General features: G+C 49.8%; 3 protein-coding genes across 3 annotated transcripts; all 3 read right to left on the bottom strand.

Annotated features, from left to right (window-relative positions):
* Positions 1-5,576: 5,576 nt before the first annotated feature.
* DPYSL5 (dihydropyrimidinase like 5) lies at positions 5,577-76,148 on the bottom strand. Its single transcript, XM_007532587.3, has 13 exons — positions 76,060-76,148; positions 39,561-39,825; positions 20,313-20,471; positions 18,184-18,363; positions 16,443-16,511; positions 15,065-15,109; positions 13,627-13,702; positions 12,400-12,556; positions 10,450-10,591; positions 9,978-10,120; positions 9,157-9,364; positions 7,866-8,034; positions 5,577-5,984 (listed from the first exon to the last, which is right to left on the bottom strand). Exons 2-13 carry the CDS (start codon positions 39,819-39,821, stop codon positions 5,899-5,901), a joined length of 1,695 nt encoding a protein of 564 aa, XP_007532649.1. The 5' UTR covers positions 39,822-39,825; positions 76,060-76,148; the 3' UTR covers positions 5,577-5,898.
* A 21,191-nt stretch (positions 76,149-97,339) lies between these two features.
* CENPA (centromere protein A) lies at positions 97,340-102,874 on the bottom strand. Its single transcript, XM_007532606.2, has 4 exons — positions 102,692-102,874; positions 100,348-100,457; positions 99,388-99,465; positions 97,340-98,432 (listed from the first exon to the last, which is right to left on the bottom strand). The coding sequence occupies exons 1-4, from the start codon at positions 102,771-102,773 to the stop codon at positions 98,298-98,300; spliced, it is 405 nt and encodes a 134-aa protein (XP_007532668.2). The 5' UTR covers positions 102,774-102,874; the 3' UTR covers positions 97,340-98,297.
* Positions 102,875-105,896: 3,022 nt separating this feature from the next.
* Positions 105,897-107,422, bottom strand: LOC132537577 (L-threonine 3-dehydrogenase, mitochondrial-like; the record flags this gene model as incomplete). The annotated part of the gene is made up of 1 exon (XM_060188416.1): positions 105,897-107,422. A coding segment is annotated over one exon (1,143 nt), but the record flags the coding sequence as incomplete, so codon positions are not given.
* Positions 107,423-116,217: the final 8,795 nt, after the last annotated feature.

The following is a 116,217-nucleotide window of genomic DNA, read 5'->3' as shown; positions in this document are numbered from 1 at the left end:
AACTCTTTTTTTGTCTGTCATCCCAGGGCTTCACTGTTTTTTTTTTTTTTTTTTCCTCCAGGGTTATTGCTGGGCTTGGTGCCTGCACCATGAATCCACTGCTCCTGGAGGCCATTTTTTCCCCCTTTTGTTGCCCTGGTTGTTGTAGCCTCATTGTGGTTATTATTATTACCATTGTTGATGTTGTTTGTTGTTGGATAGGACAGAGAGAAATGGAGAGAGGAGGGGAAGACAGAGAGGGGGAGAGAAAGACAGACACCTGCAGACCTGCTTCACCGCCTGTGAAGCGACTCCCCTGCAGATGGGGAGCCGGGGTCTTGAACAGGAATCCTTACCCCGGTCCTTGCACTACGTGCGCTTAACCCACTGCGCCACCGCCAGACCCCCAGGGCTTCATTGTTTCAGAGTGAGAGAGACAGAGAGAGAGAGAGAGAGAGAGAGACAGAGAGTCTTCACAGCAGTAAGACTTCCTCCAGTGCAGTGGAGCTAGCGATTGAGTTTGTCTCACACACGACAAAGCAGATACACTGCCTAGCTGCGCTATTTTGTCGGCCCAAGGTCAAAACTCCTATAAAGTAAGGCTAAAATTTGGTAAAAATATATGGAAAACTGGGAAATGTTATGCATGTACAAACTATTGTATTTACTGTCGAATGTAAAACATTAATTCCCCAATAAAGAAATTTAAGAAAAAAGAAGGGTGGGGGCAGATAGCATTATGGTTATGCAAAGATTCTCATGCCTGAGCCTCCAAAGTCCCAGGTTCAATCTCCCAACATCATAGGCCAGAGCTGAGTAGTGCTCTGGTTAAAAAAAAAAGGAAAGGAAATGTTGGATAGTATGCCAGCTCCCCCCGGCTTAAACACCAGTATGTCTGTATGAGATTAGTTTGATCCCACTCAAAGCTTTGGTCTATTTACATAAATCACTTTTATATTTACATAAAGCACCACCTTCCCTCCAGGGCATTGGTGGTTCAGTGGTAGAATTCTCGCCTGCTCTGCCCCTTCTCCTTGTCACACCCTGATCTTCCACCAGTCACTTTTCGCTCCACCCTCTTATGTCACATCCTGTTTCCACCCTACTTGGAGAGTATAAAAACAGCTGCTCTTCTGATTAAAGACACTTGGAAATTGCTTTCCGGCTCCGAGAGTTCCAGAGTGTATCTCCTGCGAAGTTAGTGCGGCACGAGTTCCTGATCCCTCTCCCACGCAGCAGCCTAGATCGGCTCCAGTTGAGTTCTCTCCAACCCAGAGAGCACTAGCTCGGGAAGAAGCACCCTCAGGCTATCCCAGCAAAGAAAGGGCACTTTAGCCCAGCAACAACAAAAACTTTACTGGTGAAAGAAGAGGCAGCTAAGTGCCGATTGGCTCTGGCTCGTGTGGGTCTGGGGGTTGAAGCTGGGGCCTCACACATGAAGTTTTCATCCTCCACCAACTAAGCTACTTGCCCAAATGCACAACAAAACAGAAGGTCTACTTTAAAGTTTGGAGCTGAGCTCTTTATTTTTCTTCTCCACAACCCCCCCCCCCTCCAACCACAAGAAAAGGTATCCAGTGTCTTCCTGGGTATCTTCTCTCTTTCTCTCTCTCTTTTCAAAATATTTATTTCCTTTTTGTTGCCCTTGTTTTTATTGTTGTAGTTATTGTTGATGTTGCCATTGTTGGATAGGACAGAGAGAAATGGAGAGAGGAGGGGGAGAGAAAGACAGCTGTGAGTGATGGGGGGTGGGGTGTCAAACACGAGACCCTCTCATGCAAGTCCTGTGCACTGCTGTGATGTCATCTCCCCAACAGGCCTGTCTCACTTAGGGGAGGAGGGCAGCTTACCTGGTGAGATCTGGGAATTGCTTCCTGCCAACCATGTTCTCCCTCCCCCCCAGAGTACAAGTGACCCACAGCACAGGAGGCTACACTTTGCTTATCTTTACTATAATGAAGTCACTTTACTGGAGCACACGTTACAATTTCCAAGGACCTGGGTTCAAGACCTCCATTCCCATCTGCAGGGGAAAGCTCTGCTAGTGGTGAAGCAGGTGTGCTCAACCTGGTGCGCCACTGCCCAGCACCCTCACGGTTCACCGCCCCATACAAGGAGCTAGCATACACTTTCTGTCAGCTGTCACCCCCCAGCCAAGTCTCTTAACCCCTCTGCCGTCCCCTCTAGAGCCCCTGGGCCTGCTGCAGTGGACCCCAGCTGGCTACTGTTGCTTGGCACTGGAAGCAGCACTACTAGTGTGTCAAAGTGTGGGGTCTGATATGCCCCCCCCAAGTCTGGCTGACACCAGAGAGGACGTAGTGGAACCTGGCTCTAGGGGAACGGGTGAGATGATACAATGAAGCCCTAAAAAACCGGGGGAGAGGGGGTGCATCTGGAGAGTTCAGAGCAACCTGAAGGCCCTTCAGAGATGCACTGGCCTTGGGACAATGCTGTTTTGTGAGTAGATGGGGACACGGTCCCATCAGCCCAGGGCTCCAAGTGTGCTACCATATGGCCGCCAAGACAGGGTGCAGCACAGAGCAGGTGGGCCGAGCCCAGACTTCTTATATTTTGCATCTAAGCCCCCCCCATCCGCTAGACAGTCACCTCAGCAGCCTGACTGGAGAAACAAGAACCCCAAACCTTATTTCTGCCCCCCACCCAATGCTGGACTCTGACTGAAGGCTGTTGGTTCGAGGCTTTGTTCCCTCCACTTTGTGCTCTGCACGATTCCACTGGCCCCAGCAAACACTTTCCTTTGAATTTCCGAGATTCAGGAGAGAGAGAAAAGGAGAGACACTATAGCACCGCTCTATGGAACTTCCCTGGTGCCATGAACACCATTCCCATGTGGTGCCAGTGGCTCGAGAGCCCAGGTGCTCATGCACAGGAAACCATGTATTTTACGGGGTGAACTACTTCCTGTCACTTTCCTTTTAAATTTTATTTTAATAGTTTATATATTTAATTAAAGAGGTACAGAGAAAGACCACAGCACTGCTCAGGTCTGGCTTATGGTGATGCTGGGGACTGAACGTGGATCACAGAGCCTCAGGATTGGAGGTCTTTTCCAAACCGTATGCTGCCTCCCCAGCCCTCCCCCTTTTAAAAATGTGGTGCTGAGGAACTCAGCACCATTCACATGTGCAGTATCTTTGGTTAACTCCAAGCCCTCCATCTTTTTATTATTATTATTTTTTTTTAGTCAGAGACAGAGAGAGGCAAGAGGGAGAAAGAGACAAACACCACAACACAGCTCATGTGCTGTTAATGTTTTTGTGCGGAACTCAGGGTCACGCACACCCTAAGGTATGCACTCTACCAGGTGAGTTATCTGAGTCCTCTCAACATTAAAAGGAGATTGATCTATTTATTTATGCGAGAGAACCCAGAGCACCAATCACTTTGGCCGATCTGAGGCTAGGCACTTAACCCAGGACCTCATGACTGACAGTCCAGTGCTCTAGCCACAGTACCACCTCCCAGTCATTTCTTTGTGTTTATTTTTAAAAATCTATTAAAGACGTCATTCATTTATTTTGGATAGAAAAAGAAAGATTGAGAAAGGAGAGATGAGGGCGAGAAAGAGAAATACCTGCAGCACTGCACCTGAAGCTTCTCCCCTGCAGGTGGGGACCAGGGGCTTGAACCCAGATCCTTGGGCACTGCAGTGTATTCATTCTACCAGCTGCACCGCCACCTGGCTGCCCAGTAACTATCTTTTCTTTTTTTAATCTCCAAATTGCTTAGGTAACCCCTGAGTGGCAGACAGGAGTGGAGCTGTCCTGCGCCCTATCCCAACGCCTCACACGCCCCAGCCTCCTTTCCCCTGAAGAAAGCACAGAGGCTGAGTGAGAAGGAGCTACAGTTTATTACAAACCAGAACACACCGTCCGGGCTGAGTGTCTGTGCCTTCACGGGACCCAGCACAGACTGGCGTGCCATTGGTGGCAACACCATCTTAGCACCATGGCATGGGCAGAGAGAGGCAGTCTCGTGGGTGCTGGGAGCTCAGTGCCCCCCACCCCTTCCCCTGGCCTAGGGGACTGGGCTCCGCTGGGTTTCTGGGTGGGTTGTGGGCAGCCTTGGCCGGGGCGGCGGCTTGGCCTACTGTGGATCCTAGCACTACACACACACGCGCACATACACACACAGGAGCACAATGTTCTGGAAACTTCAGCTAAGGAGAGAACAACAGTATTTACTCAGCAAGTACAAGACCAGGCAGAGAGCTGCATTCAGAGCAACTGGAGACCCTGGTTCTGCCAGCAAGGAGTGTGAGGCCTGGGGGAATGTCAGAGGTGTGTGTGTATGTGTGTGTGTGTGTGTGTGTGTGAACATGCTGGCTGGGGTCTTGCATGGGGAGAAAGAAGGGGTGGTGGGGAGTCAGTCACCCTCCTGATTCCATCTAGAAGCTTGGGGCATGGAGTGGGTCTGTGTGTGTATTGGGGGCATGGGCTGGAAGTCCAGCGTGGGCTGGGCTCTCTGAATCTCTGGGTGGAGGCACTCGGAGAAGGTAAAGCTTTCCTGGCTCAGGTGGGGCAATTTGCCCACTGGCCATGGCTGCTCGGCTCTTTGGCATCTGCCCAAGGCCCAGGAGCCAGAGGAGCTGGAGGTGAGCCCTAAACCAACTGTCTGCCATTTCCCGCCTGTGGCCCCAGGAGTCCCTTTGTCGCCTCAGTTCTCTGAGGCCACCCAGCAGGCCCTCAGCATGTACTGCCTGCTGGGCAAGCCTTCTAGGTGGCTAAATGGAGGGAGACGGGTGGGAGGCAGGTGACATCACCCTGCCACTCCCCTCCACTGCCCCGGCAAACAGCCAAGCTCTAGGGGCAGGTGTAGAGATTTCCGAGGTCAGAGGCCCAGACTCCGTGGGTGTCCCCTGGGGACTGGGGAGTATGACAGCACATGCTCTGCTCTGAAAGCAGGGGGGGAGTATGACAGCACATGCTCTGCTCTGAAAGCAGGGAAGGCTCTGGAGACGGGACAGGGGTGTCACCTCTCACAGGTGAGTGGAGAGCACCCCCTGTCCCTCCTGGAGGGCTGGGACTGCTAGTGGGTAAGGGGGTGTGGTGCCTATCATAACCCCTGCAGCAATGGGGCCCCAGAGTCTGGTCTCCCTCCCAGGATGGGCCCCAGGCCACGCCCCTCCCCGGGGCTGCTCCCCCTTCTCCCAGCAGGCAGGAGCCTCCTGCCAATCAGGCCGGAGGAGCGGCCAGCAGAGGCCACTGGAGAAGCAGAGCGCTGCGGCGGTCGGGCGGGGTGGAACGAGGGTCTGGGCCAGGCTGGCCACCGAGCTCATCGGCTGAAGCAGGTCTCTCGCTGGTCACATCTACTCCTGTCTACTACGCTAGGGTCACGAAGCACCGTACGCGTCACGGGGCGCACAAACAAGGCAAACCAACCACTGCGCAAACCAAACGTGCAAAACGAAATCATGTACACGGCACTGGCCCGCGCCCCCTGGCCTGTGGGGATGAAGGGGGGGGGTGGCTGAGGAGGTGAGGTGTGGGGGCCCCTGGCCACGTTGGCCAGGGGTGAGGCGGAAAGAGGACGTCCAGGGCGTGGCTGGGGGGCGGCCTGTAGCCCCCGCTGCTAAAGTGTTCTAGACAGTTGGGGGGGGGGCGCCAGGAGAGGGGCACTGAAAACTGGTGGGGGGAGGAGGGAGGGGCTGTGCTGGGCTCTATGCATGGGGCTCTGTGCATAGTGGGGGGCTTCTGGGGTCCCCGCCAAGCCTGCTGAGGCCGGGAAGGAGGCAGCAGGAGGGACACATGTCAAAGTGCCTGTTAGGGTGGGCGCGAAGCACGGTGGGTCCCGCCCCGGCCCGTGCCCTCCCGTGGCTGCCCAGCCTCTCCCGCCCCTGGGCCGGGCCAAGTGGGTGCAGGCTGGCGGTGAGCACCCTCGCCGGGCTGCCGGGCGCCTCTACCAGATGCCGCTGGACCTGCCGCCCGGGGGCGCGAGGATGCGAGCGGAAGCTCGCTTTGGAACGTGGTCATCGATCTGAGAACCTGCAGGGGGAGAAGGGGGTGAGCTCCTCTTGCTGGGGGAGAGGAGAGGCTGGCGAGGGCCTCCTGTTGCTCCACCCACATTTCTTTTTAAAAAAATTTTTGAAAATATTTATTTATTCCCTTTTATTGCCCTTGTATTGTGTAGCTATTATTGTTGTTGTTATTGATGTCGTCGTTGTTGGATAGAACAGAGGGAAATGGAGAGGAGGGGAAGACAGAGGAGAGAGAAAGATAGACACCTGCTGACCAGCTTCACCTGCCTGTGAAGTGACTCCCCAGCAGGTGGGGAGCCGGGGGCTCGAACCGGGATCCTTACTCCGGGCGCTTTGTGCCACGTGTGCTTATCCCGCTGCCCTATCGCCTGACTCCCTTCTTCTTCTTTTTTTAAATAATTTTTAAATTATTTATTTTCTCCTTTGTTGCCCTTGTTGTCTTTTTATTGTTGTTGTAGTTGTTGTTCACTTCTTTTTTAAATTTTTTATTATTGAATACAACAAAGAGAATTGAGAGGGGAGGGGGAGCTAGAGAGACCTGCACACCTGCTTCATCACTTAAGACTACCCCATGCAGGTGGGGAGCAGGGGCTTGAACCCAGGTCCTTGTGCACTTAGCCCACTTAGCCTCCACCCCCATTTTATTTTTTGTTTTTTACAATTAAAATTATTTAATTTTTATACATTTATCTTAATGAGAGAGACAGAGAGAAAGATACAAAGATGGACAGAGAGGGAGGAGGAGAAACCAGATCACGGCTCAACTCTGGCTTATGCTGGAGTTGGTAGAGTTGGAGACCGAACCTGAGGAGCCTCAGACATGAACTGTCTTCTGCATAAGCATTATGCTCCACCCATTTACAGAAGGGGAACCAGGCTGGATGGCACCATGGGGAGGAAGGGTTGATCTTTGGAGTCTCTGGCTCTCTGTCTGTAAAACTTGGGCACGGGTGGGGGTGGGGTGGGTGGGGAGAGTTCACTGAGCAGGGAGGGCCCATGTGTGAAACCCAGTTCTGTGTGGGAGCTACCTGGCAACAGAGGAAGCTCCTTGTCCTCGTCTGGGTGAAAAAGTAGCCCGGGCGCTCCAGTTTCACTGGGGAGGTGGCTCAGCCCCAGGACACAAGTGCAAGGCCCTGGGTCCCTTCCCCAGAATGGAGCTAAGGAAGTGGAAAGGACCACACCCAAAAAGGCCCCTACACATCAAGTGTACTGAGTCTGAGAACATTCCAGCTCAGAGACCTTCCCCTCTGTCTGTCCTTTCTTGATGGTGCATGGGGTCTGCCTCTCCTAGGAAGCAGAAGGTTCTGGTCTTCCTTCCCTGCTGCTCGGGCCCCAGCATAGCCCTGGAAAAGCCCAGCTCTGGGTGCCACCCAGGCTCATCCTGACGCCCTGGGGAGATCTGACCCCACACCCAAGGGGCCAGGCACCTGCAGGCTGGGTGATCTCCACCGAGGTTCATGGTTATGCTATGACACCCCTTTAACCTCCGCAGAGCACAGTCAAGGCCTTGTGCAAAGGTACCCCCATATACTAGCTAGCACATGGCGTGTCAAAGATGGAGAAGGGACGCTGTGGGGGAGAGACTGGTGATGAGTGGGGAGTAGGGAGACCAAACTGGGGGTGAAGGCCTAATGCAGCACTGAGCGGGCTAACCCTTCTCAGCCAGGCTTGCCTCTGCCACCCGTTACATCAGCCCTCTAATATTTCACAGGAAGAACCAATCTGGGTTGGGAGGTCACGGGAGAGACCCTCCGTATCTGTGTCTCTGCTGTCGCACCCAGCAGCTGTCCTTCACTATGGGGAGGGGAGGCAGGGAATAGACGGAGGAGCCGATGGGGTGATCTCCTCCCACCCACCCTACCCTGGCCCCCCACCACCCCTTTCTTACCTGAGAGGCTGAAGCTGGACTCGTGCAGGTCCCGCATGCCCCCGTGCCGGGTGACAGGTCGAGTAGGGGTGTCTGCCAGCGGCGTGCCTGTCTCTTTCTTTCCAGGGTGCACGACGACAGCCACGTCCCCCAGGTAGGGAGTGCGATCCACTCCCCTAACCTTCAGGGCCTAGCAGGGGCAGAGGGAGAAAAGCAGAGAAGTCGTCAGAGCCCAGACATCCTGTCCCTAGAGCCTTCTTAGTGGCCGAGCAGATGTGAGTGCAGCCACTCTGCCCTGGAACCTTGTGAGTGAGAGATGACAGGCTTCTTGGACCTCGAGCCAGCAGTGGAGAGCCCCCTCCCAGACAGTGTATGTGTATAGGAGGCTGGACCCCTCCCTATAGTGGGGACCTTAGCAGGGAGGAAGGTGGACCCGAGGACCCAGCCTCCAGCAAAGCTGGGTTTTTTTCCTGTTGTAAATCTTTTGCTGGGATCTGACACCTCTGGGGACAGGGGCAGAGTAGAGCCAATTTGGGGTAGTCAGTCACTGCACGCAGGGGCAGTCAGCTCAGAGTCTGTTTTCCGAATTCCCACTGCCTGGGTGCCAATCCCAGCTCTGCTACACGTAAGTCACCGAGCGTCTCTGTGCCCATCTGTGAAACAAGGGTGATCACAGCCCCTGTCAGTCCTGCACAGAGAGTGGTTCTGAGATCCTGGGATTCATCTATGCTAGGCTCCAGAGGGCAGGGACAGCTCAGGCAGTCTCTCGGTCACTCCCACAGGGAAAGCCAGAAGATTACCCCCTGCTAGCCCCCACCCCCAGCAATGCAGGCAAATCTAGCCCTCTTTGGAACAATGGGTGTACCCAGAGTTTGGAGCCCCTGGCAATGAAGTGGAACCTAGAACTTGGGTGAATGCTTAGGGTGCATGTGGGATGGACCCTCAGGACCCCAGCACAGCAAGCACAGAGAAACCCGTGGTGCGTCTGAAGAGCTGTGCCTAGCCTCTGCTGCCCTCTTTCCCTCTTTCCCCTTCTCTCTCTCTCTCTCTCTCTCTCTCACACACACACACACTACATACATTAATCTTTCACAGAAGTCCCCGACGGACAGCAAGAATCCAGCAGACCAGGTGTCAGGGACAGCTGGAGACTCTGCACAGTGTCCCCAGCTCAGGGACCTTTACTACTAACGAGCCCTCAGTGACAGGTGCTCTCGTCCCTGCCACGGCTCCCAACATGGCCACCGCAGCATGCGTGTCCGGGGAGGCTCCGTGGGGATGGCCCTGTGGTCGGAGCCTCTCGCCGCCTCACCTTCTCCCTCTGGACCAGCTTCTTGTAGACGGTGTCCGGGAAGGACCGCAGGGGACAGAACTTGCCAGTGCCCTCGGCGCACATGAAGACGCCGTTCTCGTACACCACGCGGCCCCTGCTGATGGTGACCAGCGGCACGCCGTGGCAACGCATGTTCTCGTACAGGTTGAAATCTCCCCCCTGCACCTGCGTGCTGGCCGAGATGGTCCTGGGGGGGGGGGTTGCATGAGAGGAAGTGAAGATGGCACTTGGGAAGGGGTGAGGGTCAATGAAAGAGATCACCCCCAAAACTGGACGAAATTGTCTCCCTTGAAATTTACATGTTACAGCCCTGAACTCCTAAATGCACCTGTATTTGAAAACAGGGATACGCACAGAGGAATTTAAGGTAAAATAGGGTCTAGCAGGTGGGAGTCCCAAGGAGTCAACGGAAGCACCAGACGCTGCCCACAGAAGATGGGGGGCACCAGCTGCTGGCACACCCTTGGGTCTCCTGCTGGGAGCCCCCCTGCAGTGTGGGGTGAAGCAACCCTGAAGACCACGGGCGGGCTTCTTCCTGCTTACAGCCTAGGTGTTCATGGCTGGCCACAGCAGAGGGGAGTGAGGACCCCAGACCTGGTACCTTCCAGGCTGTGTGGAAAACAAACAGCAGATGGATGGGGAGTGGGGAGCAGCCTACGAACTGAAGTGCTGTGCTGCCCCAGCCAACAGCATGTCCAGAGAGCCCTGTCTGCTGCCCCTTCCTGACAGGACTCTGGACAGTTCCTCCTTGTAAGTCCCTGGAGACCCCCCACCAGCCCCAGGCCTATGGGCGGCCTTACTTCGTGGCTTCGGGGTCCCACACCACCACGTCAGCGTCAGCCCCGGGGATGATGCGGCCCTTGCGGGGATACAGGTTGAGGATCTTGGCAGCGTTGGAGCTGGTGACGGCCACAAAACGGTTCTCATCCATCTTGCCTCCCACCTGAAACAGAGCCAGAGCGTCCAGGCCAGGGGCTGGGCATGCAGCCTTGAACCCTGAAATCCTTGGTCTCGAGTCAGACAAGGACAATGCTGGTGATGACACCTGAGGGGAGCTGGCTCCTTGGGTGGGCTCACATGTTCCTCAGTGATGGGGGGCCTGGCCCCCAGAGGCCACTTCTGGTGCAAACTTACCTCCTGGCTGTAGAACCAGGGTGACTCGGGAGCCTGCCCCCACAGAAGGGCACACAGTCTAGTTCTGACCTTTCTGGCCAGGATAGAGCAGACTGCTCTGAAGGGGGTGGTGGTGGTGATGGTGGGTGGGGAACATACCACACCGCGCTCCCAGATGACGCTCATGCGGTCTTGCACACCGCTCACACCGTGAGGGATCTTGGTGAAGTCTTCCTTGCCCATGGCCTTCTGTTTCGTGCTGAAAGGCCGGTGATCTGACGCTACAATGTTCAGCGTGTCACTAAGTGGAGGGAAAGATGCGACCTGAGATGGGCAGGAAGCCTTAGAGAACAGGACATGTAAGCCTGAGGTCTCGACTTCGATCCCTGGACTCCCTCTCCTTTATAATAGCATATATTAGTATTTGTGCTAGTATAACTTAGTAAATAAATCTGTTGTCAGGCTCTTAGAGGATGGGGCAGGCCATTTCTATCTGTGCCTGGATGGGCTGGGCCATCACAGCTTTGGTCAAATGACAAGTGGCTTTGGCCCAAGTCCGAGTGTGGTGACTCAGCTCCTTCCCATAGTGCTTGGAGCTTCCCCTGGGTGTCAGGAGCTCCAGCCTGGGTCCTTGCTCATGGTAAGCTGTGCGTTCTGCCAGGCCTGCTACAGCTTGCTCCTAGAAGTTAGGTTTTTTTTAAAAAATATTTATTTCCTCTTGTTGCCCTTGTTGTTTTATTGTTGTAGTTATTATTGTTGTCATTGTTGTTGGATAGGACAGAGAGAAATGGAGAGAGGAGAGGAAGACTGAGAGGGGGAGAGAAAGATAGACACCTGTAGACCCGCTTCACTGCCCATGAAGTGACTCCCCTGCAGGTGGGGAGCCGGAGGCTTAACCGGGACCCTTCCACCGGTCCTTGTGCTTTGAGCCACCTGCGCTTAACCTGCTGCGCTACCGCCCGACTTCCCGTTAACTCTCTTTTCAACCACCAGGTTCCAGATGCTAGCATGATGCCGACCAGACTTCCCTGGACAGACAATCCCACCAATGTGTCCTGGAGCTCTGCTTCCCCAGAGCCTTTACCCACTAGGGAAAGAGAAAGACAGACTGGGAGTATGGATCGACCTGTCAATGCCAATGTTCAACGGGGAAGCAATTACAGAAGCCAGACCTTCCACCTTCTGCATCCCACAATGACCTTGGGTCCATACTCCCAGAGGGATAAAGAATAGGGAAGCTATCAGGGAGAGGATGGGTACAGAGTTCTGGTGGTGGGAATTGTGTGAAGTTGTACCTCTCTTATCCTATGGTTTAATCAATGTTTCCTTTTTATAAATAAAAAGAGTTTATTCTCATAGAAGTTGACATCAAATCACAATTCTATTTGAATAGAATTGAAATAGTTCAAATCTGACTATGTTAGATAGGAAAACAAATTATTCAAACAAGAGAACATTTCCCCTTTGCCTATCAGAATCTGTGTGGGTTTGGAGACTATAACTTGGGTGAGTCAAAGCATTTATTACCTGTCTGTCCTTTCAGCAAATTTGCTTCTAGTGAAATTTGCTGGAGGAGAAACCCAGCCCAAGGCCCCCGAGCTGAGTCAACAGCAGACATGGAGACCCTTCTGCAGATGGACACTCATTCCAACAGACACTCTGATCTTGGAAGTGAGTCCCTGTTATTAAAAACTCTATGTATTTATTTCCATGGGGTGGGGTTAGAGGGGCCAGTGTACTGCTCAGCTCTGGCATATGGAGGGGCCGAGGATAGAACCCGCAACCTACAAGCCCTCAGGTGAGTCTCATGTATAACCTCTGAGCACCTCTTCAGCATTCCATATTATCCACCCCCTGCCTCTTCCTTCTTTATTTTAAGGGCGGAGTGCTGTTTCCCTCCTCTCTCCCGCCCCAAGCGGTTCCTGTAAACTGCTGGTGTCCTGTGTCTCTGTTTGGGCAGAGGCAGAGGCAGCGGCCAGGTCAGGTAAACATCCTTTCAAGGCCCAGGATGTAGTTGCTTTTTCAGACCCGGGACCTTCGGACACCCCTACCCCCCCCCCCCCCATAGGTCCACAATCCCAGGGAATGGGGTATGTGCCAGGCCCTTACTTGGCCAGCAGGCTCATGAGGTAGGTGGAGGTGTTGGTGTCCAGCCTCAGGGGTGGTACGGTGACATAGGCGGCCGCATGGGACCAGTCCTGGTGATAGTAGTGTAGGCCAGTCAGTGTGGCGTGCGCCGTGGTGGTCTCGGCCAGCACCACTTTCCCTGCAGGAGAAGGGTCAGAACAGTGCTGCAGATGGCCCTCATGTGTGAACGGTGCATGGACGGCTCTGCCAAGCTCATGCTGGGCTTGGGGTCAGTGCTCAGTTCTCCCCTGGGCTCGGGGTTAGTGCTCAGTTCTCCCCTGGGCTTGGGGTCAGTGCTCAGACTTCCCCTGGGCTCAAGGTCAGTGCTCAGTCTTCCCCAGGGCTCAAGGTCAGTGCTCAGTTCTCCCCTGGGCTCAGGGTCAATGTTTAGTCCTCCCATGGGCTTGGGGTCAGTGCTGGGCTGTCCCTGTGCAGACCTCAGATGGGGACAGGGGCAGGAATGAGCACTGAGGTTGGAGCAATGGGAGACTGGAGGAGGGTGATGCCACCCCTCCCAAGGGAGATGCAGCTGTTTCTGAGCAGGTGGGTGCTGTGAGCAGCTTAGGGAGAAACCTGAGTGGGGGGAGGGGCTGGGGGAAGATCTGACCCCAGGAGGGGAGGCAGCACCCACTCAGAACGGGGTGATGATGTGGGTGGGGACTCCAAGGGGACACCTAAGGGCTGTGTAGTAGGACGGCTGGAAGTTCCCGCCCCTGAGCTCTATCCTCACTGGGTTCAGGTCTGTGACGTTGTTCCTTTGTCTCTTGTTTGTTTCGTTTTGGGAGCGAGGCAGAGAGAGAACACAGCACCAGTTTCCTCCAGTGCAGATGGCTGGGCTCCAACCGAGGCCACACCCAAAGCAAAGTAGTGCACTCTCCCGTTCTGCCAGCTCTGACTCAGTTTCCTGTACTGGGGCCTCATCAGCACCCAAAGTGGAGCTGGCGCTTTGGTCCGGGGAAGTTGGGTCCACTCACTGTCATTTTCCCTGCAACTTTGCTAGCCACAAATACCCCCCGGGACCCAAGAGAACCAGTTGATGACTGGGCTGAAAAGCAGGCCAGAAAAGGGGGCAGACGCTCTCGTGAAGCTATGATTTGCAGAGACAGGTAGATGAGGACTGAACCTGGACTGTGGGAGGGGACACCCGGCTTAGGCAGACCCCGGGAGCTGGGAACACCCACCACAGGGCACACCAGGCTGAGCACTCACCCTGCATCCTGGCAGCTGCAATGACGTCCCCGGCCGAGATGCTGGACACATTGACTAGGTAGACAGGACAGTGAGTCTGGACACGAGAACATGGGGAAGAGACAGCTTCAAGCTCACAGACCAAGGCCGTCTTGGGGAGACCCACCCACCCTGGTCCCTGCACCTTCCCCTAACTGGCTCAGCTCCATGCAGGGCTGAGATGTGGAATGCCCAGTCAGCCTCACTTTCTAGCAGCCAAAGGCCTCCTCATGTCTTCTAAGAAGGGACTGGTTTAACATCCTGCTCTTGAATGCTATGACCAGAGACCGTCATGGACGGCAGCCCACTTCCATGTCTGGATTGGCTGACAGGACACACACGCTGGTGGAGAAACCCAGCCCAAGGCCCCCGAGCAGGCACGGAGACCCTTCAGCAGACGGACACTCAGACTGTGGCTCCTTCCTGGCTTTCCTCCAGTGTGGCCCACTGCTCTTCTTTCCAGTTGTGTCTGAGCTAAAGATACAAGGAGCGGCCCTTCTGTGAGGACAAGCAGCTGAGTCCGGCTCTTACCAAACGCTAACGACAAACTACCCACATGTGCGCATGCCTTCTTTCTTATCAGAGCAGACTGCAGGGACAGGGCTCAGGGGTACTGGCCAACTCAAAACAGCTGGCCCTGCAAGCACCCCATTTCTCCCTGGTGTTCCTTACACCCTCTGGAGGAGCCCTCATCTCCCCAGAGAAGCTGCTCTCAAGCCTCAGTGTCTGGGAGACTCACTGGCGGGCTGTTAAGAAGAAACCGGTATCACCCAGTTTCTGACTCAGTGGTGGTGGCAGGGATCGAACCCAGGGTAGCGTACAAGCAGAATGTGTATTTCTAAGTTCCTGTTTCGAATGAGTGAGCGAGGCAGAGGTTGCTGGCCCAGGGGTTGCACTCTGAGAATCAGTGCTCTAGGAGGCAGCTCGGAGTCTCAGGGCAGAGGAGTCACCCAGCCGGGGGTTCCGGGCTTAGAAAGCACTTCTCCTGTCCCCTTTAACCTCACTGCCATCCTGAGAGAAGGGGGCAGTTTTAAGAGGGAGTGTCAGCGTACTGGAGGGGCTGGTATAGGGGCCAAAGGATTGTAGCCGGCAAAGGCTCCACATCCCTGGCCTGAAACCACCATTGGGGGGAGGGGTGGGGGGGATGGGACAGAGGAAAGCTCACTCACCAGAGCACACATTCTCACTGTGCATAAGGCCTTGGGTTCAAGTCTTGGCACTACATGGGGGTGCCATTTCCATGCAAGCAGTGAAACTGGGGTGGGGAGAGTACAAGGAAGAGCCTTGCCAGGTCTATGGGAATCATCACACCCATTCGGCAAAACTGTTTAGGGCCCCAGGAGACAGGCCTGATGGTGCAGCCAAAGCAGAACAGGCCCCCCACTACCCCCAAGCTGAGGAGGGGCTGGGGCCTCCTTACCCTGTTTGCAATGGTGATGACGCGGTGTGTGGCCTCGGCTTCCAGCTGTTGAAAACATAGGAAAGGGAAAAGCTTCATGAAAAGGCAGAAAACATGGCCTGGGAGGTGGTGCAGTGGTTAGAGTGTTGGACTTAAGAGCAGGAAGTCTTGAGTTCAAGCCTTGGCATCGCATGCTCCAGTGATGCTCTGGTTCTCTCACATTAGTTAATAAATCAGTCTTTATTTTTTAAAAAGTGGGCTGGAGAGATAACATATAGTGGTTATGCAACTAAACTTTCATGCCTGAGGCTCCAAAGTCCCAGGTTCAACCCCCAACACCACCAGGCTGGAGTTGAGCAGTGCTCTAGTAAAAAAAAATTTAAAAGGTCAGGAAAGAACAGGTCCAGAACCACCTCCCTCCTTGCTTTCTGACATATTCTCCACAGTCACCTCTGAAGTCTTAAACTCTGAGTGGTAACTAGATGGCTGACAGGGAGGAGACAGACCAGTGGTGATGTACTCTGACAGGAATCAAGTTACAGGCATGGCCCAGACTTCTCTACAATCCCCGGTGTGCACCCAGGATCTTTCTCTTCAACCCAGAGACAGTGATCACTCCTGCTGCTGAGGCCGCCACAATCTTACTCTCCTCCTCACAGAACCCAACAGGCCCCATCCTGACAGTCCTCACAGGTGCTCTCAGACTGCAGAATCTGGCCCTCCTCTCTCCACCAACTCTGAGATAATCATGGCTAAGGTGACCTTCAGGGGCTCTGCCAGACAGGAACAGCTCCAGGGCAGGAGAAAAGTGGGCGCCTCAGCTAACTATACGGTTCCTGTCAGAGTTCTCCTCCCTCATGGTCTCTCATCAGTTGCCGGTCCCCCCTGCATTCCAACTCCCAGTCTTATTTAAGGTTTTGAAGAAATGGAAAATAATTTTTCCTCACGAATGATGGTGGGGGTGTGTTTGAACAGGGTCAAAAGGCAAGAAAGCATGGTTTATCTTCCTCTGACGTTTAAGGGGATCCTATGGGCCACTGGCTTTTTAATCTGGAATGTCTTCTAACACTCAAAGGCCCTTTAAGTTCATTTCTTCCCCCTCAGAATTGATTCTGAGCAGAGACCCTTGTGAGTTGGCAGTATCTCCCCTCTGATCCTTGAAATCAGAACCTAATGAAATGGACTAGGTGTCCCTGATTCCCCCACCAACTGTCTTTCCCAAGGGAGTTCAAAGTCAAGTTGGTTTCCACATGGAGGACACTGCTCCCTGAGAAGCTTCCAGATTTCACAGGAATTTCTCCAGTGAAGAAAGGGATGTTGACATATTGAAGGACTCCTCTGCCCTAAAAGCTTCTGTGAGGCTATAGGGAGGAAGCTGACAAGAGACGTGAGGACTCACCTCCTCAGGGCGGCTGATCTCAATCCCTTCAGGGCCTGTGATGCCCAGATCCAGCGCCTCCTTTGCACCCTGAGTAACAGTGACAGAAAGGACAATGAGGGACCCCAGACCTACCAGAAGACAACGGACCCAGGGGACCAGCACAGCCTCATCCGTGCAATACTCCTCTCCTCGAGGGGGCAGAACAGGAGCAGGTTTGGCTCCAGGAGTAGCTCGCTATTGGTCTGAAAGTTGGAATTTCCCCTGCTAGAGAGATGGAACTGAAACTCTAGTTTCCAGCGAAGTTCAGACTGATTCTAATGCAACTCTGATTTAAGATCCAGGAGGTACAGAGGATCCCATCTTTCTTGGTACCAGTGAGCAGATCTAGGTCACATTTCTGGGGAGGCAGGCACAGCAATGTGGGATGCTGGCTCTTACTCTGTGCATCCAACCTCACTAGAAACATTTCTGAGGGGCCTGGCCAGTGGCACACCCAGTTGAGCGCACACATTATCATGCGCAAGGACCCTGGTTTGAGGCCCCGATCCCCACCTGAGGGGAAGAGGCTTCACAAGTCGTGAAGCAGGTATGTAAGTGTCTGTCTTTCTCCCTCCTTTCTTGATTTCTCTCTGTCCTGCCAAATAAAAATAGAAAGGGAAAAAATGGTTGCCCAGAGCAGTGGATTTATAGTGCCGGCACCAAGCCCCAGTGATAACCCTGGTGGCAATAAAAGGGAGAAAGGGGGGAGGGGAAGAAGGAAGGAAGGGAGGGAGGGAGGAAGGGAGGAAGAGAAGAAGAGGAGGGTGGCCAAGTGATGGTGCACCTGGTCCACTGCACAATCACCGTGCACAAGGACCCAAGTTTCAGTTCCTGCTCCCCACCTGCAGGGGGGATGCTTCACAAGTTCAAGAATTTTTTCTCTGTTCCTATCTTCCCTCCCCTTCTCAATTTCTCTTTATCCTTTCTTCTTTTTTAATATTTATTTATTTATTTATTTTCCCTTTTATTGTTGTAGTTACTGATGTTGTCATTATTGGATAGGACAGAGAGAAATGGAGAGAGGAGGGGAAGACAGAGAGGGGGAGAGAAAGACAGACACCTGCAGACCTGCTTCATCACTTGCAAAGCGACTCCCCTGCAGGTGGGGAGCCGGGGGCTCGAACCAGGATCCTCACGAAGGTCCTTGTGCTTCACGCCAGGTGTGTTTAACTCACTATGCTACTGCCCGACTCCCCTCTCTGTCCTTTCCAGCATAATAGAAAGAAAAAAAATAGGAGGGTGGATGGTTCCCAGAAGCAATGGCTTCATAGTGACAGCACTGAGCCCCAGCAATAACCCTGGTGGCGATAAACAGAGAAAGATTTCTGAAAGGTGCTCTGGACTTGCGGATGATTTAGCTCTAACTGATTTAAACATCTCCTTAAGAGGAAAAGCAGCTCTTTGTTCTTGTTGTGCCATCATCTAAGACTGAGACACCCTGTTGGGAGAGGGGGGGGGAAGGAGGGAGAGAGAGAGAGAGATTGAGAGAGAGAGAGAGAGGGAGAGAAAGAGATCTGTCTTCTGCAGACAGCAGTGTGTCTGGAGTTCCCCACATAGCTGTGTCAGCACTGATGGAGCCCGCCGCCTCACACCTCCTTTTACAACGCGTGTCTGGACCTTGTGTGGCGGGTGAGCAGAGGTCAGGGATCCTCCCCCACAGCTGTCTCTGTGGGTGCCCCTGCCGCCCATCCCACCCCTGCCCCCATTCCTCATTTCTTGCCTCGGCCACCAGCTCCCCGTTCTCTGCGTGGACCCGGGGGATGGCTCCGATGTCCCTGCAGGCATACAGCACTTGGTACAGCTCGCTGTCTCGGAGCATGTACAGGTCCTTGTAGGTCATGTACATCTGGAACGACGTGACCCCCTTCTCCCTCACCAGCGTCTCCATCTCTGCTTTCACCTGGGGGGGCACAAGGCAGAGGCAACATGAGCGAAGGGCGGGTGTGTGGAGGGTAGGGAGTCACTCCAGGGCCATCCCCGACCTCTCAGCTTCCCACACTGTCCCCCGAATTGCTCTCCTCCCCAGCCCACTGCTGTGAGGCCACTTCTGCACAGAGGCAGAAGGACATGGGGAGCTGTGGAATGAGACATAAACTAGGGACTAAGCTGGTCCCCCAGTCCCTTGGCCCCAGTCTGTCTTACTGGGAAACTTACTCCTGAAGTCAGTCCTCTCCCTGCACCCCCATCACAATGACAGTGGAAGGGGTGCTGGTATCTGGGGAGACAGCTCAACTGGCAGAGTATCTGGCTATCAGGCCTGAGGTCCCCAGTTCAAAGCCGGTTGCCACATGCCCCAGAAAGGTGCTCTGCCTTCTCTCTCTTCTCTCTGCTGCATGGGAAACTCTCTCTCCCTCTCTCTCCCTCTCATATGTAATTTTTTTTTTTTTAAAATAAGGAGATGTTATAGAGAAAGCTCCCCAATGATCAACATTGGGAGAGCCTGGAAGAACTCTAACTCAGGAACAAAGCCCAACATGAAGAGGCAGACTCAGCCTGACTTGGTTTATATCAGGAGAAGCGGCAGCAGTATTGGTCGAAGCTCACCTGAAGTCGGCAGAAGTGACCCCTGCACAGGTGGTGGCAGGGACCCTGCAGCCCAGGAGAAAGGCCCACTTAAGTGAGCTAAATATGTGTCAAAGGCACATATGGGAAAAGATGGGAGAGAAATAAAGCACAGTAGTAACACTGACTGTGTTGAGGGAAGCAGAGCAAGTGCTTCCTTCTCCTTATTAAAAAGCTCTATTTGGCGACTAAAACAAGAAGAGGCATGAGAGTCCCCTCACCCTCTGGGGACTCAGGAGATGGCTGGCCAGCTCTCTAAGCTGCTGGGAGTGTGAGGGACCTTTCTGTCTAGGGCTGTCTCCTCTCCAGGGGATGAAGAGAAGCGGGAGGGGGGGGGGGTCACTTACGAACCCAGGAAGGGAGTGTGCACTGAACAACCCCCCACCGGGGGCGAGCACTTCCTGGCAGGCTGTGTGGGCTGCACCTTTAGCCTGGTTCCAGGAGAGGGTCTTCACGGTGTGAGATTTGGAGGGGGGGGGGCTCTGAGGCCTTCACAAGCTCCGTGTCAGGACTAACGGGGGAGACTGAGTGCACCCCACACTCAGGACTAATACCTGAGGCTGGTCTTAACTAGCATCTCAGGAGAGACACAGGCCTTTCAAAGAAGTTTGTAGAAATGTTTAGTGTTTGTCTATTTTTATGATGTTGGCACTGGTACTGGCACAGTGATGGTGATTATGAATAACTGATGACAGGACGAATATCCAGGCTGCTTCCCTGGGGTACCGAGAGAAAAGTTCTCAAACAAAGCAGAATCCAAAGGCCTGTAGACGTGTCTTTAGGACGAGCAGGGAAGCAGGCATCCAGGGAGAGGGGACGGGACACTGGTCCTGGGGATCTGGAGTGACAGGAGGGCAGGAGAGCTGGAGGCACAGACCCACAGTGGAGGAAGGGCCCTGTGAGAGGCAGCCCCAGTCAAGCACCAGGAGGGAACAGGCACCCATCCAGCTTGGCCCTCACCCTGCCCTTCACTAAGTAGCCTCCTTGACTGGATCAGGGTAAGAGGTCTGAGCTTTCAAGGCCTCTGGTCTAAGACCAGCAGTGCACAGGACTTGTATCGGAGATGGTCCAGGCTCGATCCCAGGTACCACCAACAGCCACAGTCAAGCTGTGCTCTGGCCAATAAATAACTAAATAAATACACAATATAAACCCGGCAGGGGACAGGGCTGCTACACCTGTATGAAACTGTATGTCATCACCTTTGGCGTTGCGGGGTGGGGGTTTGGCATGGTGGTGGGAGGGGTGTCCCCTAGCCGCTGGCCCCTTCCCATGTCCACCCCTTACCTTGGGGGCCCACCAGGTGATGCCCACGTGGAGGGCATAGTCACAGCAGACTTTGGGGTCGGCCAGGCTGCGGCACTTCTCATAGGCATCCACGAGGGAGGTCTCCTTGTCCGGCAGGACATGGCCCATGACCATGGTGGTACCCCCAACCAGGGCCGCCTGAGGGGGTGGGAAAGGCAGCTGCTCACCTGTGTCCTGGCCCACGGGGCCCTTGGGTGGCCATCCTGGAGACACGACAGTTAGTGGGGGGCCCCCTTCACTGTCACCTGTTCTCCCTCATGGAGGATGTGGCCTGGGGTCCAGGAAAAAGCAGTCTTGAATATACAGACTGTCTTGAATATACAGACTGTATGAAGACACTGCCTGCTGACCCAGACTATGACCTGCAGCGGACAGACGCCCAGCACGTGCGGACGACATTGATTCAGGCACCCGGGTATGTTTACACCACTAGGAATACGAGGTGTTTCGGCAGCTTGTCTTGTTTTGCTCTCACCAGACAATGCTACCCACACCCGTCAGATGCACCTGTCACATCAGTCTGCACCGTCCTGAGCACATGAACTTCACTCCCAGCTGTCTGGTTGGAGAGGGAGCACTTCTTAAAGTCTCCAGATGATTTATCAGTGGGGAAGATTACCCTCTTCACAATCTCAATGAGATACCACTTGGAAAGAAATCCTCAACAGCCTCCCTTACAACCATAAGGCCCACTCCCAGGAATAAAGTGTCCCTCCAGTCTGTCTCTCTCTCGCTAGCTGACCTCCTGAGCTCCCAAAACTTGCCCCGACCAAAGGCTGTCCCTTCTTTCCTTCTATTTGGGTCCTTACAGTGACTTGGAATTAACCCCGAGTTCAAGTTCCCACTTAGATGATCCCAGTCTGTGGACTTGACCTCTCTGGTATGAATTTGCCTTTTATTTTTCACCAGTGGTTTAATAATTCAACAGTGGTTTACAAGATTTTAATATTATAGGGTAAAGCTCCACACTGCATCTGCCAAAGTCTTGTGGCCCAGTCCCCCCAACGATAACCATCTGGTGTGAATTCTTGACCTTACATGATGGGAAGAGACCCTTGTGCTCGACAGCTGTGTACGTCAAGTGAGATATCACTCACAGGATGATAGGAGGGTGTTGCCCTACTGCGTGCTTAGCAACTCAGGGCTCAGCTATTATCAGTCTTCTACAGGGAAGGAAGCCAGCACATTAACAGTGTTTATGTTTTTCTGCTTCTCTATGTAGCTACATCCTTGATCCAAAAAAAAAAAAAAAAGTGAAATACTGCTGGGTAATAAGGGGCTAGGGAAAAAAAGAGCTTAGTGGTCTAAGAACAATTAAAAGGAAAACTCTGCAACATTGGTTTTGCTTGCAGATGTTGGCTGGGCCAGAGACAACGTCCCCACTTTGAAACCCAGGGGTAGGCTTGTTACAAAGCCAAAACTACCAGCAGGGGCTGGGTGCTGGCGCTCCTGCTAGAGCACGCACATCACTACACAGCAGGACTCAGGTTCAAGTCTCTAGCCGCTGCCTCTAGGAGGTGGGAGGGAAGCCCAGGAGTGGTGAAGCAGGGCTGTAGGCATTCCCTCCCTCTCTATTTCTGTCTATGATAACAAATAGAGACAGGGGATGGAGCGATAGCATAATGGTTATTTATGCTTGAGGCTCTAAGGTTGCAAGTTCAATCCTCAGCACCACCATAAACCAGAGCTGATCGGTGCTCTGGTAAATAAATAAATAAATAAATATAAAATAAATAAATCTTTAAAAAAAAAGTCACAGGGAGCAGTGGATTTGGCATTCAGGCACTGAACCTCAACAATAACTTTGGTGGAAAAGAAAGAAAGAAAGAAAAAAGAAAGGAAGGAAGGGAGGAAGGGAGGGAGGGAGGGAGGGAAGGAAGGAAGGAAGGAAGGAAGGAAGGAAGGAAGGGAGGGAGGGAGGAAGGAAGGAAGGAAGGAAGGAAGAAAAAAGGAAACTACCAACAGAGGGCGCTAGACCTGCAGGAAATGCAGGGAAACAGCCTGGGAAGAGCAGGTTGCAGTTTGACTAGCTGGCTTCTATTTCTGACTTGGCTGGGTGGTGCCAGCCTGATTCATCGGCATAGCAGGTGGTTGGTTGTACTCAATCCTACCCTGAAATGCATTTCTTGCTTTCGCACATGGACAAGGCTGTGTCTGCTACACTGGTATTTTACACACTAAATTGTTTCCTTTCTTTGCTTCTGAGGGCGCCCCCGCACCTAGTTTATCTATAGCGCCTGACACAAAGAAGAAAACTTGGAAATCAGCGTGGCATGAGAACCACCGCTGATACCAGTGCAGCCCACAGCAAGTCCCCATGCCCAATCTCTGAACAGATAAAAGGGCTGGGAGGTGGGGAGTGGCAGTAAGCTAAGAAACTTGACTTGTACGGGTGAGGTCCTGGGTTCAAAACCCAGCACTGCCTAAGAAGACACAAATAAACAACATAAATGGTGGGGTGACACACTGGTGTTTCTCTTGCAGTGAAAAACAAAAGTTTTAAGTGCAGATGGAGCTGAGAATCACTTACACAGCATCTGGGCTGTCACCTGTCTTGACATACAAGCCTTCCTTGTAGGGACAGAGAAGGCCAGGCCCAACTCTAGAATTCTCCAGGCCTGTGGCTCTGAGCCACACTGAAGGGCCTTGAACCCGTGCACGCCTGTCTCTAACCCCTCCCACCACCACCCCCCCTGTACCTCTGGGTTCACCCTGCAGCTCAGCCCCCTCTGCACCGCAGGCCCCAGGAGCAGTAGATTTGTAATGCAGGCATTGAGCCCCAGTGATAACTCTGGAGTCAAGAAAAGAAAAGAGAAAAAAAAAAAAAGAAAGAAAAATTTCAAGAGTTCTGGAAGGAGGCAGGGGTATCTGGCTGAAGTCCTGAGTAATACTTCCTTTCTCACTACTTCCAATATTTTATTTATTCATTTAGAATAGATAGAAATTGAGAGAGGAGGAGAAAAAGGGGAGAGAAAGGGAGAGAGAGAGACTTGCAGAACTGCTCACCACTTGTGGAGTTTCCCCCTGTAGGTGGGGACTGGGGCCTTGAACCTGGGGCCTTGTGCACTATGATATGTGTGCTGTACCCGTGCGTGTCTCCATGATGGCCATCTAGGGCAGCCCTGCACTCCCGTTAGGGGCCCAGAGAAGCTGAGGCCACATCAGTGTCAGAATAATGACTGCTGTTATCCTGGCCTGAAAAAAAAGAAGTGTGACTGTATCACTGAGCTTCCAACCCCCCCCTCCAGCCACCCAGGGGGTTCGGGCCCAGCCCAGATGTGGGTGTGAGTTCTTACTCCCACTGGACAAGAGACACCAGGAGCTGCTACTTTAAGGAGAACAAGTACGAGCTGAGGGGGTGGGTGTGGGGAACTGTGACAACACAGATGTGATAGAGCTTTTAATGTTGTCCAGTAAAACAGCCCAAGGAACTCAATAGCAGAGCGAGATCCACTCCCCTCCCAGGGCCTTGCCAAGGGACCCTACGCAGATGAACACACAGCCGCTGGGTGCTCAGAACTGGTTGGGGTGGACTCCAGAGCAATCAACAGAACACTGTTTATGGAGGCGACTGTCCTAACACAGAAAGAGGGTGACGTTGTGACAAGTGAAACAGACAGGACGCAATATGCACCCCCAAGATGCTGAGCGCTGTGTTTAAATACACACACCCACACAGAGAAGAAACAAAAGGGAAGCACACCAAAAAAGTCCCGATGTGGAGAGACCGATGACTTACTTAAAAACTTACCTGATAGAATTTATCATTATCATCAATTTATCATTGATAGAATTTAAATTGTCATCTTTATGACATAAACTTGAAAACTAATTTGGAGGAAGCCAGAACTATTTTTTTTCTTTTCCTAGAGCACTGTTCAGCTCTGGCTGATGGTCGCGCTGGGGGTTGAATCTGGGACTTTGGAGCCTGAAGTGTGAGAGACTCTTCAAAACCATTATGCTGTCTACCCTCACCCCCAATTAAGTTGACTATGCTTACATGTGTACAATGCTTTCGTGTATTTAATATACTTTTTAAAATATTTATTTTACTTATTTTTTTTAATTTTCTTTTTCCCCCCTTTTGTTGCCCTTGTTTTTTTATTGTAGTTATTGTTGTTGTTATTGATGTCGTCGTTGTTGGATAGGACAGAGAGAAATGGAGAGAGGAGGGGAAGACAGAGGGGGGAGAGAAAGACAGACACCTGCAGACCTGCTTCACCGCCTGTGAAGCGACTCCCCGGCAGGTGGGGAGCCGGGGCTCGAACCAGGATCCTTACGCCGGTCCTTGCACTTTGCGCCACCTGCACTTAACCCGCTGCACTACCACCTGACTTCCTATTTTACTTATTGAGAGAGAGGTCAGAGCACCACTCAAGTGTATGCAGTGCCTGGGACTGAACCTGGGGTCTCAGGTATACAAGCCCTGTACTCTGCCTGATGGGCCCTCCTGTCCCCCAGCCTCTCATATGCTTTATCATAAAGCACTAAAAATGTCAGCCTGGCAGTAAAAGTATCAATGGTAATTAATACACACTCACTCATGAACCCATCGCTCGAATCGAACAGATGTTGACACTTTTTGTTGTATTCACTCTAGATGTTTTTTAAATAAAAAATGCAATGAACTATTTCCGGTGCAAGTTCTTTATCCTGTTCAGTCTGCCCTTTGGGTTGACAAAAATCCCCCCAATCATGCTTTTATTGCTGTGAATTTAAAAGCTTACAGTGGATGCTCTACTGTTTCTTTTGCAATTTGATTTTTAGAAAAATTCAGCATCATTAAGATTTATTTAGGTAGCTTGACTTCGCTGCTCCTGGAGGCCATTTGTTTCCATTTTCTTGCCCTTGTCATTATGTTATTGTTGCCATTTATGTTGCTGTTGGACAGGACAGAGAGAAATTGAGAGAGGAGGGGAGAGAGAAAGACTGAGAGAGAAAGATAGACACACCTGTAGACCTGCTTCACGGTGGGGGGCTGGGGGCTCGAACCGGGATCCTTATGCAGGTTCTTGCGCTTTGCACCATGTGCGCTTAACCCAATGTGCTACTACTGCCCGACCCCATTTTTTCCCTTCATCATTTTATAGTGGGGTTAATGGTTGACAGCACAGTTGTTGGTGTGGGTACAATTTCTCCTTTCCCTGTAATAGGTGTCTGCAAAACACCAACTTGGGTCCTTCCCCATCATGCACTCACTCATTTTAATTAATTCACTGCACACACCTTCATGTTTATTGCTGCACATTACTACTCCTTAAGCGTGAGTAAGCAGTCCCCAGGCTCAAGGGGCTCACGACAGCAGACCTGACTGTGGAGCCGGTCACCCTCGAGGGCCTCCTGGAGCTGGGGGCTGACCCCCACAGCCATTACCCACTCTGGGCTCCATCCCTGGCACCCATGGGAGCGCCATGGAAGCACTGGAGGTGGGTGCTCCCCGGGCGGTGGCGTGGTGTGGTAGCTACAGAGGTGGGTGTCACGGTCAATTCTTCTTCTAGCGTTTGCCACGGTCAATGAGCAGGGAGGACAGAGGCTGGGAGGGAGGGAGGAGGAGGAGGCAGTGGGGTGGGGCTTGGGAGGTGGGAAACTCCAAGGGGAAGCTGCTGAGGAGAGGATTAAAGTGAAGGCCAGGATGGTCCAGGGAAGGACAGTGGGAAGGAAGGAAGAAGACCAGGCAGGTGTGGGGTTTGGAAAATGAGAACCTCTCAGGCTCTCCGGGTTCCAGAACAGGAGAGCTGCTCCTGAGGTGATGAAGCTTTAGGGGGGAGAGTACCACGGCCCTTCCTGGAGGTGAGGTGAGTGGCCAGGCAGCTCTGGGCTCTGGGGATGGACAGCAGGGCTGCTCGGGAAGCTCTGAGTTACCCACAGTCCTCCTGTGTGTCAGTGGCAGGCGGGCTACAGACAGGGCACTGCCCCTCACCAAAGGTCAGGCCTGCAGGCCACACTGCAGAGAGTGGTAGGCCAGCCTTCTGCTTGCCTCTCACAAGCTCCCAAATTCAAAGGCTGTGGGCATCTGAAACTGGGTTCCACGGGGGCTGGGCTGTTCCGACTCCCCAGCTCCACCCCCACCCCTGCAGGAGGAGAGGACCCTGACTGGAGCTCAGGGCCATGTATGGGCTTTGCTCTGGAAGTCTGAACGGGGCGAGGTGGGGGCTGCGATTCCTCCTGGATGTCCCCCGAATCCAGCTCTTGGCTCTCCCTCCTTCCCCCACTTCCACCCACAGAGGACGCTGAGCTCTTTGGAGACAAAGCAGGCGGCTGATGGGGGTTCCCCAACTCCAGCCTGGACTCGGGTCTGATGGGCAGATAACGGCCACTCCCTTCATGCAAAACAGGTGCCAAGTATTTGGCTCCCATATCCCCCCAATTTCTCTCTGTCTCTATCCAAAATAATAAATAAACATGGAAAAGAAAAGAATGCCTGGTTTTCACACCGAGACTCAGGCAGGGCCACACAGCTAAGATGTTTCCTTTGCCCTCTGGGATGAATGGCATTAAGTCCTGGCTCAGGGACACAGAAGCAGCCTGCCAGTAACAAGTGACAGCACTCGCTCATGCCAGGGGACCCCTCCCGGCAATGGTCGCTCTTACTTGTTCGGCTCCTGATGTTTATTAACTTATTTGATCCTCGAAACCACTCTGGAGCTGAAAGCAAGGGACTCAGGTTTTCAAAAACATGGTGCCTGCAAAATGGGAAGTTACTGCAGCACTTGAAAAAAGGGAGAGGGTTGAGCACAGGACTTGCTACCAGGACCCAGGTTCAAGCCCCAGCATTGCCACAAGCCAGAGCTGAGTGCTGGTCTCTCCTGAAAATCAGCAAATCTTTTTCTATTTTTTATTTTTTTTACTTTTTAATTGGATAGGACTGAGAGAAATTGAGAGGAGAGGGCGATAGAGAGAAGAGAGAAAGACACCGACAGACCTATTTCACCACTCATGAAGTGTCTACACTGTTGGTAAGGAGCGGGGGCTCAAACCTGAATCCTTGCGCTTGGTAACCTGCGCGCTTAACCACGTGTGCTACCACTCCGGCCCCCCAAACCAATGAATCTTTAAAACTAAAATCAGGGATTCGACTTCCGGAGGCGGAGCTACGAGCAGCAGATCGCTTTCTCTCCTCTCCTATCCTCTCCCGGATCAACTAGGAATACCAAAGGAGACCACCCGGACCGAAACAAGACAGGACTAGAATGACCACAGGAACCCAGTAAATCACCCGTGAGTACAAACACGCGTGGCTGGTGACAGAGAGGAGAGAGGGGCCTAAGGAGAGATTAAGTGACTGCTCACAGTTCAACAGTTTGTCAGTGGAGACACCACCTCCAGTCTGCTCCACCAACAAGGGGACAGCTGAAGGGAGGAAAGGACTCCCCAGAGACTCACCAAGTGCAACTCTGAGTCTCCATTGCTACTACCCTCAGAATCTGGAGCAGCAACAGGGAGGGACACCAGGGCACAGAGATCTAACCGGGAAACTCAGGAGAAGACCTATACCTCTGTGGCATAGCTGAGGGGCTGTGAAAGTCTCTTTGCATAACCACTGGATTATCTCTGCCACACCCTGCTTTATTTCTTGGTCAGGAGTCAGTGATTAAACAAAGAAGCCTATTGATAGTTTAAAAGCCCTCAGGCTCCCATAGCCTACAGGGGGAAAAAGAAAAGGCTTTTACACCACTGAACTCCAACTCAGGGATTGAAAAAACTGTTAACTTATATAAAATGGTTAAAACAACAAGAAAAAATATTGGAGACTCGAACCAGGACAAGAGTCCAGCTAAAAGTCCTCCAGAGGGTGAAGCACAAAACAACGAGTTCAACATCCAAACATTAGCCAAGGAAATAATAACAGGAGTGAGTAAAGAATTTGAAAAAATTGTAATCAGAAATGCAGGAACAACAAATGAGAATATGGAAGAAAATTCTAATAATCTCATGGTTATTAGAGAGCTGAAAGCTGAAATCGCTGAGCTAAGAAGGCAACTAGCTGAACAAGCTAAAACAGTATCAGAGCAGGGCAACAAAATAGATGAACTCCAGAAAGCAGTAGAGGGCAGAGAGAATAGAATCAATGAGGCTGAAGACAGAATTAGCAAGATTGAGGATGAATTAGAGACAACTAAAAAAGAAGTAAGAGATCTCAAAAAGAGATTAAGAGATGCTGAAAACAACAACAGAGTCCTATGGGATGACTTCAAAAGAAACAATATACGCATTATTGGCTTACCAGAGGAAGAAAGAGAAGGGGAGGAAGAAAACATTCTCCAGGCCATAATAGCTGAAAATTTCTCTAGTCTAGACAACACCAAAGACATAAAGATTCAAGAAGCCCAGAGGGTCCCAAACAGAATTAACCCAGACCTAAAGACACCAAGACATGTCATACTTAGATTGGAAAGGAATAAGGATAAAGAAAGGATCCTCAAGGCTGCAAGAGAAAAACAAAGAGTCACCTACAAAGGAAAACCCATAAGATTAGCAGCAGACTTCTCCATACAAACACTACAGGCCAGAAGAGAATGGCAAGATATCTATCGAGTGCTCAATGAGAAAGGCTTTCAGCCAAGAATACTATATCCTGCTAGATTGTCATTCAGACTAGATGGAAGCATCAAAACCTTCTCAGACAAGCAACAGTTGAAGGAAGCAACCATCACCAAGCCTGCCTTGAAAGAAGTTCTGAAAGGTTTCCTATAAACAACCAGACCACCACAAATAGAACATATATCAAAACACTCTAAAACTCTACAAGAATGGCGTTAAAATATCTTCAATCTTTGATATCAATAAATGTGAATGGCCTGAATTCACCTATTAAAAGACACAGAGTAGGAAGATGGATCAGAAAACACAACCCAACAATATGTTGTCTACAGGAAACTCACCTAACGTAACAAGACAAACACAGACTTAAAGTGAAAGGATGGAAAACTATCATTCAAGCCAATGGCCCACAAAAAAGGGCAGGAACAGCTATTCTCATATCTGACATGATAGACTTTAAAATACATAAGATTAAAAAAGATAGGAATGGACACTACTTAATGCTCAGAGGATCAGTCAATCAAGAGGACTTAACAATTATTAATATCTATGCACCCAATGAGAAGCCATCTAAATACATCAAACTTCTACTGAAAGAGCTACAGCAATATATTAACAGTAACACAATCATAGTAGGGGACTTCAACACCCCACTATCTCAACTTGACAGATCATCCAGGAAGAAAATCAGTAAAGACATAAGGGAGCTAAATGAAGAGATAGATAACCTAGAACTATTGGACATTTTCAGAGTCATTCAGAGCAAGTTGTGGTATATATACACAATGGAATACTACTCAGCTGTAAAAAATGGTGACTACACCGTTTTCAGCCGATCTTGGATGGACCTTGAAAAAATCATGTTGAGTGAAATAAGTCAGAAACAGAAGGATGAATATGGGATGATCTCACTCTCAGGCCGAAGTTGAAAAACAAGATTAGAAAAGAAAACACAAGTCGAACCTGAAATGGAATTGGAGTATTACACCAAAGCAAAAGACTCTGGGGTGGGTGGGTGGGTGGGGTGAATACAGGTCCATGAAAAATGATGAATGAAATAGTGGGGGTTGTATTGTTAAATGGGAATCTGGGGAATGTTATGCATGTAAAAAAAAAAAAGAAGAAGTAGAAACGCAAAGCAGAAATTGACTGAGTTTGGAGTATGGCACCAAAGTAAGAAAGCAGAGGTACACTAGAGTTTGCAGTGAGTACCTCCCTAATACTTCCTCTCCACTTTTCCAAGCTTTGGGTCCATGATTGCTCAACAATTTGTTTGGCTTTGTATGTTAACTCTCTTTTCAGTCACCAGGTTCCAGGTATCATCAGGATGCCGGCCAGACTTCCCTGGATTGAAGACACCACCAATGTGTCCTGGAGCTCAGCTTCCCCAGAGACCCATCCTACTAGGGAAAGAGAGAGGCAGACTGGGAGTATGGACCGACCAGTCAACGCCCATGTTCAGCGAGGAAGCAATTACAGAAGCCAGACCTTCTACCTTCTGCAACCCTCAATGACCCTGGGTCCATGCTCCCAGAGGTATAGAGAATGGGAAAGCTATTGGGGGAGGGGGTGGGATATGGAGATTGGGCAGTGGGAATTGTGTGGAGTTGTACCCCTCCTACCCTATGGTTTTGTTAATTAATCCTTTCTTAAATTAAAAAAAAAAAACAAAAAAAACTAAAATCAAGTGGAAGGAGGTCCTGACACTTGTTACAACATGTATGAACCACGAGAACAAGAAATCGGCCGCCCTCATGTGGACAGACACTGTTTAATCCCACCTTCCTGAGGTGTGTGGAGTAAATTAGATTCACAGAGGCAGAAAGTGGATGGTGGGTGCCAAGGGCTGGGGAGTTAGCATGTAATGGGTGTGTGTTTCTGTCATAGACGGAGAGAAAGTTCAGGAGACACAGCTCAGTGCATGGAGCCCATGCCTACCATGAGTTAGAGGCCCTGGGTTCAATGCCCGGTACAGCATGAGAGTGCTGTGGACAGCACAAAGGGGAATTCCACGGATGATGGAGAGGTGCACTGGTCTCTCCCTCTCTCTAAAGATAAGGAACAAAAAAGCTAGACTAGGGAGGATGCTCAACAAAACATCACCTGTTTGAACCACTCCTCTATTCCCCAGTGTGACGTTAAAAAAAGAGGGAGGGGAGGGGATAAGGAGTTCTGGTGGTGGGAATTGTGTGAAGTTGTACCCCTCTTATCCTATAGTTTAATCAATGTTTACTTTTTATAAAAAAAAAAAAAGTCACTGCACTGTCCCCGGTGAAACAGTTAAGGTGGTAAATGATACGTGTATTTTACCATAGTTTTTTTAAGTGTGATGATAGGATTTTGTACGGCAGCGTTTAAAGGGATCATTCGGCAGAGGAAACTGGGGTGCAGGGGAAACCGGAAGCCAGACTGATTGGGAGCCCCTCGCCCTGGAGCCCCTCCCCTCTACATCACAACCCCCTGGGAGGGGAGGACAGCTGGCCTGAGGAGGGGCTGGAGGCCTTTGTGGAGGAGGGAGGAGAGATGCGAGATGAGAAAGAGACTGGCACGGGCAAGGTTCAGGGCAGAAGGGGTGGGCATGGCTTAGGCTTGAATTACAGGGCAAAGGTGGAGAATTGTGCCAACACCTAAAAGGAAGAAATGAGGCCCGGGTTCCTCTCTGGTCCTGCTGACCTCCCTCACCGCCAGCATCCAATTTAGATGCATTGTGTCCAGCACAAAGCCACAGGGAGCAGGCTGCCCCTGGGTGCCGTTACCATGGAGACTGAGACTCCGCTGGAGGAGCTGGGGGGGAGGGTGGCCGCCAGCTTCTGAAGCCACTGAGCCATGAAAGCCCCCCAGGAGCAGCTGTCCAGCGAGGCCCTTTGTCATCCTCCTCCTCCCTAATGAAGCCCCTCCCTTCTTTTTACTCTTTTTTAAAAGTGTGCGCTCAGGGCCGCTATGGAGCACGTTCAACGACGCCCTGTGCTCTACCTGCTGAGCCACCTCCCCGGCCAAATCGGGATCAGGCCAGAGGTCACCACCGAAGCTACTAGACTGGGCTGCGAACAGATACCAAGAGAGAAGTCAGAAGCGCCTCTCTCCTTCCCTCAGCTCCCCCACTGCGGGTGGGTCCTCATTTTGACCCCAATGCTAAGCGATGGCAAGTGTCAGTGGGTGGAGAACTAGGGACTGGAGTGGAGGCTGTCCCTGAGCTTAGTAGGCTGGTTAGGTATGACACTTCCCTGAGACTCAGTCTCTCCAGCTGGAAAGGAAGGAGATTTGCCCGAGGAGTCCCTCCAGATGGAAACTCTCCGATCAAGGATGCAGAAAAGCACTGGCAATGTACGACTAGTCCCTGCAACATATAAACAGCCCTCACCACTCGATGGTGCTCAGCCACCTAATGAAGTCCTTCACTAAGGACATGAAGGGCGAGTGCGCAGATGCAAAGACACAGAACACGTCACTGAGGACATGCACGTGAAGCCACAATGAGATACTGCTGCATATTTTTTCATCATTACTTTAAAAAAAATGTTTTTTATGGGGTGCCAAGCAGTGGCACAGTGGGTTAAGCACATGGCGCAAAGTAAAAGGGACAGGCGTGAGGATCCTGGTTCCAGTCCCCGGCTCCCCACCTGCAGGGGGGTCGCTTCACAAGCGGTGAAGCAGGTCTGCAGGTGTCTGTCTTTCTCTCCCCCTCTGTCTTCCCCTCCTCTCTCCGTTTCTCTCTGTCTTATTGAAAAACAAGGACAGCAACAGAACAATAATACCAACAACAATAACATCAGCAATGATGAAGAGCAAGGGCAAGAAAAGGAAAAAAATAGCCTCCAGGAGCAGTGGAATCATAGTGCAGCAATAACTCTGGAGGCAAAAAAAGAAAGAAAAAATATTTTTACTTATTTATTATTGGATAGAGATAGAGAGAAATTGAGAGGGGGATAGAGAGGAAGAGAGAAAAAGAGACACCGGTAGCACTGCTTCACCACTTGTGAAGTGACCCTCCTGCAGGTGGGGAGCCAGAGGCTTGAACCTGGGCCCTTGCACATTTTTTTTTTGCCTCCAGGGTTATATCTGGGGCTCGGTGGCCATTTTTTCTTTCTTTCTTTTTTTTTTTTACCAGAGCTCTGCTCAACTCTGGCTTATGGTGGTGCAGGGGATTGAACCTGGGACTTTGGAGCTTCAGGCATAAGAGTCTGTTTATAAAACCATTATGCTATCTACCCCTGCCTTTTTTATTTTTATTTATTTTTATAGGATAGGACAGAGAGAAATGGAGAGAGGAAGAGAAAATACAAAGGGAGAAAGACAGACACCTGCAGACCTGTTTCACCACTTGTGAAGTGACCCCCTGCAGGTGGGGAGTCGGGGGCTCGAACTGGGATCCTTATGTGGGTCCTTGTCCTCATACTATGTGCACTGAGCCCAGTGCGCCACCACCCGGCCCCCAAAGTCCTTGCACATTTCCACATATCCACTTGGCTCTATCCACTCAGCCACCTCCCTAGCCACTCAAATTTAATTTAATCTGGAAATGTTCAGTGAGAATGCCGTGGAGAGTTTAAGTGGGAAAATCATTCATGGGTTGGGGGCTGGATTCACTCATTTCTAGTGGCATTTCCAGCTGTAAAATTGTTATGTGAACACATGTGGTGTGTGTGCTGAGCATGTGTGGATATTAGTGTGTTAACAGTGTACATGTGTGTCTGAGAGATAAACACTGATTTGTGAGAATAGCTGCCCTGCAGTCTCATCTTCATTGTCTCTAATTAAGAATCCTTACAGCTCCTAACTTAATTAACACAAAATAAAAAAGGGTCAGAAGCAGAGGAAGTGTGGTTGGCAGCAGTGATAGCCTTAGGGGACAATGGGACCGAAGCCACCAAGGGGAGAAGACACGGAGCCGACCCCGTCACTGAGGCACGCTTGCCTGTCGTGTGTTCAGCATAGGACCGCAGGCCTCAGGGCCTCTGCAACCTCGGTGAGCTTTGGAGATGAGGTCCTCTGAGGGCACAGTTTTGAAGCTGTGCATAAGACTTGATTCATACTTCTTCTCCAAGTTAAATGTTTATTTGTTTGTCTGTTTGACCAGAGCACTGTACAGCTCTGGCTTATGGTGGTGCTGGGGACTGAACCTGGGACCTGAGCCTCAGGCATTAAAGTCATCAAATGCAATCTTTTTTTTTTAATATTTATTTTATTTATTTATTCCCTTTTGTTGCCCTTGTTGTTTTATTGTTGTAGTTATTATTGTTGTTGTCGTTGTTGGATAGGACAGAGAGAAATGGAGAGAGGAGGGGAAGACAGAGAGGAGGAGAGAAAGACAGACACCTGCAGACCTGCTTCACTGCCTCTGAATCGAACCCTCTGCAGGTGGGGAGCCGGGGTTCGAACCGGGATCCTTATGCCGGTCCTTGTGCTTTGTGCCACCTGCGCTTAACCCGCTGCGCTACAGCCCGACCCCCAAAATGCAATCTTTTAAAAAAATATTTATGTATTCATTTATTTATTCCCTTTTTTTGGCCCTTGTTTTTATTGTTGTAGTTATTATTGATGTCGTCGTCGTTGGATAGGACAGAGAGAAATGGAGAGAGGAGGGGAAGACAGAGAGGGGGAGTGAAAGATAGACACCTGCACACCTGCTTCACCGCCTGTGAAGCGACTCCCCTGCAGGTGGGGAGCTGGGGGCTCAAACCAGGATCCTTATGCCGGTCCTTGCACCACCACCTGTGCTTAACCCGCTGTACTACTGCCTGACTCCCCAAATACAATCTTTTTAAGAAAAGCAAAAGGAGGCCAGCAGGTGGCTCATCCAGTAGGGCGCACATCACCGTGCACGAGGACCTGAGTTCCAGTCCCCAGCCACCACACGGGAGCATCTGCACAGTGGGGACGCTTTCCTAACAGTACAGCAGAGTCTCTCCCTTTCTATACTTCACCTTCTATTAAGACAAAAGAAAAGAACAGGGGTGGGGGGAGGGCAAGAGAGAAAAACACATCATTCAAGTACTAGATGGATCAATGAAATAGACATTCTGTACATATGCTACTTCTTTGCTCTCTCCTGCTTCTTCATTTATTTTTTTGGATGGAGACAGAGTGGAGAGGGGGAGGGGAGAGAGAGAAAGAGGAGGGGAGTCAAAGCACAGAAGCTTGCTTTAATGGGGCTTGCACTGGGGACTGGGGTTCAAGCCTAGGCCAGGCATGGGGCAAAGCAGAGCACTACCCAAAGTGAGCTATTTCACCAGTCCCCGTACACCCTATCTTCTCTTTTTCCCTTCTCTCCTCTCTCTCTCTCTCTCTCTTCCCCCCTCCCTCTTTCTCTGACATCAGAGGATGAATCCAGGGCTTTGTGTATGCACGATACCTCTGGGAGAGCTTCCTGGTCCAATTTTTTCATTCCTTATTTGTGAGGAAGAGAGAGACAGAGAGAGGAGAAAAAGCACAGAAGGGCTCTACCACCCGCAGAGCTCCCCCCAGTGTCATCCCTGGTGCTCCCAGAGTCTGCAAGAGAGGACAGAACCTAGAAGCCACCACCACTATCATGGGGCTCCACCTGAAAGGTGAATACAGCCAGCCGGAGAAGGAGAGACAGACTCTGGGGTTTAGCTCACCTGAGTCCTCACTACAGATGCCCACGAGGAGATGGTACAGACTTCCCAGGGCTCAGGCCTGGGTCAGTTGTTTTTGTTTTAAATTTTATGTATTTATTCATTTATTTATTCATATGGAAGAGACAGATATCAAGAAAGAAGGGGGATATAGAGAAGAGAGAGAGACGAGCAGCACTGTTTCACCGCTCTTGAGACTTCCCCCAGTACAGGAGGGGACTGGGGGCTTGAACCCAGGTTATTGCACCTTGTAACATATGCACTCAACAGGGTGAGTCACTGCCCAGTCCCTATCAGCTATTTTATGAAGCACCAATATTATTTGAAGTTTTTTTTTTTTTTTGCCTTCAGGATTATTGCTGGGGCTTGGTGCCTGCACCACGAATCACACTGCTCCTGGAGGCTATTTTTTCCCTTTTGTTGCCCTTGTTGTTTTATCATTGTTGTGGTTATTATTGTTGTTATTGTTGATGCCATTGTTGGATAGGACAGAGAGAAATGGAGAGAGGAGGGGGAGGCAGAAGGGGAGACAAAGATAAACACCTGCAGACCTGCTTCACCGCTTGTGAAACGACCCCCCTGCAGATGGGGAGCCGGGGGCTTGAACTGGGATCCTTATGCCAGTCTTTGCGCTTTGTGCCACCTGCACTTAACCCTGGCCCCTTATTTCAAGTTTTTTTTTTTTTTTACAAATTAGTGACTAAGCTGTAACGCATCCAGTATTGTGCTATTTTCTGAGAAAGAGACTGAGAGACAGAGGGATTAGCTTGTTCAGGTCATACAGCTAGTAAGTTCAGAACTGAAATTCCATCATCTGAGTGATAATCTGGTCTTTCTATCTCCCTCATAAAAAACAATAAATAAATGGATAATCAAATAAAGATTTATTGCAAGAGAGTAGATTTCAAGGGTCAATGAGCAAAAACTACTTGCCCTATGGTCTAATGGGCTTTTCTGTAAGGACACGGGCAGGCCGGCACCAGGGGCATTCACTCATGTCCCATCACACCTCGGGACTCTACCAGGTGAGGGCCGCCCTCTGTACAGAGCCCTCCAGCAGGGGGCAGGAGGCAGCTATGTCATGACCGGAGGCTGGCCGACTGCCCTCCTGGGTGGGGGCTGTACCCCTCTGCAGGTGGACTACAGGAACAGATGCTTCTGTGGGCACAGATGGGGGGTGGGGTGGTAAGGACACTGAGCAAGCGCAGTGGAGGGACCGCGGGACATGAGGAGGACTGAGTAAATACATCAGCTTGATAAAAGGCAAGGCATGGGAGTCGGGCTGTAGCTCAGTGGGTTAAGCGCAGGTGACGCAAAGCACAAGGACTGGCATAAGGATCCCAGTTTGAGCCTCCGGCTCCCCACCTGCAGGGGAGTCGCTTCACAGGCAGTGAAGCAGGTCTGCAGGTGTCTCTCTTTCTCTCCCCCTCTCTGTCTTCCCCTCCTCTCTCCATTTCTCTCTATCCTATCCAACAATGACAACATCAATAACTACAACAATAAAAAAGGGCAACAAAAGGGAATGAATAAATAAATAAATAAAATTTTTTTTAAAAAAAAGGCAAGGCACACACCCCCTCCTTTCAGAGGGGCCAGCTGGCAACTAGACAGAGGCAGGATGCTGTGATGGGCAAAATGGCCAGCCAGTTCCTTGGGATCCACCTGCCACTAAGGGAATCATGGGGGCTGTTTCAGAAATACTGGCAGGGGGTGGGGGAGTGGGAAACTGCTCAGCTTGTCAGAGCTCTGACTGGCATGCTGCATGCCACAAATTCAATCCCTGAAACCCTTCTATGGCAGCTGAACAGCTCTGTTCATGTCTCCCTCTCCTTCTCTCTCTTTTAAATTTTCCCTTCTTTAAGAGATGAGATATTGTTATGCTCTCTCCTTTTTAAAAAAATTTTTTTTCTTGATTACTTATTGGGTAGAGACAGAGAGAAATCAAAAGGGAAGAGGGAGATGGATAGGGAGGATGACTGCAGCATTGTTCCATCGCTTGTGAAGCTCCCCCTACAGGTGGGGACCAGGAGCTTGAACACAGGTCCTATAACATGTGCGCTCAACCAGGTGCACCACTGCCCAGCCCCTCTAATTCTCTTTCTAAATAAGTATTTAAAAACCCAGAATGATATGATAAAGGCAGACCCAGCGACACCGGTCTCTTAAAAGTTCCCCAAGGAGTTCTGATGTGGCTTGCTTCCAAGGGCTGAAGGCTATCAGCCCAGAGAACAGCTGTGAGTACGTTTCTAGAGGAGAGGAGGGCAGGAGAAGCGCCTGGGAAGCTTCCTCCATGCCCACTCCGGCTGCCTCTACCAGCCTCTTCATGAAGGGCTAACAGGATTCACCTGTGCCCAGAGGCCATGGGGAGTACTGAGCCTGCAGTGGCATACGGTAAATTCAACAGTCACCCGTGTCAAAGAACTGATGGAAACTATGAGCTGAGCAGAATAAGAAGTCACCCCTGTGACTCGACTGAAAGCCTAGACCTTGATTAGCACAGCTGGTGTTGGAGGGTCCTCCTCTGGCCCCTGTGGGAGCTAAGCCCCTCTTGAAGGCTCTGTGTTACTCACAAGCAGGTGATTCTGAGCCTGTGTGCGTGTGTGTGCGTGTGCGTGTGTGTGTGTGTGTGTGTACAGGGAGGAGGGTCCAGTGAGGGCTCGGGGCTGGGGCTGTATAGACAATGGGGGAGCCAGGAGGAGCCCACCACAGCCACAGGTGGCCACATTTGTTTGAGAAGTGCCTGAGAAACCCCATCAGACCTGAGACAAAGAGCCCACAAGCGCTGGGAAAGTCAGCGCTCATATCTCCGGCCCCAGCTGTTTCTGTCCACGTTGACAGGCGTGCAGTCGTGGGGGGAGGGGGAGGGTTCAAGGCCCCCAAGATCCCCCAGACAAAAACAAAAAAGGTCTGACTTGATCTCTGTCTCTCCAGGCCAGTCACCCTGTAAGCGTTTCCTGATTCCATTACATACCTATTGCTTTTCTTAGAAGGAGGGAAGTAGGTCAGCACCGTCTGTCTGTCAGGGCGGCTGCCCCTGCACGGGTGCCTCGGCCGCTTAAATAATTCACAGCAGCGAGGGCCCGGGAGCAGTAGCACCACAGGAGCCTGTCAGCAGTTGAGGGGCAGAAGGCAAACTGCACGGCGGGGGGAACCCCGAGGAGAGGACGCGGAGGAAAGGGGCAGAGGGGATCCTGGGCCCAAGATAGGGCTCTGGGCAGGGACTGTGGGAGGGGCTCAGGGAGGAGCAGGGCAGCTCCTGGGCAGACAGCTCATGGGTGCAGCACATCCAGTCTGGCACAATGTCACAGGGTCAAGACCTGGCCCCGATCGCCAGAACTGAGAGGCTCAGTTTGAGAGGCTTTGGGCTCTTACTCTCTCATACATGTTCGCTCATAAAAGTAATAAGTAAGGGCTGGGTGGTAGGTGGATTACCATATAGAGCACACATGTTACCTACCATGTGTGAGAACCCAGGTTCAAACCCCCGGTCCCCACCTGCAGGGGAGAAGCTTCACGAGTGGTGGAGCTCTATTGAGAGTATCTCTCTTCTCTGTTGGTCTCTTTCTCATCCACTACCAAAAATAGCAGAGAAAGAGAGAGAGAGGCCATGGGGATAGTGGGGGTCATACAGGCACTGAGCCCAATTGATAAGCCTGGTGGCAAAATAAGTAAATAAGTTTTAAAATAAATAAATAAAACAAGGCCCCAGGCCCAGGTTGTACCTAAATTGAGAGAGAAAAAAAAATGAAACAGAGGACACATTTCTTCACCATCTTTGGGAAATGAATTTAGCTTATTCAGCACAGACGCCCCCCTACCACAAAGATATATAAAGTGACAACGGCAAATCCTCTTCTTCCAGCCACATTCTTCCTCTGTAATGACTTTCTTTATGGTGTGATATTAGATACACACAAAACAATACCTAGACCTTATGAGTTCTGCAGAATATGATAAACAACCCCAAGAAAATACCCTACACAGCTGGTGGTGTTTTCCCCACATCCCCAGAGATAAAAACTGGACAGGCACCCAGCCATATATCCAGGGAAGCCATCCAGAGCATGGGTCTGGGCTGAGTGCGAGTTACCTTGGTCCCGTGGTAGAAGTCGTCCACACACGTGGCATTCATGAAGGTCTGGTGGAAGTGGGTGCTGGTGTCGATGCCGCCGGGGATGACCAGCTTCCCCGTGGCGTCAATAACCTTGGCCCCGCCGGGGATCATGAGTTCCCGGCCCACCTGCTGGATGATGCCGTTCTCGATGTAGACGTCGGCCTCGTGGGTGCAGTCATCGTTCACCACCTTGCCCCCCTTGATGAGAATCCGCACGCTGGCTGAGTTGGCGAGCATGTTCCTGTGGGAGGGATCAAAGGTCAAGGTCAAAGTTTCTTTCCACGTGGGCACCCAGGTCCCAGCCCTTCCCAGCAGAGCCCAGGCTCCCGGGGCGCAGAAGTAAGGAGGGTGGGAAGAAGGTTCTCTACAGTCTGAAGACACCAGACCCAGTGGCAGTAGGATCACATGTCTCCCACAGGCCTCTGGGGAGAGGGTTTCCAGGGAATCAGGATAGCCTTCCTGGCTGTCAGGGTGAAGCTGGGATCACCCCAAACCATCAGTGTTTACTAACCCCCAACGCTGGTGGGTCCTAGACCATTTTCACATATGTCAGCTTCTTACTGATGTGTGTGTGTGTGTGTGTGTGTGTGTGTGTGTGTGTGTGTAGACAGGGCATCACATGTGTGGTTTCACCATGCCCAGGCTGATTTTTTCACTCAGAGACAATGAATGAGAGGGCGAGATATCAAGATTATCATAGCAACAGAGTCTCCCCAGTGCCTGGTACTTCCATGTGGTGCTGGGGTTTCAACTTGGGTCGTGTATTTTACCCAGTGAGCTCTCTCCAGTCCCTCTACTGTCTTTACCAAACTTTATTTATTTATTTTTATTTATTTATTTGAGAGGTCAGAGTGCTGCTCAGTTCTGGCATATACAGTGCCAGGGACTGAACCTGGGACTTCAGGTACACAAGTCCCATACTCTACGGCTGAGCTATCTCCCTCTACTGCCTGATTTTATTTCCACAACAAGCCAGGGAGTGTCACTTTGCAGATGAGAAAGCTGCAATTGCTACACAAGGAGTTTATGGCCTCAAAACAGCCAAGCCAGATCCAGATGGCACATGTGAATAATGTTCCCACCTCACTGTGCGGTCCTTAGGTGTGCCAGCGGCCAAACTTCCCCAGCTGAACCTTTTACGTCACTTCTCACATAGACTCTGCCTCAGTTTCCCCTTCTGCATTTGCTCAGGAATCCACTCCATGATCAGTTGCAATTATTTCTACTGTGGAGTTTCTGGCAAGCTCAAGCCCTGCCTTCAAGATTCAAATGTATGTGGTCAAAGTTAGGAAGCCAGAACATTTGACCATACTCTACAGAAGAATGAATACTCTTGCAAACTCAATTACAGAGAACGAATACCCATCTCTTCCCCAAAACAGAAAAGAAGCAAACCTTCCCAACTCATCGCACGAAGCCGGTATTGCCGACTCTAGTCCAAGTGCACTGCACGTATGAGGCTCTAGGTTTGACCCCGGAACCAAAGCACTGAAGCTACAAGAGATCAGAGGAGAACTGAAGATGTTGACCCGTGAAGGCGCCAGGACAACAGCCGCCAGTCACACATGGTCCTCACCTGCTCACTGACACGGCTGACAGACCTGATCCTTCCCACACCCTAGCTTGGCCCTCACAGAGCAGCTCACAGGGAGCAGACTCAGAGGCCGAGGTCAAGGCCTGCGAAGGGCAGAGGGCAGGTAAGAGCAGGACAGCTGTGTGCTCTGCTTTGCTCTGAATGCCTGCTGCCTGGGAGCTCCAGAGAGCAGAGAGGACACAGTGGACATGAACAGAGGATGGGTGACCTGGGGCACTTCTGTGGGGACCTGTGACCTGAAATGGTCACAGAGAGAGGGCCAAGCAGACCATCACAGCCTTGATGTGTTCATTAGAATCTCACCCAGAGGCTGGGGTGACAACATAATGTTCTCACAGACCCTCATGCCTGAGGCTCTGAGGTCCCAGGTTCAATCCCCTGCATAAACCAGGGCTGAACAGCACTAGGGGGTGGTGGAGGAGCCCAACCCAAAACACACTCTGCCTTAGTTATTTGAATACACAAAAATTAGGGGGAAATTTACATATGCAGAGAGGGGGAAGGGAAGCGCCAGGGCATCACTCTGCCACATGGGGAACTGAGGCTTGAACCTGGGGGAGACTTCTGCTTGCAACTCCTGTGTCCTATTGCTGCACCACCTGGGTCCCCCAGCCATTTAGGGAAAAACAAACAAATAAAAAATACCGTTGGCTTGGAGATAGAGTGCAGGGGTTTACACAACGACTTTGATGTCTGAAGCTCCGAAGTCCCAGGTTCAGTCCCCACACATCATATGCATAAGGCAGGGCTGAGCAATGCACTAGTTAGAGAGAGAGATTGATTTTATTTTATTTATTAGTGAGAAAGAGACTCGAGGAAGAGAAAAGTCTTTTTTTAGGTTTATTTATTTTTTATGAGAGAGAGAGAGAGAGGATGCAGAACACTGCTCAGCTCTGGTAGACAGTGATCATGGGGACGAGCCTGGAGCCTCTGAGGTGTCAGGCATGGCACCCAAGCAGGCTGGCTATCTCTTTACCCTCACCCCCAAAGTATTTTATTTTTATTTCATTATTTTATTGCCACCAAGGTTATTGGTGGGGTTTGGTGCCTGCATAATGAATCCACCACCCCTCCTGGTAGCCATTTTTCTTTTTTTTCTCCTCTCTGATAAGACAGAGAGAACCTGAGAGGGGAGGGGGAGATAGAGAGGGAGAGTCACCTGCAGCCCTTCTTCACCATTCATGAAGCTTCCCCCCTGCAGGTGGGGAGTTGGGGCTTGAACCTGGGTCCTTGTGCTTGGTAAGCTGTGCCTGCCCCCAATATTTCCAATATTTTCAGATTTAGAAAACGCAGGGACAGGAGATAACACCATTGTTGTGTCCCCTTGGACTCAAATAAATACCACTTTTCTGTCTGTCCCCCTTTCCAAGAAGCCTTCAGAGATTGTCTCTGCACTGTCACAGATGCCACAGACTGGTGTCTCTTCCTAGCCACAAGATAATGGCCCTCGGAGTCAAAATCATGACCCGGACCCTCGTCTCTGCCCCACCTGGTGGGTACTGGGGTGCTCAAGAGGGGAGCATAAGTGAACACAGACAAAGGGGTTTGAAGCAGTGAGTAGTAGGGCATACCCCACACTTGTTTTCTGGGATAGTGGGTAACGGTCTGTCTCAGCTTCTGTACCTCTCCTCAGACCGCCGATCGCAGTGGGCAGAATCCAGGAGACAAGATTTTTCTCTCATTTTCGAATCCCACCTGCCACCAGCTGTCCCCTCATGGGCAAGGCCTGGGAGCCTGCAGAGGGCTGTAAGCACACAGATGACCCTCCAGGACATGGCTCCTCAGGACAGGGCTGGCAGGCGGGTTCTGCCAGGTCTCCCAAGGTGGTGTGCAAGGAAGTAAACCCCCAAAGTCAGCACCTAGAAAGCTTGAAGAGCCTATGCAGCCACTCCTGCCTGATTTTCTCATGCTAGGGAAGTGTAGCCCATGGGAGAGAGCCGCTGGGGACACAGGCTAGCCAGAGAGCGCAGGACTTGCTCATCTGAGGCCCCAGGGTCAATCCCTGGCATTGCCACACACCAGAGAAGCACTATGGTATCTCGTCAAAATAAAGACATTGCTATGGGTGGTGGCGCACCTGGTTAAGTGAACATGTTAGCATGTGCAAGGATGCAGGTTCAAGCCCCTGGTCCCCATCTACAAGGGAAAAATTTCACAAGCAATGAAGCAGGGCTGCAGGTGTCTTTCTCTCCTTCTCTAATTATTTTTATTTATTTATTGGATAGAAACAGCCAGAAATCAAGAGGGTAGGGGGATAGAGAGAGGGAGAGACACAGACACCTGCAACACCCCTTCACCACTCACAAAGCTTTCTCCCTGCAGGTGGGACGGGGGCTTGAACCTTGCACATGTATGCTCAACCACCCGCCTCCTCTCTCCCTCTCTATTGCCCTTCCCCCTCAACTTCTCTCTATCCTATCAAACTAAATAAAGTTTAGTTTATTTAGTTTGTCCTATCAAACTAAATAAAGTTAAAAAAAAATCTTTTAAAAAGCTGCTGTGGGGGGCTGGGCGGTAGTACAGCAAGTTAAGTGCACATGGCACGAAGCATAAGGACGGGCTTAAGGATCCTGGTTGGAGCCCCTAGCTCCCCACCTGCAGGGGAGTCGCTTCACAGGCAGTGAAGCAGGTCTGAAGGTGTCTCTCTCTCTCTCCCCTTCTCTGTCTTCCCTTCTTCTCTTGATTTCTCTTTGTCCTATCCAACAACAGCAATAATAACAAAGGCAACAAAAATGGAAATAGTGGCATCCAGGAGTGGGCTGCTGGGGCTCCCCCTCCCCAGAAGCTTTAGCTGCAGTCTATTGTCTGGAGCTAGGAGGAAACTGAGAATAAATACTCCAGGAGACCTTTGTCCTAAAAATCTGAAAGCTGGGATTTTAACTTAATACACAATAGCCAGGAAATGAGTCTACTTAGATGATGGACAAAGGTGCTCTAGCCCAAGGAGGCCCAGAAAGCCTGAGAGATGCAGTCTCTCAGTCTCTGTTTGTCTCTCTTATTAAAAGCCAAGGCCAAGGGTGGCCAAGAAAGCAGAGATAAGTCCTCCGTTTGCATGAGGAGAGGGAGCTGGAGGTGGGGTCAGGAGCTGCTGAAGGGAGAGGTGGATCCCTCTAGCATGTGGCCTTCACCCTCTAAGCGGCTTTTGGGAGGTGGGAGACAACAGGAGTCGCTGTGTTGGGGCTGGACAGAAACAGGCTGTCTGCCAGTAGGCACACGTGCTCACAGCTCTGAAGGTCCTTGTACCTTCAGGGGATGTGACCATGGAAAACAGGGATTCCTGTCTGAGCTTTGATGCTAGAATCAAATATTAAGAGTGGGCTGGGGACATAGCACAGTGGTTCTGTCAAAAGACTTGGATGCCTGAGGCACCAAAGGCTCCAGGTTCAATCCCGAGCACCACCATATGCCACAGCTGAGCAGTGCTCCGGTAAGAAAATAAAAGAAATAGGGTGGAGGGTAGTGAGCATAATGGTTATGCAAACAGACTCTTATGCCTGAGGCTCCAAAGTCCCAGGTTCAATCTCCCGTACCACCATAAACCAGAGATGAACAGTGCTCTGGTTAAATAAAATTAAATAAATAAATAAATAAATAAATAAATAAATAAATAGAAGCTAAGAAAGTGAAGGAAGAAAGTGAGTTAAGGTTGTCTTCAATAGAAATAAGAGAACACTATTTTTATATTTTAACTGTTTCAAAGATGAAGCATGAAGAAGGAATAGGTCCAGGAGCTGAGCATATGTGGCACTATCAAGGGGCCCCTGGGCCCAAGTGGCTTTTCCTCATTTTCTTTAGAAATGGGAGGGTGGGGGAGAGAAGGGGAGATCACAGCACTGCTCTACCACCCGTGGAGCTTCCACAAGTACTGTCCGTGGTGCTAGGTTCAAGTCCAAGGCCTAACATACAGCAAAGCCTGTGCTGTGCTGCACAAGCCACTTCCCAACCCCATAACATTGTTTTTTTTTTAATTTAATTTTTTTTTTAACAGAACACTATTCAGCTCTGGTTTATGGTGGTGTGGGGGGATTGAACCTGGGACTTTGGGGCCTCAGGCATGATGGAGTCTCTTTGCATACCTATTATGCTATCTACCTCCCCAACATTGTTTTAATCAGAGAGTCAGAGGTGGTGCACCTGGTTAAGCACACAGATTACAGGATTGTATGCCTGTATCCCCAGATTTACACGCAGAATGTCCTAACCTCCAGGGTGACTACACAGCTGCTGAGCCCTCAGAGGATAAATGGGACTGGAGAGTGGGGGCCTGACCCAACAGGAATAGTGTCTTCAGAAGCAGAGACACCAGGGGGCCCAACTCAGGCATGTGCAACACAGAAGACCAGGTGAGGACCCAAGGAGGCAGCTGGAAGGAAGGAAGGATGTCCTTTACCAGAAACCTATGCTGGGACCTTGACTTCAGACTTCCAGAATGTGAGAAAAGAAATCCTCACTGTTTAAGCGCCCCCAGTTCGACATCTTTGCTACCACACCACAGCTGGCAAGAGCCTGCGCTCTTAGCCGTGAGCCAGCAGAGAAAGGGGTGACTCACACCCCAGGCCTTCAGCTGCCTGATGGTGCCACTTCAGTGGAAATAACACCCGGCTATCAGGCCCGATCTGCCACAAAGCTGCCAGCTCCTTCCAGCTTTAGCCTGGAAGCTACTGCCCCTATCTGTCCCCTAGACTGTGTGGCATCGCAGGGCCCCCGGGGCCTCAGAACACCCTAGGGCTGAGCTGCTGGGTTTGGATGAGGTGAAAGCAGAGCTGCTTCATACCCTCCCTGCCTGCAGTGCTTTGGTTTTATTGCTTTATACAGTAGCAGGGCATGAACCAAACATCTGACACAAGTGCACCACCATCCAGCAGCCTCCCAGTCCAATCTAGGGAGAGAGAGAAGAAGAAGAAGAAGAAGAAGAAGAGGAGGAGGAGGAGGAATAATAATTAGAAAAAGAGAAGGAGGAGGAGGAGGAGGAAGGGGAGGGAAAGAGAAGGAGGAGGAGGAAGAAGGGGTAGGGGAAGAGAGAAAGAGAAACTGCTCCACCGTCCATGGAGCTCCCCCAGTGCTTTCCATGGGGCCAGGGATTGAATCCAACAGACATATCAAGGTGTGCATACACTCTACCTGTTGAACTATTTCCCACCCCCAAGAATATTGCTCTACAGCAAAGCTCAAACATCCTAGAACTGTACTTCTTTCCGGTTTCCAGCACTGAAGACAACGCAGACCGGATTCTCCAGAATTCACACTGCATGGGCCAGAAAGACACAAAAAGCCACATTCCAGAGTGACTAAAGAACAAGGGACCCTTCTATCTTAAAGGTCTTGGTGACAGGCCTTGGATGAAAACTGAATGTTCTTCCTGTGTCCCAGAGACCAGGCTGGGAGGGTGAGACCAGCTGCTGGGTGGAGGCAGGAATGCCTTCCCTCCCTGCACACCTGTTTCTAGATGGTTTCTAGGCGGTCTCCAAGACCCAGATGCCTAGTCCCTCTGGTGCCCTGGCTGTGACGCTGTGACATTCATTATGCCTCATGCCTCCCACAGACACCTCATTATCACCGTGCTCCCACAGCCTCCCTGCCAGCCTCCTGCTAAGCTGAACAAGATGGGGTGTGGGAAGCAGGGAGGGTGCCCTGGATCTCTTGGGAGAGCCCCTCAAAGGGAAAGGATTTGAAGATGTGGAATGCATGGCCTTAAACACAGCAAATGCCGCCAGCTGTGACTGTCCCTCCCTCTGCTCTGGGTAGAGCAGCAGATTCCAGGGATCTTGGTTTAGAGAAAGTGTGTCAGGGTTATTCTATTAATTCATCGCTTGCAGTTCGGGTGAGTAAGCCCATGGCTCCTGAGCATCACTGAGCCACCTCCCAGACCCAATTATTTCTTCTCCTCCTTCCCCCCCCTTTTTTTTTTGGTAGAAATTGGGTCTCAAGCATGCACATCATTTCATAACTCCAGGCCACTTGTCATTCACTCTGAGGTAGAGGGGAAGACACATCACAGCACTGCTCCACCATCCATGGAGCTGCCCAGGTGCTGTCCATGGTGCTCACTGAGGTGTCTGGGATACAGCCCTGGGCCTCATGAGTGGTGATCGGTGTGCTCTACCCACTGAGCCATGCCCAGGGTCCCACCACCAGGACCTAGGACACTTCAAGTCATTCATTTCATTCTGAAACACGGAACACAACAGCTATGTAGACAGAGCCAGTGCCTGGATCACTGGACAGTGATGGTGCTATGGAATGAATGTTTGTGACACTCCCCAAAACAAGCCCTGAGCTCTGTGTGATGCTACCACTGGAGGGGGGCCTTTGGGAGGGAATTAGGGTCAGTGGGGGGAGCGGTTAGGTCACCAGTATCTCCTATAGCATTTCAGTTAGTGAAATCCTCCTAAGTGGGATTAGTGGTCTAAGGAGACGTGAGAGAGATTTCTCTCTATGTGATGACAAAGAGAGAGAGACAGAGAGAGAGAGAGAGAGAGAGAGAGAGAAAGGAAGGAGGTGGCTGTAAGCCAGGAGAGAGCTTCCACCAGGAACCCAAGCTGCCAGCATTGTCACTGGATTCCCAGCCTGCAGCTGTGGGGAGCCGGCATCTGCTGTGTGAGCCACTCAGTCTACAGTGTTTTTATCACAGCAGCCTGAGCTAAGGTAACTGCATCAGACAGAATTGAACATTATAATGAAGTCATCCTCTAACAACTGGGCCTGCAACGAAGCACACCTCCTTTAAAGCCTTCTAGACTCGCCTGCACTCTCATTTGTCTAGCCAGCAAGCTGACCACCCAACTGTTCCGTCTGTGCAAATGATAGAACTCAGACCACAGGCAGAAATGGAAAAAAGGGCTGGGGAGACAGCATAAAGGTTATGCAAAGGGGGCTGGGCAGTGGCACACCGGGATAAGCACACACAGTACAAAGCACAGGACCCATGCAAGGCTCCTGGTTCGAGCCCCTGGCTCCCCACCTGCAGGAGGGTCACTTCACAGGTGATGAAGCAGGTCTGCAGATGTCTATCTTCCTCTCTCCCTCTCTGTCTTTCCCTCCTCTCTCAGTTTCTCTCTGTTCTAGTCAATAAAATGGAAAAAATGGCTGCCAGGAGCAGTGGATTCATAGTGCCAGCGCAAAGCCCCAGTCCCCAATGATAACCCTGGAGGGAAAAAAAAAAATAAAAATAAATTTTTTTAAAAAGCTATGCAAAGAAACTCTTTGTGCCTGAGGCTCTGGAGTCCCAGGTTCAGTCCCCAGCACCACCATATGCCAGAGCTGGTAGAAAGAAAGAAAAATAAATGGAGGAGAAAAAAAGACAGCACATAGCTAAGTGGTATTGGAAAGAATCAATCAGCCGCCTAGAACTCCAGAGCTGTAGACTCTGACCTGAGTCCAGCCGAGACTTGACTCACAGTAACCCATGCACTGAAGGGTCCAGCTCAGGACTGAGAGCTGGTGTCCTCAGCAAAGACAGGTTTTACATGTCCTCGGGGAAGCAGGGAGACCTTCCCCGCAGGGTGGTGGATCTCTTGGAAACACCAAGACCTACCCGCATGCAGGCACACAGCTCGTACTGCCGGGCTAGCGTGGGGGTGCCTCTTCCCGGGCACGTCCTCTCTGGGTTGGAGAGAACACGACCTGACCGGAGCCAGCCTGGGCTGCTACTCACTCAGTGACATGAGGGGGATGACTCAGGAACAGACTCGTGGTGGCGAGGCAATTCGATTCTTTATTGATCAGGGAGCCCAGGCTATTTTTAAAGGTCAGAGCCGGAAGTGGCAAGTTGGAAACGGAAATGGCTTGACCTGGTTTGGAAAGGAGTGGAGAAAGAAAGGCAAAAGGGGATTGGGAAAAGTAGGAACTTCCTTAGCAACTGTTGCAACGGTTTGAACTAGTAGGATTAATACTACCCTGCAGGCAGGGAGGGTCTTGAGGGTAAAAAGAAGATAGATTAAAGGAATGGAATGGGTGAGGATCTTTCAGGCAGTCAAAACAATGATTATGTAGATAACAAGGGAGCAGGTCATAGTATCAGGAATGCAGGGTGCTTTGTGAGGCAGGGAGTCTGCTAAGACGGGCAAACATTTGGGGTTACTCTTTTCCCTCCTTGCTCAACCTCTCAGTAGAGAGAGAGAGAGACTGACAGGATAGACACATTCCTCAGGTCAAACCCTGCCAGGCTTTACCACATCCTCACAATTTCCCGACACTTGTACCACCCTCCCACCTCTGATATTGTGGTTCTGTGGCAGGGACACCTCACATTCCTGAGCCAGTGAGTGTTGGGCATTACGCCAGCTCCCCTGCATTGCTTGATGCTGTGGTCTATTTACATAATCATTGTTTTCCCTGAGACCCGCCCTGCCTGCAGGGTATTTGTTAATCCCACTGGTTAGAACCTTCGCAACAGCTGCTATGGAAGCTTTCTACCTTCCCAGAGTGCTTTGTTTTCTCCACCCCCTTTCCTAGCCAATCCCGTTCCCGACTTGCCACTTCTGTTTTTACCCTATAAGCCCTCTGCTGTTCCTGGTTTCGCTCTCTTTCTCTTCTGTGTCCCGACCTGGAGAAGACCTGGAGAAGGGCTGGCGTGCATAGCGGGAGGTGGCCATTTTGCTAGCTCCATGTGGCCTAAACCGGTTGTGTTCACACCCGACTCTGGGGCATCTGCATCAATAAAGAATTGTATTACTACGCCACCACGAGTTCCTCGTCTCTCTCTCTCTGGCCAAACTAGCCCGGCAAGTGAGAGTGAGAGCTGGGGCTGTATGGAAGCTGGGAGGCAGGGAGCACCATGTATAACCCAGAAGCAGCCCCTTTCCTGGGCAAGCTTTTCAGAGAGCAGTGGTTGCTCTCTGCTAACAACTGTCTTGACAGGCTGCAGAACCCTCATTTCACCCTGTGGTGAAATTTCTGCAGTTCCACTGCAGAAGCTCATGGGGGGGGGGGGGACCCAAGGGGGGAGCTTCCTCCTGTGTCCAGGTTCCCGTGGTGGCAGTGGCTCACACCTGGCTCCTCGAAGGCGCTCCTGCTGCCAGGGAGGTGCCAGCCCCAGCGTGGGTGTGGAGCTGCTGCTCCTGTCATCACCTCCTGAAGCCCGCAAGACAGGGGAGCTGCAGTCTGCCTTGACAGCTGCCTCCTGCCAGCAGCTCAGTTGGAAGTTGGGGTGTATGTGTGTGGGGAGACGCCAGGGCTCACAGGACACATGGAACAGGGAACTGCTTTGCAGCTATGGCTAAATGCTGGCACTGGCTTCAGATTCATCCTTCCCCTCCTCTGCATGAAAAAGTCCCACTCTATAAGCGAGATCAAAGGACAGCCCAGCTAGGGGGCCTGGGGACCTGAGGGTCAGACCTGAGAACACAGCGGGGGGCATAGCTTCCCCTGCTGCTAGTAGGTAGCATCTGCTAACAGTCGATAGGTGATAAGAGACTGGCATCCCCCAGGCTTCTGATCAAAGCACAGGAGGGACAACCAGGGTAACAAAAAAGGGCAAAAAATAGTCTCCAGGAGCAGTGGATTCGTGGTGCAGGCACTGAGTCCCGGCAATCACCCTCGAGGCAATAATAATAATAATAATAATAATTTTTTTAAAAAAAGTACAGGAGGGAGGGAGAAAAAAAGAGAGAGAACACACATGCTCTAGGAAGCACTCAGCAGCCTCCTGGGGGAGGGGTGGGGGTGGTGGTGATTCCACAAGGGAGTCACCTTGAATTGAAAAAATGAAAACTAAGGCTTCCAGCACTCACAGAACTCCACCACTTGGGCGCTGTCCATGGTACATGCTCTGCACCACCATGTAGGCTCCTGATTCTCTATCATCAGCGAGTAAATAAGTGTTAAAAAAATAAGAAATACCCTTCTAAATAGTAAAGCAGCAAACAATTCTTTCATATTTATACAAGTTATTTATTGTTTATTTTATTTGAGAGGACAGAGAGAAATTGAGAAGAAGGGGGGGGATAGAGACAGAGAAAGAGAAGCCTTACAGCTAATGACGCTTCCCCACTGCAGGTGGGCACCGGAGCTTGAACCCAAGTCCATGCTTATGGTAACATATGCAACACCACTGGCCCCTCCAAACAATTCTTAATGGATATCGTATATTAAGTATCACTTCATCTTTAAATCTCAGTTGGCTTCTTCAACGCAAGTGGAATCAAATCCAACAAGCATTAAGGACAGAGAAGAATGACAAGTGTCACCGCTGTCACTGCCACTGAAGCACCAGCACCTGGACCCGCTCAGTGTGTGTGAAGGAGTGACTGGTAACAACTAGATGGTAAACTAAAAAGACAGAAGTGAGGTCAAGGCTGTCCCGAGCCCACAGCCCCTTTCCTGCATCCCACAGTTTGACTGCACCTGCCACAAGGTGGTGTCTTCACCTCTTGGCTCTGCTTTCCAAAGAAGAGACACGATCCTGCCTTTTGCTACAGCATGGAGGAAATGGGGGGTGGATGGGGTGCTAGGAGAAAGTGGTCAGACGGGGAAATACTTGATGACCTCACTCTTAGGTGAGAGAAAGAGGCAAAGCAAGGGAGTAGACACAGGCAAAGAACAGATCCAGGTCTCTCTCTGACAGTGGGGATGGGGGAGGGGTGGGTGTCCTAAGGGTGCACAGAAGAGGGACACTGCTCCTTGGTGACATACAATCTGAAGAGGCTGTACTATAATCCAGTGGTGGTGCACCCATTAGAGGACACATGTTACAATGGGTGAGGACCCAGGTTCAAACCCCTAGTCCCCACCTACAGGGGGAAGTTTCACCAGTGGAGAAACAATGCTGCAGGTGTGTCTCTGTCTCTATTTTTATCTCTCTTCCCTCTCAATTCAATAGATAAATAAAATATTAAAAAACAAAGACACCCAGTTGTGTAAACCACACAAGCTCAGGACCTAGCAGCCACCTGTGGGCCTAAGGGGGGTTACTGAGGGGTGAGGGTTCTCCCCAGCTAAGAACAAGTGGGAAGTTTGGACCTGTTCCTCTCATCTCTGCAGCAAGAGCACAGATGGCAAAATCCCCAGGGCTTAGCCGCCAGAGAGTGGGGAGAACTGGTCACTGTCACATGCTCATTGTGGAGAGGATCAGGGCCCTGGGATTGAGCTTCAGGGCTATAGGGTGTGTCCTGAGTCCCTATCTGCAGTTCCAGCAGACCCCAGTAAGTGGGGCAACCTCTGCCCTCAAGCCCCATTGGGGATGTTACACTGGGGGCTTTCGAGAGGTCTCCACGGCTACCAGCCCCTGCAGATGCCTGGGTCCTGCTGAGCCCTCTGACCAGCTTGGCCAGCTGTCATCAAAGCCCCAGAAAGAATGCCACCAGCATGTTCACAAGGACAGCAGCTGCAGCTGGGACCCCCCCATCCCAGCAACTGCCAAAGGTCTCCTGAGGGGGTGCCACCACCACCAGGACTGGGGACAAGACCTCTGCTCATGTCTCTGGAGGGGCAAGGGGAGAGAAGGTTCCCACACCCCCAACCCCACCCTGGTGTGTGTCCTCTCTTCTAAAAATCTGGATTTGGGACAGAAACTGAGTAGGAATATAAATAGCTTCTTTTCTTGTTTGGAATTAAAATTAGCGTGAGCTAATGACACCCCAGACAACATCTTGCAGACAGTAATTGGGGGAGAACCCTAGACTCGGGCCAGCAAGCACTGTATCATCCCATCCATTTCTGGTTCCCAAACAGACGTGAACTATGCTGATACTATGGCCTGTTTACATAATCATTATTTTGCCTGAAAGATCCCCACCCATTGATCTATCTTCTTTCTATCTCGAGACCCGCCCTGCCTGCAGGGTAACATCAATCCCATGGGCTAAAACCATTGCAACAGTTGCTAAGGAAGCTTCCACCTTCCCAGCATGCCTTTTGCCTTTCTTCACCCCCTTTCCTAGCCATTTCCGTTTCTGACTTGCCACTTCCGGTTTTATCCTATAAAAGCCACTTCTGTTTCTGGTTTCTCTCTTCCGCCACCCGATCTAGAGGAGGGCAGGCATGCAGGGGTAGGTAGACGCAGGCCATTGCGGTTTTTGGCTCCATGTGGCCTAACCCACTGCACTCACGATGGACTCTGGGGCATCCACATGAATAAAGATTTCTATTGCTACCGCCATGAGCTTGGTTCCTGAATCATCTCTCTGGCCGCGTAGTCTAGCCCAGTAGTCGTTGTTGGATAGGACAGAGAGAAATGGACAGAGGAGGGGAGACAGAGAGGGGGAGAGAAAGACAGACACCTGCAGACCTGCTTCACCGCCTGTGAAGCAACTCTCCTGCAGGTGGGGAGCTGGGGCTCGAACCGGGATCCTTACGCTGGTCCTTGTGCTTTGCGCCACCTACACTTAACCCGCTGTGCCCAACTCCCAGATCTTTTTTTTTATTATTGAGAAAAAAAGCTGGCTGGCAAAACAGTCCATTTGGACAGTGTGTTCCTTTGACACGTGCATGACTCTGGTTTGAACCTGGTCCCCACTGTGTTGGAGGAAGCTCAGTGCTGTGATATCTTTCACCCTCTCTCTGTCTCTGAGAAAAAAAAAATGTCATTCTGGAGAGGTAAAGCCCTAGTGATAACAAAAGAAAACTAAAAGTTAAGCAGAAGAGAAGCTAGGAGTTGGCACACTCCTTAGGGCACAAATGGGACCACGCGCAAGGACTGGGCTTCCAGTCCTTGGTCCCCACCATGGTCTCTAACTCTCTATCAGAAGAACAAAAAACAAATTATGAGAACCCCAGAGAAATACACTATATCTGGTGCATCTTGAAATATGTGTGACTTCTCTACTGGGCGTTTCCACTGTGTAGAGTTCATTGCACTCTACTACATGACTATGAGGAAAAATTAACAAATTCAGAGAGTTCTTCTGAGTGTGTTAAGTGAAATTGTTATGCTAAAGCAAATATGATTTCTGTACAATTAGATTTGCAAGTTAAAAATACCTAAATTGAACTATTGTTTGCTCCAAATTATTATACATAAATTCCTCTTTCTGATTGTATTCAGAAATATTTTCTCTAATAAAGAAATGTGAAATTAAAAAAAAAAAAGAAAGGAGTCTGGAGGTAGCGCAGCGGGTTAAGCGCACATGGCGCAAAAACGCAAGGACTAGCATAAGGATCCCGGTTCGAGCCCCCGGCTCCCCACCTGCAGGGGAGCCGCTTCACAAGCAGTGAAGCAGGTCTGCAGGTGTCTTATTTTTCTCTCCCCCTGTCTTCCCCATCTCTCTCCATTTCTCTCTGTCCTATCCAACAACAACAATAATAACTACAACAATAAAACAAGGGCAACAAAAGGGAATAAATATTTAAAAAAGAAATAGAAAAAGGAAGAAAGAAAAAAATGGCTGCTGGGAGCAGAGGAGTCTTCACGCAGACACTGAGTCCCAACTCAAAACCCTGGTGGCAAAATAAGATAATAAAATAAAATAAAAATAAGACCAAGCAAGCCTGATTGAAGATGGCAAGCAGACTGCCGTGGGGATCTGGCGCTAGATGGGGGTGAGAAAGAAGCTTGGGGGGACTGGGTGGGTGGGAAGAGAGAGGCACAAAGCAAGGGGTGGGGCTTCTGAATGAGATCAAGTGGCCGGCAGGGGGTGCTCTGGAGTTCAGACCTGGCCCTGGCCCTAGAGCAACCAGATGAACTAAAACTAATACCATGAAGCTAAAGATAACACTGAGCCCTCTGCTTGCAGGGACTATTTGGGGTTAACATGTCAAGTTGAAGTTGCAATAAAAGGACACGGTGCAGAGACTCACAATCCCCTTTTGTCCCTGATACCCTTTGTCTCAGGGCAAACAACGAGGCTTCAGACCAGCAACAAGGAGGAAACACAGAGAACCATCATGGTGCTCCAGATCAGGTGACCTGCTGGCCTCAAGGGCCCATACTGTTTATTCCCCGAGCCCAGATGCTGTTTTCCAAGAAACAGACACAAGTTTCCAGCTGCTCCCCCGCAGAGCCAGCTCCAGCCTCCACTGCACTGCAGGCTGCTAAGAGCCTTCCCCTTCCTGCAAAGCCGCTGGGACCGAGCGTGGCTTTCTGTAGCGCCGCCAGCCAGTGGGCTGAGTCTAGCTTTACGGCCATGGCTTCAAATAATTTGAGGGGGGAGCCGGGTGGTAGCGCAGTGGGTTAAGCCCACGTGGCGCCAAGCACAAGGACCCGTGTAAGAATCCCGGTTGGAGCCCAGGCTCCCCACCTGCAGGGGAGTCGCTTCACAAGTGGTGAAGCAGGTCTGCAGGTGTCTGTCTTTCTCTCCCCCCTCTCTCTTTCCCATCTCTCTCTATTTCTCTCTGCCCTATCCAACAATGACGATATCAATAAGAACAATAGTAACTACAACAACAATAAAAAAACAAGGACAACAAAAGGGAAAATAAATAAATTTTAAAAAGTAAATAAAATAATTTGTGGGCTGGCCTTCCTGCCTCTTTGACTGATACAGGAGTCAGGGGAACAGGGACTCTGGGGGTGCTCCCGTCAAGAAGCATGGTGGGCCAGTCATGTGGGACCCTTCAGACAGAAAAGGCAGGAGCAGAGCTGAGAAAGGACTGTGTGGCTGGCATAGACTAAAGGAGACCAGCTGTCCACATGCCCGTGCTTGATGATGAATGACTGTGTCCGCTTCTCTCTCGAAGAATCTTTTAGACCATTCAGAAGGTGGCCGCTGCCCCTAAGCTAGAGAGGAGACTCTGAGCACTACTCCCAGGGAGGCGCTTACCACCACACACCCAACTGAGCCTCTCAGGCACCCTTGGAGGTGACAGACTGCCTGCACTTGACAAGAGCTGGAGTGATGTCTAGTGGTTAGAACCTAGGGCCTAGGTGGAAAGCAGGTACGTGGGCCTAAGTCACACAGATAGAAGGAAAAGTTCCCGAGATGATAGGCGCAGGTGTTCCCAAAGCGACACTGTGTCAGGCACAAGTAATTTCTCCAGGTCTGACATCAGGCTCCCTCCCTCCAACTCTAAACTCCAGGGAAGTTGTCCTGAACTGTCATGCCAGTGGAACAGGGACATTTAGCTGCCACCAACCTAGCCTGTCCACAATACCTCAAGATGATGGGGGGTACGGACACAGAACTGACCACCTGAGGACCAGGGCGAACACTCACTAAGGAGACCAGAGTAACCCCAGCTGGCATGGCCCAAAGTGCTGACTCGGCTATACCATCTGACTGGGCTTAGGGAAAGGAGAGGGGCTATAAGAAGGACCCAGAAAAGCTCCTTGGGTGTGGAGCAGTCTTCTCTCTCTCTCTCTCTCTCTTTGCCTCTAAGGTTATCACTGGGGCTCGGTGCCTGCAGTACATATCCACTGCTCCTGGAGGCTATTTTTTTTCCCTTTTGCTGCCCTTGTTGTTTATCCTTGCTGTTTTAACTGTCACTGTAGTTGGATAGGATTTAGAAAAATTAAGAGAGGAGGGGAAGAGAGAGAGGTGGAGAGAAAGATAGATACCTGCAGACCTGCTTCACCACCAGAATCCTTATGCCGGTCCTTGTGCTTCACACCATGTGTGCTTAACCTGCTGCGCTACTGCCCAGCCCTCTTAATAAAATTCTTAACCAGAAAGTGCTTCTGAGAAAGAGGGAAAACACGGAGGTATCAAGCCCCCCAACTTCAGTTTATACTACAAAGCAATAGTAATCAAAACAGCATGGTACTGGAATAAAAATGGACACTTGGATCAATGAAACAGAATCAAAAGCCCAGAAATGAGCATATACAAACCACCTAATATATGACACAGGGGCCAAAGCCATTCAGTGTGGTAAAGAAGGTCTCTTCAACAAATGGTGCTGGGAAAATTGGATAGCCACAAACAGAATAGTGAAAGTAGACCACTACCTAACACCAACTCAAAGTGAATTAAAGATCTAAATGCTGGCCCAGAAATTTTGAAATTTATAGAAGAAATTATCAGTGAAACTTTGCAGGACCTTCACATCAAAGATGTATTTGGAGACTCAACACCTTGGGCATGGGAAATGAAAACAAGAGTAAGTAAATGGAATTACATGGAACTAAAAAGTTTCTACACATCGAAAGCAAACTACACAAGGATAACCAGGCAACCCAGTAAATGGGAGAAGATATTTGCATATCACACATCCCATAAGTGACTGATATAAAATATCTTTACAGAATTGGCACAGATCTGCAAAAGAAATAAAAATACCCCAATAAAAAAGTGGGCCAGTGGTCTGGGAGGTGGTGTGGTGATAAGGCTTTAGATTCTCAAGCATGAGGTCCTGAGTTCGATTCCCAGCAGCACATGTGCCAGAGTGATGTCTGGTTCTTTCTCTCTCCTCCTATCATTCTCATAAATAAATTTACAAAAAAAGTGGGCCAAAGAATTAAACTGACAGTTTTCAAAGGGAGAGATGCACATCACCAACAGACACGTGAAGAAATGCTCCACTTGACTTATCATTAGAGAAATGAAAATGAAAATTAGAGGAGCTGCCGTCTCACACCTGAGAGAATGGCTTCCATCTACAAAACAGGGAGTGATGGGTGTTGGGGAGGTTGTGGGGGAAAAGGAACTCTGCTTCACTGCTGGTGGGAATGCCAACCGGTGCAGCCCGCTTGGAAGATTATACGGAAAGTCCTTCAACGAGTAAAAATGGAATGACCTTATGACCCAGCAACACCACTCATAGGCATTTATCCAGTAGACACTCAAACACTAGTTCAAAAAGTCATATGCTTCTATGTTCATAGCTGCATTATTCCCAACAGCCAAAGAGTGGAAGCAGCCTAGCCTGTCAGATGACTATAGAAGTTAAGGGATATATATTTCATGGTATACTACTCTGCAATAAAAAAAAAATGATATTGTGTCCCTTGGGGCAAAAATGGATGGAACTAAGGGGCCAGGTGGTGGACACCCCATTAAGTGCAAATAGTACAAAAAGCAGGACTTGCACGAAGACCAAGGTTTGAGCCCCCAGTCTCTACCTGCAGGGGAGACATTTCACAAGTGGTGAAGCAGGTCTGCAGGTGTCTATCTTTCTCTATCTTCTCTCAACTTCTCTGTCATAAATAAAAAACTTAAAAAATGGTCACCAGGAGCAGTGGATTTGTAGTGCTGGCACAGAGCCCCAGAAACAACCCTGGGGGCAAGAAAAGGGGGGGAAGGTTGGAACCAGAGGTGATTAGTGAAATAAGTAAAGAGATGAAAAACAACTACCAGGTTGTCTCACTCAGAAGCAAGCAGACTGTTCCTAAGACTTGTGAGAACTATGGTGGTGAATCTTTGGGAGGTGGGAGGGTGAAGAAACAGAACTTTGGTGCTGAGGGTGGTATGGGACCACACACTGTAGTCTTACAATCTTGTCTGACAGAGAGAAATCAAGAGGGGAGAGGGATGGAGGGAGGGAGGGAGGAAGAGAAGGAGAAAGAGAAGACACCTGTGACACTGCTTCACTGCTCATGAAGCTTTCCCCTGCCTGTGGGGATCTGAGGCTTGAACTTGGGGCCTTGCACACTGTAGCGTGTACTCAGCTGGGCGCACCATTGTGCCCAGTCCCTCAAAGCTCTCTCTTATCGTGACCTTTCTGAATTTACTCTTGAATGAACACAGGAATTCAACCCACTGGGGCTCCCAGAGATGCCCGTGATGCAGGCAAGGCCACCCAGTTTTGAGGAGAGGACGAGGTTACCCCAGACACCAGGGAACACCAGGATTTGAAGGGTCCGACTGTGCTAACAGCTCACATTCTCTTGCAGGTTTAGGAGACTTCAAACAATAGAATTCCAGAAGCTGGGGAGGTAGCACACTGGAAGACTTCAGGATTCACAAGCATGAGGTTCTAAGTTCAATCCCCAGCACTGCAGGTGCCAGGGTGGTGAACAGATGCTTAAATCTTTTAAAGAGAGCAGTATTCCAGCACCATTAGTTCTATCTGCTACCCAGGCCCTCAACATCTCCCTGGACGATGACATCACTGTCACCTGCACAATTCTAGCTGGTCTGTCAGCCTCCACACTGGTCAAATGCAGAGCTCGCCAAGATGCAAACTGGATCAGAGGCTCAGAGCCAGCTAAGAGCCAGCTGCCGCTCTAACTCCTGAGGAGCTCTGGAGCAAGTGGAAAGAAATGCATGGGAGGGGGGGTGCTCAGTGGGAAGAGCACATGCCTGATCACGGGGGAGGTGTGAGATCCTGGGATTGATTCCCAGCACCACATAGGAGCACCATGGACAGCACCACGGGGAGCGCCAGGGATGGTGAAGTGGTGCTTTGGTGTCTCTCTTCTCTCTTCATTTTAAAAGGATTTATTAGAGAGAGAAGCAAAAGGAAGAGGGAGGAGTTGGAGAGGGAGGGGGAGAAAAAAGCAGGGAAGAGGAAAATATAATTAGAGCAACACTCTGGCACATACAGTGCCAGGAGCCAAACTACGGACCTCATGCTTGAATCCAGTGCTTTATCCACTGTGCCACCTCACAGACCTCCCCATCTTCCTCTCTCTCCAAATACATACTGATAGAACAGCAGTTTCACTCCCCATTGCAGCATTAAAACATCATCTGCTGTGAGATGAGGCTGGCCCGGTGCCTGGCTGGGCAGGAAGCACTCAGCACTGATGGCCGAAGAAGCCACCACCACCACCACCTCCTCCTCCTCCTCCTCCTCCTCCTCCTCCTCCTCCTCCTCCTCCTCCTCCCCCTCCCCCTCCCCCTCCCCCTCCCCCTCCCCCTCCCCCTCCTCCTCCGGGAAGTGCTGCTGAGTTGCCCCCAGGGTGCAGGAGAGGTCCAGCAAGGACACTCAAAACTGTGTGTGCAATGCAGCCGAGTGGTTCAGGACTTCTAAAAGCCCTCAGGGTCGAATTTCCTTTGCTAGGTGCCTTGGTCCTGCCCCAGTGGGCTCCTCAGCCTAGCCCAGGGCGCTGACTGGGCTCACCAGCACTCCAGATCTCCAGCGCCTCCACTGCTTGGGTCAGACCCCCTGTGCCACAGGTCCCATGTGCTTAGGTCTAGTGTGAGGAAGGGCCTACTAGTGCCCCCCCCACCTTGTCCCTGCCCACCATCTTCTCCAGGGAGCGCCCCCGTCCCCGCCTGCCATCCGAGGCTCTCAGCTTCAGGCCTCTTGTCCCCATGCTGAGCTGTTTTCTGCCATGTGCCCGCCTGGCTGTCTGAGCAGCTGTGTTTTGCCCAGTGGAAGGAAGATGGGGTGTCTGTGGCCAGCTGTCCCATCACCCCACACTGTCACTCCAGTCTGCCCACCCCACCCCCAATCTGCCTGCTCGGTAGACTTTTTGAAGGAGTAGACAAGACAAAAACATAGATCTTATCTTCAACAGCAGCGCCCAGCGTGATGAATATAACAAAAGCTGTGCGGTCACAACCTCAGGATTGCTGAGAGGAATGAGAGAACTAAGTAAAGGAAGCAACAGTGGGCTGGAGAGACAGCACAATGGTTATGCAAAAAACTTTATGCTTGAGGCACTGAAAGTCCCAGGTTCAATCCCCATCCAGCACCACCATAAACCAGAGCTGAGCAGTGCTTTGGAAAATTAAAAAATAAATAAAACACAGATAAACAAAACAAAAAAATCGGGGAGGAAAAACATGCACCATTACTCGGGAGTCTCAACACTGCTGGGATATCAGTTTGCTTCACTCTGATCTACAGTCAATGTGACCTTAATCCTAGTCCTAACAGGAAGGTTCAGCGCCAGAGCACAGCCTTCCCTGCACAAGGCCCTGGGATCGATTCCCAGCACCACATGGAAGGTGAAAACGTGTGGAACTTCACAGAAGGTGGGGTGGGGCACTGCTGCCTGTCCCCCCCTCTGCCCCCAACCTCCAATCTTCAGCAACACAGAAGGGAAACTGGGCCAGGAGAGGGGCTCATACTGTGTGTACAGGGAGGACCTGGGCTTGTCCCCTAAAAACAAACCCCATCAGGCCTTTCGATGGACATTGGTAAGATCATTCCAAATTTGTATTCAAGTGTACAGGACAAACTACAAGAAAGGACAAAGTGGAAAATCTATATTGTCTGTCTCTAAGACTTATTATTTTTCTTTTTTAATATTTAGTTATTCCCTTTTGTTGCCCTTGTTTTACTGTTGTAGTTATTATTGTTGTTGTTATTGATGTCGTCGTTGTTGGATAGGACAGAGAAATGGAAAGAGATGGGGAAGACAGAGAGGAAGAAAGAAAGACAAACCGCTGCAGACCTACTTCACCGTTTGTGAAGTGACTCCCCCTGCAGGTGGGGAGCCGGGGGCTTGAACCGGGATCCTTACACCGGTCCTTGCGCTTTTCGCCACCTGCGTTTAATCCGCTGTGCTACCCTGCCCGATTCCCTCTAAGACTTATTCTAAGGCTATAGGAATCAAGGCAGATCTACTGGCTTAAGAATAGAGAGCTACATGGATGGGACAGGACAGCATGTCCAGATATATACTGAATACACACACACACACACACACACACACACACACACACACACACACACGTATGTAGAGTTACCTTTGCAACTTTGCCAAACTTCAATTGAATATATATTCATCACTCATCAGCAAACCCAGGCTCAAGCCTGGCCCTCATTGCTTTAGAGGAAGCTTTGTGCTGTGGTGCCTATCTGTCTGTCTGTCTGTCTATAGGAAAAACTCTGCCTAGAGCTCCAACAACCAATAAAACCAAACCTCAACTTGTAGCTTGGACTTTGCGTCCCTTAAACACTCAGACATTTGGCATCTTTTCTAATAGAGGATTAAATGTAATGCTTACAAATGGGTAAATGTAATATACCAATATTTAAGCGATTATAAGGCCACCCATAGACCACTGATAAAACAGCTACTGTAATTTTTTATTTTCTACTGAAAGTGTATAAATATACTATGCCAGTGTTTAATCAATTATAAGACCACCTATAGACCATTTTGCTAATAATTATGTAATTTTTGCTTATTCCACTGAAACTCTTGTCCACATGCTTATATGGCTACTTATATCAACTTCCCCCCTCACTACCTAATTTAGAAATATAAGTATTTAAATGGTTGACTATCATTCTATTGGCAAGTACCTACCCTGTTTAACACTTACTGGCTAATATTAGAGTGTGTCTGATTTAAAAAAAAAATGTTTCATAGTATTTAGACCTTTGCGGAAACCACATTCCTGATTTCATTATCTGCTGATCATATCTATGAAATATATATTTCAGAAGAATATATATATATTCTACTGAAACTTGGCAAAGTTGCAAAGGTAATTAAATTGGGGGGTGCAATCTTTTCTTTCTTCTCAACATTTTATTTGTTTGAACAGAAATAGAAGAAGCTGAGGGGGAGGAAAAGATAGAGATGAGGAGACAGAGAGACACTACTTTACCACTTGTGAAGCTCCCCCCTGCAAGTGGGAACCGAGGGCTTGAACCCATGTCCTCTTGATCTGTAATATGTACACTCAACCGAGTATTCCACTGACAAGCCCCAAGGACAGTCTTTCCAACAAATAACACAAAACCAATAGCTATCCATGGAGGAAGCAGGTGAACTCAAAATAGATAACAGACCTGATCATTAATACTAAATGAAAAGCTCCAGAGCCAAGTGGTGGCGCACCTGGTTATGTGTTACAGTGCGCAAGGACCCAGGTTCAAGCCCCTGGTCCCTACCTGCTGGGGGAAAGCTTCCTTCACAAGTGGTGAAGCAGTGTGGCCAATGTCTCCCTGTCGCTCTCCCTTTCTACCTCTCTGTTCCTGTCAATGTACAGCTATCTCTATTCAATAAATAAAGATAATCTTAAAAGAAAGGAAAGGAAAAAGAAAAGCTCCTGAAGAAAATATTAGAGGGGGGCCGGGTGGTGGCGCACCTGGCTGAGTGCACATGTTATGACGAAGCACAAGCACTGGGATTCGAACCCCCAGTCCCCACCTGCAGGAGAGCTTTGAGAGTGGTGAAGCAGGGCTGCAGGCGGCTCTCTTTCTCTTTCCCTCTCTATCTCCCCTTACCCTCTTGATTTCTGGTTATCTTTATTCAATAAAGATGAAAAAAAAATAATTACAAAAAAAAAAGAAAGAGGAAGTTTCTGGAACAGTGGGCTAGGGCGGAAATAGAAATATGAACCCTGAAGGAAAATACTAACAAACAGAAACTCATCAAAATTTAAAACATCTGGTTTTTAAAAAAATTTTTTTTAATCTTTATTTATTGGATAGAGACAGCCAGAAGTTGAGAGGAGGAGGGAAGCTAGAGAGGGAAAGAGACAGAGAGACAGACACCTGCAGACCTGCTTCACCACTCGCAAGGCTTTCCTCCTGCAGGTGGGAACTGGGGGCTCGAACCTGGGTCCTTGTCCACTGTAGCATGTGCACCACCACCCAGCCCCTAACATCTGCTTTTTTTTGTTTTAGTATTTATTTATTTATTTTCCCTTTTGTTGCCCTTGTTGTTTTTTTATTGTTGTAGTTATTATCGTTGTTGTTACTGATGTTGTTGTTGGATAGGACAGAGAGAAATGGAGAGAGGAGGGGAAGACAGAGAGGGGGAGAGAAAGACAGACACCTGCAGACCTGCTTCACTACTTGTGAAGTGACTCCCCTGCAGTTGGGGAGCTGGGGGCTCGAACCAGGATCCTTAAGCCGGTCCTTGCACTTTGTGCCACGTGACATCTGCTTTTTTAAAGGATACAGCCAAGAATAAAGGGAAAGCAAGTGACAAACTGGAATAACCCGTTTACAAAAGATGCTTCTGACAAAGAAGCCAAATCTAGAACACAGGGAACTTTTGTGACTCTTCAATCAGAAGACAAACAGCACAATCAAAGGCTGTGCAGAAATCTGCAGACACACCGACAAAGAAGATACTGGGCAGATGAGCTCAGGAGAAGATGCTCACCCTCTCAGCAACCAGGATGATGCGAATCACGACTACATCGCAACCCCACCTCACGCCCCCAGGCTGGTTCTGATGAAAGAAGACAGGTCATTACAAGCGCTGGCAGAGATGCGAGAGAAACGGAACTCTCGCACTCCACTGTACATGTGAAGTGTGCAGCTGCGGAGGAAAACAGGGTGACAGTGCCTCAACAAGTGAGAGCCACCAAAGGACCCGGACACCCACCGCTCCTACCCAAGAGAAATGAAGACACATGGCCAGGCCACACAGAAGCTTGCCAGGGGGCATTATTATTACAGCCACAACGTAGAAACAACTCAGATGACCTCTGGCTGTTAAGGTCTGCAAAATGTGGCAGGTCACACAATGAAATATTCTTCAGCAATGAAAAGTACTGATGGGGGGGGTTTTGGTGGTAGCACAGCGGGTTAAGCGCACATGGTGCAAAGCATAAGGACTGGCCTAAGGATCCCAGTTCAAGCCTCTGGCTCCCCACCTGCGGGGAGGTCGCTTCACAAGCAGTGATGCAGGTCTGCAGGTGTCTATCTTTCTCTCCTACCTCTGTGTTCCCCTCCTCTCTGTCTTATCCAACAATAATGACAGCAATAACAACAGCAATAATAACAACAATAAACAAAAAGGGGAAAAATAGCCTCCAGGAGCAGTGGATTCGTAGTGCAGACACAGAGCCCCAGCAATAATCCTGGAGGCAAAAAAAAGTACTGATTCATTCACAACAGGAGTCAAGTCAGAAGACTCAGTACTGAGATCCTCGCTGACTTCAGTGCCCCCTGACCCTCAACATACACACTAGCTAGAGGGCTGGGCTTGCTCTATTTGGGTCATTTACACACCTCATCCATCGCCCACCCCAACCCCCAGCTGCCCCTGCCTCATGTCCAAGCCGCAGCAACAGTGACATGGGTGGGCCCAGGAGGTGACACTCCATTACACTGAATCACAAGGAAGGAGGTGGCTTTCTCCTACCCCTCCCTACATTCTCATCACCCCAGGAAAGTTCTTCCAGCACTTCTGTGGGTGGGCACATGGCTCCCCACATGCGGGGCACAGGCACTCAGTGCCCTTGTAACAAAGGGGAAAATGAAGTTCTGGTTCCAACCTGCATGGCATCACACTGGCTGGCTTTCACTGTGTTTGTTTCTCTAGGTCCTCTTATATTTACAGAAAGCATTCCCATAGATGGTTTGGAACCAGTGGTTCTTTTAAGCATTTAAGTAAAGGCAGTGAATCCATTTAAAAGAACATCACTCACATAGACTGGATAACCTGGAAGATGGAAGGGAGGCACATTAGGATTGGGGGCTGCGCTGTGGCACAGCCAGTTGAGCACACGTTACCATGTGCAAGGAGTCCGTTTCAAGCCCCTGGGTCCACACCTTTTTAACTTTATTATTATTATGATTTTGCCTCTTGGGTTATCGCTGGGGCTCGGTGCCTGCACTATGAATCCACTGCTTCTGGAGGCCATTTTCTCCCTTTTGTTGCCCTTGTTGTTTATCACTGTTGTTATTGCTGTCGTCGTTGTTGGATAGGACAGAGATAAATGGAGAGAGGAGGGGAAGACAGAGAGGGAGAAAGATAGACACCTGCTTCACTGCCTGTGAAGTGACCCCCCTGCAGGTGGGGAGCTGGGGGCTCTAACTAACTAAATAGACCTTTAAAGCTTACATTATGATTGTATACCAACACACCTAGTAAACACGCATTGGCATGATAACAGATTATAAAGATAACCTGCTTTACCTGAAGCCCTGGGCATTTCCCACTATTGTGCCAGCCCTGTGTTTAACAACTGTCTGTCCCAGTCTCCTTCCTGCTTTCACAAAAACCCTCTGCTGTCAACCAAGACTAATTAGGAAGCTTTGTCTGATGGGACTGTAAAAAGTTGGTCCTTTTTTTAGTCCTACTCCCAATTCTGACACCATCTCCCCAAACAATATTTTCAACCCGCTGTCAGGCCCCTTGGAATATATCTAAAACAGACTTCCTAGCTTCTTCCCACATGAAGACCCCAAATCTCACTGGCTGTGTTCTTCCTTTAGGTTCCTGGTTACTAAACAATTTGTTCTGCTTTACATCTTACTGTTGTTCAGCCACCAAGCTGCAAATGCTACCATGATGCCAACTTCACTTCCTTGGGCAGATGACCTCACCAATGAGTCCTGGAACCCCACCTCTCCCGAGCCCTACCCACTAGGGAAAGACAGAAACAGGCAGGGAGGGCAGATCGACCTGTCAATGCCCATGTCCAGCGGAGCAGTTATAGAAGCCAGACCTCCCACCTTCTGCACCCCATAAAATCTTTGGTTCATGCTCCCAGAGGGATAAAGGATAGGGAAGCTCCCAATGGAGGGGATGGGATATGGCATTCTGGTAGTGGGAATTGTGTGGAATTGTACCCCTCTTATTCCACAATCTTGTCGATCATTATTAAATCACTAATAAAAAATGTTGAGGTGGGGAGTCAGGCGGTAGCACAACGGGTTAAGCACAAGTGGCGTGAAGCACAAGGACCCGCATAAGGATCGCGGTTCGAGCCCCTAGCTCCCTACCTGTAGGGCAGTCGCTTCACGGGCGGTGAAGCAGCTCTGCAGGTGTCTGTCCTCTCCCCCCATCTTCCCCTCCACTCCCCATTTCTATCTGTCCTAACAATGACATCAATAACAACAACAATTATTACTACGACAACTATAAAACAACAAAAAAGGCAACAAAAGGGAAAATAAATTTTAAAAAAATTTAGAAAAAGTAAGTTGAGGGGCCAGGTGGTGGCACACCAGGTTGAGCGCAGATGTTATAATGTACAAGTACCCAGTCCCCACCTGCAGGGGGAAAGCTTCACAAGTGGTGAACAGTGCTGCAGGTGTCTCTCTGTCTCTCTTCCTCTCTATTCCCCACTCCCCTCTCAATTTCTGGCTGTCTTTATCCAATAAATACAAAAGATAAAGGGAGTTGGGAGGTAGCGCAGTGGGTTAAGCGCACGTGGCGCAAAGCACAAGGACCGGCAAGGATCCCGGTTCGAGCCCGGTTGCATTCATGCAACTCATTTTCTAAGAGATTCTCAACACTCAAAAGTACATGGGGGGGGGGGGGATCCGATGGCAGCACATCTGGTTGGGTGCACTTGTTCCCATGTGCAAAGACCCAGGCTCGAGTCCCCGCTCCCCACCTGTGGGGACAGTGAAGCAAGGCTGTGTGTGTCTATCCTTCATAAATCTAGGGGTTTTCTGTTTATTTGTTTTTGCCTCCAGAGTTATTGTGGGGCTCAGTACCAGCACTACAGATCCACTGCTCCTGGCAGCCATTTTTTCCATGTTATTGGGTAGGACAGACAGAAATTGAGAGGAGGGAGAGAAAGAGGGAGAAAGACAGACACCTGCAGACTTACTTCATACTTGTGAAGCGTCCCTCCTGTGGTAGGGAGCCGGGGGCTCGAACCCAGGTCGTTGCACTTCATACTATGTGAGCTTAATAAGGTGTGCCACTGCCCAGCCCCCCTAAATCTAGGTTTGAAAGGGTTATCACATGTGACGCCTCTCACTTGCTTATGGCAGAATCAATCCCAAAGGAGACTGGAAAGTACATTCTGCAGGAGCCGCCTTAACTGTGACCAGTCTCCTCAGAGTGTCTCACCTGGTCTTGCCAAGCCCAGTTTGGCACCTGCACCTCAGTGTCTTTTTTTTTTGAACGCTTCAGCATTAATATGACTCTTGGTATAATCTACTATAGCAGAACATAAGTGTGCCCTTTGACCTTGCTTCTCCGCTCCAGAAAATACCCAATAGGAACACACCCCAGACAATAACTTGATCCGCCCGCATATCAGATTTCAGGCTCAGGCCCTCTGGAATATAACTAAAGTGTGCCTGCTAGCTATCTACAAAATGGAGGGCCTCCCCCAACTCTGCATCTGCACTATTCCAGCCTTTAGGTCCATGATGGGTCAACAATTTGTTTGGCTTTGTATATTAATTCTCTTTTCAACCACCAGGTTCCAGATGCTAGCAGGATGCCAACCAGACTTCCCTGGACAGACAACCCCACCAATGTGTCCTGGAGCGCTGCTTCCCCAGAGCCCTGCCCCACTAGGGAAAGAGAGAGACAGGCTGGGAGTATGGATCGACCTGTCAATGCCCATGCTCAGCGGGGAAGCAACTACAGAAGCCAGACCATCCACCTTCTGCAACCCACAAGGACCTTGGGTCCATACTCGCAGAGGGATAAATAATGGGAAAGCTATCAGGGGAGGGGATGGAGACAGAGTTCTGGTGGTGGGAACTGTGTGGAGTTGTACCCCTCTTATCCTATGGTTTAGTCAATGTTTCCTTTTTATAAATAAAAAATTTGGGAGTCGGGCTGTAGCGCAGCGGGTTAAGCGCAGGTGGCGCAAAGCACAAGGACCGGCATAAGGATCCCGGTTCGAACCCTGGCTCCCCACCTGCAGGGGAGTCGCTTCACAAGCGGTGAAGCAGGTCTGCAGGTGTCTATCTTTCTCTCCTCCTCTCTGTCTTCCCCTCCTCTCTCCATTTCACTCTGTCCTATCCAACAACGACAACAACAATAATAACTACAACAATAAAAAAACAACAAGAGCAACAAAAGGGAATAAATAAATAAAATAAATATTAAAAAAAATTTTTTTTAAACACACACACGTACAGGCGATGATGAACAACAACAAAAAAAACTGCAAAGACAACAAAATGGACAACAGTGGGGGCGTGGCACCAAGCACAGTGCAGAAGTGCGAAAGTTCCATTTGCAAGAGGATCTGGTTTTTATAAGCCCTCACCCTCATGGGGTCAGTTGGGCTGAAATGTACACAAGGAAGTAGGTGGAGGCCTCCTGGGCTGTAGAAGCCTGTAAAACTTCCTCTGGGCCAGGAGACAGCATAATGGTTTTATACAAAAGACTTTCAGGCCTGAGATTCCAAAGCCCCAGGTTCAATTCCTGACACCACCATAAGCAAGAGCTGAGCAGTGCTGTAGTAAAGTAAAATAAATAAGTTAATTAATAATAATAGTCAATAAAACAAATAAACAAGAAAGCAAAAACAGAACATCCTCTGCCAGTTCATTTCTTTGCCACATAATCTATGGCACCCTTACCCCAGGCGCTATTTTGTGCTAGAAGCTTTATGAATGAAAAAAGGGAAAAAAGGTCAAATTCCGTTTCTTTTTTTTAATATTTATTTATTTATTCCCTTTTTGTTGCCTTCGTTTTACTGTTGTAGCTATTATTGTTGTTGTTATTGATGTCGCCGTTGTTGGATAGGACAGAGAGAGATGGAGAGAGGAGGGGAAGACAGAGAGGGGGAGAGAAAGATAGACACCTGCAGACCTGCTTCATCACTTGCAAAGCGACTCCCCTGCAGGTGGGGAGCTGGGGGCTTGAACTGGAATCCTTATGCCGGTCCTTGCGCTTTGCCCCACGAGCGCTTAACCCGTTGCACTACCGCCCGACTCCCCAAATTCTGTTTTAAACAAGCGCCACTTTATAATGGAATTGCCCACTGCTGAATCCTTTGGTTTAGTAGAAGCACAATGAGTGGAGACTCTCCACCTTAGGATAGCATGTAAAGATTTAGCAAGAGTGTCACCCCAGCACATGCAGTTCTGGGGACTGAACTCGGACCCTCACCCCTGCTAGTCTTTTGCTCCACTATCGAGCCCCACCCTGGCTGCAGTACTCAAAAGCATGGGCTTGTTAGTTTCCAGATGCCAATTTTGTTAGGCTAAGTTTACTTTAAAAAAAGGAAATTTACCTCAATGATGTGGTGGCTCTCCTATGATCTGCTGAAAGGCCTTTAAGAGAAAAATGTGGGGCCAGGTGGTGGTGTTCCTGGTTAAGTGCACACGTTATAGTGCACAAGGACCTGGGTTCGAGCCCCTGGTCCCCACCTACACGGGGAAAACTTCACAAGCAGTGAAGCAGTGCTGCAGGTTTCTCTCTGTCTCTCTCCCTCTCTATCTCCCCTCACCCTCTTGATTTCTGGCTGCCTCTATCCAAAAAATAAATAAAGATAATAATAAAAAATAAAAAAGAGAAAAAAGCAGGTTTCCAAGAAGAGGAATTCTGCACTGGAAATGGGGGGGGGGGGAGTCCACTGGTTGGTACAGCGGTAAAACACAGGACTTGGATGTCAAAGTTACTGAGTTCAATTTCCAGCACACCACTGGTGCTTTGATATTCTTTCATTGATAAATCTGAGAGGAAGACAGAGAAGGAGAGGGAGAGGGAGAGAGAAGGGGATTGAACTTGGGACTTGGAAGTCTCAGGCATGACAGTCCTTTGCAGAACCATTCTGCTATCTCCCCATCCAGCGATGGTTTTGTCTCTGGAGAACCCCAGCTTACACAGACCCCACCAGAATCAAAATTTCCAAAGCATTTCTGAGGCCAGAGACAGAGCTCTGTGGCAAAGGCATGTTCACATGTCTTGGTTCCATCCCTGGCCTCAAACAAAAATGAATAAATAGGGCCAGTGAAGTAGCTTGCTGGGACAGTGCGCTGCTTTGTCCCGTGTGTGCCCCAGGTTTGAGCCTGGCCCCACTGCACGGAAGGAAGCTTCAGTGCTCTGGTCTCTTTCATTCCTTCTCTGCTCTCAATCTCTGTGTCTCTCAAAAAAAAATAATAATAATAAAATAAAATAGGGGGTCAAGCACTGGCACACCCAGTTGAGCACACGCATTACCAAGCACAAGGACTCAGGTTCAAGCCCCACTCCTCACCTGCATGGGGGATGCTTCATGAGTGGTGAAGCAGGTCTGCAGGTGTCTATCTTTTGCTCTCACTATCTCACTTATCAAATAAGAAAGAAAGAAATGGCTGCTGGGAGTGGAAGATTCTATTTTTTAATATTAAATTATGTTTTTAATATTTATTTATTTATTCCCCTTTGCTGCCCTTTTTATTGTTGTAGTTATTATTGTTGTTGTTGTTGGATAGGACAGAGAGAAACAGAGAGAGGAGGGGAAGACAGAGAGGGGGAGAGAAAGACACCTGCAAACCTGCTTCACCGCCTGTGAAGCGACTCCCCTGCAGGTAGGGAGCCGGGGGCTCGAACTGGGATCCTTCCACTGGTCCTTGTGCTTGCACCACCTGCGCTTAACCCGCTGCACACCACCCAGCTCCTGAGAGTGGTGGATTCTTAATGCCAGCACTGAGCCCCAGCAATAATCCTGGTGGCAATAACAATAATTATAATACTAATAATAATTATAAAAGTAGTTTCCCAAGAGGTGGTTCAGCAGGTGATACAGTAGGTAGTACAAAGGACTTCCAGATCTGAGGTCCCAGGTTCAATCCCCCATCACCACATATGCAGAAAGGTGTTCTTAGTAAGTAAATTAAGGGAGCCAGGCAATGACACACCAAGTTGAGCACACTCCATATGATGCACAAGGACCTGGGTTCAAGTCTCCTGACCCCCACCTATGGAGGAATGTACACAAGTAGTGAAGCAGGTCTCTCTGTCCGTCTCAATCTCCTCCTCCCCTCTCAATGTCCCTCTCTCCTATCAAATAACAAAAAAGAGGCAGAGGGGGAGAGGAAATGGCTACTGGGAATAGTAACCCTGGAGGCAATTTTAAAAAGTAATTAACCTTTTATTTATTTTTTTAATATTTATTTATTCCCTGTTGTTGCCCTTGTTGAATCTTTTTAAAAAATCATTCCTCTGGAGGCTGGGTGGTAGCACAGCAGGTTAAGCACACATGGTGTGAAGCGCAAGGACCAGTACAAGAATCCCTGTTCGAGCCCCCAGCTCCCCACCTGCGGGGGTAACTTCACAAGTGGTGAAGCAGGTCTGCAAGTGTCTTTCTCTCCCCCTCTCCATTTCTCTCTGTCCTATCCAACAACAACAGCAATGGTAACAATGACAATAACAGTAACTTCCAGGGCAACAAAATGGGAAAAAATAGCCTCCGAGTGCAGTGGATTCATGCACCGCAATGAACCCTGGAGGCAACAACAACAAAAATCATTCCTCTGTACTACATCGACAAACAAACAAACAACTCTAGCTGTTAAAGAAGCGACTTGGTGCTACCAACTGTATTTCTCAGCTGGGAAACCCGAGATATTTTTATTCCCAACAATTTCCAACCAAATAAGCCAAGAACAGAAAAGCAGCAGCAGCCACAGGTGCCTTTAGAAACTGTGAGCACTAGGGAGTCGGGCGGTAGCACAGCGGGTTAAGCGCAGGTGGCGCAAAGCGCAAGGACCTGCGCGAGGATCCCGGTTCGAGCCTCCAGCTCCCCACCTGCAGGGAAGTCACAGGCGGTGAAGCAGGTCTGCAGGTGACTATCTTCTTCTCCCCCTCTCTGTCTTCCCCTCCTTTCTCTATTTCTCTGTCCTATCCAACAATGACATATATAACAATAATAACTACAACAACAATAAAAAACAAGGGCAACAAAAGGGAATAAGTAAATAAATATTTTAAAAAAAGAAACTGTGAGCACAGAGGGAAGTCCCAGGCCACCACACGCACTACACACACACACACACACACACACACACACACACACACACACACACGGAGGTCATTCACCTGGACATTCTTAACTCAGCAAGTTCTCAGCTGCTGAAAACAGCTGTGCTGGAAAAGTCCTGCCCTCAGCAGAATATCCCCGCTATTTGCAAGGGTGGGAGATCAAGAAAGAGCCCCTAACATTCTTTAAGTCCCACTGCTAACACCCCACAGTAGCCTGCTCCAGCTGCTTGGGGTGGGAGGTCACAGGGAGAATCAAAACGTTTCTGTGGGCTCGCATTCTGGAAGCTATACGGATGGTGAGAGGTGACGTGCTCTGGGCACTTGCTGGGTGCCAGCACTACTCCCTGAGCCAGGCATACACCCACATCAGGTCATGAAATCTTCCAACAGAGCACAGCATTATACAGGAAGCAAGGGGTTCGATCCCCAGCATTGCAAAGGCAGGAGTGGTACTCTGGCGCCTCTCTCTGTCTCTCTCTCTCCTGCCCACTGAGTAAATAAACGAATCTTTAGAGAAATGCGGTCTTGGGTACTCCTCCCAGGTGTCACCAACTTCTCTGTTACACCCCACGGTGCCCCAGACACCTGTCACCAGCTGTGACTGCCTTTGGCTTAGACTTCCCCAGAGAGAATGAAGGAAACCTACTGCTTTTGTTTGGCTTGCTCTGGGTGCTGGGGTCCAACCCTGGGTCTCACACACCCAAAGCATGCCCCCCCACCTCCACCCCCTGGCCAGAAGGGGAAGTTCTCACAGCAGAAGGGGGTGGGGTGGAGTGGGGGTGGAGGTGAGAGGTAGAGGAAGTCTACACCAAAACCTCCTAACTCTGGCTGTGTTCACCTGCACGCAGAGACGGAGACACGTGGTGCCATGAGAATATGAAAACACGGGGCCAGCAGACAGCACAGTGTGCCCTGCACGAGGGTCTGGGTCCACACCACCACACAGAAGCACCAGATAAGTGGGAAAGTTCTATGAGAGGAGGAGCAGTGCTTTGGGGTCTCTATAAAAAAAACAGTTTGCCAGAAAAGGTGGAATCGAACAGGGGTGGGGGTCCCAGTGATAACCTTGGTAGCAAAAAAAAAAAAAGTTTTTTTTGTTTGTTTTAATATTAAAGTCACCATGGCTCGTGTGCATCTTGGAGAGGCAATACCAGAAAGAGCCAGCTCTTTGTGGCCCCTTGACCATGGAGTAAGGAGTGGCACCCCAAAACTCTTGGGGTTACCTGCCAATCCCCTCTGGGCCCACACCATGGAGGAGGGGCTGCTGCTGCCCCTCCTCCACTCCCCTCCCCTCCCCCATCTCAGAGCACCCCACCACAGGGACCTTCCGTAGACTCTAACAAGATCACATCCGGAGCAAGTGCAGACAGTTCTTTCAAAAAGCAGAGACAGATTCCCCCAGGGGGGATGACAACATGAAAACACACACCCCACCAGAGCTCTTTACAAGAAAAAGACAAAACACCTTGGGTGTCTGGTTTCCCGTTTCAGCTGACACCAGGTGAGGGACAGGCGGGGGAGAGGGAGCAGCATCCAGATTCTCTCCAGAGCCCAGAGCTGGGTGCTTGAGAGGCACCTTCTCAGAGCCCCACCCCTTACTACCAGCAAGATTCAACCTGTGCCCACTGGTTGCACCCTCCCTGAAGCCTGGCAGAGCCAGTAGCCACATGGAAGTTCCTCATTCAGGCATCAGCTTGGGGGGTAGGATGAATACTAGAGGGTCCTGGGCAGGTGAAGAGAACCCACAGGACCACCCAACAGCTAAGGGTGCCTCCCCACCCTGCATCGTTCAGGCTCTGCCAGCTTCCTCCACTCCTGGAATGGCAAATGCTTCTGCTGGCTCTTTCTTTCTTTTTGGTTAATGAATGACAATTTCAAAGTCGAAGCCTCATGCTACAGCATCACCTTTAATATCAACTGGATTAGCGTCACAGAAAAATCCGTAAATAGGGAGTTGTGTTTCTGGGCTGTAGCAGGGCTGGCAGAGGGAAAGGTCCACTGAAGCCCGGCTCTGCCTTTCCCTTTCTGTTCTTTGGCTACCCCCTGGTGTCCCCTGGGCGCAGACTCGCCCTGGTCAGCAGACAATACTGGAGAGTCTGCAGAAGATGGCTCGGGCGTGGCCACCCACCCGGGAAGCCTGAGTCCCTGACTGCTGGCTACAGGCCCCGGAGCCGCGCCCTCGGAGACTGTCCAGCGAGCCGCCCCGAATTCCCCGCAGCCCCGACCGCCCCTCGTCGGTCACCTGCGCAGACAAAGCCCAGGCCAGCGCGCTGCACCCAGGCGACCGCGGGGTCGCCCGCGGCCACGTCCGCAATGTGATGCGGGGCAACAGCATGGTGGGTGTGGGGGCTGCAGGTAGGCCCGGCCGGAGGGTCCGTCCTCCCCAGACTCCCACCCAGAATGCACAACAGGGGGTTGGTGTCCCCAAGCGACGAGCACCTGCCCTGAGATTTTTCGGGGGCGGGAGAGAAGCATTTTCTGCAACCAAAAAACGTACCCCTGAGTTCTGGGGGGGCCCTCTGAGGCGTCGGGCGGATAGCAGGGCCTGCTATTGTTCTCAGGGTCTTCCCGCCGGGAACCCCCCCCCCCCCAGCCTGCCTCCCCGCGGCATCTGTCGCTGGCCCAGGGCTCTCGGGGAGGGAAGGGCGTGCCCGACGCCGCGCACCCGGCTGCCCCCAGCCCGGAGCCGCCCCAGCCTGGGACAAAGCTCGTTGCAGGGACTCTCCCGCCGGTCCCGGGTCCGACGCGGGGGGTGGGGGGGCAGGGCCGCGCCCAATGGCCCCCTGCACGCGGGGGCGGCGGCTACAGAGCTGGGCGTCCCCAGGCCCGAAGCACCCCCAGATGCCTGCCTCTCCCTCCCCGGGGACCCCCACCTTCCCCCTACTCGCCTACTCTCCTCTTTCTTCCCCTTGCAGCCTCGCCCGCGCCACCTGCCCGCCATTCCCATTCACTCCCAAATGCAGGCTCGGCATCTCCTCTCCCCAAACCCAGCCACCTGTGCCCAGCCCCGGGCCCCATGTGCGCCCAGACCCGGACCTCCGCCTCTCGCAGCCCCGCGCCCTGCAGCTCCGAGTGCCGCCCCCCACCCCGGGACCTGGGGTGTCGCTGCCCCCCGCCCGCCTGGCCCAGGGCGCCGCTGGGGCCGAGCCGCGCAGTCTTTGTGCGGGCAGGTGCCTCGGGGAGGGGCCGGGCGGGGTCCGGTCAGGCCGGGCAGCCCCGGCACAGAGCTCGGACGCGGCGGGCCTGCAGTCACAGAGGCCCCGCCCGGCCCCGCGGCCATTCCCGCATCTCGACGTGTGCGCCCAGGGGGGCGTCTGCCGCGTGCCTGGGGGACCCCGCGCAGCACCCCGCCGCCACACCCTGATTCTCCGCAACCCCGCGAGCACACATCTCTCGCGCCCCGAGAGCCCGGCTGCAGGGCGTACAAAGGCGCGGGCTCGGACCCCCGCGCAGCCCCGTCCCGGCCACACCCCCCGCCACGCGACCCCCGCCCTCCTATGCTCCTTGGGGGCCCCCGCCCCGCCATCACGCACTCGTCTGGACTGAGGGGTCGCGGGTTCCGTCGGAGCTCGGATCGGGTCCGCGGGCTAGGCGCGGGCTGCAAGCTCGCTCTCGCCGCCGCCGGGGAGCCTGGCGCCGGAGTCGGGGCTGCGGGCCGGGCGGGGCGGGGCGGGGCGCAGAGCGGCCAATCAGCGCTCCCCGAGCAGGTGGGGGCGGGGACAGGCGGTGCCCGCATCTCCAGGTCCGCGCGCATCTCGGGACTACAACTCCCGGCAGACCCCGCAGCAGCCCGGGTCCGAGCTGGACAGAGGGCGCGGCCGAGGAGCCCACTCCCCAGCCGCAGCCCCTGCGTGCCCGTCAGGTCTCCAAGGAGACCTGCCCCCTTTCACAAAGCCGGGCTGGGACGCGGGCCCCCGGGATCTGCGGGGCGGGGACAGGGACAGTGCGCTCCCGCCCCCGGCTCCCCAGACAATGCGGGGGGCGCGGAGGGGGTGCGGGGCGGGGGCGCGCACGGGGGGGCGGGCCCCAGGGACCATACCCTGCACCTGTCTCCCTACTCCCGGCTGCTGCACCTGCCCCAGCTGGGGCTCTGGGCTACCCGTACCCCCCTATCCGGGGCCGGAGGCGAAGCGGGGTGGGGTGGGGTGGGGGGAAGACTGGAGCCCCCTCCGCGCTCGCGGAGGAAATGCAAAATTGAAAAAATAAAACAAAACTGCGGATTCTCACCACGCACACCCCAAAAGGCGTGGGAGCGTCGAGGCGCCTGAGTGCCCCCGCCTTTACGGCACCTCCGTGTAGGGCTATAGTGACAATAGCCTAGGAGGGCTCAGTCATTGCACCCGGTCACTTAATGTCACCTTAAGTGTCGCTGTCGTCCCGGTGTTAAAATGCATCTTGGAGTCCGAACCCCACGTGCTGTTTGCAGAAGCCTCTGGGCTCCTGGCTCCCGGGCAGGGCTGGAGCGGTCCCTGGGTGCCTCCGCGGCGCACCCATGGGCCCAAGGGTGCTGCTGGGGGAGGCGGGTATTTGCAAAAGGGTTGGAGCCCCCCCCTCCCCACCAGCAAAGTCAGGGTGCGCTGCGGCCATCGGAGCTCGCCCTGGGGTTGCTCCCTCTGCGGCCGGGCTCTGCGGGGACCCAGGGACTGGAGGGAAAGCGACGAGGTGTCCCGGAGGGTGGCGGAGCCCAGGGTGGCGGTCGCGGGCCCCTGGGTGATGCACGCGATGCTTGGCGGTTTGCCTATGGGGAGGGCACCCTCTGGCGGAGGTGAGCGTCTTTCGCGATATCTGGTGCGCCTAGAATTTGAACTCTGGTTTCTCGGGTTGAACAGAATTGCCCGCGGGCCTGGAACGTGGATGAAGAGCATACCTGAACCCAAAGCTGTAAATGTTCTCAGTCCTTAGTGTTGGACGTATTTACCTCTCATTCAGGCTTTCTGGGAAGTAGAAAGAGCACAGCGATTGCAGGCCCAGTATCCCTAGGATAGAATCCTTTACTTGTGAATACTTGAACTTAGGAAAGTTACTGAGTTCATCCTAGTCTTCTCCCCCCAGAATGTGGAAGGAGTCACAGAGCACAAGTTTAACTCCGAGGCAAAAACTGCAGGAGGAGATGCATTAAAAAGGGCGCAGTCCGGTGTATAACATGCACTCCACAAATGTAGCTGTTATTGTTCATTTCAACATGACAAGTTTCAACATAACGACTAATGATTGTTGAACAGTGTGAGGAATATGAGAATATGACATTGCTGTGACTTGCGCCAAAGGCAATCTGTTGGAACTTTGATTGTTTTATTATTATTATCTTTATTTGTTTATTGAAGAGACAGCCAGAAATAGAGAGGGTAGGGGGAGGCAGAGAGGAAGAGAGACACACCTACATTACTGTTTCACCACTTGCAAAGCTTTCTCCCTGCAAGTGGGTACCAGGGGCTCAAACTCAGGTCCTTGTGCATTGTAACATGTACACTCGACCAGGTGCACCGCCCCCTGGCCCCCGACTGTTTTATTTTTAATGCTGAACTGATGGATTAGTAAGAGGGAGAGAGAAAATGGCATTCTCTGGCACATGCAGGGCAGGGCATGGGATGCAGGAGTCCAGGCATTCAGGTCCTGCACTTTGCCACCAAGCCACTTCCCTGTTGGAACTTCTGTCCTAAAGCAGGTTAGATAAAGAGGGAGGTTAGATAAAGAGGGAGAGGAATCATTCTGAGCAGATGATCAAGTTAAGGAGGGGCTGGACTTGGATGTTGGTTTACTGGGTGGCTCATATAGGGGCCCAAGGCTCCAGAGTGAAGGCATGTGGCTGGGAATGCTGAAGGCTGCCTGGGAGGTGGCTGAGTAGCCCGCTGGGCTGGAAAGTCCAGTCCACTTGTGGAGCTGGTGTGTAGGGAAAGGAGATGTGAAGTAGCGTGGTGCTGGTGCCAGACTTCAAGGAGCTCCAGATTTTTTCTTTTGTTTTTTGATAGGACAGAGAAATTGAGAGAGGAGAGGAAGATAGGGAGGGAGGAAGATAGATGCAGACATGCTTCACTACTTGTGAAGCAACCCTGCAGGTGGGGAATCAGGGGCTCCAGCCGGGATCCTAGTGTGGGTCCCTGTGCTTCATACTATGGGCGCTTATCCTGGTGTGCTATCATCCCGCCCCATTTTTTTCTGTCTGTCCTTAATGCAGTACTGAGGAATGAACCCAGGACTTTGTGCCTGCTTAACACCAATGATGAACCACCTCCCTGGTCCTAATTTTCTTAATCTTTATTTGGAGAGGTGTGTGTGTGTGTGTGTGTGTGTGTGTGTGTGTGTGTGTAGAAAGAGAGAGAGAAAGAAAAGAGAGAGAGATAAAAGAGAGAGATGGGCTAGGTGGTGGCACACCTGGTTGAGTGCACATGTTATAATGCCCAATGACCCAGGTTCGAGACCCTAGTCCCCACCTGCAAGGGGAAAGCTTCATAAGTGGTGAAGCAGTGCTGAAAGTGTCTCTCTGTCTCTCACCCTCTCTATCCCTCCCTTCCCTCTCAGTTTCTGACTGTCTCTATCAAATAAATAAATAGATAATATAAAATTTAAAGACAGAGAGAGCAAGAGACCACAGCACTGGTCCACCACCCATGAAGCTTCCCTATGCTGTCCTTGGTGTTACCATGTGGAGCCAGGGTTCATATCTAGAGTCCTATGCTCAGCAAGGCATGTGCTATATGGGGTGAGCCCCTACTGGTCCCCCTCTGTAGTTTCTTGCCCTGTTCCTTCTGGAGGTGCCCTCTGGGGCAGGTGCTGCATGATAACTTTCTCCCTTGACCTCCTCCTCACCCCTTTCTCCTCTTCATACCTGTCCGTGGCAGCCAGGCAAGATACATACATGGTGAAATCTGCCTGGCTGTTAGCAATGTGTGAACCAGCAGTCACACTTCTATCTTCAAGTCTGAGCCCCAAAAGTCAGGAAGATGAACAGAGCCACAAGAGGAGACAGGAATACCATCTAAAGACAAAGCACGGCCATGAAGGTGGCTCAATGAGTAGAGCATCTACCTTTCATGCTTAAGAACCTGGGTTCAACTGACAGCACCAAGGACAGAGGCAGGTTTAAGCCCCTGGTCCCCACTTGCAGGGGGACAGCTTCATGAGTGGTGAAGCAGGGCTGCAGGTATCTTTCTCTCTTTCTCCTTCATCTCCCTCCCCCTTCCCTCTCAATTTATCTCTGTCTCTGACCAATAATAAATAAAATAAGTATTTTAAAAACAGAGAGACTCTGCGGGTTAAGCGCAGGTGGCGTGAAACACAAGGATTGGTGTAAGGATCCCAGTTTGAGCCCCCGACTCCCCTGCAGGTCTGCAAGTGTCTATCTTTCTCTTCCGCCCTCTGTCTTCCTCTCCTCTCTCCATTTCTTGCTTTCCTATCCAACAACAACTACGTCAGTAACAATAAGTACAACAATAAAACAAGGGCAACAAAAGGAAATAAATGTTAAAAAAAAAAAACCAAAAAAACAGAGACCTTGAGTCAAACAGAACCTTGAAGAGCTGAGTCTTACGCCAACATTATACAAAGGAGAGTAAAGGGTAGTTGGTTTTATCCATTTTCTTCCCCTTAAAAGTAAAATTCATTTTCCTAGTAGCAAGAATAAGAGTGAGGACAAAAGCTACTGGCATAATAGCAAGAGCCTCCTGCGGAAAACAGAAGTCATCAGGGACACAGCCTTTAATCATCTCTGCTCCCCTGCCTGCACCGTCCGCAGTGAGGGGCTGTATTAACCTCAGCCAGCCAACTGGTGCAGAGGAGTCGAGGACATGTGGGAGAGTCCTTTCCCCTCCCCCCAGGTAGGTTTTTAAATCATATGCAAGGAAAAGACAGCAGTAGTGAAAGGTGCCTATTACTACTTCCTATGACTTTTGCCTGACATTCTCATATGAAGCCTGCTCTCTGCTTGAATTCTCTTTTCCTCCTTTGTTGCATTAATAAAATTAAGAATCAAGGCATTTTTCCCCCACCACAGCACTGGTGGTGCTGGGATCGTACATGGGACCTTTGTCGCCTCAGGCATGAAAGTCTTACTGTGTAACCACTGTGCTATCTCCCAAGCCCAGAATTAAGGCAATTATTTTTTTTTACATTTATTCATTTATTCCCTTTTGTTGTCCTTGTTTTATTATTGTAGTTATTGCTGTTGTTATTGATGTCGTTGCTGTTGGATAGGACAGAGAAATGGAGAGAAGAGGAGAAGACAGAGAGGAGGAGAGAAAGACAGACACCTGCAGACTTGCTTCACCACCTGTGAAGCAACCCCCCTGCAGGTGGGGAGCAGGGGAGCTTGAACTGGGATCCTTACGCCGGTCCTTGCCCTTGGTGTCATGTGCTCTTAACTCGCTGCACTACAGCCTGACTCCCAATTAAGGCAATTATTAGGGGACATTTCCTGCACCCCTTCTGTGCCTGATTCTTCTCATCCCCACAACACAGCTGCGAGAAAGACAGCATGGTGCCTGCTTTGTGAGTGAGAATACCAGCATTTCAAGGGGAAGAAACTGACCTCAAGTCACAGTTCAAAGTGGACAGACTGAAGTGAAAACCTAGGTCTAGGGCAGGAAAGACAGCATAATGATTCTGCATAAGACTTTGATGCCTGAGGCTCTGAGGTGCTGGGCTCAATCCCTACTACCAATATAATAAACCATGCCAGTCCCTGTTCGGGCGCCATTGTGCTGGGCTAGCTTCGCGGGTGGGAGACAGACGACCAGGGACTCATGGCTGAGCTGGGAAACAGTATCTCTTTATTCATGTGGAATGCAGCACAATCTTGTTGGATAGTATGCCAGCTCCCCCCGGCTTAAACACCAGTATGTCTGTATGAGATTAGTTTGATCCCATTCAAAGCTGCGGTCTATTTACATAAATCACTTTTACATTTACATAAAGCACCACCTTCCCTCCAGGGCATTGGTGGTTCAGTGGTAGAATTCTCACCTGCTCCGCCCCCTCTCCTTGTCACACCCTGATCCTCTCCTTGTCACACCCTGATCTTCCACCAGTCACTTTCGCTCCACCCTCTCTATGTCACATCCTGTTTCCACCCTACTTAGAGAGTATAAATACAGCTGCTCTTCTGATTAAAGACACTTGGAAATTGCTTTCCGGCTCCGAGAGTTCCAGAGTGTATCTCCTGCGAAGTTAGTGCAGCAGGAGTTCCTGATCCCTCTCCCACGCAGCAGCCTAGATCGGCTCCAGTTGAGTTCTCTCCAACCCAGAGAGCACTAGCTCGGGAAGAAGCACCCTCAGGCTATCCCGGCACAATCTAAGCTATCTCTAATCACAATCTTGTCCTTATATATCCTGGGGCTGCCAGTGCAGATCAGCTTATAGGCTCTCTCCAGAGCCTGTTAGAGATAGAAGTCTTGGTGAAGTGCTTCTGATGATTCTGGTGACAGAGCAACTGTATATATACTGGCCAAGTAGGGTGGAAACAGGATGTGACATAGAGAGGGTGGAGCAAAAAGAGACTGGTGGAAATCAGGGTGTGACAAGAAGAGGGGGCGGAGCAAAAAGAGTATGAACCAGCGGGATTAAACCAATGCCCTGGAGGCAAGGCGGTGCTTAGTTAACAGTGGTTTATGTAAATAGAATACAGTGTTAAGCAGGGAGGATTAAACCAATGAAACAGAAGGGTTCTTAGAAGCAGAATTTAGAAGCATACCAACAAAACCAGAGCTGAACAGTCTTTCTCAGTGTCTCTCACTGAAATCAAATGAATAAATAAATAAAAATTTTAAAACAAACAAAGGGTGGTCTGGGAGTTGGTGCAATGGATAAAGTGTTGGATTCTTAAGCATGAGGTCCCAAGTTCAATCCCTGGCAGCACATGTAGCAGAATGATAACTGGTTCTTTCTCTCTCTCCTCCTTTCTCTTTAATAAATAAAATCTTAAAAACAAAAAACAAAGTAGCTGTGTGGTGGTATACCTAGTTAAGCTCACATAGTACTAAGCACAAAGACCCTCTTGAAGATCTGGGTTTAAGTCCCAGCTTCCCACCCACAGGGGGGACACTTCATATGAAGTAAGTCTTTCTCTCTCTCTCTTTCCCTCTCCTCTCAGTTTCTGTCCCCCCCCTGGAAAGTGTGTTTTAAATATCCAATCTGTGACAGTCCAATTTTCTTTCCTTTTTTAAAAAATATTTATTTTTCCTTTTGTTGCTCTTGTTGTTTTATTGTAGTTATTGTTGTTGTTGTTGTTATTGATGTCATTGTTGTTGGACAGGACAGAGAGAAATGGAGAGAGGAGGGGAGGACAGAGAGGGGAGAGAAAGACAGACACCTACAGACCTGCTTCACCACCTGTGAAGTGACTCCCCTGCAGGTGGGGAGCTGGGGGCTCGAACCAGGATCCTTATGTTGGTCCTTGGGCTTTGCGCCACATGCACTTAACCTGCTGCGCTACCGCACGACTCCCTCTCTTTTTTTTTTTTTAACATTTTTTTCCCTTATTGGGGGATTAATGTTTTACAGTCCTCTCAATTTCTCTCTGTCCTATCCAATAAAAATGGAAAAAATTGCCACCAGGAGCACTTAATTTGTAAGCCGGCACTGAGCCCTAGCGATAAACCTGTAGGCAAAAACAAACAAACAAACAAAACAAAGCAAAATAAAATAGAACAAAAAGCGGGGGGGGGGAGGAGACAGGACATAGTTCACCTGGCACAGCACACATGTTCCTTGCTTATGGCCCTGGGTTTCAGAATTAGACTCATGTGGGAGCACCATGGACAGAGCCAAGTGTTCTCTTCCTTCCTCCCTCCTGTTCTCTCTCTCTGAAATACAGAATGAGAAAATTGGGCCAGGAGGCCCTGCAGCAATGGGACTGTGCATGCATGAGGCCTTGCACCCATTCCCTGGAGCCACATGAAAAAAATGAAATAAAAAAATGATAAACACGACCTGGATTGATAGAGGCATGTGGGTAAGATTTATAATGTCTGGCATTCTCTCTCTCTCTCTCCCCCTCTCCCTCCCCCTTCCCCTCCCCCTCCCTCTCTCCCTCTCTCTCTCTCTCTCTCTCTCTCCTTATTAGGCTGGGTGGTAATGCGTGCATTGGAGTGTACACATTACTATGCTCAAGGACCCAGGTTCAAACTCCAGTTCCCTACCTGTTGGGGGAGTCTTCATGAGCCAGTGCTGCAGGTGTGTTTCTCTTCTATCTCTGTCTACCTCTCCCCTCTCAATTTCTCTCTATGTCAAGAAGAAAAATAAAATGAGAAGAAAAAGCAGTTGAGAGCAGTGGCTTTGTCTCGCAGACAGCCAGCCTCAGTAATGTCCCTGGTGAGGGGGAAAAACTACTTTTAAGAAACATCATATTCATTTTCCTGATGGTTGAGAAAAAGTTGTTGGCTTTTGTTTTGTTCATCTTTAATCCTTGTGAGACTAAGAAGTGCTGGCTTCACTCCTCCATGTTCCACGTCAGAGCTGACACTGGAATGTCGTGAGCAGTAATGGTGGCAGTCGAAGACCTCATCCAAGATGACTTACAGCTACTCTGTCAAATAGAACTTTTGTGTGTCATTTGCCTTTGATTTTTGATGAACCACATTGATATGAAAGCATCCTCTATGTTATTGGAGGCTATAGGAATCTGTGCCACTCACTGTGTTCGGGTCTCTTGCAACTGTATTGATAAGTAGGTTTGTAGAAGGCTGACGGTGATAAAGATAATTCCAGTTTGTAGGAAGGTAAAGGCATTTTTATCTGGGAGCTTCCTGTCCTGTGGAACCAGCCTGGCATCTACCCCAGCCCTTGCCGACGGGTGGCATGGCCGTCTGTCCTTGGAGTCTTCTCTACAGTCAGGGCTTCCTGAATGAATGGACGGTTAAAGGATATTTAACATGTGAGCACTTCACAGGAACGTGAGCTACTGGTGAGTCACGAGCCACACCATGAAGTACCTTAACACACTACGTGAGCCCCGGCGTGTCTTTTCTTGACTTCCCGCGTGAACCCCTACGTGGCAGTAGGACTTGACTCAGCCTCTCTGAAGGTTTGGTCATCTTTGCACAGAGATGTTGGTATGCATGAGACCCCTTCTGTTTCATTTGGTTTAAATTCCCCCTGCTTAACACTATTCTATTTACATAACCACTTCATTCTATTTACATAACCGCTGTTAACAAGCACCACCCTCCCTCCAGGGCATTAGTGGTTCAGTGATAGAATTCTCGCCTGCTCCACCCCCTCTCCTTGTCACACCCTGATCCTCTCCTTGTCACACTCTGATTTTTACCAGTCACTTTTCTCTCCACCCTCTCTATGTCACATCCTGTTCACACCCTACTTGGGAAGTATATATAAAGACAACATTGTTCGTTTTAGTTAGAGTTTAGCTTAGCTCGTCTTAGATTGTGTTGCGTCCTGCATGAATAAAGAGATACTGCCTACAGATCAACCATGAGTCCCTGGTCGTCTGTTACCCACCCATGAAGCCTGCCCAGTGCAAACAACATAGCCCGTCGAAAACAACACAGAGATGATAGAAATTGCTGGGGGGGGGGGTAGAAGTCAGGTGGTAGCGCAGCAGGTTAAGCGCCTGTGGTGCAAAGTGCACGGATGGGCATAAGGATCCCAGTTGGAGCCCCGCCCCCCCTGCTCCCCACCTGCAGGGGAGTCACTTCACAAGCGGTGAAGCAGGTCTGCAGGTGTCTATCTTTCTCTCCCCCTCTCTGTCTTTCCTTCCTCTCTCCTATTCAACAACGATGACATCAGTAACAACAACAATAACAACAAGGGCAACAAAAGGGAATAAATATTTTTAAGAATTAAAAAAAAAGAAATTGCTGGGGGGAGATGACATCTCATGTCTTGTTTATTTGGTTATTTGGAGCTTAAACTCATTAAGAACACCCTGCCTGGGAGTTGGGCAGTAGCGCAGGTGGTGCAAAGTGCAAGGACTGGCGTAAGGATTCCGGTTCGAGCCCCCAACTCCCCACCTGCAGGGGAGTCGCTTCACAGGCAATGAAGCAAGTGTGTAGGTATCTTTCTCTTTCCCCTGTCTTCCTCTTCTCTCTCCATTTCTCTCTATCCTGTCCAACAACGACGACATCAACAACAATAACTACAACAACAACAACAAAAAACAAGGGCAACAAAAGGGGATAAATAAATAAATATTTTTTAAAAATAAATAAAAGAACACCCTACCCACTGGAACAACACGGCTCTTTGAGATTACAGCAGGTGAATGCTTGTCTTTATTCTTTGGGTGCAAAAGCAGAAGATAAAGAAACTACCAGCTGTTTATGCATCTGAAGGTTACATGTGTCATTTGCACAAAATTTACGTTCTTGGTGGTTATTCTTAGGCACCTTCCAAATGATACAGTGCACTAAACATTGACCACGGATACATTGAAATATTTTCGTAGCGACTTTTATATGTTTTGTGGTGGCTTTTTATTGTTTCAGTGTAGCACCAGGTCCCCCTGTGTGGGTGGTAACATCACACCTTGCTACCAGTTTTTTTTCATCCTTTCTATTTTAAATAAAATAGATGTGGGGTTGGGAGGGCTAGGAAGGAAAAGATCCTCCCCCCCAATCTGTGGAGCTTCCCTCACTGTTCTGGCGCTCCAGTGTGGTGCCTGGGTTCATATCTAAGAACTTGCATGAAGTAAGGTGTGTACTCTAGTGAGTGAGCTACCTCCTGGTCCATTTTTTCTTGTTTTATCTTTCTTTTTAAAAATGTATGTATTTATTATTAGCTAGAAACAAAGAGAAGGGGGGGTGGGCAGTAGCGCAGTCGGTTAAGCACACACGAGGCAAAGCATAAAGACTGGCATAAGGAGCTGGGTGTAGAGCCAAAAAACTGGTAGCAAGGTGTGATGTTATCACCCACACAGGGGGACCTGGTGCAGTGGGGGTCACTTCACAAATGGTGAAGCAGGTCTGCAGGTGTCTGTCTTTCTCTCCCCCTCTCTGTCTTCCCCTCCTCTCTCCATTTCTCTCTGTCCCATCCAACAACAATAACAGCAATGACCACAACAATAACAACAACGATAAATAACAAGGGCAACAAAAAGGGAAAAAAAAGGGCCTCCAGGAGCAGTGGATTCATAGTAGTGCAGGCACCGTACCCCGGCAATAGCCCTGGAGGCAAGAAAAAAAAAAAAAAAAACGAAAAAAAAGAAAGGAGAGAGAGAAATTGAGAGGGGAGGGGTAGAGAGAGAGGCAGAGAGAGAGATGTCCGCAGCTCTACTTCAGCCCTCATGAAGACTGCCGTGTTTTTTTGTTTGGTTGGTTTTTGGTTTTCTTTTAATAAGGACAGAGGAAGAAAGAGACCGCAGCATCAAGCTTCCTTCAGTGCAGCGGGGCCAGGTTGAGCCTGAGTGGCACATATGTCAAAGCAGGTGAGCCTTTTCACCAGCACTTTTCCTTGTTTTATATGTTATTGGGAGGCTCTGTCTCTGGGATATGCAGGTTAGTCCCTTTCCAGAATCTTTCAGGATGGGGGGGGAGTGTCTTAAACTACAAGGACAGCTTTCTGATGGTTTGATCAGCTCCAAGATCAAGGTGGCTGCGGGCAGGTGTCTGGGAGAGCTCTCTCCCCAGGCTGTGCTTGGCTTTTCCTCAGTGCATGGGGGCAGGGGGGGCACTAGGGGGGCTGCAATAACTCTGGCGGCCTCCCCCTCACAACTTCATCTGAACTGGAAGGCCTCCTTCCTGTGCCACCACTCTGGACTGCTGCTTCAGTACAGCAACAGAACTGGGGGTGACAAAATATTTTTGCCGTACCATAATGAGTGTGTTCACTTTTTTCCGAAATGCTCATGTGCGGCAGAATTTCTTCCCTGATGGACCTGTACTTTTCTCTATGAGAAACTTAATTACTCTGGTTGAAAGTTATAATTAATGCACAGAGTTTAGTCTATTCTGGGAGCAATAGTAAAAGAGAATACAACCGTGCATGTGTTGTTGTTTTGCAGAAAAAGAGAGAATATTTTTCTCAAAAGCAGCAGTTCTCAGGAAGAGGAAGTGGGGAGACAGCTTAGCTGGTAGACACAGGACTTGCACTCCTGAGACTTCTGGCTTGATCCCCAGTGTTGCATATACCTGGAGAGGTGCTTTATATTCTCTCTCTCTCTCCCTCTCCTATATAAAATAACAATAAAGTATAAAAATAAATAAAGCAGCAGTCTCTCCCTCTCCTATATAAAATAACAATAAAGTATAAAAATAAATAAAGCAGCAGTTCTCAACCTTTTTTAGTCTTTGAACCCTTTGTATTCATAAAAATTATTGAATGCACTAAAAAGTTTCTATTTATGTCGCTTGCTGCAGTGGTGGTGGTGGGGGCGGGACGCAGAAAAAGGAGGTTTGGAGCAGAAAGGGAACACAATCCTTTATTCGCAGGGACCTAAGGGTTGGGGTGGGAACGCGGCAGTTCAGGCCACATGGAGCTAGCCAAAATGGTCGCCTCCTGCTACTCAATGCACCCTTCCGTCACCGAGGTGAAAAGCGGGCAAGAGAGCGAGGGGAAGAAGAAGGGCTTTTATGGGAATAGCTCTCGTGAGCATGAGAAGGGAGAGGAGTAACCACAGCACTGCAACTAACTCGGGGAATTGACAATGCCCTGAGGGCACAACATGTCCCAACTCAGCGGAACTAGCAATAGCCTGAGGGGACAACGTGGCAGATGTGACTGCATCTGCACAATTTCCCAGCATATCTATATATTAAAAAAAAATTATTGGGGGTTAATGCTTTATAATCAACAGTAAAATACAATAGTTTGTACATGTGTAACATTTCTCAGTTTTCCACATGTATATTATATATTTATTTTTTTATTGCCACAAAGGTTATTACTGGGCTTCAGTGCCTGTACAATGAATCCACTGCTCTTGGCAACCATTCTTAGTTTTTCTTTCTTTTTGTTTTTCATAGAGACAAAAATTGAGAGGGCAAGGGGAGACAAAGATGGAGAAAGAAAGATGCTTGCAGCACTGCTTCACTGATGGTGAGGCTTCCCATGTGCTAGTGGGAAGTGGGGGCTTGAACCTGGGTCTTTGTGCATGGTAAGGTGTGCACTCTATTAGATATGCCACTGTCTGGCTTCATGTATTTTTAAAATAAGATTTATGCTATAGATTTAAGCTATATGAATAAGGCAGTCACAAGAGGATCTGTAGCACTGGGAACTGAACTTGGAGACTCAGGTAAGTAAATCCAGAGCTCCACCAGCTGAGCAATTTTCTGAAAGTCTTTTTTTTTTTTTTTTTTTTTTTACCAGAGTACTATTCAGCTCTGGCTTGGTGGTGTGGGAGATTGAACCCGGGACCTTGGAGCTTCAAGCATAAGAGTCTCTTTGCATAACCACTATGCTATCTACCTACTCCCCCGCCACCCAGCTGAGCTATTTGTATGCACCTGCAGCTAGGGCACTAGAGTAGCCACAGGAAGTCACAGGTGGGGCCCAGGAGACAGCTCACCTGGTAGAGCACACATTTTTCCACGCCTGAGGGCCTGGGTTCAAGCTCCAGGCCACCACAGGAGAGTACTATGCATATCTCCTTCTCTCCCTGTCTCTCTCTCTCTTTCTTAAAAGAAAATAAAGATAGGGAGCTGAGCGGTAGTGCAGCGGGTTAAATGCACATAGCTCAAAGAGCAAGGACCGGCGGAAGGATCCGGGTTCGATCCCCCTGCTCCCCACCTGCAGGGGAGTCGCTTCACAGGCAATGAAGCAGGTCTGCAGGTGTCTTTCTCTCCCCCTCTCTGTCTTCCCCTCCTCTCTCCATTTCTCTCTGTCCTATCCAACAACAATGACATCAATAACAACAACAATAAAACAACAAAGGCAACAAAAGGGAATAAATAAATAATAATAAAAATAATAAAGATGCACAAGAATCTGAGTTCAAGCCCCCACTCTCCAACTGCAGAGTGGTGAAGCAATGTTGCAAGTCTTTCTCTCTCTTCCTTTCTATGTCCCTCTTCCATCTTGGCCCCTCATTCTGCCTCTGAATCATTTAAATTAATAAATGAATCAATCAAATTAAGTTAAAATGTATTTTTAAAGGCCGATCCTGCTAGGAGTGATGGAATCATGCAGCATGAAAACTCTGGTGGCGAGAAGAAGGAAAAGGTCGAGGAGGAGAGGGGGTTGGAGAGGAGGAGGAGGAAGGGGAGGAGGAGGAAGAGATGGAGAAGGGGAGGATAGAGAAGAGGAAGAAGGGGAGGAGGGGGGAGGAAAAGGGGGAAGGGGAGGAGGAGGAAGAGGAGAGGAGAAGGAGAAGAAAGAGAGGAAAGAGGAGGAGGAATGAGGAGGAGGAAGAGAGGGAAGAGGAGGAGGAGGAAGAGGAGGGGAAGAAAGAAGGGGAAGAGGAGGGGGAAGAGGAGGAGGAGGAGGAAGATAAAGAGGAAGAGGGGGTGGAGGGGGAGGAGGAGCAGGGAAGGGAGGAGGCAGTCACAGATGGCCTGGCTCCCCTTCTGTGATGCCCCCCTGCATGGCTGCTATGCCAGTGAAAGGGAAAAGTGCTGCTAAGAGCTAAGCGTTTGCAGCGATGCCGATGCCGTTCACCCAAGGATGAGACTGCCTAGCGAGGGACCTTCCGCAATGCTGCCTTGTTTCCGGCTCTCAGAGGAAATGCGCATTTGCAGGGCTGTATATGTTTCCAGGCACAGTTTCACCCTTCATGTCCATGGCAGAAGTGACACGCCCTCCAGCATTTGTCACATTGCCCTTCCACTTTTTATTTATTTAAAATTGTATGTATTTTTATTATTTATTATTGAATAAAGACAGATAAATTGAGAGGGGTAAGGGAAATAGAGAGGGAAAGAGACTGAGAGACACCTGCAGACCTGCTTCACCACCCATAAAGCTTTCCCCTTGCAAGTTCTCTCTGTCCTGTCCAATAAAATGGAAAAAAAAAAAAAAAAAGCTGCTAGGAGCAGTGGATTCATAGTGCCAGCACGGAGCCCCAGCCGTAACCTTGGAGGGGATAAAGAAATTAATAGGCAAGAGTACAGGGAGGTGATCTTTCCTGGGTTCTCTCCTGTTCAGGAGCTAGCTGGGGAACTCACCAGCCCTCAGCCCCCCAAAGGGAGAGGCTCAGAGGAGGCAGGAGAAGAGCAGCTACCCTCCCTCCCCCATCAGTCCTATTTCCAAAGCCCCACCCTCAGGGACAGCAGCCACACTCAGCAGAATCAATACATCCGGAGGAACATATGAATGATAAAAAAAAAAAATGCAACTGAGCGTATTTAAAAGATCTTATTGACTTTATTCCATGATTCATGAGCTGGGGAACTTCCAGGCCGACAAAGAGAAAGAAGCTCCGTGGAGCTGGCAAAATGAAAGGAGCAGAAACAAAGACACCATTACCAAGCCACACAGTGTGTAGGCTGGTGGCAGGCCACATTTCTTTAGGGGTTGCTTGGGGCCAGCCAGGTGGATTACCTTCCTCACACTAATCAGGCGAGTCTTGATCTTAAGATTCCATTCCCAAGAGCAAGGAAACTCTTATTACACTCTTTAGTAATGTGGACCTTAGCATAAGTGACTCTATTTTGTGCCTTTTTTTTTTTTTTTTTTGCCACCAGGGTTATTGCTGGCGCTCCATGCCTTCACAATTCCAACATTCCCTGGAGGCTATTTATTTTCTTTTTGATAGACCACAAGAGACAGAGATAGGAAGAGAGAGACACCTGAAGCATTCTCCCATTGTTCGTGAGACTTCCCTCCTGCAGGTGGGGTGTGGGGGCCTGAACTGGGGTCCTTGTGCACTGTAACACATGCACTCTACCATGTGTGCCACCACTGGACACTTGTTTTTTTAATTATATATATTTTATTTCCTAAATATTTTTATTTATTTATTATTGGATAAAGACAGAGAAACTGAGAGGGGAGGGGAAGATAGAAAGGGAGAGAGGCAGAGAAACACCTGCAGCCCACCCCTTGTGGAGCTTCACCCCTTGTGAAGCTTTCCTCCTGCAGGTGGGGACCGGGGGCTTGAACCCTGGGTCTTTGCACACTGTGATGTGAGCACTTAACCAGGTGCACCACCTCCTGGCCCCACTTGTCTTGTTTTTAGCCTGAGTCTAGGCAAGTGATCATGCCCTGGAGGCCACATCAAGATTGTGAGGCTGAGACTGAGGAGACTGAGGCTCAGCACAGTGATTGTGGCTCCCTGCCCTTTCCCCCACCCCAGGCCCAACCACAGTGGGTGGGTCTGCAGGACTAGAGCCCAGTGTTGCTGCTGACTCTATAAAAGCCTCCGGAGTCCAGGCACAACCTGCAGGAGGGGAGCCGCTGAGACTCGGGGGTCACTTCCCCATTACTTCCAACCCGATGAACAGGCATTGGTAATACAAATTCAAGCTGGGGCCAGGCGGTGATGCACCTGGTTAAATGCTCACATTATGGAGCTTAAGAACCCAGGTTCAAGCCCCTGGTCCCCACCTGCAGGGGGGAAACTTTATGAATGGTGAAACAGGGCTGCAGGTGTCTCTCTGTCTCTCTCCCTCTCTATCTCCCCAGCAGGAGGTTGGGACTATTAGCACACAAATGGCCTCACCCTGAGGAGGTGCGGCAGAGAAGGGAGTGTATAAAAGCAGGGACTTGGAGCACCTGAGTCTCTTTGGCTGCTGCTGCTGCTTCTCCTGATCAGAAGCTTCCCAGAGCCCCCAGCCATGGCTACTTCTCCTGGGAACTGAACACGTGTGACTCTGCTACCTAATAAACCGGGTATTGTTGAAACCAGCTCCCAGCTCCCACGTGATTCCTTCTACGCACTGCAAGCAGCCCCCACACCAACCCCATTTTTAAGTTAATTTACAGCACCCCTTCTTGATTTCTCTCTGTCTCTATCCAATAAATAAAAAAATAAAACAAAATAAAAATTCGAGCTCAGGTAGAAACCCCAGTTTGGTGTAGAGCGCCCGCTTTACATGCCTCTGAGCTCCCAGCGCTGCACCTGGCTCTACTCGGGCATCACCAGTGAGTCTACAGAGTTCCTTAGCGAGCGCACATTTGTCAGTCCTTTTTAGATTTATTTATTTATTCATGAGAGCAAGAGAGAGGGAAGGACCCCAGAGAGAGAGCCAGACCATGGCTCTGCTAAGATTGAACTTGAGACCTCATGCTTGTAAGTCCATTACTCCACCTCTGGGGCTGCACATCTTTCTAGCTTCTCAGAATCCAGACTCTCTTCCCAGGTGATAGAGGCAGGGCCAGCCTCCCCTGTAGCCCCAAGCAGGCACCCAGGCTGCCTCAACATTAGAGCCTGGAACTCAGCTCTGGGAGCAGGTACAAGAGGAGACACTCCTTGGAGCTAGAGCTCTGCCCCCCCCCCAGGGTAGTACCCCAAGCAGAGACTGGTGGTGGTGACATGTTTGCCCATGGTGGAGTTGGATGTGTAGACCCCATAGGGTCAGTACTGAACACACAATCCCAATTCTTCCCTCAGTCTCAGGCCCCCCACTGCGATTGGTGGTTTAATTCAAGCTACAGAATATTCCTTTGTCTGGGAGTTGGGCAGCAGCGCAGTGGGTTAAGCACACATGGCGCAAAGTGCAAGGACCGGCGTAATGATTCCAGTTCGAGCCCCCGGCTCCCCACCTGCAGGGGAGTCGCTTCACAAGCGGTGAAGCAGGTCTGCAGGTGTCTATCTTTGTTTCCCCCTCTGTCTTCCCTTCCTCTCTCCATTTCTCTCTGTCCTATCCAACAACGACAACATCAACAATAACAGCAATAATAACTACAACAACAATTAAAAAACAAGGGCAACAAAAAGGAAAATAAATAAATATAAAAAATATAAAAAAGAAATATTCCTTTGTCTATATATTGTAAGACTTTATTATTATTATTATTTAATTGCCACCAGGGTTATTGCTGGGGCTCAGTGCCTGCCCTACGAATCCATTGATCCACCGTTCCCAGAGGCCATTTCCCACCCACCCGCTTTCTCTTTTATTGGCTAGACCAGAGAGAAATTAAGAGCAAGGGGGGATAGAGGAGCCACCTGCAAACCTGCTTCAACCCTCACGAAGCACTCCCTGCAGGCAGGGAGAAGAGGCTCAAATCCTGGCCTTTGGAGATGATGCACCACCACTTGGCCCCCTTAATTTCATTTTTGTAAAGATTTATTGATCTGAATGAGAGACACAAAGAGAGAGAATGAGAGAGACCAGAGTGCTGCCCAGCTCTGACAGATGGTGGTGCTGGGGATTGAACCTGGGGCATCTAGCCTGCAAATCCTGTGCTCTTGCGCTGAGCCTTGGTTTTGGTGAGGAAAGGGGCACAGAGCCGCACAGATGTACTGCTAACTGACCGCAGCCTCTCGGGAAGGCCCCCATCTCCATGTGCTGTGTGTAAACCAGGTCAGCCTGCCTGCCGCTCCCTCCCGGGAGTGTGGAAGCCTTCTGCACCATCACCTCAGCTCAGAGAGGAGGGCGGCTGTGGAGTACAGCTCTGAGGTGGAGGCTGTCTCCCCACTTTTCTGAGATTCCTTTCTCAGAAGTTCAGAGGAAATCATTGTGAAGGGCTTTGATATCCTTGGCAGAAAGACACCAAGTCAATATGCTTTGGAACAGAATGACCGACCGACTTTAGTCAAAAGCTGGTGACAGCCTTTCAGAATTGCTTCAAGCCCTGGAGACAGGACTCCCCCCTCTTGGAGTCTTGATCTGGAGTCCAGGGCTCCCCGTGGAGCTGAGTCCAGGACCTGCTCCTGTGGCCCTGCCCTCCCTCCACACTAGGGGCTTGATTAGTGGCCATGGCTCCCACGTCCTGAGTCTACAGATTCATTCCGCTGCTGAGAACAGCCAGTTAACCTTTTACCTCATCTCCAGGGTCCGCCACGATGGGCCTGCTTCTTCTCTTGAGGCTGCACCTTACCGTAGCTGGACTGGAGGGTGGGCCAGGGCTGCACCAAAGAGAAACACATTCTCTGTGATTCCAGAGGCTGGAAGTCCAAGGTCAAGGCGGCAAGTGGGCTATGCCAAGGCCTCTCCTGGCAAGTAGCTGATGGCCTAGTCCCTGCCCACCTGAGGCCCAGTGTTCACTCTGACTAACAGACCAGTTCCAGGGCAGCCGGACCTTTGAGACCTTACCTTTACTACCTCTAAAGACCCTTCAGAGGGTGACTTTTTAAACTGCCAGCAGGGTTATAGCTGGAGCTCTGTGCCTGCACAGTGAATCCATTGTTCCTGGTGGCCATTTTTTTTTTTCTTATTTGATAGGACAGAAACTGAGAGGGGAGGGGGGAGATAAAGACAGACACCTGCAGCCCTGCTTGTGAAGCTTCCCCCTGCAGGTGGGGCCCGGGGGGTTTTGACTTGGGTCCTTGCACATAGAAACCAATGTGTATGCTCAACCAAGTGAACCACCACCCAGCCCCCAGAGGATGACTTCATATCAGATAAAGAGGGGAAGACGCCACACAACCTGGGTACAAGGAGACAACACTGTTTATGCAGACTTTCATGCCTCAGGCTCACCTACTCCACCATAAACCAGAGCTGAGCTATGCTTTGGTTAAGACAGACACTCTAAGACTATTATGAGGCAGCTGGGAGGTGGCGGAGCATGTTAAGCACACACAGTATGAAGCACAAGGACCTGACCGGCAAGGATCCTGGTTGGAGCTCCCGGTTCTCCACCTGCGGGGGCGTCGCTTCACAACTGGTGAAGCAGGTCTGCACGTGTCTCTCTCTCTCTCCATCTCTATCTTCCCCTCCCCTCTCAATTTCTCTCTGTTTTATCCAATTAAAAAAAAAAAAAGGGAGTCAGGCAGTAGTGCAGGGGGTTAAGCACACATGGCGCGAAGTGCAAGGACCAGCATAAGGATCCCAGTTTGAGCCCCCGGCTCCCCACCTGCGGGGGTGGGGGGCGTTGCTTCACAAGCAGTGAAGCAGGTCTGCAGGTGTCTATCTTTCTCTCCCCCTCTCTGTCTTCCCCTCCTCTCTCCATTTCTCTCTGTCCTCTCTAACAAAGATGACATCAATAACAACAATAACTACAATAGCAATAAAAAACAAGGGCAACAAAAGGGAAAATAAATAAATAAATAAATATATTTAAAAAAAGAAAAAAATGGCCACCAGGAGTGGAGGATTTGTGTAGTACCAGCACTGAGCCTCAGTAATAACTCTGGAGGCAAATAAAGAAATAAAATTAAAATTTATTATTAGATATAAAAATATGAAAAAATTAAAAAGTTAACATGGTTAGAAAACAATCAAATTCACTCAGAAAGTAATGAAGAAAAACCAAACAAGCTAACTGCTCAAAACTTACAGTAACTTGAAACACTATATAATCATGATGTAAAGTCACTTGTTCTCACATTTAGATGCCATGTGGTGTTGAGTGTATGCATTCTGCCTGGCATTTGAGTGTGAAATGTGTACATATGTTGTAGTGGTATGCCAGTTAGTACAATTTTCAGAGCAGAGAAGTATACATTTAAAGAAAACCAAAGTGGGCAGGGGAGATAACAAATGGTTATGCAAAGAGACTCTCATGCCTGAGGCTCCAAGGTCCCAGATTCAAGCCCCAACACTGCCATAAGCCAGAGCTGAGCAATGCTCTGGTCTCTCCTCCCTCTCTGTATCTTCCATTAAAATAAATTATATATATATATATATACATATATAAAGAAAACCAAAGTGCGCAAGGGAGATAACACAATGGTTATGTAAAGAGACTCTCACACCTGACTCCAAGGTCCCAGGTTCAGTTCCCTGCACCACTATAAATTAAAGCTGAGCAGTACTTTGGTAAAAAAGATAGAGTAAGAGAGGGAAAGAAAAAGGAGACCAGAGGAAGACTATATACTCTTCGAATAATAACATTCTGATAAGAAGTTTCAACATACTCAGACAGATGAACTTTATTCAGAGGTCTGCGAATACGTGATTTTTTTTTTTTTTTTGCCTCCAGGGTTATCGCTGGGACGCAGTGCCTGCACCAGGAATCCACTGCTCCTGGATCTTTTTATTTTCCTTCTGTTATTCTTGTTGTTTATCATTGTTGTTGTTATTGCTGTCGTTGGATAGGACACAGAAATCGAGAGAAGAGGGGAGACAGAGAGGGGGAGAGAAAGATAGACACCTGCAGACTTGCTTCACCTCCTGTGAAGCGACCGCCCTGCAGGTGGAGAGTCAGGGGCTCAAACCCAGATCCTTACATGGGTCCTTGCGCTTTGTGCCATGTGTGTTTAACCTGCTGCGCCACCACCAAGTCCCCAGGAAGAGGTTTTACCAAAAGGTCAACACTAGTCAAACAAAAGAATGTGGTCCCCTTCTCTTGGCTAGTCTCTGAATCCAGGTAACTGATATCATGAATCCACTGCTCCTGGAGGCTATTTTCCCCCCCTTTTTTGCTGCCCTTGTTGTTTATTGTTGCTGTTATCATTATTGTTGCTAGTAGTATTGTTGTTGGATAGGACAGAGAGAAACGGAGAGAGGAGGGGAAGACAGAGAGGGGGAGAGAAAGACAGACACTTGCAGACCTGCTTCACTGCCTGTGAAGGGACCCCCCTGCAGGTGGAGAGCCGGGGGCTAGAACGGGGATCCTTATGCCGGTCGTTGCACTTCATGCCATGTGTACTTAGCCAGCTGCGCCACTGCTCGGCGCCCTAAAAATCTTTTAAACTGCTTTCAATTACCATGGAATGGCATGGCGAGATACTGTCCACCCAGACTGTACTGAAGGCAAAAACCCCATCCCCCAATTCTCTTATCGTGGGAACTTCTAAACTGTTTGCAAACAGTGTACTAAGGAGAAGTTTAACATCAACACACAGAAAATACCAGACAGTTTGTATACTTGACATAGTAACAGCTGAAAATTCTTTTTCGTTAAGAATTCTTTTTATTCTCTTTCCACAAAGTTATCAACATACTCATAAAAATAGTGAAAAGATGCATTTAATATCCCAGAGAATGAAAAAAATCTTAGGTATAAATTATGACACATCTTCTAAAAAAGCCGAGGTTAAATTCTGTGACACAAGTTGGGATTTCTGAACGGTTGGAAGGCATTTACTAGAAGGAGCTAAAATACTGAACTTAAAGATTATCTGTCTTGACGGGAGTAGATGGCATAATGATTATGTCGGATGCCCCAAAGGACCAGGTTCAATCCCCCACACCACAAGCCAGAACTGAGCAGTGCTTGGTAGGAAAAAAAAAAAAACATAAGAAACCTTCCACTTTAACTTCCAATTGAGTTCTGGAAAAGCTGTCCACAGGGCAAGTGTAGGTGACAGGGACTTGTGGTCCCCAATGATGAGGCAAAGCTGAAGGACAGATCCGCACGCCAGCTGTGTGTGGCTCTCCCGTCCAATGGAGTGAGGTGGCCTCTTCCTCTTTTTTTCCCCTTGTGTTTTAAATAAAAGCAAAGGTGCAGATGGTAAAGCTTACATGGCACATCAACAGTTCAGATAATAGGCAAAGCTCCTTTTTTCTCGCAACTCAGCAGATCAGATGTCTTCACAATCATTAATCAGTCCTGTGAAACATTTATAAATGGAAGCCAACCTTGGGGCATCTGAAAATTCTCGAGAAGAATTACTTATTACCTCTGCTACAAAGGAAAGCCTGGAAATTTTCTCACAAAATCCCCATGACAAAAGCCACATACATGCTCTGCTCAGGGGGAGCCCCTCCAGCTGCACCCTAGGCTCAGGCTCTGGACACAGCCCCAGCTCCAGCTCCAGACAGAGCCAGAGGGAATCCCACAGATGAGACGCAGAGGCAGCCCCCGTGTGTTTGCTGAGTGCTGGGCAGCGGGCTCAGCCCAGCCCCTCCTGGATGCCTCGGATCCTCCTGGCCAGCTGCACATCCTTTGGGAAGAGGGTGACGCGGCCGGCATGCAGGGACAGCAGATAGGCGTCCTCGAAGAGATGGACCAGAAACGCTTCTGCAGCCTGGGGGCAGAGAAAGCAGGAGAGAGATGGTGCCACAGACTGGGCTCGGGGTGCCCCTGTAGTGAAGGCCTCCTGAACTCCATCCCGACAGTCCAGAGGGCTCACGGAGAGACTATTCGCAGGAGACGGAACTGTGTCTGGGAACTTGGCCGCCACCAGGCAGGAATCCAGCCCTCTAATCCTGAGTGTTCCTGGTAGCTTTTTTCTTACTCTGCTTTCCTTTTTCTCCTTTTATTTTTTTTAAAAAAGGCTTTCTGGGGGTGGTGGTTGGTGGTAGACTGGGTTGATCACTTTACAATGATCAAGGACCTTGGTTTAAGCTGCCATCCCCCACCAGCACGGGGGATGTTTCATGAGCAGTGAAGCAGTGCTTACAGGTCTCTCTCTCTCTCTCTCTCCCCCCCTATTTTTCCCTTCCTTCTCAACTTCTGTCTCTATCCAAAATAAATAAATTATATATGTAAAAAATGACTCTTGAGAGATCCCGGTTCGAGCCCCCAGCTCCCCACCTCAAGGGGAGTCCCTTTACAGGTGGCGAAGCAAGTCTGCAGGTGTCTTTCCCTCCTCTCTCCATTTCTCTCTGTCCTATCTAACAACGACAACAATAATAACTACAGTAATAAAAACAACAAAGGCAACAAAAGGGAAAGTAAATAAATAAAAAAAAAAAAAGAAAATTATAGTGGTTATTGGGATGGGGGGAAATAAATAAGTGCTTACTCGTTTCCTTAGTGAGAGAGAGAGGAAGAGAGACCAAGTACTGCCCCAGCATAGGCAGTGCTGGGGATGAACTGGAGGTCTCTCCCATGCAAGTCCTGCGCTCTGCCTACTCCCCAAGCTACCTCCCCAGCTATCTGCTGCTTTTTACAAGGAGGCAGCGTTCAGAGTGTGCCACCTGGAATACCAGCCTCCCACACACCCAGCCAGCCACCCGACTACCTCACCCCTGTCTTACCTCTTGTAAGGCCAACAGAGCATGGGCCTGCCAGTTGAAGTCCACACCACGCGTGAACTTAGCACATATTTCTCTTACCTGGGAAACAGGAGGTGGGGAGCAGTAGAGGAGGAGAGATTAAAAAAGAGAATCGGGAGTCGGGTGGTAGTGCAGTGGGTTAAGCGCAGGTGGTGCAAAGCGCAAGGACCGGCGTAAGGATCCCGGTTCAAGCCCCCAGCTCCCCACCCGCAGGGGAGTTGCTTCACAGGCAATGAAGCCCGCAGGTGTCTATCTTTCTCTCCCCCTTCCTCTCTCCATTTCTCTCTGTCCTATCCAACAACAGCACCATCAATAACCACAACAACAATGAAAGACAGCAAGGGCAGCAAAAGGGAAGATAAATAAATAAATATATTAAAAAAAAGAGAGAGAGACTCAAGAAAAGAGAGACTCTGCTTCATGAGTCTTCATGTCCATTCTACTTTCTTGGCCCTTAATTTCAGAGCTTAACTAAGAATAGGCGTGTCTCTCGTGGCCATGGGAAGAGGCAGAGGCAGAGGCAGTCTCCCAGGCTGGACAAGGGGTCACTGGGTGGATGGAGGAGAGAGCTGCTATTTGTGGAGCCAGGGAACACCCTCTCAGAGGGGGTGCATGTCGGAAATCGATTCCCTCGAGAGTCAGCCAGGTTGGCTTGGAGGGCTCATAGTCTCAGAAGGCGAAGATCCTACTGGCTTGACAAAGTGGCCCCTTGGACCTTTAGGTAAGTGACAGCAGGGTCCCAGTTATATAAAGGAATGAGGCTGAGGGGTGGTGGCAGGAGATGGTTCACGCATGGGGCAGTTGGGGACTGCACCACATGGGAGTCCCACACAAAGGGGCGGCTTCACGAGCAGAGGAGCGGTGCTGCGGTGTCCCCCTGGCCTCTTGTCTCTCTCCTGTGTGAAAGGCAGCAGGGCGTGGGCAGGAAGCTCTGGAGCTCACCAGGCGGCTAAAGGGGAGCTTCCTCAGCAGCAGGTTCGTGCTCTTCTGAAGCTTCCGGATCTCCTTCAGGACCAGGGATGTGCGGCGACGTGTTTGGCGGGCAGGGGTACCTAAAGCAGGGAGGCAGGCAAGGAGGTCAGGCATAGATAGGGACCACGGTGCGGGAGGCAGCGGCCTGGCCCACTGAGGGGCTGCAGACGCTCACTGTGTCCACTGTGACGGTCGCCGGCCGGAGAGAACAGCAGGGGCGGGGAACAAATACCGGCCAGCTGAATGAATGTTGAAGGAGTGCTTCTCTGAGGGTCTCACTGGCCCCCAGTAATGATCTTGTGAGGGCCTCATCTTAAATGCCGACTCGCCCAGGCTGCCTTTCTGGGGCCCAGTCCCTTCCTCACCCACCCTTGGCAATAAGGGTCCCTCTGTCTTCTGGGCTCCATACTGTTCCATCTTTCCCGCTGACGGTGGGGTCCCAGCTGGCTGGCAGTGGAGGCGTTAGCCATGGAAACAGGGCTCAGGGGACTGGTAACTTTTAGGGGTAAGAGGTAGGCCTCATGCCAGGAGCTGAGCTGCTGCTACCAGAGAGCTTTTAATCAACACACCAGGCGTCACAGAAGGCTCAGCCATGAACACAACTACAGCTCACCAAGCACTTTAAGAAGGCCAACAGCATGCCAGGAAGTAACCACACTCTACTAGCAATAGACCAGCGCCAGAGGATCTGGGTGAGTGGAGAAGGAGGCTAGAGAAACGCACATAGAAGCACCCCAGATGGCTTGGAGAAGATATATGAAACCCAAGCAGGTCTGGAAAGTAAATAGTTAGAGGTGGTGGGAATGAACTGGGTTTAAACATGAGTTGGGACCTGAGATGTCAACATGGGAGTTGAGATTTAATCCTAAACTAAAAGGGAACCACAGGAGAGTCAAGCAAGGTGGAGAGATAATCCACTGTAGCAATATGTCTGTTTTCAAGCTAATTGATTATTTTCTATCAGAACGCTGCTCAGCTCCACTGACTTTGCAGCCTCAGGCATGAGTGTCTCTTTCCATAACCATCATGCTGTCTCCGCTGCCCCTTGTGTCACTGTTTTAAAGATCACACCATCTACTGGGCAAGGAAAGAACTGAAAGGCATAAGGTAGAAGTGGGGTGGCAGGTGGTTAGGAAACTAGTGGCTTTGACAGGACTGGTGGCAGCAAAGATGACACCAGTAGAGTGGCCAAGGAGGTGTCCTGGAGTATAGAACTGCTGCAATTAACATCTGGAAAATGGGAGAAAAGAATATAGCCCAGATTTCCAGGGCAAGGTCATGCAAGGGTCGTTTTAGAGGCAGTAAAGAAGGCTCAGCAGGAATCACCCCACAACACGTAGCTCAAGGGGGCACCAAGGGGGCAGACTGGTATGTGAGGGGACAGTGCCCTGAGTGTCAGATGCTTCTGGGAGATGAAGAGGACATAAGTCCACCTTCTGGAAGGCAGCTGGTAATCCTAACAGGGACAGTGGACCAGAAGTAGGGGTGACAGTTGTAGAGTGCCAGGGAAGAGGGGGTGCAGGCAGCTGTGTAGACGTCTGGCTTTTAGGGGCCAGCTCAGCAGCGGCCTGCAGGATTTGCATGCATGAGCCCTTGAGGTCCCGGGCAGCAGATGTGCGGGAGGAAACGCTCTGGTGCTCTCTGTCTTTAAATCACGGAGACGGGGGACATGGGACAAGGAGACACCCCCACCCTCTCCTGCAGAGGGAGCTGGCCGAGCTGGGGAACACCAAGGAGAGGGACGGATTTCAGGTGTCAGCAGGCGGGAGAGGACAACACAGTCCCCAGGGAGAGGAGACCCAGGGGCCAGAGCACGTGGGAGGGGTGGCCATGGACCAGAAAGTGGACAGCGGGGTTCTGTGGTGAGCAGGCAAGAGGAACCAACCTGCAGGCTTCTATCGGCGAAGCAGGAGGCGCAGGCTCCCTGGCAGAGGCCGGGAGGGTGATAGATTGCAGAAATGTGAAGATTGTCATGGGAGAGAATGGCAAAGCAAGACCGTCAGGCCTGTGAGGCTGGGCGGGGTGTGTGGGGGGTAGTTGGCAGGAAACCTCAAACGTTTGCCCAGGAAACACTCGTTCTAGCCAAGAGCAGGAGGAGATATCAATGTCTACGCCGGAACGCGATGGCAGCGATCGGGAGCGCGCAGACAGTGCTCGCCCTGGGCACTGGCTGGCTCAGAAGCCAAAGGAGCAAAGGGCCCAGACCGCGCGGGAGCCCAGGCTTCTGCCGCTGTCCCGCCACCGACACAGGCCCGCCGCCCGCTCCCAGCAGCACCCACGCGGCGTCCCGGCCACCCCGCCGGCCCGCGCTCACCTGGGGAGACGCCCCTCCGGGTGCTGGTGCGGGGGGTCGCCGAGCGCCTCGGGGTTTCGGGCTTGCGGCGGCGCGGGCCCATGGCGGGCGCGGGCCCGAGCCCGGGGGCTGGCGGGCCGGGAGGCCGGGCGGCCGGCGGGTAGCGTGTTCAGCCGCCTCCGGCTTAAAGTGCGGAGCCTGGCGACTCACTACCGGCGTTTTTTAAACTTGCGGCGTGGGCTACCCATTGGCTGCTTCTGGAACGCCCCTGGCGCAGAGCGACTGCGGGCCCGACCAATGAGAGCTCAGGACGAAGGGCGGTCGGCCAATAGGCGCTTGGGGAAGTGAAAGAAGGCGGGACTTCTTCCCTTCCGCTTCTTTCCCGGGGCGAGGGGTCAGCGGCGGGTGCTAGTGTGTAGGGCGCGACTTTGTAGACGAGTCGCTCTTCCAGATTCTCATTAACCCTTGAGATGGCGTCTAGAGAGGAGGAAGACAGTCCCACAGAAACGGCAGCCCCGTGTAGCACCTGCGCCCCCCCCACCCCAACACCCCACGAAGGTGACTCGGAACCAGTTCAACAGCATGGACACGCTGAGAATTGGGTCCCCGATGCCCCTCCCGGGCTGGTCAGCAGTCTCTCACGGGCCCTGCATGCTCAAGACCTGAGTGATACTCTGTCCTGTCTTTCATAGAATAAACCTGGCGGGGGCGCACCTGGTTAAACACACACACACTACAGTTCAAGCCCCTGATCCCCACCTACAGGGGGGAAAGCTTCATGAGTGGTAATGTAGAGCTGTAAGTCTCTCTTTCTCCCTATCTCCCCCTCTCCTCTCAATTTATCTCTGTCTCTCTCTCTCTAAAAAAAAGAATAAACCTGGCAAGAGTGACAGTGTGGGGGTTATGCAAAGGGACTTTCATGCCTAAGGTTCCAAGGTCCCAGGTTCAATCCCCAGCACCACCATAAGCCAGAGTTGAGCAGTGTTCCGGTTAAAAATAAATGAAATAAACCAGAAAAATCTGGAAACAATCAGACACAGTGAAAATTCTTAGATTCCAGCAAGCGTTCAGTACAACTTGACCCTCTGGAGGCAGATCTTCCATGTTCACAGCCTTCTCAGAATATCCCCACATGCTGACTTTGGGAGCTGGGTGATTTGGGGGAGGCTGAGAGGTGTGTGGAGGTGTAGCCACCAGGGATTAAATGCATCCACAGAGATTGCCATTTGCTATAGACAAACATACAGGCCCTGCCATCCTTTCCCACAGAGGGAAGGGAGCACAGGGGTTTACAACCCAAGTGATCCGTCAAGGCTGCTGTGACAGCCTGCAGCATTGAGCCCTGTCATGGTGAGGCACCTGCAAATAGACGAGGACCTTGGCTTTGAGGGTAGGTTGGAGGTTGGCTAGCAGGCTGAGGGCCCTTGCTGCATATGGGGGCCAGAGTGTGGCCAGTTGTGCAGCCCCTCAGAGCCTGAGGGAGCAGATGATCACCGCAGGGGGTCCTGTCCCCTTCTGCCTGCATGGCTCAAACAGATGTCAAAGCAGTGATCCAGGCACACCTGAAGAGGATGGGGAAGGGATACAGGCCACTGTGCACTGAGCCCCTCTTATTCCTCCTGCTGGAATGGGAAGCCAGACCATGCTTGTGGCACTCCATAATCCCCCTAGCCCCCACTTTCTCCCTTGCCCATAACTTTTGCCTTAGAAGGAGACTTATTTTAAACTTGATTTCTACAGTGCTGCCACTGTGGGGAGTGGGCTGAAGATATGTTTGCTCTGAACTTGGGAGTAATAATAATAATAAACCAAGGAAGTTTTTCTTCTTTTTTTATATTTATTTCCTTTTGTTGTCCTTGTTGCTTTATTGTTGTAGTTATTATTTATGTTGTGGTTGTTGGATAGGACAGAGAGAAATAGAGAAGGGGAAGGCAGAGAAGGGGAGAGAAAGATAGACACCTGCAGACCTGCTTCACCACCTGTGAAGCGACTCCCCTGCAGGTGGGAGCCGGCTTACACTGGTCCTTGTTCTTTGCACCCCTGCACTTAACCTGCTGCACTATCGTCCAACTCCTGTTTTTTTTTTCCTAACTGGCACATAAACTTGTGTGCAAAATTTAAAACCATATCTACTACAAAGAGGGAGAGAACTAGAGCATCACTCTGGAACATGTGAGGCTGGGGATCAAACTTGGGATCTCATGCTTGAGAGCCCAGTGCTTTAGCCCGTGCCACCTCCCAGATCACACTAGTTTGTATCTTGAATTAAACACAAATAAATCTGTTATAGGGCACAATTCAAAACTTATGTTCTCTTCTAAGATGATAAATTTGAAGAGAAACCAGAGCATCATGTTCACTTTTAGAATAAAACAGGACCTTAAATTTTTACCTTGTGGAGGCTGGGCAGTTGAACACACACACATTACCATGCACAACGACCCAGGTTTGAGGCCCCATTTCCCATTTGCTAGGGAGATGCTTCACAAGTGAGGCAGGTTTGTATATGTAGGTGTCTTTCTCCCTTTTTTTTTTTTAATTATTTCTTTATTGGGGAATTAATGTTTTACATTCAACAGTAAATACAATAGTTTGTACATGCATAACATTCCCCAGTTTCCCATTTAACAATACAACCCCCACTATGTAATTCATCATCCTTCATGGTCCTGTATTCTCCCCACCCACCCACCCCAGAGTCTTTTACTTTGGTGCAATATGCCAATTCCAGTTCAGGTTCTACTTGTGTTTTCTTTTCTGATCTTGTTTTTCAACTTCTGCCTGAGAGTGAGATCATCCCATATTCATCCTTCTGTTTCTGACTTATTTCACTCAACATGATTTTTTCAAGGTCCATCCAAGATCGGCTGAAAACGGTGAAGTCACCATTTTTTACAGCTGAGTAGTATTCCATTGTGTCTATATACCACAACTTGCTTAGCCACTCATCTGTTGTTGGACACCTGGGTTGCTTCCAGGTTTTGGCTATTACAAATTGTGCTGCCAAGAACATATGTGTACACAGATCTTTTTGGATGGATGTGTTGAGTTCCTTAGGATATATCCCCAGGAGAGGAATTGCAGGGTCATAGGGTAGGTCCATTTCTAGCCTTCTGAGAGTTCTCCAGACTGTTCTCCACAGAGGTTGGACCAATTGACATTCCCACCAGCAGTGCAGGAAGGTTCCTTTGAGCCCACACCCTCTCCAGCATTTGCTACTGTTACCTTTTCTTTTTTTTTTTTTTCAAGTGATATTTAAGTTTAATTTGATAAAAATAACAAATACTTTTTTCTTCCCAGAAATATTTGTTTCCTCTTAAGATTATGGAAACTATTAAGGCTGAAGTCTTCATTCTGTGATACATTTGTGAACAAGTTTTAGGGAAGGAGCAAAAATGCAGAGGTCCTATCACCAGACCTACGGCATTGAAAAATGCAAAAGCCAATTTGATTCCTCATCTGGCCTTGCAACATGAATAGCCAAACTTTAGGCCAGTGAGTCTTTCAATTTCAAATAATCTAGATTCTTTGTGGTCTATCATTCCTGAGGTCATCATGGTTTTCCCTTGGCATCTGTCCAGGGTATAAGAGTTTTTCCATCTGACTCCTTCAGTTGGCTCGGGCAACTCTGGTATGGAAACCAGGAAAGTTCAACATGGTGGTCACCAAGTTAGGAAGGTCAAAATCATGTTTCCATCCCCAGTCCTTCCGGGCATTGCTGTCATCAAAGTTCATTGGCCAACTATCCGCTATGGCCTGCCGGACAGAATCCACATTGTATGTGATCTGGAACTCAGGTATATGCTTATGGATCTCTTGGGCCAGCTCCTCAGGGGTGAAGCTCATGGCGTTGATGTTATAGGTCCTCATGGAGAGGGACTTGGTTGGGGCCTCCATAACCTCCAGGGTAGCCCTAAGACAGTCCTCGATGTACATCATTGGCAACCTCGTGCTAGGTTTTAGGTTGCACTCGAACCTGCCACTCTTGACAGCGTGGTGGAAAATCTGTACAGCGTAGTCAGTCGTTCCTCCTCCAGGTTGGGAGTCAGCTGAAATGATCCCAGGATATCTCAGACATCTGAAGTCCAACCCATAACGGTGATAATAGTATTCTCCCATGAGCTCCGCATGGACCTTGGACACCCCATAGATAGTCCTCGGCCTCTGCACACAGAGATCAGGGGCCGGGTTCCGGGGAGACGTAGGGCCAAAGGCGCCAATGGTGCTGGGCACAAACAATCTCAGACCATGCTCAGTTGCCACATCCACAACATTGTGCAGTCCAGTGATATTCACAGCTTTTGCCAGGGACACATCAGCTTCCCCGACTGCACTCAGGAGCGCACTGTAGTGAAACAGCCAATTGATGCGGTTGTTGACCACAGTCTCCCTCAAGTTCTTGGAATCCAAAATGTCGGAGTAAATGAATGGGCCATTATGAAAAATGTGGTCTGGGGGTTTCCTGATGTCGGACAAAATCACGCTGTCCTTCCCAAATCGTTTCCTCAAAAAGTTAGCAAGCCCCACTCCAAGCTGACCAAGACCTCCTAGGTGAAGATGAACAAAGAGACATTTTAGCCCAAATCTAATCAATTCAGTTATTTCCAGGATATCATTATGGAAGAAAACTATTTTCAACCCTTTTCCCCCATGACACTGTGCATAGTCCACCACTCTTGGGCCGATTTCTTTTCTTTTTTTTTTTTTTTTTTTGTATATTTGTGTTCCATAACCTTTTATTTCACCTTGAATTTATTTTTTTATTTTTTTATTTTTTATTTAAGAAAGGATTAATTAACAAAACCATAGGGTAGGAGGGGTACAACTCCACACAATTCCCACCGCCCAATCTCCATATCCCACCCCCTCCCCCGATAGCTTTCCCATTCTCTATCCCTCTGGGAGCATGGACCCAGGGTCATTGAGGGTTGCAGAAGGTAGAAGGTCTGGCTTCTGTAATTGCTTCCTCGCTGAACATGGGCGTTGACTGGTCGGTCCATACTCCCAGTCTGCCTCTCTCTTTCCCTAGTAGGATGGGTCTCTGGGGAAGCTGAGTAAGAAAGCAGAAATATACTAGAGTTTGCAGTGAGTACCTCCCTAATACTACCTCTCCACTTTTCCAAGCTTTGGGTCCATGATTGCTCAACAATTTGTTTGGCTTTGTATGTTAACTCTCTTTTCAGTCACCAGGTTCCAGGTGTCATCAGGATGCCGGCCAGACTTCCCTGGATTGAAGACCCCACCAATGGGTCCTGGAGCTCAGCTTCCCCAGAGACCTTTTCTGATGTATGACATTCTCACAGGAGTGAAGTGATATCTCGTTGTTGTCTTGATTTGCATTTCTCTGACAATCAGAGACTTGGAGCATTTTTTCATGTGTTTCTCAGCCTTTTGGATCTCTTCTGTGGTGAATATTCTGTCCAAGTCCTCCCCCCATTTTTGGATGGGGTTATTTGTTGTCTTGTTGTTGAGTCTGGCAAGATCTTTATATATGTTGGTTATTAAACTCTTGTCTGATGTATGGCATGCAAAGATCTTCTCCCATTCTGTGAGGGGTCTCTTGGTTTGGGTAGTGGTTTCTTTTGCTGTGAAGAAGCTTTTTAATTTGATGTAGTCCCATAGGTTTATACTTGCCTTAGTCTTCTTTGTAATTGGATTCGTTTCATTGAAAATGTCTTTAAAATTTATGCGGAAAAGAGTTCTGCCAATATTTTCCTCTAAGTATTTGATAGTTTTTAGTCTAACATCCAAGTCCTTGATCCACTTGGAATTTACTTTTGTATTTGGTGAAATACAGTGATTCAGTTTCATTCTTCTGCATGTTTCAACCCATTGTTTCCAACACCATTTGTTGAAGAGACTCTGCTTTCCCCCTTTAATAGTCTGGGCACCTTTGTCAAAGATTAGATGTCCATAGGTGTGGGGCCTCATTTCTGGGCTCTCAATTCTATTCCACTGGTCAGTGTGTCTGTTCATGTTCCAGTACCAAGCAGTTTTGATGACAATGGCCCTATAATACAGTTTGAGATCTGGGAGTCTGATGCCTCCAGTTCTGTTCTTTTTTCTCAAGATTGTTTTGGCAATTCTAGGTCTTTTCTGGTTCCAGATCAACATTTGTAGCATTTTATCTATTCTCCTAAAAATGGTGCTTGGGATCTTGATGGGGATAGCATTAAATTTGTAGATGGCTCTGGGCTCTTGGTATCAGGGTGATGTTGGCTTCATAGAAGCTGGCAGGGAGTATTCCAGTGTCTTCAATCTTGTAGAAGACTTTTAAAAGTAGAGGTATTAGTTCTTCTTTGAAAGTTTTATAGAATTCATTTGTAAAACCATCTGGTCCAGGACTTTTATTTTTGGGAAGATTTTTGATAACTGTTTCAATTTCGTTAGCTGTGATGAGCCTGTTCATGTTATCCACTTCCTCTTGACTTAGTTTTGGAAGTTGGTAGGTATCTAGGAAATAGTCCATTTCTTTCAGGTTCTCTAGCTTGGTGGCATATAGTTGTTCATAGAAGCCTCGCATGATATGTTGAATTTCTGCGGTGTCTGTTGTGATATCTCCTCTTTCATTTACTATCCGATTTATTTGGGTCTTCTCCCTTTTTTGTTTTGTGAGTCTGGCTAAAGGTTTGTCGATTTTGTTTACTCTTTCGAAGAACCAACATTTACTTTCGTTGATCTTTTGTATGGTTTTCCTATTCTCAATGTTATTTATTTCTGCCCTAACTTTAGTGATTTCTGTCCTTCTGGTTGCTTTAGGGTTCCTTTGTTGTTGTTCTTCTAGGTCTTTAAGATGTGCAATCAGGCTGTTTATTTGTGCTTTTTCTTGTTTCCTAATGTGTGCTTGTATAGCTATGAACTTCCCTCTTAGGACTGCTTTAGCTGTGTCCCAAATATTTTGATAGCTCGTATCTTCATTTTCACTGAACTCTCGAGACATTTTGATTTCTTCCTTGATTTCCTCTTTGACCCAGAAGTTGTTAAGAAGTGTACTGTTGAGCTCCCACATTTTGGGACTGTTACTAATCTTTTGTTGATTGTTAAGTGTTAGTTTAATTCCACTGTAGTCTGAGAAGATTCTTGGGATGATTTCAATGCTCTTGAATTGGCTGATGCTGTCTTTGTGGCCTAACATATGGTCTATCCTTGAGAATGACCCATGTGGATTTGAGTAAAATGTGAATTCCAGTTTCTTGGGATGAATGACTCTGAAAATGTCCAATAGTTCTAGTTTATCTATCTCTTCATTTAGCTCCCTTATGTCTTTATTGATTTTCTGCCTGGATGATCTGTCAAGTTGAGAGAGTGGGGTGTTGAAGTCCCCTACGATGATTGTGTTGCTGTTAATATATTGCTGTAGCTCTTTCAGTAGAAGTTTGATGTATTTAGATGGCTTCTCATTGGGTGCATAGATGTTGATAATTGTTAAGTCCTCTTGATTGACTAATCCTCTGAGCATTAAGTAGTGTCCATTCCTATCTTTTTTAATCTTATCTATTTTAAAGTCTATCATGTCAGATATGAGAATAGCTGCTCCTGTTCTTTTTTGTGGGCCATTGACTTGTATGATAGTTTTCCATCCTTTCACTTTAAGTCTGTGTTTGTCTTGTTGAGTTAGGTGCGTTTCCAGTAGACAGCATATTGTTGGGTTGTGTTTTCTGATCCATCTTCCTACTCTGTGTCTTTTAATAGGTGAATTCAGGCCATGGACATTTATTGATATCAAAGATTGAAGATATTTTAACGCCATTCTTGTAGAGTTTTAGAGTGTTTTGATATATGTCCTATTTGTGGTGGTCTGGTTGTTTATAGGAGACCTTTCAGAACTTCTTTCAGGGCAGGCTTGGTGATGGTTGATTCCTTCAACTGTTGCTTCTCTGAGAAGGTTTTGATGCCTCCCTCTAGTCTGAATGACAGTCTAGCAGGATATAGTATTCTTGGCTGAAAGCCTTTCTCATTGAGCACTCGATAGATATCTTGCCATTCTCTTCTGGCCTGTATTGTTTGTATGGAGAAGTCTGCTGCTAATCTTATGGATTTTCCTTTGTAGGTGACTCTTTGTTTTTCTCTTTCAGCCGTCAGGATCCTTTCTTTATCCTTATTCCTTTCCATTCTAAGTATGATATGTCTTGGTGTCTTTAGGTCTGGGTTAATTCTGTTTGGGGCCCTCTGAGCTTCTTGAATCTTTATGTCTTTGATGTTGTCTAGACTAGAGAAGTTTTCAGCTACTATGGCCTGGAAAATGCTTTCTTCCTCTCCTTCTCTTTCTTTCTCTGCTATGCCAAAATGTGTATATTGTTTCTTTTGAAGTCATCCCATAGGACTCTGTTGTTGTTTTCAGCATCTTTTAATCTCTTTTTGAGATCTCTTACTTCTTTTTTAGTTGTCTCTAATTCATCCTTAATCTCGCTAATTCTGTCTTCAGCCTCATAGATTCTATTCTCTCTGCCCTCTACTGCTTTCTGGAGTTTATCTATTTTGTTGCCCTGCTCTGGTACTGTTTTAGCTTGTTCAGCTAGTTGCATTCTTAGCTCAGCGATTTCAGCTTTCAGCTCTCTAATAACCATGAGATAATTAGTATTTTCTTCCATATTCTCATTTGTTGTTCCTGCATTTCTGATTATAATTTTTTCAAATTCTTTACTCACTCCTGTTATTATTTCCTTAGCTAATGTTTGGATGTTGAACTCGTTATTTTGTGCTTCACCCTCTGGAGGACTTTTAGCTGGGCTCTGGTCCTGGTTCGATTCTCCAATATTTCTTCTTTTTGTTTTAACCATTTTATATATTATGTTATGAGTTCCCTTTATCAGTACTTTTCAAATTATTGTTCACTATTGCCTGGATTGACTTGTGTCTAAGTAAGTTAGTTAAATTGTTCACAGTGGTGGAAGTTAACAGTTATTTCAATCCCTGAGTTGGAGCTCAGTGGTTTAAAAGCCTCTTTCTTTTTTTTTTTTTTCCTTCCCTGTAGGTTATGGGAGCCTGAGGGCTTTTAAACTACCAATAGGCTTCTTAGCTTAATCACTGACTCCAGAACAAGAGGTAAAGCAGGGTGTTGTAGAGATAATTCAGTGGTTATGCAAAGAGACTTTCACAGGCCCTCAGCTATGCCACCGAGGTATAGGTCTTCTGAGTTTCCCGGTTAGATCTCTGTCCCCTGGTGTCCCTCCCTGCTGCTGCTCCAGATTCTGAGGGTAGTAGCAATGGAGACTCAGAGTTATACTTGGTGAGTCTCTGGGGAGTCCTCTCCTCCCTTAAGCTGTCCCCTTGTTGGTGGAGCAGACTGGAGGTGGTGTCTCAAATGATAAACTGCTGGACTGTGAGCAGTCACTGAATCTCTCCTTAGGCCCCTCTCTCTTCTCTGTCACCAGCCACGCGTGTTTGTACTCACGGGTGATTTACTGGGTTTCTGTGGTCATTCTAGTCCTGTCTTGTTTCGGTCCGGGTGGTCTCCTTTGGTATTCCTAGTTGATCCGGGAGAGGATAGGAGAGGAGAGAAAGTGATCTGCTGCTCGTAGCTCCGCCTCCCCCCCCCCTTTTTTTTGGATACTTACCTGTGACTTTTTTTGGTTTTATTTATTTTTATTGGATAGGACAGAAAGAAATTGAGAAGGGGTGGAGAGGGAGACACAGAGACACCTGCTTCACCACTTAGGACGCTTCTCCCACAGGGAGTGAGGGCTCGAACCTTGGTCCTTGCACACTGTGATGTGTGCACTCAACCAGGTGCACCGCCACCTGGCCCTCTTTCTCCCTCTCTCTGTTTCTCTTCCTGTCAGGGAACAATGGCCACCAGGAGCGGTGGTTTCATAGTGCTGGCCCTAGTGATAACCGGTGGCAACTAAAAAATTCACGTTGGCATGACCAGGGAAATGTTCGAAGGGCTTGCACGCCTAAAGCTTCAGGTTTGGTCCTTGACCCTGCAGACTCTGGGATGGTGCTCCGGTTTCTTGACATGAAATATATAAATGTGGGAGTTGGGTGGTAGCGCACATGATGCAAAGCCCAAGGACTGGTGTAAAGATCCCGGTTCAAGCCCCCAGCTCCACCTGCCTGGGAGTCGCTTCACAAGCGGTGAAGCAGGTCTGCAGGTGTCTATCTTTCCCCTTCTCTGTCTTCCCCTCCTCTCTCCATTTCTCTCTGTCCTGTCCAATGATGACAACAATAGTAACTACAAAAATAAAACAAGGGCAACAAAAGGAATAAATATTTTTTAAAAAAGAAATACATAAATGTTTGAAGATCAAGGATGATCAGCCTACTTGAGGGCCAGAGAAGCGAACATCCTGAGGATGCTATGGGCCTTGTTTCCCAAGTCACCCAAGAGCTGAGGGGTGACAGGGATTGTCTAAGGCCACCCAGTATGGGAGAGGAAGGATGGAACACAAGGATTACTCTAGGATAGCTTCCCCCCCCTGCTCACTCCACTGCTCCTGCCAGATGGTCCTTGCAGGGCTCAGAGCTCTGCCCTCCTGTGCCGTTTACTGCATAGGCCTCTGGGCAGAGGGCAGGCTACACACCACTTGGCACAGTCCCAAACCTCTGCCTTGTGGGCAGATTCCTGGCAGGTTCCAGAAGCCTAGGGGTCCGGGTCACTCTAGGTCTGGGAGGCGGTCCAGCCTTGGGTCCCCCCGGAGCACTCTGTGTTGGGCATGAATTGCTGCTGACTTTGATGTTCATGAGTTCAGTTTATTTGACTGGGGACTGAACTCAAGGCCTCAAGCATGCAGGACACACTTCTGAGTAGCTTGTTTTTCATTTTAGGGAGAGACCAGACACGGGTCTGCCACACTGCCCATGGTGCTCCTGTGATGTCAGGGTGCAAGCCCAAGGCCTTGCACATGGCAAGGCATGTGCTCTACTGGGTGAACTGTCTTCCATCTCTGTTATATTTGAACCATGTTAGGAGGCAATGCAGATTTGGGATTTGGAGTCTCCAAATCCAACTTCCACCATTCAAGGCCCCTTCCTCCACTCTGAATGGGAGGCCACTGTATCCGTTCCCATGATCCTCTGGGCTCAGCCAGCACAATACTCCAAGGCATCCAGCATGGGGAGAGGGACTGCACCTCCACGGGCTGGGAAGGTGTCCCACAGACTTGTCCCAGCATCCCCTGCTCTAGATAGTGTGTTCTAATAGAAGCACTTCTTCCCCTTAGAGCAAACCTCTGCTCTGCCAGCCCTCTACTAGGACTCTCCTGTGCCTGATGGACCCTACACCCCCACCCGAGAGTGTGGCCGCACACAGCATTCCACCAGACAGTGGCATGTACAAGCACCACGGTTTATTAGTGTTTGTCATTGCATACCCACCTGACAAGGCTGGCTTTCCTGTTTTACCACTGGGAAGACCAAAGTGTGTGCGAGAGAGAAAGGGGGAGGGGAGAGGTGGAGGGTGGGGGAACACACAAGGGTGGCAGACTGAAGGCATGTCCACGTCCCCTGACCCAGGCCCTGCAGCCCTGCCTAGAGCCCAATATAACCCCCATCTCTTCAGTGTTAACACTTGCCCAGTCCCTATGGCAGCACTTAGCCCACTAACAGCAAAGGGGCTGGCCGATTCCTGAGCTTTGCCCCATCAGTTTTTCCAAACTGACACCCCAGACCCCACCCCCAGGACCTCTACCTGCCTGCTCTCCACCCTGGCATTAAAAAAGCTCCACATGCCCAGTGTCCCTTTTTAGAAGCAAAGCTTAATGTGACTTAATGTGCCCCGTTTTTGGACAAAGGCAGCTGTGGCCTCCTTCCCTTTTGCTCTCCAATCTCTTCCTGTGACCCACATTGGGAGCCCAGGGACTGGGACTCAGAGCTGGTGGAAGGACTGCCCCCTCCCCCCTAGAAACTGGCAGAACCTTCTCGATTCTCACACAGCCTAAGGGATCCTCATGGCTCCCACTGCAGAGTCTGTTTCCAGGAAGGCATGTGGAGTTTGGGTGTAGCTGTCTAAGGAGGGATGGGCTTAGCGCCCCGGGGCACACACCAGTGCCTTCCGGAGGGCGGGCTTTCCCTGAGGGCTAGATCAGTTGCTTCCTACTCAGCAACGTTGTCTCAGGGGCCCTGGACAGCAGGTGGGGCCTCACGTCTGGAAACCAGCACCCAGCCTTGCCAGGAACACTTGACTCCAAGAAGATGATCTTTTCTGGGACGTCTCTTCACCTGCACCCGCCAGTGTGGGTCATGTGAGAGGATTCTGGTGGATCCATTATCCCAAAGGTCTCTTCTGGGACAGGCCACTGGGGGTTGGGCTAAGGCCCAGTGGATCTCAACCTCTGGGGATCAAGTGGTTGTGTGGTTGTGTGGTTGTCTCAGCAACTTCCAACTCTGAGCCTCAGTCTCCTCATAAAATAGGTGGATAAGGTCAGGGGTAGATAGCATAGTGATTACACTATCATGCCTGAGGCTCCAAAGTCCCAGGTTCAATCCCCGGTACCACCTCCCATAAACCAGAGTTGAGCAGCGTTCTGGTTAAAAAAAAAAGGGGGTGGTGGTGGTGGAGGTGGTTAACGAGTTGGGCAGAGGCATACCCAGTACAGTGAACACATCACCACGCATAAGGTGCGAAGGTTCAAGCTCCCAGTCTACACCTGCCGTGGTGGGGGAGGGGGGAGTTTCATGAGCTGTGAAGAAGGTCTGCAGGTGTCTTTTTGTTTTTCCTCTATTTACTCCTTCTTTCATTTTTTCCTATCAAATAAAAGGGGGTAAAATAGAAAGAAAGAAAGAAAGAAAGAAAGAAAGAAAGAAAGAAAGAAAAAAAGGCTGCTGGAAGCAGCGGATTTGTTGTGCAGGCTCTGAGCCTGAGATAACCCTGGTGGTAAATAAAATAACAAACCAAAAAATGGTGGTGAGGTGTCCATCAAGAACTGTCAGAACTGCTCCACAGCTTCTCCTGTTGTGTGTGAGAGAAAGAGAGATAAGGAGCCAAGGGGAGGGGACTATAGGTAGAGGGGCATCTCCAACCCACAGCTGTCACTCCCTTCCTAGGCTGGACAAAACCCCGGAGTAGTCCGGCCAAGGCAGAGGTCTGCACGCAGTGCTGAGCCCTGTCCGTCCTGAGGCAGGTGGAGGTTCTCTCACAAGCTTCAGAGACCACATGCTCAGTCCTGTTTGAATGTGCTGCCTTCTGTCTCTGGAAAGAGTTTAGCTCAGTCAGGAGGCCCAGATTGAGGACTGAGGGCAGTGTCATCCTATGATTCAGTGCTGCAGGGAGGGCAAGGAAATCTGGGGGAGGCAAAGGGGTAGCACTGCCCTTGGCCTTGGGGGCTGGGTCACACACAGGCAGACCCAGGTATCTTCTTGTTGTCTCCGGTGGCAGCAGCTGCTGGGAAGGGTCCATGGGAAGGGGACAGGGGGCGGGAGGCTTTGGGGACAGGGCCCCAGAGGCCTCACCAGCTCATTGGCCTTGACCTCACACTGAATGGGAGCATGCAGGTGGCAGGAGGCCCCGCAGGGCTCAGCTGGCATCGTTGATGGGAGTCCGGGCCCCTGCCAGCAGCCTCTCCCGCTCACTCTCCTCCTCTATGGGTGCCTGAGCGCCAGCCAGGCGG

The sequence above is a fragment of the Erinaceus europaeus genome, chromosome 3 (assembly GCF_950295315.1).
Source record: "Erinaceus europaeus chromosome 3, mEriEur2.1, whole genome shotgun sequence".
Classification (NCBI taxonomy): domain Eukaryota; kingdom Metazoa; phylum Chordata; class Mammalia; order Eulipotyphla; family Erinaceidae; genus Erinaceus; species Erinaceus europaeus.
Note: the sequence above shows the minus strand (reverse complement) of the source record. Positions and strands in the feature narration are given on the sequence as shown.

Coding starts and splice junctions, on each gene's coding strand:
- DPYSL5 (XM_007532587.3), bottom strand. CDS start 39,821: ATGCTCGCCAACTCAGCCAGCGTGCGGATTCTCATCAAGGGGGGCAAG. Junction 16,512..18,183: donor ACGGGGAGCTGGTGGCCGAG/GCAAGAAATGAG, acceptor ACTGTTACTCAG/GGTGCAAAGGAGGCGCTGGA. Junction 8,035..9,156: donor AGCTGGTCCAGAGGGAGAAG/GTGAGGCGGCGA, acceptor TGCCCCTGCTAG/GCCCTGAAGGTTAGGGGAGT.
- CENPA (XM_007532606.2), bottom strand. CDS start 102,773: ATGGGCCCGCGCCGCCGCAAGCCCGAAACCCCGAGGCGCTCGGCGACC. Junction 100,458..102,691: donor CCGGAGGGGCGTCTCCCCAG/GTGAGCGCGGGC, acceptor TCCCTGCTTTAG/GTACCCCTGCCCGCCAAACA. Junction 98,433..99,387: donor CTCTGTTGGCCTTACAAGAG/GTAAGACAGGGG, acceptor CTCTGCCCCCAG/GCTGCAGAAGCGTTTCTGGT.